The sequence below is a fragment of the Peromyscus eremicus genome, chromosome 8a (genome assembly GCF_949786415.1).
Source record: "Peromyscus eremicus chromosome 8a, PerEre_H2_v1, whole genome shotgun sequence".
NCBI classification, from domain to species: domain Eukaryota; kingdom Metazoa; phylum Chordata; class Mammalia; order Rodentia; family Cricetidae; genus Peromyscus; species Peromyscus eremicus.
This window is the reverse complement of record NC_081423.1, coordinates 57,647,014-57,790,168: the sequence shown is the minus strand read 5'-3', so window position 1 is coordinate 57,790,168 and position 143,155 is coordinate 57,647,014. Positions and strand designations below refer to the sequence as shown.

The 143,155-nt window shown below is 44.4% G+C and overlaps 3 protein-coding genes and 2 non-coding genes across 6 annotated transcripts; 1 reads left to right on the top strand and 4 right to left on the bottom strand.

Annotated features, from left to right (window-relative positions):
* Positions 1-20,639: 20,639 nt before the first annotated feature.
* Positions 20,640-20,746, bottom strand: LOC131918104 (U6 spliceosomal RNA). The gene has a single exon (XR_009380851.1). It is a non-coding gene; the product is annotated as a U6 spliceosomal RNA (small nuclear RNA).
* A 3,898-nt stretch (positions 20,747-24,644) lies between these two features.
* Positions 24,645-87,701, top strand: Pafah1b1 (platelet activating factor acetylhydrolase 1b regulatory subunit 1). The gene is given in 12 exon segments (XM_059271173.1): positions 24,645-24,774; positions 56,277-56,493; positions 71,056-71,140; positions 71,725-71,763; positions 71,765-71,800; positions 72,625-72,831; positions 79,398-79,566; positions 81,783-81,885; positions 82,554-82,782; positions 84,061-84,162; positions 85,826-85,982; positions 87,515-87,701. Coding segments are annotated over 11 exon segments (1,233 nt in total). The 5' UTR covers positions 24,645-24,774; positions 56,277-56,461; the 3' UTR covers positions 87,589-87,701.
* On the bottom strand, positions 59,225-59,331 carry LOC131918076 (U6 spliceosomal RNA). Its single transcript, XR_009380826.1, has one exon. It is a non-coding gene; the product is annotated as a U6 spliceosomal RNA (small nuclear RNA).
* Positions 87,702-94,409: 6,708 nt separating the features above from the next.
* On the bottom strand, positions 94,410-116,936 carry Cluh (clustered mitochondria homolog). 2 transcript variants are annotated; one of them, XM_059271171.1, is made up of 26 exons: positions 116,715-116,936; positions 109,875-110,074; positions 109,183-109,354; positions 106,692-106,835; positions 106,428-106,552; positions 106,189-106,343; positions 105,965-106,090; positions 105,534-105,681; positions 105,261-105,353; positions 103,778-104,472; positions 101,803-102,029; positions 101,558-101,662; positions 101,078-101,178; positions 100,286-100,438; positions 100,144-100,206; positions 99,787-100,031; positions 99,459-99,543; positions 99,159-99,312; positions 98,941-99,080; positions 98,101-98,181; positions 97,871-97,996; positions 97,651-97,772; positions 97,342-97,435; positions 97,118-97,252; positions 96,960-97,033; positions 94,410-95,801 (listed from the first exon to the last, which is right to left on the bottom strand). In XM_059271171.1, the coding sequence occupies exons 1-26, from the start codon at positions 116,812-116,814 to the stop codon at positions 95,618-95,620; spliced, it is 4,047 nt and encodes a 1,348-aa protein (XP_059127154.1). In that variant the 5' UTR covers positions 116,815-116,936; the 3' UTR covers positions 94,410-95,617. The 2 variants fall into 2 exon arrangements, with proteins under 2 accessions (XP_059127154.1, XP_059127155.1); XM_059271172.1 differs by lacking the exon at positions 116,715-116,936 and adding an exon at positions 116,289-116,449.
* An 8,794-nt stretch (positions 116,937-125,730) lies between these two features.
* Positions 125,731-136,865, bottom strand: Ccdc92b (coiled-coil domain containing 92B). The gene is made up of 3 exons (XM_059269526.1): positions 136,718-136,865; positions 131,553-131,600; positions 125,731-128,654 (listed from the first exon to the last, which is right to left on the bottom strand). The coding sequence occupies exons 1-3, from the start codon at positions 136,845-136,847 to the stop codon at positions 128,041-128,043; spliced, it is 792 nt and encodes a 263-aa protein (XP_059125509.1). The 5' UTR covers positions 136,848-136,865; the 3' UTR covers positions 125,731-128,040.
* Positions 136,866-143,155: the final 6,290 nt, after the last annotated feature.

The following is a 143,155-nucleotide window of genomic DNA, read 5'->3' as shown; positions in this document are numbered from 1 at the left end:
ATCAGCGGTAAAATTCTTGCTTAGAATGAACAGGGTTCTGGGTTCAGAAAGAAAGTCTCATCAATGGATGTTGGGTTAAGCATGATGGCTGAGGCCCACAGGACATCTGGGAAAAGGGGCAGAAAGAATGTAAAAGCCGAAGGAAGCAGCCAGGAGAATGGTGTGGAACACTGACTTCCAGGTATGACATAGCTGTTTTACTCTTGCGTTTACAAAAGCCCCGGCTACCTGCACAAGATCACCACAAGACTGGGCAGTCAACTCCCCTGTAATGGAAAAGGGAGGGGCTGATTCCCCCCAACTACCCAAGGATTTATGTGCAGGTAATGATTAATCAGGGAGGAAGAGACATTGTCTTCAGGTGTCTACACTCCTGTAAACAAACTCCTACCCATGTTCTTACAAATAACACTAATAAAACTCACTGGATCCCACACACATGCACACACACACAAGCCACGAGAGGAGGGAGACTGCTCAGGAAGAAGAGCGGAGTTTAGTAGGAGGAAGACCAGTAGGGAAAAGCAGAGGATGGAAGAAAGAAGTCATGCCAATGGACATGCCCACAGTCTACACACTAACCACTCAGTTGCCCTCCTTCAGGAACACTGACTGCCGGGATGATTACTTGCTCCAACATCTGGTCTGGAATTGACCACATAAGAGGAAAGTTAGGCAGATACTGATTTTTATGGATCATTCAACCAAATAGTTGTCATCCTCCCTCTGGATGACAAGCCTTCAATCTTTCTTAATTTTTTTTTGAACATTTGGGGTGGAAAAATGGCGCAGAGGTTGAGAGTTCACCCTGAGAGTTCTCGCTCCCCAGCCCTGGTGTCAGGCAGCTCCCAACTGCCTGCAACCCCAGCTTTACGAGGGACCCCAACTTCTCTGCCTACATCGCTGGCCTTTGCGGGCACCTGCACTCTGTGCACATTACACAGACACATAGTTTGAAATAATAAAAAAAATAAATCTTAAAAAATACGGTTTGTGCATGTGTGTGATATGTGTGTGATACTTGTGTGGGTATGCGGGCTGCAGCTTGCGCGCAGAGGTCCAAGCACAACCGTGTGGAGTTAGTTTTTCCCTTTTCCCTTTACGCGGGTTCTGAGGGCTTGTGTACAGCAATAGCCTTTACTCGCTAAGCCATCGCCCATCCTAACTTGGTTTTTTATTTTAAAAAAGTATTTTATTAACCCGGCGTGGTGGTGCATGCCTTTAATCCCAGTACTAGGGAGGCAGAGGTAGGTGGATCTCTGGGTTCAAGGCTGGTCTGATCTACAGAGCAAGTTCCAGGACAGCTAGGGCTGCACAGAGAAATCCTATCTCAAAAAACAAAACAAAACAAAAAAACTTATTTTGTATGAGTGTGTGAGTGTGTGAGTGTTGCTCTTAACTCCTGAGTCACATCTCTAGGCCTCTTTTTTGTTGTTGTTGTTGTTGTTGTTTTTTCAACAATTGAACCCAGGGACTTGACCACATGCTCTAATGCTGAGCTATATCTTCAGCCCTATATTTTATTTAAAAGTTTGTATATGGTATTACTCTTTTTTTTGCTTTGTAAACAGTAGTTTTATATAGTGTTATGATGCTATTCAACTAAAAAAAAAATCTTTAAAATATCAACAATGGACAAATACATTCACAATGTAATTTAATTAGAAGACTCCAAGCGAGTTTACAGGAGCCGTGAAAGAATTCACAGATGCTTACTACCTTAAAAGTAAGTTCTCAGCCATACCTGTTAGCACATGCCTGTAATCCCATCACTGTGGAGGCTGAGGCAGGATAGCAAGTCTGGGCCAATCTAGGCTATGAAGCAAGACCCTGTTTCAAAGAAAGAAAGAAGAGGAGGAGGAGGAGGTGGAAAAAGAAGTCAGTTTTCAACCAAAAAAAAAAAGGAGTCAGTTTTCAAAAAAACTGATCTATTGATTGGTTGTATTTTCAACCAAAAATGCCTTCAAGATCCTTCTACCCCCAACAAAGAACAATCGTAGGAGAATAGCCAATCTGATTTGATGCAGTCCTCTAAAGTTTTGCTCAAACCAGGATGGATATCCCAAGGAACCTAATACAGCACTCAGAAACAGATGCCTACGTTTATAGAAACCTGGTCTAAGATGAAATGACACCACAAATCAATAGGGACAGGCCACGTGATTCCGTTGATGGCATCAGGAGCAGAATGAAGTGTGATCCCCATCACCCCATGCTGTGCACTTTTATTTAGTCAAATAAATTTCACTGAAACATTGCCCCCCACCCACCCACCCCTCCGCAAACAGTGGAGAGGTCAGGCCTTTGAGAGACTATCAGTTCCTCAGGGTTCCTCCCTGTGAATGGGTTAAGACGACTGTAAAACAAGCCTCATGCAGTGTTTGGTCTGTTTGGTCTTTTGTTGTCCACTCTGAGAGGATGCACTATTCAGAATGCCTTCTTGGAAGCAGACGGGCCTGCACTAGATACCAAATGGACTGGATTCTTGATCTCGTACTTCGCAGCTTCTAGAACAGAGAGAAGTAAGTTTCTATTAATTATAAATGATTCAGCCTAAAGGATTTTGTTACAGAATTACAAAAGGACTGAGAGACCTTGATTATTCTGCACTACGGGGAATGAAATACGTGCATCTGAAAGATGAAAGAACACAGACGAGGTAGGAAAACCACTAGAAAAATAATCAAGGGCCATCGGATTGTAATCCCTACATAGAAACATGCAAGTGACTGGCACACATGAGTTCATACCAGTTCAAGTTCGCTGGTAATTGGTGAAAAGGAAATTAACAAGGACATACCATTTTATACCAACTGGAGGGACAAAAGTAAGAGGGTTGGAAAATAGGGAGTGGAGAGAAATAGATGTCCTTTTGCCTTACTCTGGGAGTGCAAATTGCTGGCACAGTGGGTTGGACCCTTCACTTGTGGGTCCACAACCAGCAGTCCAGGCATCAAGACTAAGAGCTTCTGGAAAATAGCCATTGGGGAGCCCCAGAAACCTCCTGCAGAAGTCTGATGAGTATTTGTGAAAACACACATGTAAAGTCATACTCATTTTGAATGTTTTTGTTGTTGGTGGTGGTGGGTCTTGTTTGGTTGGTTGGTTTGATTTGATTTTTCGAGAAAGGGTTTCTCTGTGTAGCCCTGGCTGTCTTAGAACTCGCTCTGTAGACCAGGCTGGCCTTGAACTCACAGAGATCTGCCTGCCTCTGTATCCGCTCCTGAGTTTCTGGGATCAAAGGTGTGCACCAACACCACCCAGCAATTTTTAATGTTTTTGCAGAGCTGTTAAAAATTTTAAAACTGGTACAAATAATTCTGGAAAAATCTCTGGCAGTATTAGAGAAAGTCAAGGGAAGAAAGATCTAACAACAGGGAATCAGAACCTTTCTGGGCTCAAGGTCACATGCATGTGATTGATCCTAGTACTCTAGGCAAATGATTGAAGCAAGTTCAAGGCCTGCCTGGGTTACATAGTGAGTTCCAGGGCAGCCAGCGTTACAGAACAAGACTGTCTCAAATAAACAAAACAACAAAGTCAAGCAAGGTTGCAGCTCAGTTGGTAGGGTGCATGCCTAACATGCACGAAGCCCAGTGCTCCATCTCTAATATTCCGTAAACCGGGCTACGCAGCACATGTTTTTAATACCAGTACATGAGAAGTAGAGGTAAAAGGGTCAGAAGTTCATGGTCAGGCTGGAGAGATAGCTCAGCCGCTAAAGGCTAGGCTCACAACCAAAAATATAAGATTTCAGTTCCCAGCACTCACAGCTGTCCCTCCAGCTATTAAAAAAAAAAAAAAAAAGGCCTCGAACTCCAGATCTACCTGCCTCTGCCTCCTTCAGCAAATCCTACCGGCCTGTGCCACCTTTAATCCCAGCACTCATGAGGCAGAGCCGGGTGGATCTCTGTGAGTTCGAGGGCAGCCTGGGCTACCAATTGAGTTGCAGGAAAGGCACAAAGCTACACAGAGAAACCCTGTCTCGAAAAACCAAAAAAAGGTCTATTTTATGTGTATGTATGTGTGCCTGAGTGTATGTGCACCACATGTGTGCAAGTGCCCTTAGATGCCAGAAGAGGGCGTCTGATCCCCTGGAGCTAGAGTTACAGTTGTTATGAGTCACTGTAGTTGCTGGGAACTGAACCCAGGTTCTCTGTGAGAGCAGTAAGTGTTCTTTTTTTTTTTTTTGGTTTTTCGAGACAGGGTTTCTTCGTGTAGTTTTGGTGCCTGTTCGAACTCACAGAGACTTGTCTGGCTCTTCCTCCCCAGCACTGGGATTAAAGGTGTGCACCACCACTGTCCAGCCAGTAAGTGTTCTTAAAAATGGCTGAGCCATTTTTCTAGCCTCAAGAGACTTTATTAAAAAATGAAATTCCCGGGGTTGGAGAGATGGCTCAGAGGTTAAGAGCACTGACTGCTCTTCCAGAGGTCCTGAGTTCAATTCCCAGCAACCACATGGTGGCTCACAACCATCTGTAATGAGATCTGGTGCCCTCTTCTGGCCTGCAGTCATACATGCTGTATACATAATAAATAAATAAATCTTAAAAAAAATAAATGAAATTCCCAGCCTGGAGCAATATCTCAGTGGTAGCACACTTGTCCAAATGCAATAGGCTATGGATTTGATACCCAGCATTACAAATACTAAAATGATATCCCATTTTGTCATATCAGATTAGCATAACACTTATTTAAGACAATGTTTATCTTTCCTGAGCATAATTTGGAGTCCTGATTCACAGGGTTTCTCTGTGTAGCTTTGCGCCTTTCCTGGAACTCACTCTGTAGACCAGGCTGGCCTCGAACTCACAGAGATCCGCCTGGCTCTGCCTCCCAAGCGCTGGGATCAAAGGCGTGCGCCACCAACACCCGGCTCATGTACTTCTTTCTTGCACATAACTCATTCCCATCAACAGCCCTTCATCAGCAAGCCACTACCAGATTAGCACATAGGAAGGAGTAGGTTAGGCTGACTGGACAAAGGACAAACAGCTTACGGAAGGGAGCCAGACACCAAGGCTGAACTACGGCAGCACCACAGCTGCAAAGATGAAGCAGCATTTTTCCCATCCTCATCCTCAGTTTGGCTTTCCAACCTAACTTCCTGTCCAGCTACTGGCCTGTCAGCTTTTTATTAACCAATGAGATTAATACATATTCATAGTATAGAAAAGGATCGCTCCACAGCATATGTGTGTGCATGTGTTTGTGTGCATATGTACATGTATGCAATGTACATGAGGAGTCAGAGGACAACTTTGTGTAATTGGTTCTCTCCTTCAATCTTTACATGCATTCCAGGGATCTAACTCGGGTTGCAAGGTGTCCTAATTTGCTCTCTACTGTTGTGGTAAGCACCATTACCAAAAACAACTTGGGAAGGAAAGGGTTTATTTGGCTTACACATCCACGGTACAGTCCATCAACAAAGGAAGCCAGGTAGGAGCTCAAGCAGGGCAGGAATCGGATCAGAAGCCATAGAAGAGTACTGCTTCCTGGCTTGCTCCAAATGGCCTGCTCAGTTTGTCTACAGCCTAGGACCACTTACCCAGTGGGCTGGGCCCTCCCACATCAATCATTAGTCAAGAAAATGTCCCCATAGACTTGCCTATGGACACTAATGAAGGCATCGTCTCAATTAAAGGTCCCTCTTCCCAAATGACTCTAGTTTGTGTCAAGTTGTCGAAAAACAAAACAACAAATAAAAACAAAAGGAGACCTGGTACACAAAGCTTGTACAGCACGTGCTTCATTGGCTGACCCAATTTGCTGACCCCAAAGCTAACGTCTTTTGATTATAGAGTCATGCTAAGCATTTAAAAACATAACGTTAAACCTGGCATGGTAGCCCATGCCTTTAATACCTGCACTGGGAAAGAAAAAGCAGGTGGATATCATTGAGTTCAAGACCAGCCTGGTCTACATAAGGAGTTCCAGGACAGTCAGAGCTACATAGAGGGACTGTGTTTCAAAAATAAACAAAACAACAACAAAAATAAAATTATATCATCTTATCCTTATAAGAACATGAAATTAAAAATAAGATTTATTTTTATATATATATGTGTGTATGTGAGTCTGTGTGTGTGTGTGTGTGTGTGTGTGTGTGTGTGTGTGCACCTGCAGAGGCCAGAAGAGCTGGATTATGGAACGATGTGGGTTCTGAGAAGATTAGTGAGCACTATTAAGTGCTAAGCCGTCTCTCTAGACCCCAGACATGTTTGACAGAGGAAGAACCATCAAACCGAATTATTTTTGTAAAAGTCGTTTATTTAGAAATGTTTATGCAGAGTAAAATTCTCTTTTCAAGTGTTTTTTCCATGAATCTTGCCCAGAATATGCAATTGTGTGAGTCCCACCACAATCAAGATATAGGACAGTTCCATCTTTGCAGTCCTCTGTGTGTCTGTGTGCTCAATCCCTTATTCTTCTGAAGCCCCTGGCAACTACTGACCTGATTTCTGTCCCTACAATTTTGATTTTTAAAGAATCTTGTATACACTAGGTATTGTGGCACATTCCTGTAATCTTAGTAGTTTGGAAGGTAAAAATATAAAGATAAAAGAGTTTTAACCAGCCTGGACTGCATAGTAAGCTTAAGGGCAGCCTAGGCTACATAGGGAGATCCTGCCATAAAACAAAATGAAACGAGAAAATCATAGAAAAGAATCATTAAGACTTGGCTTCTTTTGTTAAAACAAAAATTTTAAGATTGATTGATGTAGGCTGGGTGTGTGTATATGAGGGGTATGTCTAGGGACTGTGTGTGTGTGTGTGTGTGTGTGTGTGTGTGTGTGTGTGTGTGTATGGGAAGGGGATGTCTGGGACATAGCTTAGTTGGTTAGAGTACTTGTATAGTAAGCACAAAGGTCTGGGTTCCATCCTCAGTACCCCATAAGCCATTTGATGGATAACATCTGTAATCTCAGCACTTGAGAGGTGGAGGCAGAAGGATCAGAAGTTCAAAGTCATCCTCAGCAACACAGCTAGTCCAAAGCCAGCTTAGGTACATTCGACGGGGGTGGGGGGTGGGGTGGGGGGTGAGATGGCTCAATAGATGAAGGTGCTTGGTGTCAAGCCTGAAGACCAGAGTTTGATTCACAGAACCCACATGATGGAAGGAAAGAACTGTCTTCTGCAAGTTGTCTCCTCTGACCTCCACACTCACACTGTAGCACCTGACACCTTCCCTGCTCTACAAAACAACTAAATACTAAACACATAAAGAGTCACTCAGGGCAGTCAGGTATGATGGCACATACCTATAACTCCAGCACTTGGGAGGCCGAGGCAGGAAGATTAGCATGATTTCAAGGTTAGTCTGGGCTATATAGTACCAGATCTGCCCAGACTCATAAAGCCAAAACCCTTAATGTGATGGCACACACCTGTAATCCAAGCACTGAGGAGGCAGATGCAGGAAGATCAGGAGTTCAAGGTCATCCTTAGCTACATGGTAAGCTCAAACTCTGTCTAGATCACGAGTCTCAAAAATCCAAGTGATGGAGACTCATCCAGGACGAGTGTGGTGCCTTGAACTAGGACACTCTCATTGCACACAAAGGCCCCGGGGCTAACCTCCAGCACCACATACACACATAAAAAAATTCTCTCAGTGTGATGTAGTGATCGCTTGTTTCTCTTCATTGGGATAATATTCCATCGTATGGCTGGATCACATGTGTTCATCCATTTACCAACCAACAGATATTTGGTATATTTGGCAACTATGAGTAAAGTTAGCGTAAATGATTGCATCAAATTCTTTCTGCAAAAGGTTTAAGTGGGAAAGGGGACAGAAGGATAGGGTGGGCTAACCAGAACTAAGGATATATGAAAAACCCATGGAAACCTACTAGTCTGTAAGCTAACTAAAAACTATAATTTTTTTTATTTTGTTTTTGCTGGGCAGTGATGGTGCATGCCTTTAATCCTAGCACTCGGGAGACATAGGTAGGTGGATCTCTGTGAGTTTGAGGCCAACCTGGTCTACAGAGCTAATTCCAGGACAGCTAGGGCTGTTAGTCAGAGAAACCCTATCTTGAAAAAAAAAAGCTGTAATTTTTTTTTAAGAGGAGTAAAAATAGATGTATCCTTCCTGGGTGGACAGTGCTGCTCCCAGGAGACTTGGATTATTAAACTAAAACCAAGTGGGATATCTCTCTACAAGTTGCTCCGGAGTCCCCCAAGACAACAAAAGCTGTTGTCATCACTCTTGGCTGCCTACCAGAACTCAGTTATAAACCCCTGTTGCTGAAGACACAATATAACTTTGGTTGCAGGGCACAGAGATATCAAGCTGGAATTGACCTGAAAACCCTTTCTCTGCCGGCCAACTTTCATAATGCCAGAAGGTGCTATGTGGGCTGCTGAGGAAGACATCCTTGGCTACATCATGAGTTTGAGACCAGCTTGGGCTATCTAACACCTTGTCTCTAAAACCAGAAAAATGGTCAACAAAAGTGGCTCGACAGGTAAAAGTACTCAGTACATAGCCTGAAGACCTGAACTGGATCTTCCACATAAAAGTTGGAAAGAGAGCCGGGCGGTGGTGGCGCACGCCTTTAATCCCAGCACTCGGGAGGCAGAGCCAGGTGGATCTCTGTGAGTTCGAGGCCAGCCTGGGCTACCAAGTGAGTCCCAGGAAAGGCGCAAAGCTACACAGAGAAACCCTGTCTCGAAAAACCCAAAAAAAAAAAAAAAAAAAAAAAAAAAAAAAAAAAAAGTTGGAAAGAGAGAACCAACTTTGTAAAGCTACCCTCTAATCTCTTCATGTGTATGGTGGTACTGTGCCCCCCAGATATCACATCATTCACACACAAAATAATAATAAATCACATTTTTGAAGATTAAAAAAAAAATTTATACGGTCAGTTCTGGTGGTGCATCCCTTTAATCCCAGCACTTGGGAGGTAGAAGCAGGTGGATCTCTGTGAGTTTAAGGCCAGCCTGGTTCCAGAATAGCCAAAGCTGTAGGGAAACCTTGTCTCAAAAACCACACACAAGCCGGGCGGTGTTGGCGCACGCCTTTAATCCCAGCACTCGGGAGGCAGAGCCAGGCGGATCTCTGTGAGTTCGAGGCCAGCCTGGTCTATAAAGTGAGATCCAGGATAGGCACCAAAGCTACACAGAGAAACCCTGTCTTGAAAAACAAAACAAAACAAAACAACCCCCCACACACACACATACAAAATTATGTACATGAATGTTGCCTGAGTGTAGACATGTTCACTATGTATGTACAGGTGCCATTGGAGGGCAGAGGAGGGCTTTGGTTCTCCTGGGCCTGAGTTACAGTTTGTGGGTCACTGTGTGGGTGCTGGGAACCAGACCTCATGTGGAGGATCCAGGTTCAGCACATTATTGATCTTCAACAAATACTGAACAACTTCTTAAAGATCCAAGGACCCAAGTTGTCTCTTTTCGTCCTCTTCCTTCTTTTCTTCTTAAGAAAGGGTCTCACTATGTAGCCCTGGCTGTCCTGGAAGTCACTCTGTATATGAGTGTATGTATATGTATATGAGGCTGGCCTCAAACATAGAGATCTGCCTGCCCTCTGCCTCCCCAGTGCTAGGATTAAAGGCATGTACCACTATGCCCTGGATAAAAATAAATCTTTTGTTGTTGTTGTTGTTTTGTTTTGTTTGTTTTTTTTCGAGACAAGGTTTCTCTGTGTAGTTTTGGTGCCTGTTCTGGATCTCACTCTGTAGACCAGGCTGGCCTCGAACTCACAGAGATCCACCTGGCTCTGCCTCCCAAGTGCTGGGATTAAAGGCGTGCGCCACCCCTGCTCGGCAAATCTTTTTTTTTTTTTTTTTTTTAATGTCAAGAAGAGTGGGAAAAAACAATTGCTAATATTCAGTACATATTGTTGGTTTATTGTACTTTGAAAACTGAAAAAACAAACAAACAAAGATTTGGGATCTAAGAGCATGGATGTTTGGACCTCCCTCCGAAGTGGTCACCTCTCCCCACTTTGCTCTGTCTTGCATAGTTTATTCGATAAAAATATAATTCAAAACCTTTCCTTTCGTGTATTTCCCAACTTCAATAAGAAAAAAAACTTATTAAATATTCCAGATATGTATCCCAGGCTGGCCTTAAACTTGTGTTAATCCTTCGGTCTCAGCTTCTTGAGTATTTGGATTACAGGTATATACCACGACATCCAAACCCTTTCCCACACTTAGTTTATGTATATCGGTGCCCTCCCTGCACATGTGGCTGTGCTCTACACCTTGTTTGTGCTCCGTACCTATGGAAGCTAGAAGAGGTCATCTGGAACTGGAGCTACAGATGGTTGTGAGCCTCCATGTGGGTGCTGGGAATCAAACCTGGATCCTCTGCAAGAGCAGCCAGTGCTCTTAACCACTGAGCCATCTCCGGACCTGCCTTTTCTTCCTTCCTTCCTTCCTTCCTTCCTTCCTTCCTTCCTTCCTTCCTTCCTTCCTTCCTCTCTCTCTCTCTCTCTCTCTCTCTCTCTCTCTCTCTTTCTTTCTTTCTTTCTTTAATACAATAAAACATAAGGAGTTGGTGAGATGGCTCAGCAGATAAAGGTTCTTGCCACCAAGTCTAATGACCTGAATTCAATCCCTCAGGACCCCACATGATAGAAGGAATGTTGATAACATTCACATTTCAGACTGTTTTACCTTTGAATGAAAAAATATCCCTATCTGCTGCCAAGTGCTATTTTATCAATCACACGTTGTCCACAAAATTAGCTTTCTGATAGGTTTCCAAGGACTTTTCTGGAGCTGTCCACGAGAAAGCCTGACTCTTCTGAAAGCAGAACCAAAGCTGTAGCTTCGCGCTTCTCCCTTTCCCCAGAGTCTCTGTTTCTCTGCCATGTTCCTGCCTCTGCCGTTAGCTGGTGAGCAGAATAAATGATGTGCAGCGCTGGGTGGGACAATGGGGCTGATTCATGGCTGGAGAAAACAGGGAACTGTCGCTAAGCAAACACTGGCCTTACTTTTTGCTGGGGACACTGCAACGTTAAGCTGAAAGCATCTTGTTTGGATTCTTCCAACCACTGGGTAAGCATCTAAATGAGAAAGGCAATATGGGCCTCCGGGGTCCCCTGGGGAGCTTAAAACAGTCCTGAGATACCCTGACAAAGCTTATGATCTTTGTAAGTAAGCAGAGAGAGGTTGTTCAAACAGCTGTTAATTTCATTAAGAAGCCTCATTTTAAGGTCCCAGAACAGGCATTTCTTTTTATGCCAGGATTATCCCCGGCTTTTATGTTTGCATCCACTCTGGCTGGCTTAGCTTGTGTGTATGAGTTAAGCTTTGGTGCTTTGGTAGGGCTTCCACAAGAATGCACCTTTCGAATAGACCAGTCTCCCCGCCCCCACATTTCACCTTCTGCCTACGGATAGCTAATTGTTCTCTCCCTGTTGGGTGAAACCAACCTATACTTAACTTCCTTGCCATGTTATGTTGTAGATGATATGTATAGAACGCCCCTGTGCATAAATAGAAAAGAGGTATGATTTTTTCCCCTGTGTGGAAGAGTGGTTTGAGGCCTGAACTCTTACACCCTCCATAGTCCTCCAGGGGAAGGAAATGTGTTATTGTCTCTTCCATATTCCTGGTGCCTGACAGTGTTTACAGTCTACGGTAGTATCCCTCTTCCCTCATCCTCCATTTCCTCTTTTCTCTCCTTCCTCTCTTCCCCTGCCCCCTTTTTTTGTGGTACTGTGGATTGAATTTAGGCCCTCACACACACTTGGCAAGTACTCTAACACCGAGCTACATCCCAAGCCAGCCTATTCTAACTTAGGATATTTTTCTTTTCTTTATTAAATTTTTTATTCATTTTACACTACCAATAACAGATCCCTCTCTTCTCTCCTGCCACCCCTCCAGTTTCCTCCCCCCAACCCACCCCCCATTCCCTCCTACAAGAAGATAAGGCCTGGTACATTCAGTAGAGGCAGGTCCAAGCCCCTCCCCCTGCCTCAAGGCTGTTCTAGGTGTCCGATCACAGGTAGTGGGCTCCAAAAAGCCCACTCATGCACCAGGGATGAATCCTGATCCTACTGCCAGCGGGCCCCTTAAACAGATCAAGCTATATAACTGTCTAGCTTATGCAGAGGGCCTAGTCTAGTCCCATGGAGGCTCCACAGCTGTTGGTCTGAATTTCATGAGTTCCCACTAGTTTGGTTTGGTTGTCTCTGTAGGTTTTCCCATCATAATCTTGACGACCCTTGCTCATAGAATCCCTCTTCTCTCTCTTTGACTGGACTCCTGGAGCTCGGCCTGGTGTTTGGATGTGGATCTCTGCATCTGTTTCCATCACTAACTTAGGATATTTTTCTTTATTGAATTCTATTAAAGCCTTTTTGTTGTTGTTCCTGAGAAGGATAGCCATATAATAGTTTTGTTGTTTATTTTTAGTTCAATTAGCATGATGAAATTATAGCAATACATTTTTACATGTTGAGCAATCCCAACATTCTTACTTCATTATAATCATTCTTCATTATAACATTATTGGAATATATTAGATTTAGTATAGTAATATGTTACTTAGCACATTTGTATTAATAAAAACATATAGCTTAAGGTCAAGAGTGTAGCTCCTTCATAGAGTGCTTGACTAGCATGTAGAATCAGCACCACCCTTCAATATATATATATTTACTTTCTTAATCATTTTAAACTGTACAGCTCAATAATGTCTTCTTTTATTATGTTTTTATATTTATTTTATTTTTAGGTATGTGTGTGTGAAGTAGTAAGTGCTCTTAACTCTGAACTATCTTTAAAAGTATTCTTCATTTTTATTATTTGTTTGCAGGTGTGCATAATTTTATTATATTGTTATTGACTGATCTTGTGTACCTCTGTGTGTGTTGTGTGTGTGCCCCCATATGCTAGGACTCCAGTGAGGCGGTCACATGACAACTCTCCAAAGTTGGTTCCCCTCTTCTACTATGTGGGTTTCAAGTCATCTGTGTCCATCGGTAACAAGAGTCTTCACCACTGAGCCATGTCACCAGCCTTCACCACTGAGCCATGTCACCAGCCCCAGGTTAGTAGCTGTTTAACATTCTCATTGCTGTGTACTAGGTCTCCAGAACTTTTTCATCTTTCAAAACCTAAACTCCATACTCACTAAAACAATTTCCCTAACATCCTTCATATTACTATTTGACTTTCTGATTCTGTGAGTTAATTAAATTATTTAATTACTGTAAATATTATCTTTGATATGTTATCATTATATCACTATCATATCTCACTATATTATCTGGCCTGGAGCTCATTGTGTAGACCAAGCTGGCCTCAGACTCATAGAGATCTAGCTGCCTTTGCCTCCCAAGTGCTGGGTTCAAAGCTATGTGCCACCACATCTGGCCTTACACTACTTTCTCCTCCTCAATAAGGTCTCCTGTAGCCCAGGCTGGCCTCACATCCATAGGTAACTGAGGATGACTTTGAACCTCTGATCCTCCTGCCTCCACTTCCCAAGTGTTGGGATTACAGAAGTGCATCACCACATCTGGTTTATTCAGTGCCAGAGACCAAACCCAGGGCTTCCTGAATGTTAAGCAAGGACTTCACTGACAGAATACATCACCCCCTACCTTTTGTTTATTTAAATGTTTTTATATTTTATTGTTGCTTGTATACATGTATGTGCTTCCTGGAGCTGGTGTTACAGGTGGTTGTGAGTCACTGTGTGGGTACTGGAATCAAATGTGGGTTTTCTGCAAGAGCAGCCACACTCTTAAGCACTGAGTCATCTCTCTAGCCCCCACCATTTGTTTTTCTCCTTGGGGGCCAGGCCCAGTGGCACATACCTGTAATTCCAGCACTTAAGAGGCACAGGCAGAAGATGATTGCAAGTTCAAGATCAGCCTGGTCAAGCCTACAAAGGAGGCTCTTTCTCAAAACAATACCTTTTCCCTTAAAAGATAAATATTGGGCGTGGTGGTGATGCACACCTGGAGTCTGTCCTGGAATTCACTCCGTAGACCAGGCTGGCCTTGAACTCACTGAGATCCACCTGCCTCTGCCTCCCGAGTAATGGGATTAAAGGCATGTGCCATGACTACCCGGCTTATATCCACATTTTATTTGTGCTTAAATATAACCATAAAGTCTCCCCAAAAAAGTTAGAGGCTGGTTGAGGAAAACACCTGGCATTGACCTTTGGCCTTCACACACATGCACATACACATAATACATGCTTATATATGCATACACACAAACATAAACACAAAAACTAAAAAAAAAAAAAAAAAAAAAAAAGAACATCTCAATTGAAGAGGAAAAAAAAAATGAGAGCCAGGAGCAGTGATGCCTGTAAACCCAGCACCTTGGACATGCAAACAAGAGGATCAGGAGTTCAGGCTCATTTTCAGCTATAAAGTGAGTTTGGGGCCTGCTTGTGCGCCATAAGACTCTGCTTCCCATACCCCCAAAATAAAATCCTAGAGCGATAGTTCAGTTGGTTAAGTGCTTACTGTGCACTTAACTCAGTTCACGAGGAACCAAGTTTGATTCTATTAGTATCATGTTGGGGGCACAGGCTTTTAATCCCAGGACTGGGGAGGTAGAGCTGGGCATACCCATGTAGTTCACCAGTCAGCAAATCTAACCTAGTCGGTGAGCCACATACACAGACACACCTGAAACACGTAAATAAACAAGGAATGAATTAGAAGAAGAAATAGAGCTGGAAGAAGAGGAAGAGGAGGAGGAGAAGGAGGAGGAGGAGAAGAGAAGAGAAGGAGGAAGAGGAGAGGAGGAGGAAGAGGAAGAAGAGGAGGAAGAAGAAGAAGAGGAGGAAGAGAAGAAGGAGGAAGAGGAAGAAAAGGAGGAGGAGGAGGAGGAGGAGGAGGAGGAGGAAGAAGAAGAAGAAGAAGAAGAAGAAGAAGAAGAAGAAGAAGAAGAAGAAGAAGAAGAAGAAGAAATTGAAGCCAGGCCTGTAACCCCAGTTGGGGGCAGAGGTAGTAAATCTCTGAGTCCGAGGCCAGTCTACTCTACATTTCAAAACAGTGAGACCCTACCTCAAAAAACAACAAAACACAACCACAAAAACTAACAACAACCAATTTAAAAAGAAAAGGAAGAGGAAGAAGTGGAAGTTGTCGAGAAAGTTTTCAAACAACTGTTTCCAAAAGCACAGCTGTCATGTCCAGACCGCTGCTTGGAAAATATTGGCTCTAGAGCTTGGGGTGTTGGTCAGTGGTCTTGTATCTGCAAAGTAACGACTTCCATTCCTGGTAGAGAGCAAAGAAGTGGGCTGGGGATGTAGTTCAATGGCAGAGCATTTGACTAGGACTCGCAAGGCCCTAGGATTCAATTCCTGGAATCTCAAAGGAAGAGGAGGAGCTGGGGAGGGCAGGAGAAAGAAAGAAGTGAATCTGGTGTGAGTTGTATTACTGTCAAGAATGTGGTGTAGTCAGGTGATGAACTTCCCTCTGCTGGTAGAGTGTGGTGGAGTAGATGGCAATCTGGGTCCCAAACCACTACTTCACACTCTAGAACTCTCCTCTCTCCACCCTTATTCTGTTTTAGACATATGAGCATTTTGTACAAATTTTGTAAAAATAAAAAAAAATAAAATAAAATAAATAGTCTTGGAGAAAAAGAAACTATGGAGTTGTTTTTTTTTTTGGTTTTTTTTGTTTTTGTTTTTTTTTTTCCCCAAGACAGGGTTTCTCTGTGTGACTCTGACTGTCCTGGAACTCATTTTGTAGAGCAGGCTGGCCTTGAACTCACAGAGATCTGCCTACTTCTGTCTCCTAAGTGCTGGAATTAAAGGCATGCACCACCATGACTGACTTATAATTGGAGTATATCTTTAATATAACAGTGTTTTTGTAAATTTATTTTATTTTTTAGCTGGGAAGTGGTGGTGCACATCTTTAACTACATGCCTTTAATGCTAGTACTCAGGATACAGAGGCAGGCAGATCTCTATGAGTTTGAGGCCAGTCTGGTCTACAGAGTGAGTTTCAGGACAAACTTCACCCTGCCTTGAAAAACCAAAAATAAACAAACAAACAAACAAATAAATAGATAATTTTTTGCAAGTATAAATATGTGGAGAGTCCCTGAAGGCTTTACAGCAGGCAGGGAAACAATCTGGAAGAGACAAGAACAAAACTTGGTTCAGCCTGATTTTTTCGGCACTGAGCCAGGACTTCTACAGTCTGATCTCCCCTCATTTATTTTTGCCCTATTTAAGCATAACACAACTGTGGAAAACAGTTTTCAGATAATAATTAACTCAGTCCTGTGAGTACAACAAATCTGAAGCCATATTTACACTGAAGCTCTTAACAAAGTACGTGTCTGCACTCCGGGTTCTTGTTGACTTCGAAACAATGCTCAAGCTAAGGGTGTAGGGCCGTGGTTCTTAACCTTCCGAATCTTAGTGTAAATATCTGCTATGCAGGATATCTGATATTCCACCTTGAGACTCACAGGTTGAGAAGCACTGGTCTAGGGAGAATGACTGAGGTAAACATAATCCCTGTGGGAGTCAGGATTGGGCTGTCCCTAAGATAACACAGAAGTCACTTAGGCTGTTGTAAAGTACAAATGACATCTTTCACAAGGATGAGTATTATGGCCTAGAAGTAATGCTCAAGTTTTAAGGGGAAAGAGTCTGGGAGAAATAAAACATAAATTCTGGAAGATAAGGGCAAAGCCTGGCTCACCAGACAGCAAAGGATCACCAGGTTGTAGACTACATCCATACCTAGTATTCCAGGAGGAGGACAGGTTACATATGTTTCCCTTGAAAGATGCCTGCAAGTATAACTTTCCTGGCTTCTCCGGTGCTTATTTGTGTGCACAAACACTTTTTGCCCTCTACACATGTGTGTCTGTGTACCGTGTGTGTGTGCCTGATGCAAGTGGAAGCCAGAACAGGGCATCATATCCCGTGGAACTGGAGTTACAGATGGTTGTGAGCTGTCATGGGTGTGCTAGGAATAGAACCCAGGTCCTCTGGAAGAGTAGTCTGTGTTCTTAAGCGCTGAGCCAGGGTTGGGGATTTAGCTCAGTGGTAGAGCACTTGCCTAGCAAGCACAAGGCCCTGGGTTCGATCCTCAGCTCCAAAAAAAAAAAAAAAAAAAAAAAGAAAGATGTGTACCACCTTAACCGCTGAGCCATCTTTCTAGCTCCCGACTTGGTGGGTTTTGAGACCATCATTTGGAGATCTGGAATCTAGGTCTTCCTTCCTCTGTATGGTTAGTGCAGGGAGGACTATCAGAAGAGAGTGCCCTGAGTGGGAAAGAGCAGAGTAGTGAAGGGAGCCAGGTAAGTGCTCTCCTAAAGATGAAGTCATTGACTTATACCTCCATGCAAAGACCACTAACAGCAGCCTTGTAGTTTATGGGGCAGACTCAACTGTCAAGTTGTTCAAAACCTTACAGCTTATCTTTTTAATTTTATGGCTCATGCATTTTCTTCCTGCTTCCCTCTACCAACCTTCAACTATCTTCTCCCTTTCTTCCTTTAAGCTACACTGGTAACATTTCTTCTTCCCCTGATTGGACTTCCACGGTTATAGTGTATGCATATATGCTCTCTACCTGGATAGATTTCTTCTCTTCCAAACCTGGATTGTTTGCTCTGGTAGCAACTAGCCATATGTGGCTGTTAGGAGTTTAAAAGGTGCTTAGTGCAGACTGAGATGCGCAATAAGGTAAAATACGTGCCAGCTTTCCAAAGATTGATCCCAAAGAAACATAAAATTAACCTCGAGCCAAATGCAGTGGTTGGGAGGTTAAGTGAGCCAGGGGAAACCGGGATTTAAATTAGGGCCTTGTACATGGTAGGCAAGTGCTATATCATTGAGCTGTATAGCCACAGCCATTGAGACTCAAAACAAAACAATACAGAAGACAACAGAGGAACTCCAGGGTTGTTTGTTTTGTTTTGTTTGAGACAGGGGCTAACTATGTAGCCTAAACTGGCCTTGACTTTATGACCGTCCTAGCTCAGCCTCCCAAGGGCTGAGATTACAGGCATACATCAACCATTCTTTGGTTTTGCTGGGATTGCAGGCTTGTCCAGTCACACCTGGTTTAACTTTTTCATTTTTTTCAATTTGGCTGCCACAGAATATACAAATTATATGGTCCATATTATTTTACCTTTGGGAAGTAGTATGGATTTAGTAGGAAGTTTTGACTCTTGCTATTAAAAAGAGTTTCTATATATGTGCAAATGTGTGTGTGCACAGGAGTGATGAGGATTGAATGCTTGGCCTCATAATCCTAGACCAGTACTGAAGTACATTTCCAACTTTGCATTTAGATGTTTAAAATAATTTATTGTGTGTATGTATGTATGTATGTATGGGGGGGGCAGTTCCTGGTATGCATGTGTAGGTCAGAGGGCAACTTTGTAGACTTGTTTCTCTTCTTCCATCTTTATATGTGTTCTGGGGCTTGAACTCAGCAAATGCCTTTACCCACTGCACAATCTCAAGGCCTAGTGCTGCATGTTAAAATCCAAGTATTGCTGGGTGGTGGTGGCACATGCCTTTGATACCTGCACTTGGGAGGCAGGGACGGGATGATCACTGAGTTTGAGGCCAGCCTGGTCTACAAAGTGAGTTCCAGGACAGCCAGGATTGTTACACAAAGAAACCCTGTCTTGAACCCCCTCTCAAAAAAATAATTCATTTAAGACAGGGACTGGGGATACAGTTGGAACTATAGACACATGACATTAATCATGTCCAACTATACTAATTTTTTGTTTTGTTTTATTTGTTTCTTTTCTTTCTTTCTTTTTTTTTTTCTTCTAATTTTTTGAGACACAGTTTCTCTGTATAAGCCCTGGCTATCCTGGGACTCACTCTGCAGTCAGGCTGGCCTTGAATTCACAGAGATCTACCTGCCTCTGCCTCCTACATGCTGGGATTACAGGTATGTGCCACCACGCCCAGCTAAACTATATTAATTTTTAAAATTTTTTATTTTTTTTTTATTTTATGTGAATTGGTGTTTTGCTTGCATGTATGTCTGTGTGAGGTGTCAGATCTTGGAGTTACAGACAGTTGTGAGCTGCCATGTGGGTGCTGGGAATTGAACCCAGGTCTTCTGGAAGAACAGCATGTACTCCTAACTGCTGAGCCATCTCTCCAGCCCCATTAATTTTTAAATATATCCATGAAAGAAGATAGTCAGCAGTTCTCGGATATTCCAGGGTAGTTCTATTATTCAGGACTGTTTAACTGTGTTGTCGTCCCATTTCTCCAGGACTTCTAATCAATCCATGCCTTTAGTGGGGCAAAGAACAAAGGCAATTCAGATTTTCCTTAAGGAATTATTGTTAACCTTTTAGGCACTATAATGATATAATAGTTTTCTTTTTACTTTTTTTTTTTTTTTTTTTTAAAGAGCTAACACGTGTAATGACAAATAATTTTAATCCCAGCACTAGGGAGGCTGAGGTAGGAGGCTCGTGTGTGTTCTGGGTCAGCTTTGAGCTACATAGTGAGATCTTACTTCAAATAAACAAGTAAGTATGCTGCTTTTGACTTAAAATAACATGCTAAATCATTAGTATGTGAACTAATAGGATATATAACCGTGTAAAATAATGTGGAGAAGAAATGTGTGGAAGTACAGATGACACAAAATCTGCTATGACTTTGTAATTGTCAAACCTGGTACGTGAGGTTTCACAACTTAACTGTCTAGTATATATATTAGGAATTTGTCACAAATAACAGGTGAAATAACAGTATTATAAACATGATTTTTAAAAAAGTTTTTTTTTGTTTTTTGTTTTTTGTTTTTCCTGGTTTTTGGAGTAGGGTTTCTTTGTAGTCCTAGGTGCCCTGGAGTTCTGTAGACCAGGCTGACCTTGAACTCAGAGACCTACCTGCCACTGCCTTCCAAGTGCTGAAATTAAAGTCATGCGCCACCACTGCCTGGCTGCTTACTTTATTTTATATGTATGAGTTTTCTGCCTGCATGTATGTCTGTGCACCGTGTGGGCATGCTTGGCACTCAAGGAGGCCAGAAGAAGAAGATGGCACTGGATCTTCCGGAACTGGAATTACAGAAGTTTGTGAGTTACCATGTGGGTGCTGGGAGTCAAACCTGGGTCCTCTGCAAGAGCAAGGACTTTTAACTGCTGAGCTGACTCTCCAGTCCTCAACACGATTTTTTAAAAAAAATTCTTAAAATCAAAAGGCAGGGTCAAAAATGCATGTTCTTCATTTGGTCTGAGGTTTGAAGACAAGGTCTCAGGAAATCCAGGCTGCCCTTTAACTCACTAGCTAGCTGAGGCTGACCTTCATTCTGCCTCCATCTCTTGAGAGCTTTAATTAGGGGTAAGTGCTACCAGGTGCTGGGGATTGACCCTAGGGCTTCCCGCATTCTAGATAAGCATTTTACCAACTGAAACACACCCCCAGCTCCTCCTTAGCCATTTTCAAATATCGATTTTAATTTTTTTAAATTTATTTTTCTTTTATTTGCATTGGTGTTTTGCCTGCATGTATGTATGAGGGTGTCAGATCTTGGAGTTACAGACAGTTGTGAGCTGCCATGTGGGTGCTGAGAATTGAACCTGGGTCCTCTGGAAGAGCAGTCAGTGCTCTTAACCTCTCTGAGCCATCTCTCCAGGCCCCTATTTTAATTATTTTAAAATATGGAATGCTTTATGAACTTGTGTATCATGATTGTACAGGGGCCATGTTAGTTTTCTCTATGTTGTTTCAACTTTAGTATATATGCTGTCAAAATGAGTACTAAAATTCCTGTCACAAAGACTTTTTTAAAAGTTTTCTAAGTGAGGGTTAATCCTTTATCCACTAGGTACACACTAACTATCAGGCATAAAGGGAAAGGAAAGATATTTTACACTATGCTTGGCCTATGCAGTGACATCCTGACGAATGCCATACATCCTTTGGTATTGTTTATATTAGTACTTAAATTTTATTTTTTAATTATTATTGTGCATAGATCATTGTGGGCATGAGTATACCACAGAGTATGTGTGTAAGTCATAGGACAACTTGTGGAATTCAGTTTTCTCCTTTCACCAGTGGATCTGGGGACGGAACTCAGGTTGTCTCATCAAATGCTTTTACCTACTGACCCATCTCCCCTGACCCAAATTCATTTTTCTATGTATACTTTAAAGGTTTTTGGATTATAAATGTTCCTTCTCCATACTCCTCGTACAACTAAGCTGAGAGTCTGACTCTGTTAATTCCCTTTAATTTGTTTTTATGTCCTCCCAATGTTCATGACACATGAGGATGTCATGACGCTGAGAAGAATGACTGGTCTAGTTGGATCCACCCATGTTGACATATCTATGCCTTGTGGAACTGTAAGTACACAAGTTAATGAATGAGAATCTCCTCGCGTCGGTCCCCTGTCAGGTGGGTTATAGTGCTCTTCTAGATGGACTTTACCTCATATAACTTGCGTGCCCCAAACTTCTTTCCATCTGCTGATTTCTCTGTCTATGATTTTCACACACAACATTGGACATTTCTTATAAATTATAGAGGTCTCAAAGGATTTGTTTTTGTTGTTGTTGTTTTACATGAGTGATTTTTCTTTTGTGTGTTCATGTTTATGTTCACATGTGGGAGTTTGCTTGGACATGTGTTTGGAGGGGGACATCCACCTGATTTTTAGTAGAGTGCTGGGCATCCAACTCCGGTCCTCATGTTTGAGCAGCAAGAACCTTGCCTACTGAGCAATCTCTCCCTAGTTCCTCAGAACAAAATTTTAACACTTTTACCTTTGTAAACAGATTTTTTTGCTCTGGTCATAATTTAGAAGACATTTTGTTCTCTCTCCAGTAGCAATATTTTTGGAGTGTTTCTTTCAGTAAGCTTATTTGCAGAATTGTTTAAAGTAACACTAATTTTCCTGCAGCAATTGAAACAAATGTTCCCCTTTTGAAAACGTCTGCTGGAAAAATAAAGATCTGTAATTCAGATAAATGGTGTTTGTTATATTATACTAACGAAAACACATGTTATTTTTTTCCCCAAGAAACACTATTCAAAATATCCATTAGTAAATGTTTCCTGGGTAGACATAGGTTCTATATAAGTCCTTATGAATTATGATTGATATCACAGATGTCCTGATTCTCCATTTTCAGTATACAAGTGTTTATTAAAAATGGATATATAGTGTTAGCAACTAACTGAAAAACGCACAGAACTGTAACACAATTGCTTTCACATCAAGTTAAGCATATAACAGTTTTCTGTTCAGAAAAATTATAAACCAGGGAGAAACGTTTTATATCTTCCCTAAAAAGAGATCTATTGTTTTTTGAAGGATTGTTATAAAAATAAAATTTGATTTTAATTTAGTACATAATTATGCAATACAAGTTTTATATCTTTATAACTATAAAAACCTGTGCTCTCAAGGCCTATAGGAGTTAGGGCTACCTATTTGTATTAAATTGATGTTTAACAATGTGCTTCCAAGCAATTTTGTTGACTTTTAGAGTATTCATTTAAAAAAGCAAAGAACTGATTCACTCAGCTGATTAAATATTAAGCACAATATCAGACAATACTAAATATTTTAAAAGATAAAAATGAAAGCTGGGTGGATTCTTAGAATAAGGGATGGTCTAATTTACTGAATTATTGGCTCGTTTTGGATGTAAGTAATAGCATCAATCCTCTGTGCCTCCTTTCTGACTAGAGAATCCTAAAACTGAAACCCTGGACATGGCCTTCTGACGATTAGTCGATTTAGTTTCTTGTGTTGATGAAGGAAAAAAAACAATCTCTGCAGGCCATTGGCTCACGTTTGTTTTTTCAAGCACTTCCAGAGGTAAAGACAACCCATCCCAATACAGAGGTTGGCTTTGGCACTAGACAATAATGGTTCCATGAGTTACCTATGAGACCTCACCATGGAACGATGCATTAACACGTGCAACATCTAATTCTCCCAAAACCTTACAAGTCAGTCTATTCCAACCTTCTTTCTGTCCTTTCGCTTTCAGCAAGTACCCTACTACTGAGCTGTGTCTTCACCCTTTTAAAAATGATAAATTAAAAACTTTTGAGTTGCCCAGGTTCACTTGTTTATTTTTTGAGACAGGGTAGCTCTCTATATAGCTCTGTCTGGCCTGGAATTCACTTTATAGATCAGGCTGGACTTGTACTCAGAGACCCACCTCCAGCTAAAGATGGGTGTCACCATGTGGGGCTTATTTTAAGATAGGGTCTTACTGTGTCCACCATGCTGGCCTTGAACTTGTGGCAATCTGACTGCCTCTGTCTCCTCACTATTAGGATTACAGATGTGAGCCACCATAGACCATTTATTACTATTATCATTATCTTTAAAAAAGGATGTTTCCGAGGTTGGCAGAGAACTTTTGAGCCTCTATGATTCTCCTGCCTCCCAAGTAGCTTGGGCAATGTGCCACTTTGTTTGGCTACTAGGTTTATTTTATACTGATACTGAGGCCCAAAAGAGATAAGGTAATTTAGTCAAGGTCACACTCCTAGCCAGAGGTGACACCAGGATTCATATGGGCGATGTTAACTCTTCAGCTTCCCAATCACAATGTACAATATTTATCTTCATAAAATCAGTTAAGCCTGAGTCTGTATTTCGGGAGAAAACACAAGTGACTAATCAAGTAATCTCATTCAATACTTCTTATAAAGATAATATTCTATATTGAATTATTTAAAGCCCCAAACCTATCCTTTCAAAAATCAAGTGTCTCCTTGTGGAATAAATTGACAACAAATTCCCCAGACTTGTCATCAATATTTCAATTCATAATTTAATAAAACGCAGACATGCCTTATAGGGATAAAGTTCCAGGTCTTTCTGTGGACGTCAGTTTCCAGCATCTCTGATGTGTGCGTGTGACTAAGGAAAAGAATAGCTGAATCACATCTACAGGCGATTCCTTCCAGTTAAAAATCTGTAACAGAAAGGGAGACAAGGCAGTCCATCTGTCTCTTAACCTCAATGGCTCTTTGGCCCAAGCCCACCAACCTACCCCCGTCTTTTCCAGGGTGGGTGGGGGGAGGGATGGGGAAATAATCCCACAGGCTACAGGCAGAAAAGCAGCAGCCTGGCCCGGCTCGAGGCAGCCGGGGACCCGCGGTCTGCCTGGGCAGAGGAGTGAGGGCCAAAGCAGAGACAGAGTTTGTGATGAGCCCCAGCAGTCGGACAAGGGGCTCTTCCCAAGGGTACAGCGGGCAGAAGAGCGAGAAAACCTGCGCCCGCGGCGCAAGCTCAAGCCACCGGCCCGGGGACAGCAGCATCCAGCCCACCCTGCAGAAGGGAGCGCGGCCCAGGCTCGGCCCAGCCCGCGCATGCGCCCCAGCACCTCCGCTCCCCTCCCTCTTCCTGGCGGGTCTGGGGCGGCGGCAGCGCGGTGACGTCAGGGCGTTGGGGCAGCTCCTGTGACAGACGGAGCTGGAGCGGCGGGGCGGCGGCGGAGTCCGGCGGCCGAGATAGCGAGTGAGGGAGCGAACGAGCAGCGACCCGAGGGTCCAGGGAGCGAGGAGGAGCCGGAGGGGAGTGCTCGGGCGCGAGCGAGAGGACGCGCGAGCGCCGGGCTAGGGCTCGAGCCCCGGAACGGCCGAGGAGCCCGCCCGCGGCCCTCCCCTCCCCCTCCCCGGGACCGGGCCCAGCGCGCCATCCTCCCCCTCCCTCCCTCCCTCCCTCCTTCCTCCCTTCCCTCTCCCTCCCCCTCCCCCGCCGGTGGATGGGAGTGAAGGACGGAAGAGGCCCTGCGGAGGCGGCGGTGCAGCGCTCCGGTAAGGTGGCGACGCTCTGCGTCCTCCCCTCTGTCTCCTCCACCGCGCTCGGGCGGCTGCGGGCCGGGCTGGCGGCCTGACGATGTGGCTGCGCCGGTCCCCTCCCTCCCATTCTCCCCTCCCCCTGCCGCCGCTGCCTCCTCCTTCTTCTTCTCCTCTCCTCGCTCTCAAAATGGCGGCCGCGACGGCCGTTGAGTGAGAGGCACCGAGGAGGGGGGCCTGGTCGGGGAGGGCGCTGCCCTGACTCTGGTCCTCGGGCCCGGGCTGCAGGCTACCCGGGCCGCCGTGGCTTCACCCGAGGCCGACTCGGGCTGCATCGCCCTCCTGCCGCCGTGACTTAGCAAGAAAAGTATTCTTGGGTGGGAAGGGCGTGGGGAGCAGGTCGCTCTCTGATCTTAGGGAAAGGGCCCAGCCCTCCTGGGCCGCGGAAGCGAGCCCCGCAGTCCCCACCCCGCCGCGGTCTGGCGGCTCGCCGCCGGGGCTCCGGCAGCCACCGGGCCTGCCTTCCAGGCGTCTGGTCCCCCACCTGTCCTTAGGTTGGGGGTCGACCTGAGGAGGGTGGCCCGCCGCCTAGGCCCTTGGCCCCCTGGTGCGGTGGTGGTTCAGCCTCTGCACTCAGTAAAGATCTGCAGCATCCACCCTCCAAATCGGGCAGGGTTTTCCTTTTTGCCACTGGCTCCTTGCACGGGAGTTGCCTTTTGACGTTGCTAACACTGAGCTCCGAGGCCCTCTGCTATATTCCCTTCATCCCATGTCTCCATTCTATTAGGAAACGCTGTGACTATTTACCCTCTGTAGCCTCCTAGGTGAGAAAACGTTTTTGAGATGGTGGGCTTATTTTTTACTACCTCTACAAACACAGCCAAGAGGAGAGATTTTTCACTGTCTTGAAATGAGAGAAAGCAAGGTGCTTGGCTTTATTTGTTATTCTGCTTTTTTTTTTTTTTTTTTTTTTTGTGACTTAGCAAGAAACTCCTTGGGAGGAGGGCAGGAAATTTTCCGTTGAGGTTGAGTTTGGATCTAATTCCTATCAGTCCTTTGGTTAAGAAATTGTGTTTGAAGAAGAGTACCGGATTTGTGGTCTCATTCTCAATGGGCGATGTCATGCCAAGCATTCCCCCTCCCCCTTTCCTTAAGAGGCAGTTGCGAGAAAATAAAGATATTACTGTTTTTCCGACCTTTAGTTTCAAGCACACACTCCTTAAGATTCACAACCTTTAAAAGATCCAACAACAACAGAAAGGTCATTTTAGCAATTTTCTTTTTGTTGAGGGTGGGTTGTTTTGTGTGAATTTTTTTGGGGGTGGGATCGTGGAGAGACCTTGTTTGGGCCTTCATACCAGCAATATTCTCTCCCCTCTTCATTTTGCCACAGCAGTGTTTGCTTAGTATTCCCCCCCTCCCTTGCAGTAGAGCTTGATTGCTGCAGGATTCAGTCCCTTAATCAGGAATATTTTTAGTTGAGTACGCCTGTAATAATATGTTGAATATACATTAAAAGCTCTAACTTTAAAAATTGGTTTGGTTTTAAGGCTCTTACCAGCTTTTATTTCTAATGGTTGTCTTTTAGGACATAGTTCTGCAAAATAATTGGCAGTTACAAATTGCGGTTTTTATTAAAGCAGAATATATATTTAGGGTAATTTATTCTTTCATGGTCTATTTAAAAGATCATTGTTTGGTTTCAGAGGGAAGGATTTCCTACAATAAATTTAAAGCTGGTATATATAATTTAAAAGTCAGAGAAAGGAACCCAGCTTTTCACAGAATATTTCTGCATATGTTGGTTTTGATGGAGCACACCCTGTTTTGGTACATCCTCCCACCTCCTTAAAAATGGGTTAATATTTGTGGATGCTGTGAACAGCAATTGAGCCGGGAGGATTGGGTGGAGTAAGGGAGCGACAGCAGAAGCTGTGAAACGCTCGATTGCCCTTTCATCTCATTTTCTTCATCCTTATACTTTGTAAGGTTATTTGATACTAATTGTAGCTACAACAAAGGGATTTCTCTGCTGTAAATCTTACGAATCTCAGGTTTTCTACCTTTTTTTTTTTCCTTCAAGAAGGGCATTGAATAATGGAATAAAAGCAGCATCCATGCTCTAAAACAAGTACTTATTGTCCACCTGTGTGTATATGTGTGTGTGTGTATAAAACATCTACATATATGCTCTAGTTAATGTTTTTTTAATTATTCTAGCCAAAAGAGTGTTAATTAACTAATGCCACGAATATTTGGCAACAAAAAGCATGATATACTGCAAAAAAAAAATCTAGTTAAAAATACTTGTTTTTAAGGTTTTTTTTTTTCTTAAACATCAAAGATGAGAAAATACAGAGTAGTTGTTTTGTGTTAAGAGCTCTTTAAATAGACCTTTTCTCTTGTGTTGCCTCTTGCATAGGACTTTATGTGTAATAAAAGAGCATAGCTCACTTTAGTGTCTTGTGCTTCTTAAAGAATTTTAAAATTGACAAATACAATTTTGATGAACCTTATGTTTGTAACTTCGGATATATTTTTACAATTTTTTTATTTTTAATGTAGCTAGAAAGTCAAAAGGCTATTATGGGTAATAGATGAGTACATTGGGATTAGTGTTTCACTGTATTGTGTCTGACATATCCCTGACCCTATTATTTCTAGTTAATGGTGAATCCTCACCCCACCCCTGCCCAGGAGCTTACTGATAATTTGTTGAGAGTACAATGTATGTGTGCTTATGTTTCTGGCAGGTGTCAGAATCTTGCTTAGTTCAAAGAAAAGAGTTAAAAATTATTCACAATCCTATATTTATAAAAACTTTAATGAAGTTGGTATGAATTTCTTTTTTCACTCACTCATTCATGTGTGTTTGTGTGCACCAACTTACATGGGTCATGTCTTTTCTACCACCATGTAGGTCCTGTGGATTGAACTCAAGTTAGATTTGGTGGCAAACATCTTTATCCACTCAGCCATCTTGCCATCTTTTAAGATGGGGTCTTACTGTAGCCCAGGCTGGCCAAATTTGCTGTGGAGCTGGTCCTGACCTTGAACTTCCAATAGTTACCGTCCACCTCTGCAAGTGCTAGGGTTACAGGACACTATCTATGTAGCCTTAATTAAAAAGTACTCACTCCTTTTGTATTCTAATGGGGCCTCTTACTGCCTCTTTCTGCCTTAGAAGCCTTCTGAGTGCTGTAAAAGGGGTATGTGTGCTACCATACTTCTTTCAGTAGTATTTGGTATTTTTTTTTCCCTTGAGACAGAGTTTCTCTGTGTAGTTTTGGTGCCTGTCCTGGATCTTGCTCTGTACACCAGGCTCCCGAGTGCTGGGATCAGAGGTGAGCACCACCACCGCCTGGCTGGTGTCTATTTTTAAGTTATGTTATATACATAACTTTCTGGATAAAATATCTCTAGCGTGAAAAGTATTTGTTTCTGGGAATGAAAAGTCAGTATCTCGTAATGGTTGGTTTTCTAATTCAGAAGATCCATATTGTTATGTTGTATTTAAGAAAAGGAAAAATAGCCAGGTGGTGGTGGCCCATGCCTTTAATTCCAGCACTTGGGAGGCAGAGGCAGGCAAATCTCTGTGAGTTTGAGGCCAGCCTAGTTTACAGAACAAGCTCCAGGACAGCCAAGGCTACACAGAGAAACCCTGTCTTGGAAAACCAGGGGAAGAAAAAAAAAGGAAAATAGAGCTGGTGAGATGGTTTAGCACTTGCTGCTAAGCTTGACAATGTGAGTTTGATTCCCAGTACCTACATGGTAGACAGAACCATCTCCCACAATTTGTCCTCTGATTGGCACATATACATACTAATAAAAAAGGAAAATAAATGTTGCTGTCTTGTATTATATACGAAGCTACCTAGATATCTGGATGTTCATGTGTGTAAATGACTTTATGCTTGTATTTACATCTGGTTCATATTATCCACAATTGCCATCTCAGTGAGCTATAGATATTATAGATCATGTCATTATTATGGTAGAACTGTCTTTTTTCAGTTTTATTTTTGATTATGTGTATGTGTGTGTGGCTAGTTATGAGTATGTGCAAGTGAGTACAAGTACTAGAGATGTTGGATCCCTGAAGCTGGAGTTCAAGGTAGTTGTGATCTGTCCATATCTTCTGTGAAAGTAGTAAGTGCTGTTAACCATTTCTCTCTCTCTCTCTCTCTCTCTCTCTCTCTCTCTCGTGTGTGTGTGTGTGTGTGTGTGTGTGTGTGTGTGTGTGTGTGTGTGTGTGTTGTCTGTGGAAGTCAGAGTACAGCTTTCAGGAGTTGGTTCTCCTTCCACTGTGAGTCCTAAGGATCAAACTCATGTTGACAGTCTTGGTAGCAAGCACCTTCACCTTCTGAGCCATATGCCAGTCCTGTATGATAGAGCTATCTTAAGTCCGTTCCAGCACCCGGGAGGCCGAGAGGCAGGTGGCTCTGAGGTCAAGGCCAGCCTGGTCTTCATAGTGACCATCAAGATACATAGTGAGACCTCCTGAGTCGAACAAACAAAAACACCCCCCCCCAAAAAAAAATAGCCCAAAGCAAAATATTATACAAAGTGAATGTTCAGTTCTGAAGTTGTGATACAGGTCCATCCCTCCCCCACCCCCCAACCACTTGTCTTCCCCTCCAACCCCCCTTAAGAACTTGAGGTTAGCTGGCTTTAAATGAAGCTGGTTATGGCTGTATTTGTTTTGTGCCTGAGGGTAGGGTTGTTGGGATTGGAACTCAAGGCTTTCCTGTTGGATGTTCTCCACCACCACTAAGAAGCTACACCTGTACAGAATTTTTACTTGCTTCTAATAGAAGTCTCTGTTGCTGGGTGTGGTGGTGCATGCCTTAAATCCCAGCATTTGGGAGGCAGAAGCAGGTGGATCTCTGAGTTCAAGGCCAGCCTGGTTTACAAAGTTAGTTTCAGGACAGCTAGGGCTGTTACACAGAGAAACTCTGTCTCGAAAAACGAACAAACAAAAATAATAAAGTAAAACTAAAAAGCAAATGAATTCTCTGTCATGAAAATATTTTATGACAGATAACCTGTTTTGTTTGTTTTTCAAGATAGGGTTTCTTTGTATAGTTTTGGAGCCTGTCCTGGAACTCTGTAGACCAGGCTGGCCTCAAACTCACAGAGATCTGCCTGGCTCTGACTCCCGAGTGATGGGATCAAAGGCGTGCACCACCACTGCCTTTAAAAAAAAAAAGAATCATTTACTAGATATAAAGCAAAGAACAATCACACTACAACCCACAGAATCAGGGAGGCTACATAGCAGGGGGGACCCTAGGATGACTGTGGCTTATAATAAGTTTTGGTTTTACTCAATCACTGGGCAAGCCTTAGTGAAACATTTCACTATTAGTATAAGAATTTATACTGTATCAAGCTGACAATAGAAAAAAATAAATTAAAAAAAAAAGAATCATTTGAAGTAGAAATTTTTGGCCACTGTTTTGTCTTGTGCAATACAGCCATTACTTTTTTTATTTGACAAGTTTCTCTATTTAAAATAAAGCTAGATTTTTCACAATGAGAAACTGAAGAGAGAAGCAAATTTCCTTACATTCTGAAGATGCTTAGCTGTAAGTTAAATTGAGTCCTAGTTGTGAAAAGCCATTTTGGGAGATGTATATTTCTTTTCTTTGCTTGGAGGTGGAGTCTCTAATAGCCCAGACCTTAAACTCAAAATATAACTGAGCCTTGCCTTTAACTTCTCATTCTCTTGCAGTCTTCCAAGAGAAATGGGTATTTCATGAAGAAAGATGCTATAACATATTGTGTAAACATAATGAGTCACTTCACTGAAGTCTTTTTGGATTGTTCTGACAATTTACATAGTTAAATAGAACTGTAATTTCTATTAATTTTTGTCATTGGCACAGGAGTTACAAATTTTAGTTGGTATTTGTGCTTTATGGCACAGTCATGATAAGTACTTATTTTGGTTGCCTTTTCTCTTTGAAAATGGGTGGCTTTTGGTTAAGACAGGATTACTCTGTCAGGGATCTTCTAAACAGTCTCTCAGCTTTTACCATTTAGCTGTGTCAAACATTTGCCTAGTGTGTCGCTGTTGAATTTGGTACCCGTTTCAACTTATTTTCTCATCTTTTAGGTAGATGGGTATTTTCATATATGAGAGAACTAAAATTCCGCAAATTTTTTCTCCTGAAGTCACTTATGTAGTAGCTAGAGTGCCACTTGGGTGCTGGCTTACATGGTCAAATGGTTCCTTTTCATAGTGATTGACTTCTTTTGAAAAAGTTTACAAAATACTTAGTTTTTGAGCGTTTATACCATGAAGCACAAATATTAAGGGCATGTAGTCAAACAACTACACAGCAGATGTCACTCATTTAAGAAGTGAACATTTTTACATTCTAAAATTCTCACAGACTCTCATAATTTAAAATTTATATTTTATTTATTTAATTTTGGGTGTGGGAGCACGCTCCACATTATGAGTTGCAGAAGTCAGAGGACAACTTTTGGGATTCTAGTCTACTATTTCAGTCCCAGAAATTAAACTCAGGCATTGTCAGGAAGCAGCTGTATACCCTGAACCATCCTGCCAGCCCTCAAAAATCTCTTTTTGTTTATTTTATTTAAATACATTCACATTTCAGGGGTATAATTTAAAATGTTTTCATTTTGGTTGGTGTTCACTAGCTTTCATTGAGCAAGCTCAGAGGTTAATGTTTTGCTTCTATTTAAAATAAGCCTCGAGGGGCAGGGGAGATGGCTCAGTGGTTAAGAGCACTGGCTGCTCTTCCAGAGGACCAGGTTCAATTCCTAGCACCTACTTGGCAGCTCGAAACTGTCTGTGACTCCAATCCCAGAGGCTCCAACACCCTTACACAGACATACATGCAAACAAAACACCAATGCACATAAAATAAATAATTAAAAAAAAAAAAGGAAAAATAAGCCTTGAAGAAAACAAAAGTTCTGGAGGCTGGGAAGTCCAATATCAAGGTGCCAGGGTGGGTGAGAGATCTTGCAAAAAAAAAAAATAATAATTTTTGCAGAGGCAGCATATGCTGAGATAGATCTAGTGTGTACACTTGGGTTTCTCTTTCTTTTCTTTAACCTATCCTCTATCCGTTTTATCTTAATTTTGAAAATGGTGACTGGGGGCATTTGTTAACTTTGTTCCTGCATTTTGCATGAATAGACTTGCAATGCCTAACATTGCTTTAAAAATATTATTTTAGCCAGGTGGTGGTTGCACATGCCTTTAATCCCAGCACTTGGGAGGCAGAGGCAGGTGGATCTCATTTGAGTTAGAGGCCAACCTAGTCTACAGAGTGAGTTCTAGGATAGCCAGGGCTACACAGAGAAACCCTGTCTGGAAAAACCAAAAAGCAAACCAAAACAAACCAAAAAACAAAAACCCAGGGCCTTGTGAAATCTAAGCATGTGCTTTTATCACTGAGCTGCACTCCCCAGGCCAAATAATTTTAACTTTTGAAAGCATTATAAAAAGTTTTATGTTTGGGGCCAGCAAGGTGGTTCAGGTACTTACTAAAGGCACTTACTGTGCAAGCCTGATAACCTGAGTTGGATCCCCAGAACCCACATGCAAGTATAGAGTCATTCCACACAGTTGTTTGCTGACCTTTACAGCTGCACCAAGGCATATGGGCCCACATGGATACATCATTCTTGCAGACAGGCACAGAATAATAAAACAAAGTTTTATGATTTGTACCTTGTGGATGGTTGAAATCTGTGACACAGATGGCTATGTGTTTTTCTTTTTTTTTTTAAACACTGGGTATTGAACCTGGAGCCTTGGGCATAGCATCCTAGGCAAAGTGTTCTATTACTGAGTAGTATGTTTAGCTTAGTTATTTTTCAAAAAAAAATTCTCTTTAATTTATTTTTTGGAAGTAGGGCCTTACTATGTGTTCCTAGCTGGTCTTGAACTCGTGGAAATTGGCTGTCCTCTGTCTCCTGAGTGCTAGGACTAAAGATGTGTGTCACCATGGCTGATGTTTTCTGTACATAAAGTCAGTCTTTTTCCTCTTTTCTTTCTTTCCTTTTTTTTTTTTTTTTTTTTTTTTTTGGAGACAGGACTCAATGTGTAGTCCTGGCTGGCCTGGAACTCACTATGTATGAAGGAGTGGGCCTTGAACTCACAGATATCCACTTGCCTTTGCCTTCTAAGCACTGATACTCAAGGTGCATGTCACCATGCCTGGCCCACATCTAGTACTTGAAGCCCTGATAGCTTGGGTTATGGGCTCAAGTACCACCCTGTCTAGTAGCAGTTGCTAATTTTTAAGTTAAATTTAAAAATTAAAATACAAGGTCTCATGTAGCCCAGACTGACCTGAAATTAATGGAGGATGACCTTGAACTTGTGACTCTTCTGCCTTGCCTTTTGAATGGTTCTCCCTGTCCCCCCCCCCCTTCTTCCCAGTGTTGATCATTCAACTTAGTGCCTCTCACAGACTAGGCAAGCTGCCTATTATTGGGCCACCCACCCATCTTCTGCCAAGTCCTTAAAGGACATCTTCTATTTATGCATCGTTTCTTTCTTTTTTTCTTTTTTTAGTTTTTGGAGACAGGGTTTCTCTGTGTAGCCCTAGCTATCCTAGAATTTGCTCTGTAGACCAGGCTTGCCTCACAAATGATCATCCACCTGTCTCTGCCTCCTGAGTGCTGGGCTTAAAGGCGTGTGCAACCACCACCCGGCCTTATCCATTCTTTCTTACTTTTACTTTGTCAAGAATATGCTGGTACCAGTCATAGGAATGCTAGCACTAGACTGGTCTACCTAGCAATACCCTACTCAAAAAACAAGCAAACCAAGGGTGAACATGAGACTGGCATTATTTGGTATTTCTTGACCCCCCCACCCCCAATACTAAGGGAATTGAACCCAAGGTCTTACATATTAGGCAAATGAGCCACTGATGAGCTATACATATCCCCAGCCCTCTTTTTACATTTATTCACCTACTTGTTTTTAATTTATTTTGTGTGTATGCATGAGTATTGAGGTGTGCATGTGAAGACCAGGAAACCGCTTGTAGGAGTCTGTTCTCTCTTACCCTATGGGTTATAGGGATCAGACTCAAGTTCTCAGGCTTGGAGGCAAGTGCTTTATCCTTTGAGAGTTTCCTTGGCCTCTAGTTCTCTTTTTGTTTCTAGATAAAATCTCACTACCCAGACTGGCCTTGAATTCACTGTATAGCCCAAGCTGGTTTTCAATTTAGGATTCTCCTGCCTCAGTCTCTTGAGCTGATGAGATGGCAGACTTGATGTCACAAAGCTAGACTAAGTAGCTTAATTTTGAAAGGTACAGAAAAGCTATACATTTAGTGTTAGCAGAAAATTAAGCTGTTGAGTAAAAGCATGTACTTGGTGCCAGGTATCAATCTGAGGGTCTTCCCTGTTAGGCAACTGTTTTACCACAGGCCTGTGTGCATTAGAGTGGGTTTTCTGTTTTTTGTTTTTGTTTTTTTTTGCCCCCTCCTCTACTCCTTTGATAAGAGGTTAGATTCTTTTGTCTGTTTATTTGTTTGTTTTCCGAGACAGGTTCTCTGTGTAGACCGGTCTGTCGGTCCTAGAATTCACTCTGTAGACCAAGCTTCTTGAACTCGGAGATTACTTGCCTCTGCCTCTGGAGTGCTGGGATTAAAGGCGTGGGCCATCACTTCTTGGCTCCCTGGTAGGATTCTTTATTTTTTTCCTTTTTTTTAGATTGATTTTTATGTGTATGAATGTTTTGCCTGCATGTGTATATTCATGCCAGGTACCCACAGAAGACAGAAGAGGGTGTTGGATCCCCTGGAACTGTAGTTAAAGGTGGTTGTGAGCCACCATGTGGGTGCTAGTAATCAAACTCAGGTCCTCTGTAAGAAGGAATGCTCTTTTTTAATTTTTCGATACAGGGTTTCTCTGTAACAGTCTTGGCTGTCCTAGAACTCTCTTTGTAGACCAGGCTGGCCTGGAACTCACTGAGATCCACCTGCCTCTGCCTCCCAAGTGATGGGATTAGAGGATTGTGCCACCACTGCCTGGCAGAAGGAGTGCTCTAAACTGCTAAACCATCCTCTTCATCCCAAGATTTTTTTTTAAATAAGAGAATTACCTTACTATGCAGTTTAATCATATGCAGTCATTTTTATAGGTTTGTTTGCTTTTTTTTTTAAATACAGGATCTTGGTATTTTATTGGGGGTGGGTGTTAAGGCAGGGCCTCACTAGTATCTCTGCTTGGCCTGGAGCTCTGAGAGATCCATCTTGTAATGTAGTCTAGTCCAAGCCTGCAACTCCTGCACTAAAGCAATCTTCTTGCCTCAGTCTCCTGAGGCTAGAATTAAGTATATACTATTATAGCTGGCCCCAAATAAGATTTAAGTACTTCAGTTAAAAAATAAAAGGCTGGGCAATGGTGGCATCTGCCTTTAATCCCAGCACTGGGGAGGCAGAGGCAGGTGAATCTCTGTGAGTTTGAGGCCAGCCTGATCTACAAAGTGAATTCTAGGACAGGCTCCAAAAAAAAGCTACACAGAGAAACCCTGTCTCGAAAAACAAACAAAGAAACAACAACAACAAAAAGTATTTTGACTAATTAGATCCTGAACATTTGTTTTTAATGCCATGTGTGTAGGAGCCCTCAGAAGTCAAAAGAGGTAGGATTCCTTAGAACTGTGGAGTTACAGGCAATTGTGATTTACCATGTGAGAGCTCGAGTCCCATCAGGGTCCTGTGCAAGAGCAAGTCTTTTTTTTTTTTTTTTTTTGTGCCAGGCTATTTCTCTGTGTAGCTTTGGCTGTCCTGGAGCTCACTCTGTAGACCGGGCTGGCCTTGAACTCCTAGAGATCCTTCTGCCTCTGCCTCCCAAGTGCTGAGATTAAAGGTGGATGCCACCATTGCCCACCATTACCTCTGCCTGGCTGAAACAAGTCCTTTACTACCTTTAATCTCAGCACTTGGGAGGCAGAGGCAGAAGGATCTCTAGGAGTTCAAGGCCAGCCCGGTCTACAGAGTGAGCTCCAGGACAGCCAAAGCTACACAGAGAAATAGCCTGGAACAAAAAAAGAGATCCAGAGCCATCTCTTTAGTCCTCCTTTTATATTCTTTGTTTTGTTTTTTTGAGTCAGAGTCTTTATGTAGTCCTATACTGGAACTCTTGTAGATCAGGGTGGCCTTGAACTCGCATTGATTCTCTTCTACTTTCCCAAAGGTGTCTGTCACAGAACTCAGCCCTTTTAGACGGCCCCCCCCCCCCCCCCGTTTCTTTGTGTAGCCTTGGCTATCCTTTAGATTCTTAATAGATGATTAATTGGGAAATTTAGTGCTTACATAATGTGTTTATATCAGTGTTTTGTTAGAAACATTGTGTATGTTTGTTGGGCTAATTGCAGGACCCATCAGATGATGTTTGAAAGATGAATTTTGAAATGTCTCTTTAAGAATAAGTAATTGAAGCTGGTGATAGTGGCGCATGCCTTTAATCCCAGTACTCAGAAGGCAGAGACAAGAGGATCTCTGAGTTCGAGGCCAGCCTGGTCTACAAATCCAGTTCCAGGACAGCCAAAGCTATATAGAGAAATCCTGTCTTGAAAAACAAACAAAACAAAACAACAACAAAAAAAATACGTAGTTGGAGCAGACACTGGAGAAGATCATCTAGATAGTGGAAAGAGCAACATATTGGTACACAGCATGTAAACTCCTTGTATGTATGCTGGTAAAGTTTGGGAGAGGAGATTGTGGGATAGGCTGGAAAATTATATAAGCCAAGTTGATATAATTTCTATGTTCTCTATAGCTAGTAGACAATCTGGAAGTCATTAAACAAGTTCCAGCAAAGGCTAGCATTCGGATCCATTGTGTGTTATATAGTCTATGTGGGTGGCAACAAAGATGATTGATTGTAGTGTGGAGGTCACAGTTTTTCAGGAAAGAATGATTACTGCTTGAAATATGATATGATAGTGACCATGAAGATTGTTGACTGGAGAAAGGATTAGGAAGTAGAATTGTGAATGCTTGGTGCAGTATGAAGAGAAAAATGTAGGTAGTTTGTAGCTTGAGTGAGGAAGTAGAGTTGAGAAACAATTTACAGAATAAAAGGAGTTGTATAGGATAGTAAATAAAACTGCTAGATAAATTTTCCTAAACCACATCCAGTTTTCATTTTCTTTAAAAATTTTTGTATGTGAATGTTTTGCTTGCATTTTATCTGTGCACCATGTTTGTGCCTGGTACTAGAGGAGGCCAGAATAGGGTGTTGGATCTCCTGGAACTGGAGTTTGAGAAGTTGTGGGTTACTGGGAATCGACCAGGTCCTCTGGAAGACCAGCCAGTGCTCTAATATCTCTCCAGCTCTTTTTTTTTTAATTACTTATTTTTTTTAAGGTATGGGCAGGCCAGATTGGCCCCAAACTCTCAACTCCCCTTCCTGAGGGCTGGGATTATGTTGTATGGTTTTAACCTGTTCTCAAGTCACTTCATTGCATGAAACTCAGCCCCCCATGAGCATCCCCTCCCCTTTAAAAAAAAAAAAACAAAACTACATCTCAACATAGTCCTGGAAATCCTGGAATTCACTGTGTAGACCAGACTGGCCTTGAACCATCTGCTTGCCTCTGCCTTCCAAGTGCTGGGATTAAAGATGTGCACCACCATTGCCCAGCCACTTTCTACTTTTTAAGAAAATAATTATTTGCCTGTAATCCCAGCACTTGGGAGGCAGGGGCAGGTGGATCTCTGTGAGTGTGAGGCCAGCCTGGTCTACAGAGCTAGTTCCAGGACAGGCTCCAAAGCTACAGAGAAACCCTGTCTCGAAAAACCAAAAAAAAAAAAAAAAAAAGAAAATAATTATTTGATGATTTCATTTAAGTGTATAGTGTCATTGTCATTTCCACACCCTCTCAAGCTCCACCCCCCCCCTTTTTTTTTTTTTTTTTTTTTTTTTTTGGTTTTTCGAGACAGGGTTTCTCTGTGTAGTTTTAGTGCCTATCCTGAATCTCGCTCTCTAGAACAGGCTGGCCTTGAACTCACAGAGATCCTCCCGGCTCTGCCTCCTGAGTGCTGGGATTAAAGGTGAGCCCGGCAAGCTCTATCCTTTTTATTATTGCCAGCCATGTCTCTGTAGTTTAGCCTTAGTAAGCTATGGTATGTTCAGTGCTACTTCCCAGACCTCTTCATGGTGCTTTTACTCTGTATAGTCCTTCCTCTTAACCTTTCAGCCTAAATAACAGATTGTCCTTTTCTAGGCAACCTTTCCAAATTTTTTTATCTGAAGGAAACCTTTTCTTTGAATTCATGATGTGCTGCCTTTTTTTTTTTTTTTAATAGCTTGTAAAAAATGTTTCATCTCATGTATCAGATGAGTCAGTGCATTTAAATAGCCTGGGGGTAACATCTAGCACAAAGTAAGTACTTGGTAACTTGATTGTTAGAGTGGCAATAATGAAGATCATTTTTAAGATGAAGTGATGAACAATTTACCTGTACTTTTACCATTTTGTGATGGTAAAACTGATTTCTTTCTCTGTGCTCGGGCAGTGTCTCTTTCTTTGCTTTTATTACTGTCGTACCACTTCACTGTTTCTAAGCCATATGAGGGAAATCTGAGGTTAGTTACCCTTTACATCATTCTTTTCATTAAACCTTATTGGAGTGTTTGAGTCATTTGGGTAGTACTAACCTTAAAGAAATGGGCAAAATAGGCTTTAGGAAATTTGACAATTTGCTCAGGATCAGTTTGTGAATGAACAGGATGATTTTTTTCTTCTAGTGATGAGAAATTAGGGCCTCACATGATTTTTTTCTTCTAGTGATGAGAAATTAGGGCCTCACATGAGGCACACATTCTACCACTGAACTATACCTCTAGGCCCCCAAAATGATATTTAAACCATGACTGCTTGACTCAAATTCTATGTAGCAAGACATCAGAACTGGTCAGAAATGGTGGTGCCTGCTGGGCAGTGGTGGCACCCTGTCTTGAACCTCCTCCCCCAATAAGACTAACTTAATCTGCCTGTAACAAGACCTATACACAGCCAAAAATATTCTTAAAATTTTCACTTCTTTGGAATTTAATTAATCAATTGATTGATTTTTAATTTTTTTTAATTTATTTTTTGAGGAGGGTCTCTACATAATCCTGACTGTCTGGAACTCACTATGTAGCCTTGTAGACTAGGCTGGCATTGAATTTAGACATCTGCCTGCCTCTGCCTCCTGAGTGCTGGGATTAAACTAAGTTTTATTTTTAAATTATGTGTCTGTGTTTGGGTTTGTGCATGTGAATGCAGGTGCCACAGAGGCCAATTCTTTGGAGCTGAAGACAGGTGGCTGTGAGCCAAACAATGTGCGTGTTGGGAACCAACTTTGGATCCTCTGGTAGTGCTCTTAACCTCTGCACCATCTCTCTATCACCTTTTTGTAGCTGGAGAATTTTCTCTCCAGGTCCTGCCAAGCCCCGGCAGTCCGACAGCCCACTTATAAAATAAACACACAGACGCTTATATTATTTAAACTGTTTGGCCTAATGGCTCAGGCTTCTTGTTAACTGTTCTTATATCTTAAATTAACCCATTTCTATAAATCTATACCTTGCCACGTGGCTCGTGGCTTACTGGCATCTTCACATGCTGCTTGTCATGGCGGCGGCTGGCAGTGTCTCCCCGCCTCAGTCTTCCACTTCCCCCAATTTTCTTTTCTTTGTCCCGCCTATACTTCCTGCTTGGCTACTGGCCAATCAGTGTTTTATTTATTAACCAATCAGAGCAACACATTTGCCATACAGAACATCCCACAACACCTTTTATGTTTTATTATATGGTAAATATACAGAAAAAAAAGTACTTATAGTAATATAACAAAATGCCCATGTAACTACTCTCAAAGCTTTAAAAAAAATAAAGCAGATGGGGGAGGTGTACACTTTTAATCCCAGCACTCAGGAGGCAGAGGCAGGCAGATCTCCGTGAGGGGCATTCCTCCTGTTTTTATATATTCCTTTTTTGTTTGTTTGAGGTAGGATCTCACTATATAGCCCTGGCTGGCCTGGAACTCTGTGTGTAGACCAGGCTGGCCTCTGCCTCCTGAGTGCTGGGATTAAAGGCATGTGCTACCACACCTGGCTGTATATGCCTTTAAAAAACCAATCTGTGCTTTCGTGCATTGGGAGTTGTTTCTTCCTTCCATCCTGTGGGTTCTGGGATTGGAGCTCAGGTTGTCAAAATTGTTGATAAGTGCCTTTTACATGCTTGCCGAGCCACCTCACTGGCTCTGGGTTTTATACTTGTAGTATACACGTGCCTATCATTAAACAATGCAGATTTTTAGACTTTATGTGAATGTTATACCATGTATTTTCCAACTTGGTATTTTCATCTAGTAAAGTATTTTCTAGGTAGATGTCAGAAATAAGACTTAAATGGTTTCTAACATTGCACTGTTTACAGTACTGCTGTGAGTATGGGTAAAATATTTGCAGATGAGATAGTTTGTTTTGCATGTAATTCTTAAATTAATTAATGATTTTTCCTTAGTAATTTTTATGATTTGTATTTAATAAAGAGAATAATATTGTTGGTATCAATTTTAGATCACAAATCCCTGAACTTCTTCCTCCTCCCCCTCAATTTCCTTGACCATGGAAACAACCTGAGTTTATGCAGTTACTTAACAAGAGGTTCTTGTCACCTTCAGGTCAGACTAAGTTTGTAAACATATTTCTCTTGGCTTTGTACAGCTAAAAAGTTTCTAAGCTATATTTAAAATTACATACTTTGCATTATCTCTTTTCAGATCATCCTGGAAAATTAGACAAAACTTCAGCAACTTTACATTATTACCATGTAAACAAAACTGGGCTTGGAGGTGCATGTCTTTAATCTCAGTAGTAAGAATAAGAAAGGATAGGTTATCCAGGTGCAGGGCCTGTACAATAAGACTCTGTCTCAATAATAATAATAATAAAACCAGAGAAAGTTTGCAACTTTGCCTGCTTCATTTTACCACTTGTATTGTTCTCTATAGACACTTAATTTGTGATTCATGCCTTTTTTGTGTCCAGATTATTAAGGACCACCTCACAGTATAGCTGAATGTTTAAAAAGATACAAAACTGTAAATCATGGAGTTCTGTGCAAATGCCAGGTATTTATTGTTCTATATACTCAGGTTCTAGAAAAGTGTTTCGTTTTTGTTTATAGTATTTTGGTTTTTGGAGACAGGTTTTTTGTTTTGTTTTGTTTTTTGTTTTTTTTTCGAGACAGGGTTTCTCTGTATGGCTTTGGAGCCTATCCTGCAGCTCACTCTGTAGACCACGATGGCCTCGAACTCACAGAGATCCGCCTGGCTCTGCCTCCCGAGTGCTGGGATTAAAGGTGTGCACCACCTTGTTCGGTTTGAGACCTTTTTTTTTTTTTAATGTGGTCCTGGCTGTTCTGGACCTAGCTTTGTAGATGAGACTGGCCTCAAGAGATCCAGCTGCCTCTGCCTTCCAAGTGCTGGAATCAAAGGCATTCAACACCACTGCCTAACTCTAGAAAGGTTTTAAGCAGAAGAATTTAAAGTTGATATACGTATCTTCACCTTGTAGCCCTGACTGGCCTGGAACTTGATGCTACAGCAGGCTGGCCTTGAACTTGCAGAGTGCAGAGATCTACCTGCTTCTGCCTCCCTAGTGCTAGGATTGATTAAATATGTGGGCCATCCTGCCTAATGCCGAGCATATGCTTCCAGAGTATTCAGTATAGTTATTAGCAGAAAGACTCCTAGAAGAACTGTATACTAGTGAAAAGAGATTGCTTCAACAGAATTATCTCAGCCTCCAAATGCTGGAGATTGAGGTGTGTTCTACTGTGCCTAGCTTAGTGCTAAGGGTTTTACTAGTAAGTACAGCATTGCCTCTTCCTAAAGCGCGATTCACCTTTGTTAGAAGGAAGTTTTGTTTTCTTTGACACTATAGAGAACTACGTGTCTTTATTTTTTCACTGTCACTGCTGAACCTCTGGAATTTAGAGTACAGATCACTCTCATTGGTGACTGCTTTTTGTAGCTGTTTGCTATCTTTAGCCATTCTAGTAATACTGTATTTCCTAATTACTCAAAAATTTGCACCTGAATTTTTTTCATATTTTTTTTTCTTTTCCAAAACCTGCCTCAAAGAATTGTCAACCAGTTCCATCTTCTTTTTAAATTTTTTAGTTTATAATGCTAACTGGTCAGTTATTAGAACAGTTCTGACAGTACTGATAGTTTTTACTGATTTTTTTACCCCCTTCTTCCCAATCCTACCCTCCTTTTAACTGGATTTTGTGTTCCTTTAGTGGATTGCATCTTATTAATCTTTATTACAGTATAGAGCCTAGCAAGCTAGGTAATGAATAAATACATTTAGCTTACACTTTCAGTTATTTTGTATGTTTCTAAAGGGCAGAGAATGTTTTAACATTATTACTTCTTTATCTTTATTCTGTGTGTGTGTGCGCGTGTGCATGCATGCATGCCATAGCTCATGTATGGAGGCCAGAGAACAATTTTCAGGAGTTGGATTTCCTTTCCACTATGTGGGATGCATGGCACACAGGTCATTAGGCTTGATGGTAAGCACCTTTACTTGCAGAGCCATCTTGCCAGCCCTATTTCTAAGTTATTTGTACAAGTGGAGACAAACAGTGTGGGTGATAATAAATTAGCAACTTCTGAACAGTTGCTCCTTAATAGAAATGGGATCTGCCTTTATGACTAAGATCATACTCTAGAGAAAACCATCTTCGGGGCTGGGGACATGGCTCAGTGGGTAAAATGCTTGTGGCACAAGCATAATAACCTGAGTTTGGATCCCCAGCACCCACATAAAAATGTGTATGGTGGCATCAAAACCCAGTTCTCGGGGTAGGGCAGAGACATGCCCATTTCCGGAGCCCATTGGCTAGCCAGTGTAGCTAATTGGTAAGCCCTGGGGTCCATGAGAGACCTTACGTAAAAAGCAATAGAGTGGAAAAGACACTCAATGTCAGCCTCAGTCCCTCTCATGTACACAAGTGTATGTATGCTTGTGAACACAACACACAGACAAAGAGAATACCATCTTCAAGACCAGGAGCAAATAGTATACTGTTCAAAGAAAAAAGGTGGTATTCCTCTAGTTGTACTTTGGCCACAAGGCTCTTTCAAATCATTCCCATTGCTTCCATTCTAGTCCAAAGACTGTCACCACTGACTACCAGGCCCTTCTCTTGCTTTAATGTGGTTTATTACTTCCAAAACAATCAGCATGAAGCATCACTTTGAGAACATTCTTCTCTAGCTAGAGAATTGTCGTGATTTTTTTTTTTTCCTTCCGGAGCTGAGGACCGAACCCAGGGCCTTGCGCTTGCTAGGCAAGTGCTCTACCACTGAGCTAAATCCCTAACTCCGCCGTAATTTATTTATGTGTATATATGTGTTTGTGTAAATGTGTGCCAGTTGTGTGTGGGTGCTTACCTGTGAAGGTCAAAAGAGAGCTTCAGATCCCCGAGATAGAAGTACAGGCTTTTGTAAGCTTCTGGCATGGGTGATAGGAACCTAACTTGAATCCCCTGGAAGAGCAGGATGCATTCTTAACCTCTGAGCCATCTCTCCAGCCCCTTCCATGAATGTTTTCTTATCTATCTATCTATCTATTTATTTATTTCAAGACAGGGTTTCTCTGTGTAGCCCTGGCTGTTCTGGAACTTGCTCTGTAGATGAGGCTGGCCTGAAACTAAAAGAGATCTACCTGCCTCTGCCTCCTGAGTGCTGGGATTAAAGGTGTACACTACCACTGCTCTGCACATGAGTGTTTTATTAAGTATTACTAAGGTTTTTTTCTCTTCTGTTTTAAAGCAGTGGAGTTTGTTACTTATTTTGACTTTTTTTTTTTTTAAACAGGCAGGGTCTCATATATACCAGGCTGGCCTCAACTTGTTTTGTATCCAAGGATGACTCTGACATCCTATCCTCTGGCCTCCTGAGTACTGGGAGTACAGACATTCACCACTATACCCAATTTAGGTTTTACTTTCTAAAAAGTCATAATTAGAGGGGTTGGAGAGATGGCTTAGCAGTTAAGAGCATTGGCTGCTCTTCCAGAGGTCCTGAGTTCAGTTTCCAGTAACCGCATCGTGGCTCACAACCATCTATAGTGGGATCTGATGTCCTCTTCTGGCACAGAGTTGTATATGCAGATAAAAACACTCATATAATTTGGAAAAAAATGAAAACAACAAGAAAAAAACAATTAGAGCCGGGTAGTGGTAGCACACACCTTGAATCCCAGCACTTGGGAGGCAGAGGCAGGTGGATCTTTTTTAGTTCGAGGCCAGCTTGGTCTACAAAGTGAGTTCAAGGATAAGCCAGGGTTACACAGAGAAACCCTGCCTTCAAAAACCAACAAGAAGAAAAAAGGAAGTTTTAGTTTTGAGGCAGATTGTTTTTTGTTTTTGTTTTTGTTTTTTTTTTAACCTCTGTAGGATTTTTACAATCTTCTCTGATACATACTAATGGCAGTCTTTTAAAAGAAAAAAGGTTATATCTAACTTAGCCCAAAGTAGCTGAACTTTGGTGACTCTTACTCCCTGGGTTTTAGAATTTGTTTGTTTGGATTTTTAAAAGAGAAGAGAGATAAAGTGATTTAGTGTATCTTTGCTTTCTGAGAGCACATTAAAATTTGGCCTTAAGATGGGCAATGGTGGTGCAAGCCTATAATTCCAACACTTGGGACTCAGAAAGCAGGTGGATCTCTTGAGTTTGAGGACAAGCAGGGCTGCACAGAGGTCTGTCTCAAAACAAAACAAATTTGGTCTGAGTTTACTATGATACCGAAGATAATCATTTAGGGAACACTAGTTGCATATTGTGTGCTAATTACTGTGAATTTATTTTAGAGATAACACTGAAAAACATGTAGGTTGCTGCTTTAGAGTATTGTTGAGGAAACACTGCTGCATATAATTGTAGTGCAGTGTGAAAAGACTTAAATGTGTGTGTATACAAAGTAGTAGGAAATCACAGGAGTTACTCTGCTTAATTTTGTATAAAAAATGTAAAAGTGAATAAAATTCAGATTCTGTTGTTTATGTTAGTTGCTGAAAGTTTTGCTAACACTATTTAAATATTCCTAACTAGTAATTTGAACCTGGTTTGTCTTTATTTGCAGCTTTACCGGGCATGACCCTAATAGTATTTGTTTTTTTAAAAACTTTTCACATTTTTGTTTGTTTATTATGTGTGTATGGGATGTGTGTGTGTGTGTGTGTGTGTGTGTGTTTGCACACCACAGCACATATATGAGGACTGAGTCTGCTTTCTTCCCATCATGTGGGCCAAAACAAAAAACTAGAAGCTAGGGAAGTATTAACCAATTTATGGTGCTGAGGATCAAACTTAGGGCTTTGTATATATGAGACAACCACTCTACCCATATCCCAGTCACACTTGATATTTCTCAATTTCCTCTTTTTTGTACTTTTGATTTTGATCTTTTAATACTAGCTGTCATTTATGCTGTTGTCTGTTAATTTATTTTCTGTAGGGGTGGGGGTGTGGTTGGCTTTCACACTGTATAACTCATTGTAGTCCAGGCTGGCCTCAAACCTGAGGCAATTCTGCCTTGGCCTCCTGAATCCTAGGATTATAGGCATGAGCCACCACTCCTATAGTTCTTTATTGAGGTGTGCATCAAAGTCATATGGATTAAATTTTACCCATTAAAGAAAATTAAAATTTATATGCCTTCTGCTGAATTTTTGAGAATGAGGCTTAGCTGTTATTTTTAGAGTTCCTTGGGTGATTCTGATGAACAGTTCTAGTTTGAATTTAAATAAATAATTTAGCAAAATTAATTTGAGAAAACAGCATACGTGGCATTTATTCTGTTTCTCTGTAGTGATTTCTAACCTAAAGAATTATTGCTTGAATTTTACATAAACCCGTAGAGATACTAGAGTGTTCTCCCTTGACAGCTTTCAGTTCATAGAGTAATGGACTCCCAAGCTGGAAGTTATGGTACAATGCAATAGTATAATTTAGTATAGTAGTTTCCATGTTATATGGTAATTTTTTTTAAAGATTTATTTATTATGTATACAGTGTTCACCCGTATCCCTGCAGGCCAGAAGAGGGCGCCAGATCTCATTACAGATGGTTGTGAGCCACCATGTGGGCGCTGGGAATTGAACTCAGGACCTCTGGGAGAGCAGTCAGTGCTCTTAACCTCTGAGCCATCTCTCCAGCCCCTGTATGGTAATTTTTTGCCATCATAGAATTCCACTAAGTTGCCGGGCGGTGGTGGCGCACGCTTTTAATCCCAGCACTCGGGAGGCAGAGCCAGGTGGATCTCTGTGAGTTCGAGGCCAGTCTGGGCTGCCAAGTGAGTTCCAGGAAAGGCGCAAAGCTACACAGAGAAACCCTGTCTCGAAAAACCAAAAAAAAAAAAAAAAGAATTCCACTAAGTTAAGAATAGTGAGTGGATTTAGAGTTGGAGAATTGGCTAAGCTGTTACGAACATTTGTTATTCCTGCATAGGACCCAGGTTTGATTTTCAGCACCCACATGGCAGCTCACAGCTGTCTAACTCCAATCCCGGAGGATCTGACACCCTCTTCTGACCTCCTCTGGCACCAGACAACACATGATATGTATACAAACATGTAGGGAAAACATTCATATACATAAAATAATAAAGACTTTAAAAACTTGAATAATAGTGCATTTAATAATAAAATAATAGTGGATTAGAGTATACTTACTAGGAAATTTTATCAGAAAGTAGGACTTCTTCATATTCCAGAGTATTTAAAGCAATGTGTTGAGCAGGCGCTATATCTGTACATGAATTTTGCAATGCAGATCCTTTGTATTTGCAATTAAGTAAGCATAGATTAATGCTAAAGGAAGTTTAAAAAGAAAAAATGTGACTCAATCTCAAAAATAATACTTAAAAACAAGTATTTGGGGCTGGAGAGATTGCTCAGTGTTTTTCTAGAGGACCTGGGTTCAGTTCCCAGCACCCACATGGCAGTTTACAAAAAAACTGCCTATAACTCTACCTCCAGGGAATCTGACACCCTCACACAGACATACATGCATGCAAAACACCAATGCTCATAAAGTAAAAATAAATAAATCATTATAAATCATTAAAAAAACAAATATTTCGGGGCTGGAGAGATGGCTCAGAGGTTAAGAGCACTGACTGTTCTTCCAGAGGTCCTGAGTTCGATTCCCAGCAACCACATGGTGGCTCACAACCATCTGTAACAAGATCTGGTGCCCTCTTCTGGCCTGCAGGCATACATGCTGTATACGTAATAAATAAATCTTTAAAAACAAAACAAATATTTCTTTTTTTTCTTTTGTGGTTTTTTTATTTTTGTTTTTTTCTAGACAGGGTTTCTTTGTGTTTTCCTTGTCTGTCCTGGAAGTCACTCTGTAGACCAGGCTGGCCTCCAACTCAGAGTGCTGGGATTAAAGGCACGTGCTACCACTGTCGGGCTAGTATTTGTCTTTTTTTATATTCCCTTCCTTTGTAGGTGTGTATCACGAAACAACTGAGCTGAGTTTTTTTTTTTTTTTTCTGAGCTGAGATTTTAAACCGTTAGAGCTGTATATAATGAAATCCTAACAATTCCTAGTTCACAATGGCTATCATGCTGAAGTAGAAAAGGGGGACACCTTGTCTTCATTTGGGGACTATGAATAATCTTTGAATGTCTATTGAAAAAGAACAAAAAAAGGTCTCCTTTGTTGTAGGGTAGAAACATTTTTTCTTTAAATTTATTTATTTATTTATTTATTTATTTATTTATTTATTTATTTATCTATTATCAGCTTGATACAGTATAAATTCTTGTCCTAGGGGGCTGGAGAGATGGCTCAGAGGTTAAGAGCACTGGCTGTTCTTCCAGAGGTCCTGAGTTCAGTTCCCAGCAACCACATGGTGGCTCACAACCATCTTGTAATGAGATCTGATGCCCTCTTCTGGCCTGCAGGCTGAACACTCACTGTATACATGATAAATAAATAAAATCTTTAAAAAAAAAAAATTCTTGTCCTAATAGTGAAATGTTTGATTTAGGCTTGCCCAGTGATTGAGTAAAACCAAAACTTATTATAAGCCACAGTCATTCTAGGGTCCCCCCTGCTATTATATAGCCTCCCTGGTTCTGTGGGTTGCAGTCTGATTGTTCTTTGCTTTATATCTAGAATCCACTTATGAGTGAGTACATACCATGCTTGTTCTTCTGGGTTACCTCACTTAGGATGATATTTTCTAGTTCCATCCATTTGCATGCAAATTTCATGCTGTCATTGTTTTTCTCTGCTGAGTAGTACTCCATTGTGTATATGTACCACATTTTCTTAATCCATTCTTTAGTTGACGGACATCTAGGTTGTTTACAGGTTCTGGCTATTACAAATAGTGCTGCTATGAACATAGTTGAGCATATATCTTTGTGGTATGAGCATTCCTTGGGTATATGCCCAAGAGTATGGTATGGCTGGGTCTTGAGGTAGATCGATTCCCAATTTTCTGAAAAACCGCCATACTAATTTCCACAGTGGTTGTACAATTTTGCATTCCCACCAACAGTGGAGGAGTGTTCCCTTTGCTCCGCATCCTCTCCAACACTGACTGTTATTAGTGTTTTTGATCTTAGCCATTCTGACAGGTGTAAGGTGGTATCTCAGAGTCGTTTTGATTTGCATTTCTCTCATGATTAAGGATGTTGAGCATTTCTTTAAATGTCTTTCAGCCATTTGTGATTCTTCTTTTGAGAATTCTCTGTTTGGCTCTTTAGCCCATTTTTTAATTGGATTGTTCAGTATTTTGATGTCTAGTTTCTTGAGTTCATTATAAACTTTGGAGATCAGTCCTCTGTCAGATGTGGGGTTGGTTGGTGAAGATCTTTTCCCATTCTGTAGGCTGTCTTTTTTGTCTTATTGACAGTGTCTTTTGCCCTACAAAAGCTTCTCAGTTTTAAGAGGTCCCATTTATTAATTGTTGTGCTCAGTGTCTGCTGTTGGTGTTATATTTAGGAAGTGATCTCCTGTGCCAATGCATTCAAGAGTACTTCCTACTTTCTCCTCTTCTTCTTTTTTTTTTTAAAGATTTATTTATTTATTATGTATATAGCATATATGACTGCAGGCCAGAAGAGGGCACCAGATCTCATTATAGATGGTTGTGAGCCACCATGTGGTTGCTGGGAATTGAACTCAGGACCTCTGGAAGAGCAGTCGGTGCTCTTAACCTCTGAGCCATCTCTCCAGCCCCCCCTACTTTTTCTTCTATTAAGTTTAGTGTAACTGGATTTATATTGAAGTCTTTGATCCACTTGGACTTGAGTTTTGTGCATGGTGACAGATATGGATCTATTTGTAATCTTTTACATATTGACATCCAGTTATGCCCGCACCATTTGTTGAAGATACTTAGAAACAGTTTTTTACTTTTTGAAAATAACTTGTTTATTTTATGTGTATGGGTATTTTGTCACGTGCATGTAGTACCTGCTGAGGCCAGAAGGTGTTGGGTCTTCTTAGACTAGAGTTACAAGTGGTTGTGAGTCTCATGTGATGCTGGGATTCAAACCTCGGTCTTATGGAAGAATAGCCAATGTTTTAAACCATTGAGCCATACTTCAGCTCTACTTGTTTTGGGCAGGAGGGTATATGGGGCAGAGATAGGGTCTTATCATATAGCCTTGGCTGGCTTGGAACTTGGTGTGTAGACCAGGCTGGCCTTGAACTCACAGCTATCTACCTGCCTCTGCCTCCAAGTACTAGTATATACCATGATACCTGGTATTCAATGTTTTACTTTTGCTGTTCATCAAAAGGAGTACCAAGGGATGGACGTTCCTCCAGTAAAATTTTAGTAGCCTTTTAGAGAAATCCGGTATACTACTTTTATTTAAGAATACAGTTCATAGCTGGCCGTGGTGGTGCTTGCCTTTAATCTCAGCACTCAGGAAGCAGAGGAAAGCAAATCTCTTTGAGTTTGAGGGCAGCCAGGGCTATGTAGAGCAACCTTGTCTTGAAAAACCCAAACAACAGCAACAACAACAACACAGTTCTTCAAACCAGGCCTCTCTGATACTTAGGTTTTCTTTAAGTCCAAAGTTTTTGCTTCTGTATGTGTTCTCTTCTATTTCAAACGTTAAACTTGCAATGATTCCTTTGAACAATCCAAGTAAAGTTAAGCAGTATGAAAGTATTCATTCCAGTATTCTTTGTTGTTGTTTTTGAAACAGGGTCTCGCTATAGCTCTTGCTGCCCTCCAACTCACAGGTATCATGCCTACCTCTGCCTTCCTAAAGGCATGAACCACCATGCCCAGCTGCTCCTGTACACTTTAATGATAGTCTAAGCCCATATACATAAAGGATTATATTTTACTTAAACTACTGGCAGGATGTGTGTGAAGAGAGATTGACCTACTTGATTTTAAGAAATTGATGCATTTGAAAAGAAGGCGGGGCTTGAGACTAAGGAAAGAATTGCTGTTGTAGTTCTGGTATGAAGGCTATGGGAAATCTTTTATCATAGGCAATTGATTCCTTAAAGCCCATCCATATTATACAGAGTAATTGGCCTTACTCAGGATATGCTGATTTAAATGGTAATTGTAAAATACCTCCACGGTCACATCTACATTTGTATTTGGCCAAATATTTGAGTACTGTGGCTTACTTAGCCAAGTTGACAACATAAAATTAACTATCACAGGGAGTATAATAGAAAACAAGTCTTTAGTGAAAGCCAAACAACAATATCAAGTGATTGATAGTACAAGAAGCAGTGGATGTCTAGATTGGACTTAACTTTGTATATAAATATGATTTCAAAGCCCAAAACCTACTTTCATAATCATATCTATAGTTCATCTATATTCAGCTCTTGCCTTTAATATGTGATTTACTACAATTGAGATTGGTAGGAGTGATTCTTGGTTGAGAAAAACTTAGTTTTATAAGATAGGTCTTGCTGTGTAACCTAGGCTGGCCTCAAATTCCGTATTCTCCTGCCTCAACCCAGAGTGCTAGAATTTTAGGTGTGATCTCTACCACATCAAGTCCTAATCTTTGGTCTAAGAGTTATTGAAAAGTAATGTAAAACATTTATTTGCAAATATTATATGAATGGCCTTAAATGGTACTAAATAAATCATGGTTAATTGTAACTAGAAGAAAACAAACCTCAGAAGAGAGCTCAATGAGTAAAGTGCTTGCTGTGCAAACGTGAGGGAGGACCTGAGATTCGTTTCCCAACACCACTGTCTTAGTGACTTTTCTACTGCTGGGCTAAAACACCATGACCAAGGCAACTTATAAAAGAGAGTTGAATTGGATTTCTGGCTCCAGAAGATTAGAGTCCATGATGGTAAAACAGGGCAGTAGGAACAGCTGAGAGCTCACATGTTGATTTGAAAGCAGGAGTCAGAGAGGGAACACTAGGATTGGCATGAAGCTTTTGAAGCCCCAAACCCCAGCTCCATGACACACCACATTTCTTAATCCTTCCCTAACAGTTCCACTAAGAGGGGACCAAGAATTCAAACACACGAGCCTATGGGGGCCATTCTCATTCAAACCACCATACTCATGTAAAAATCTGGGTTTGGTAGTCTGTGTTTTGAATCCCAGTCTTCAGGAGTGGAGACAGGTAGATTCTGGAAGCTCATTTGCCAGCCAGTCTAGCCAAAATAGTGAATCCTTGGGTCAAGTTTGGAGGCAAACATCCCCATTCAACAAACAATTTCATTGGTCCCTGGTTCCTGAATTTTTTTATTGGTTTTGTTGAGACTGAGTCTATTCTATACATAGAAAATTGTGTAGACTGGAAAACTTTGTAGATAAGGCTAGCCACAAACTCAGAGACCTGCCTGCCTCTTGCTGCCAGGATTAAAGGCATGTACTACCATATCTGGCTGGTTCTTGAAATATTACATGCTTTCTTTCCTGATATGTCTTTGATCCCTATTTTCCTAATGCTATTTGGTAAATTTTACCTGATTTGTAGCATATTAAAGAAAAATGAAGCTGGATGGTGGTGGCACATGCCTTTAATCCCAGCACTTGGGAGGCAGAGGCAGGTGGATCTCTGTGAGTTCAAGGCCAACCTGGTCTACAAAGCAAGTTCCAGGACAGCCAGGACTGTTACACAGAGAAACCCTGTCTTGAAAAACCAAAAACAAACAGACAAACAAAAAAACAAAAAAAGAAAGAAAAATGAGCTGGGCATGATGGTTCAGGTCTTTTAATTCCAGCATTTGGGAGGCTGAGAGAGGTAGGCAGATCTTTGAGTTTGAGGCCAGCTTGATCTACAGTGAGTTTCAGGACAGTCAGAGCTACTTAGTGGGACCTTGTTTGAGGGAGGGAAGGGGAGGAGGGAGAAAAGAGGAGAAAAAAACCCAGTTTCCTGTTTTGATTAAGTATTTAAACTTTAAGCCGGGCGGTGGTGGCGCACGCCTTTAATCCCAGCACTCGGGAGGCAGAGCCAGGCGGATCTCTGTGAGTTCGAGGCCAGCCTGGGCTACCAAGTGAGTTCCAGGAAAAGGCGCAAAGCTATACAGAGAAACCCTGTCTCGAAAAAAACAAACAAAAAAAAAATTATTTACTTTTTTTATATACATTAATGTTTTGCCTGCATGTATATCTATGTATAAGGTTATTGGATCCCTTGGAGCAGACAGTTGTGAGCTGCCATGTGGGTTCTTGGAATTGAACCTGGGTCCTCTGGAAGAACAGTGCTCTTAACCTTTGAGCCATCTCCCCAGCTCCAATTTTTAAACTTTTTACGTGAAGATCACCAAGCCATTCCTGAGTTGTACCTTGTTTTATATTCAAAACTTTATGTTACATTCATTTTAGAATAGAAATCTATAATTAAATTTATATTCAATTTCTTTAAGTTTTTACTTTATTATAATCTCCTTCAATATTATAATATTTTGGCTTAATTAAGAAGTAATGTGGGTTGGGGATTTAGCTCAGTGGTAGGGCGCTTGCCTAGCAAGCGTAAGGCCCTGGGTTCGGTCCTCAGCTCCAGTTTAAAAAAAAAAAGAAGTAGTAATGTAATGTAGAAGCCTGATGTGATGGCACGTTAATTTCAGCGCTCAGGAGGCAGAGACAGTCGGATCTCTGATCAAGGTCAGCCTGGTCTACAGAGCAAGTTCTAGGACAGCCAGGGCTGCACAGAGAGAGAGACAGAGAGAGGGGGGGGGAAATAAGAGTTAAGAGCGTCCCAGAGGACCTGATCTAAGAAATGATACGACCATTCTGACATATAGTTTCCCATCTTTTTTTTTTTTTTTTAAAAAAAAACATCAGTGTGCCATTAGTGTACCAGAGGAAGTAGTTTGTTGTTGTGTTTTTTTGTTTGTTCTAGTTTTGGTTTTTCAAAACACAGTTACTCTGTGTATCTCTGGCTGTCCTGGAACTTGCTTGGTAGAACAAATTTAGTTTTGAACTCAGAGATCTGCCTGCCTCTGTCTCCTGAGTGCTGGAATTATAGGCATGTGCCACCAAGCTGCTTTTACTTTTCTTACTCAAATTGAAGTCTTGATTCATGACATAATAGATTCATGACATAATAGTTTTTTGTTTGTATTTTAAACAAAATTGGAATGTGTTCTTCAGAGTTTTTAGTATTTTGTTTGGAAAAGGAATCTCATATATCTTAGATAGGCCTTGAACCAAACTGTTAGCTACAGATGACCTTAAACATCCTCTTACTTCTACCTATCTAATGCTGGAATTATAGGTTCGCAGTGTTGGGGATGGAACCCAGGGCTTTGTGCCCCTGGGAAAGCTCTCCACCAACTGTGCTACATCTGTCCCAAGTGTGTGTGAAGGTAATTGGATAAAATGTCAGATTTAGGAATACACCTGTACAGGTATTGGTAGTACATATTAATATGTTCTGTGTTTTGGAATTATATTCTAAAGCTTGATCATTTGTAAGGTAAACCATTTTTATTGCACCCAAATCTCATTCCCTTTCTTTCTTCTTCCCTCTATCACTTTCTCATGTATTTGTCTGTGGTGGTAAGAACTTAAATCGTGTCCATGCGTGTGCTTGTTAAGATTGTCATCTACCACTGAGCTACCCAGACCCAAGTTATACTTTTAAAAAACTTTATATGGAAAATAGCTATAAACAAAACTAAGAGAATAATGAGTTTTATAATTCTTTAATAATCAGCTGTCTAATCAGTATTCAGATTTCTCCAATTTCTTGTATCGTTATTTTATAGTTTTTTTGGATTTAGATCTCAACATGGTTCATAAATTGCAGCTGGTGAATGTCACTTGTCTTATTGATTTGTTTGTTTGTTTTTTCAAGACAGAATTTCTCTATGTAACAGTCCTAGCTGTCTTGGAACTCGATTTGTAGACCAGGTTGGCCTTGAACTCACAATGATCTGCTCATTGGTTTTCTAAGGCTTCTCACAGCTTAGATTTTGCTGCTTGTGTTCTCATGTGTTCCTCTGCCCTCCTCTTACTGCAAATTGATAATTGGAGTCAGAGAGGCTTAGTAAGACTGATTTATGGTAACAATATTTCACTATTCTTTCACTACACTAATACAAAATACACTTACATAGGTATTATTGTACATCCTGTCCTTTTTTTTTTTCTATCAGCATTTAAGCATCTCATCTGGAAGCAGAAAACAAATGCTTATATTTCTCTGTAAAAGTTTTGTTTTAGAGGCAGGCGGATCTCTGTGAGTTCGAGGCCAACCTGGGCTACCAAGTGAGTTCCGGGAAAGGCGCAAAGCTACACAGAGAAACCCTGTCTTGAAAAAAAAAAAAAAAAGTTTTGTTTTACGGTATCATCTCTACTCCATCTCCTTGCCCATTTAAACATTGTTTTCTAGTCAGGCATGGTGATTCATTCCTGTAATCCAGTACCTGGTAGGCTGAGACAGGAGGATTGCCTTGAATTCCAGGCCAGTCTGGGCTATTATGATACCTACTGTTTAATAATAATAATAATAATAATAATAATAATAATAATAATAATAATTTGTTTAATGATTGATAATGTTTCTGGCATGCTAAGCCATTTTTCCATCTAGCATTCCACCAAAAACTTTCTCATCAAGGTTATCAGTGAACTGCATATTGAATGCAGCCAGCCTATCCTTTCATATTTGGTAACTTTGGATATTATAAATTGCCTCTCCTCAAAAATACTTCTTTGACTTCTGTGTTATACCTTTACTTTTACTGCCTTAATTGCTTTAATTAAATTGATTGATTGGAGCTAAGAACTTGCAGGAATTGAGTCTTTCCACCATGTGGCTCCCAGGGATTTAGGTTGTCGGGCTTGGCAGCAAAGTGTCTTTACCACTGAGCTATCTTTATCATTATTGTATATTTCCTTTAAGTCCATTCACTGTTCTGTAATTTTTCTGGAAAACATGTCTGTGATTCCTCTTGACCCTAGACTGAATTGTAAAGACCTGAGCTTGTTTTATGCTCCATTCTCTGTAGGAGGACTACTGATTTGGAGGACAGTCAGAGCTTCATAGTGAATCTCTGACTTTAAAAAAAATAACAACAACAACAATAATAATAATTTCACTTTTAGGCAGAATTGGAGTTTTCTAGAGTAGCTATATATTAATAATTGAAATGAAATAGGTAGGCGGGCGGTGGTGATACATGCCTTTTAATCCCAGTATTTGGGAGGCAGAGCCAGGTGGATCTCTGTGAGTTCGAGGCCAGCCTGGTCTACAGAGTGAGTTCCAGGACAGACACCAAAACTACACAGGAAAACCCTGTCTTGAACAACAAAAACAAAACAAAACAAAAGAAATTGGTAAATAAGTTAAATTTGAAAACAATTCTGTGTTACTGAGTGTGGTGGTGCATACCTATAAACCTAGCACTACAAGCTGAGGCAGTAGGATTGCCAAGAGTCTTAGCCAGGGCTACCTAGTTAGACCCTGTCTCAAAAACAGCAACAAAAGTACTGTTTTGCCACACATAGAGGATTTCTCTATATAGCCCTGGTTGTCCTGAAATTGTGCTGTAGACCAGGATGACCTCAAACCCATAGAGCTATGCCAGCCTCTGCCTCCCGAGTGCTGTGATTAAAGATGTTTGCCACCACAGACTGGATGCTTGTTTTTATTTATATATTCATCATCATAAAGTATTTTGAATAAATATATTTTCTCCTTTGTTTAAAAAAAAAGTACTGTTTTGCACCTACATAAAATGTGGCTGGGTTTGGGGGGTACATACGTGGGTCTGAAATTACAATACACTTGTGGGGTCCATAAGTATGCTTGGTCTACATAGTATAGTTTATGATTTTTTTGAGATAGGAATTTATTTTGGCATTGACTGATTTATTTTTTCTTCTTTAAACTGTAGGTTGACTGTCATCTAACATGCATATTAATATAATTACGTCATGTTCTATAATTAATAATTTAGAAATAATACAAATTTTAAATGAGAGAAATAATTTTCTTTTTCTCTTTTCTCTTTAGGTGGAATGAACCTTACTTGTTGACTATTTCCTGGTTGCTGATTGGATTCACTTGAGAAAGAATCATTTTCTCCTCTGTGGAAGCCACTTAGTGGCATATTTAATTCAAATCCAGGGATCACAAAACTTTCGATTTTTCTGGAGGGACATACCACTATATCAAATAAGCTTAACATTACAGCCAAAATGGTGCTGTCCCAGAGACAACGAGATGAACTGTAAGTTTCTCTGTTTTCTGCTATTTAGAAATCTCTTAGCTGGTGGTGGTGGCTTATGCCTTTAATCCCAGCACTTGAGAGGCAGAGGTGGGTGAATCTCTGTGATTTTAAGGCCAGCCTAGTCTACAGAAGTAGTTCTAGGACAGCTAGGGCTGTTACACAGAGAAACCCTGTCTCAAAAAATACCCCCCCCCCAAAAAAAAAGAAAAGAAGAAGAAATTCTATTCTTAGAATAATAATCTAGGGGCTGGAGAGATGGCTCAGAGGTTAAGAGCACTGACTGTTCTTCCAGAGGTCCCAAGTTCAATTCCCAGCAAGCACATGGTGGCTCACAACCATCTGTAATGAGATCTGGTGCCCTCTTCTGGCATGCAGGCAGAACACTGTATACGTAATAAATAAATCTTTAAAAAAAAAAAAAAAAAAAAAAAACAAAGAAAGAAAAAGAAAATGCTCCCACTGGCTTGTCTATAAGTTAATTAAAAAAAAAGAATAATAATCTAGGCATGATTGATGGTACATGGGGTAGAGGCAAGATCATTCTCTGCTACTTTGGAAGTTCAAGGCCAGCTTTAGGCTAGCTGACACCTTGTCACAAAAGGGAGCAAGAGAGGGAAAGAGATAGAGTTGAGAGAAAGTGTTAAAATGCCGTCTTGGGCCGGGCGGTGGTGGCGCACGCCTTTAGTCCCAGCACTCGGGAGGCAGAGGCAGGTGGATCTTTGTGAGTTCGAGGCCAGCCTGGTCTACAGAGAGAGATCCAAGAAAGGCGCAAAGCTACACAGAGAAACCCTGTCTCGAAACCCCCCCCCCCCAAAAAAAAATGCCGTCTTGGGAAGTCTATTCTTCCTAGTCTATTTTTACCAGTGTGGCTCTATTAGTATTGACAGTTTGTCTTGGCTTCAAAATTGGGCGGCCTTTTAGCATGGAATTAATTCTTTGTCATGTTTGAGTTTAAAGCAAAACGAATAAGATTAGTTGGTAAGTTTTATTCTTTTAAAAAAAAATCTTAAACATAAATATCCTTAATAGGAAGATAAGTGCTGCTGCAGATAGCTCTTTTAATTAAAAAAATAAAAAAAGTTGGGCACTGGAGAGATGGCTTAGTGGTTAAAAGTACTGGCTGCTCTTACAGAGGACCATGGGTTCAATTCCCAGAACCCACATGGCAGCTCACCACTGTAATGCCAGCTCCAAGGGATCTGAAACCTTCACCCAGACATGAATGCAGGCAAAACACCAATGTACATAAAATAAAAATAAATAAATCATTTTTTAAAAAGTTAATTATGCTAGGCACAGTGGTGTAGGTGCATTCAAGAGACAGAGACAGGTGGGTCTCTGAATTTGAGGCTGACATGGTCTACATAGTGAGTTCCAGGACAGCAAGAGCTACACAGTGAGACACTGTTTTATAAAAACAACAAAAGAAATTTTATTTAATTTTATGTGATTATATTGTGTGCATGTGTACATATTGTTGTGTGCATGTGTGTGTGTTGTGCATACTTCTAGAAGCCACTGTTATTCTGTAGTTTTATTTTTTGAGGTAGTATCTATGTCTGAATGAGCTTGCTGATTTGGCAAGGCTGTCTGACTGGAATCCCCAGCACTGGAGTTATAGTCAATAGGTACCACCAAATCTAGCTCTTTACATAATTTCCGGGGATCTGAACTCAGGTCCTCATATTTGAATGGCAAGCAATATACCCACTGAGCTATCTCCCTAGCTCCTCTAATTTTTGTTTTATCTAGGATTCCTGTTATAAGAAAGGAACTCCTATTTATCATTGTCTCATTATTAATTTTGTAATTAACTTCATGAGGTGGCTAGTGCATTTAAGCAGATGCATTAGTGAGGGTATAAAATTCCATATTTTGTAATATTTTATAGCATTCCATTTTTGTAATTGAATACCAAGGAGACAGTTTAGTTTTAGTTTATTTTAGGATCCCTATGACTTTTTTCCCTGAGAAGAGGACCAACATTGTAGCTTACCCTGGCTTGGAACTTTCTGGGTTGGACCATGCTGGCCTTGAAGTTACTGTATCTTCTTGCTTTAGCCTCCTGAGAGCTGAGCTTATAGGCATGGCACTGTGCCTAGACTTTTTTTGATTTTTAGAATGTTTCTTTGGAAGTAATTTTGAATCTACAAACAAGAATAATACTCCCTTACAGTTTTGTTTTGTTTTGTTTAATTTCTATATTTATTAGTGTTTCAAGGCAAGATTTCTCTGTGTAACAGCTTTGGTTATCTCCTGGAATTTACTCTGTAGACCAGGCTGGTCTCAAACTCACAGAGATTCACCTGCCTATGCCTCCTGAATACTAGGATTAAAGGGGTATGCCACCACCATGTAGCCCCTGGCCTCTTCTTGATAAGCTATTGATTGTTGGAGGAGGAAGTATCATTTTCTTTAATGATACAGCCACTGGGAGACTTGCAGTTGGACTTTTCTTTCCTACTTGCCAGTTCCCAAATAACAGTCATGGAGACTTAATTATAAATTCTCAGCTGATAGCTCAGGCTTGTTACTAGCTCTTACATTTTAATTTAACCCATATTTCTTATCTACCCTGTGCTATATGGTGGGACCTTCTTTTAACATGGCACGTTCATCTTGCTTCTCTCTGCGTCTGCCCTCGACTTCTGAGACTCTGCCCTTTCTTCCCAGCATTCTCCGTGCCCCCAAAATCCTGCCTAGCTATTGACTAATCAGTTTTTTTTTTTTTTTAAATATGGAACGCTTCACGAATTTGCATGTCATCCTTGCTCAGGGGCCATGCTAATTTTCTCTGTATGGTTCCAGTTTTAGGATATGTGCTGCTAAAGCTAGCACTAATAAGCTTTTTATTAACAATGAGAGCAACACATTTTCACAGTGTACAGAGGGATTATTCCACAGCATTCCCCCCTTTTTTCTCTAAATAAAAAAGGAAGGTTTTAATTTAACATAGTAAAATTATATACAACAAAAACAGTTATCAAGTAAGAATTACAGTTACAATATCCAGTCCATTTGTATTTGACAAATTTAGAGAAAATATTCTATCATTTATCTTATCTTTGTGAGTCTAAAGTTTTATACCTAATTTACCTTTTTATCATAACTAAGGAAAACTTTAAGTCTAATTATTCAATCTTTAACTCCATTGAAGACCCCAGGAGGGTGTAATGTCAACTAACAACAGGGACATCTGGCTGCCTGGACAGTCCCCAAAGTTCTTCTGTAACATTGGGGCATCCAACTTTGGCCTACAAGCTTAGTATATCTAACAGATATTACTGAGAAGCAGGGAATTTTGAAGGACCATCTTACTTTGTCTTGGCAAAGTTTGGCAGTCGCCATTTCTTTGCCCAAATGACTAGCTTTTGCCATAAATAAAGCAAACTCCATATGGAGGTTCTTCGATGCCCATCATCTTCTTTTGAAGTAAATTAGTGTTGCCAGGAGCAGATGTGTCTCACTGTCATGAAAAGCTTTAGGTTATTAAACATACTAAATGCCATATTCTGTAGGTCTTTGAAGTCTTTGAAGACCATCTATCTTTTTAAATATCTGTTTAACCTTGAAAACATACCTAATGTGACTATAAGCTTGATTATTATAGATGACTAATTACTAACCTGTATTTTTTAATTACACATTTTTAATTGAGTTACACAATACCTCAAACGAGTAGAAAGATACATCATAGTATAGCAAAAATAACTAAATATGTATCAGTAAACAAAAATCCATACCAGTATAAAGTTTTTTGAGATTAATAGTTTTTGGATTAAAGTAGATTTAATAATCTACTCTTTTATGTAATCATTTCTGTATCACATTCCCCTTTTTCCCGTTAGAAAGAAATCTTTGAATTTAACTCTTTTGTTTAGCTTTTTTTTCTGTCTATGACCAATAACAACTTTTAACCCTAAACAATGACAAACATCCATAATCCATTGAATAACCAAAACCCATCCATACCCCATCTCTTGGGAATGTGGGCATTGTTCTCTAGTCTACTTCCTGTTGTCTGTGGGTGCTGGTATCTTTGAAGGAACCTTGAGAAAATCAGGATAACTGTCAAGTCATAGCTGGAGTAGTTTATGAGGCTGGGCCATCTCAGCCAGTAGCCTTGAAACTGTTTTAGGTGCAGAATTCTGAGGAGACTGTGATAGAGACGTTTTGAGATGCTGGATCACCTGGGCCATCCGTTTTCATTGGTGTTTTGTCCCCTTGTGATGAAAATGCATAAACTTTTAAAGATTACATACATATCTGTATTAATACAAGTATAGACTGTACATTGTACACAAGTCATCCAAAGATTATTTTTTGTTTTATGTTTGAGCAGGTAAAATATTCATCATGTGTTTTCTAATTCTTGTAGGTTTAATTCTTTATGTTTATAGTCAGGATTTTCAGAGAGTTGTCCTCAATCAAACTTGATCATCGTTCACCTGGAATGAATCAACAGCCTCTCATTTCTGGTGGAAATAAAAGCATAAACTTCTCTCCCAAAGAATCATATCTTTTGACTTCCATTTTGAAGTCAAGATATTTTTAAAATATATAGGTTGGTTTAATCTAGCAGTTTCCATAATCCAGTGTTTCTTAGCAGTTATTGCTCGTTCATTGTCAGTCAAAAAATTTAAAGACAACACAATGACATACAGGATCTAGACTCTGTATTTTCCATCTTTCTTTTTTTTTTTTTTTTTTTTTTTGGTTTTTTGAGACAGGGTTTCTCTGTGTAGCTTTGTGCCTTTTCCTGGATCTCACTCTGTAGACCAGGCTGGCCTCGAACTCACAAAGATCCACCTGCTTCTGCCTCCCGAGTGCTGGGACTAAAGGCGTGTGCCACCACCGCCCTGTATTTTCCATCTTTATGTGGCTTTTTTCTTACATATTACTCGCTTTTTATGGACTTTATTTTAAAACTATATATATACATAAAATGACTGTCTATACCCTTTTTCTTTTCCTTTCAAAGCATATGCACATTTTTTTTCCTAGATTATTTTTTTGTTTTTTTTTTTGTTTGTTTGGTTTTTGGTTTTTGGTTTTTGGTTTTTCGAGACAAGGTTTCTCTGTAGCTTTGGAGTTGTTTTTTGGTTTTTCGAGACAGGGTTTCTCTGTAGCTTTGGAGCCTGTCCTGGAACTCACTCTGTAGACCAGGCTGGCCTCAAACTCGCAGAGATCTGCCTGCCTCTGCCTCCCGAGTACTGGGATTAAAGGTGTGCACCATCGCTGCCCTGCACATTTGTATATTTTTAAGCACACTGTAACCTATTTAGAGGTTTTTTCCATCTGGATCTGTCTTTTTTTTTTTTTTTTTTTTTTTTAAAGATTTATTTATTTATTATGTATACAGTCTTCTGCCTGCATGTGTCCCTTCAGGCCAGAAGAGGGCACCACATCTCATTACAGCTGGTTGTGAGCCACCATGTGGTTGCTGGGAATTGAACTCAGGACCTCTGGAAGAACAGCCAGTGCTCTTAACCGCTGAGCCATCTCTCCAGCCCCTGGATCTGTCTTTACTGAGCATCTATAACCTTTTCTGTCTGCATGAGCAAAACCCCAAACCTGCCATGCAGCATGCTGGAGTAGTTCATATTGGTAGCTTGAGCCCACAGGCAGTGACTGGGAGATGCCTCTCTGTACTGTGACCCATGTGAGAGACTGTGGGAACCTGCCATGTGACTTAGCTCATGAGTGTTGGCAGCTGCCAGGAGACTTTTCTCTGTACTATGGGTGGCATGAGAGACACAAGACTAGGAAGCTGCATTTGACTCTGGTTTTGTATGTTTAGAACCTTTTTTGAGCTTTCTCAGGTTTATGTGGATGTTGGTACCCCACGTTGGGTGCCATTTGTAGGTGGAATTTTCCTGTCCCAGCAGCCACTCCCAAATAAATGCAGAGACATAATATTAATTATAAATGCTTGGCCAATAGCTCAGGATTGTAACTAACTAACTCTTACAACTTAACTCATTTATGTTATTCTACATTCTGCCATGTGGCATTACCTCTCTTTCATCTTGCACTTCCTCTGTCCTGTGTCTGGCTGACAACTCCTCTAACTCTACCCTCCTCTTCTCAGCATTCTCTCTGCCCCCAAAATCCTGCCTAACCATTGGCCGAACAGCTTTTTATTAACAATGAGAGCAATACATATATACAGTGTACACAGATTGTTCACAGCAGAGTCTAGTTGGGAAGAAGGGGTTCAGAGGAAAAGTAAGGGGATGATAGTTATACTAAGTCTGTTCAGGCATGTTTTATTAGATTTCTGTGGTTAAAATTTCGTGCCATTGGTCTCATCACGTTCTCACTAGGAATGAATGTGTATGTGCACATAGCTTTTTTCCTGTTGAAACTGGGTTGCATGCATCAAAGTCTTTGTCTCAGATTCCCCAATATTCAGTTCATAAGAATAAAAGCATTCTTCTATAAAACTACAGTACAGTTTGCAGTTTCAGTATTTAACATTAATAAGTTCTTTAATTTACTTTCTATATTCCAGTCTTAACACCACACCTGCAAATTCAGGATCCGTGTATTACATTTATTTCTCATGTCTCCCTAGGTTCGTTTATTCTAGGACATTTCCTTCACCTTTTTCTGACCATCCAATATTTTTGAAAGACGTTTTCTCTCCCTCTCTTTCAGATTATTTATTTGAATGAGTGTTTTGCCCACATGTATATATGTGCACCATGTTCATGCCTGGTGTCCATGCAGGTCAGAAGAGGGCATTGAATCAACTGGAATGGGAAGTATAGGTGTTTGTGAGTCCACCGTGTGTTTGATAGGAATCAAGTCTAAGGCCCCCTGCAATAGTAGCAATTGCTGTTAACCACTAAGCCATCTTTCCACCCATCCCCCTTTTATTTTCTTTAAAAAATTAAAAAAAAATGTAATATTACATTATGGTGTGTGTGATGTGGTGTGTGATGTGGTGTGTGGAACCTTGAAGAGTGCTCTGTAGAGTCATTTCACTTTCGTATGGGTTCCAAGAATCAAATGCAGGTTTGAGGTAAGGTCAGGCTTATGAGGTGAGTGTTTTTATTTGCTGAGTCATTTTACTGACTTTTTTTTTTTTCCTTTACAAAGAGCCAGGTGGTTACAGAGAGCCAGGTGGTGGTGGTGCATGCTTTTAATCCCAACACCTGGGAGGCAGAGGCTGGCAGATCTCTGTGAGTTCGAGACCAGCCTGGTTTGCAGAGTGAGTTCCAGGACAGACTCCAAAATTACACAGAGAAACCTTCTCTTGTAAAACAAAACAAAACAAAAACCACCTTTTGTTTTTATTGTTTTTGGAGTTATGTGCGTGTGTGGAGTGCACATGAATGCATGTGCCTTTTAATGTCTGAGACATCAGATCCCCTGGAGCTGCAATTAAAAGCACATTGTAAGCCATCCAACTTGGATTCTGTGAACCAAAACCCAGGTCCTTTGTGAGAATAGTACATACTCCTCACTTAAACCTTTGAGCTGACCCTCTCACCCCTTTTTTCCTTTTTAATAATAGACTATTTCTTGGTTTGGATTTATCTATTGTTTCTTCATGAAACATGGGTATGTTTCTTATTTCTCATTGATGTTTTCCCTTAGACCTAATGTCCAATGATGATTTTTTTTTTTTTTCCTTCGAGACAGAGTTTCTCTGTGTAGTTTTGTTGCCTGTCCTGGATCTCGCTCTGTAGACGCGGCTGGCCTCGAACTCACAGAGATCCACCTGGCTCTGCCTCCCTAGTGCTGGTAGGCCTGTGCCACTTCCGCCTGCCTTAAAACCAGTATATTTCTAAATTTTTACTTTATTAAGCACATTTCACGTGCCTGTGGTTTGGGTTTTTTTGCTTTATTTTTAAAATTTAATGTGTATGGCTGTTTCACCTGCATGTGTATGTGTGTATCGTGTGTTATGCCCATGGAGTCAGAATGGGGTCTTAGATTCCTTCATAGGGATGCTGGTATAATTCCTAAAAACTGGGACAAAACTCAAATGAGGAACCTGGTAGTGGCAGTGCATGACTTTAATCCCTGCACTTGGAAGGCAGAGGTAGGTGGATATCTGAATTCAAGGCCAGTCTGGTCTAAAGAGCTAATTCCAGGACTGCAAAGGCTACACAAAGAAACTGTTTTGAGCTCCCCCCCCCAAAAAAAAGAGGAAGGCTGGTGGCTCAGCACCCCATATTTTGATTCTCAGTGTTAAATATCATCTGCCAGTAAACTAATTTTTTAACAATTTATTATTGTGTGTATGTCTGTGCTTGTGGTATAGAGAGGAGGCCAGCTTGTGGGAGTTGGTTCTTTCTACTGTGTGGATCTTGGAGATTGAGCTCAAGTCATCAGTCCTGACCACACACATTTCCACCTGTTGTCCTGTCTATTAATAGACTTTAAATAAATTGGTTATGGTGGCACTCAGGAGGCTGAGGCAGAAGGATTGTCACAAATAAAAGAGGCCAGACTAGCAAAATAGTACCAGTCCAGATAGGGCTATGTAGCAAGACCCAACTCAAAACAAGACTTCAATTATAATAGGCAGAACATGTAGAGCTATTTCAAATACATTTGTAAAGTACTTGAATTAAATGCATTGTAAGTTATAATTGCTTTTGTTATATATATAATTAAAACTTGGGTTTTTCTATTTTTTTCACACTTTTGTATTTACTATTTTTTATATATATTTACTATATAATTTTTTTCATGTGTGTCTGTATACTACATTTATGCATGGTGTGTCCTTGGAGGCCAGAAGAGTGCTTTGGATCTGTTGGAACTGGAGTTGTGGATGGTTGTAATCTACCTTGTGGTTGCTGGGAATGGAACCCAGGTCCTCTGGAAAAGCAGCCAGTGATCTTAACCACTGAGCCATCTCTCCAGCCCCATTTTTTAGTTTTTGAGACCAGGTTTCGCTATGTATTCAAGATTAGCCTTGAACTATCTGTATTCCTGCCTCAGCTACCTAACTTTGAGGCTTTTGCTTTTTTCATAAAAGCAGAAAGACAATTACAAAAACCATTTGATCCTTTTATAAATGTAATTCCACAGTTCTAAGAATGTTTTAGTTTAAATTTATCCTGAGTCAGAAATTTTGTTTGTGTTGACTTTTGTTTTTCAGTTGTTTCCTCCTGATACAATCTCTGTGGAGATGTCTACATTTTCCTGTTTATTAAAGGACTTTAGTCGAGCATTGCAAATAGTTGTCGTGCAATGAAAGCTATGCTCTTTGCATCTTTCCTTAAGAGTCGTTTTTTTTAAGCTGGGCATGCTAGAGCACGCCTTTAATCCCAGAACCCAAGGCAAGTGGATCTTTGTGAGTTCAAGGCCAGCCTTGCCTACAAAGGAAGTTCCAGGATAGCCAGGACTATTTGTTAAACAGAGAATCCCTGTCTGAAAAAGGAAAACAAAATAAAAAGTCATCCTTCAGATGTGCCTTACTGTTATGATTACATAAATATTTCTAACTTTGTAATGTACAATTATGTTATTACATTTCTATAATGTTCAAAGCCATCTGGGGTTGCTTATTGTGGCTTGTATAGAGGAAACGATGTTTTCCCTATGTTGTTATCCACATGTCCTGTCCAACAGTTACCAAGTAGTTCTTTCCTTATTGTTCTATAGCCCAGGCTGACCAAGAACTCCTATCTCAATTACAGGTAGACTCCACTACACCTGACTTTTTTTATTACTATTATTTTAAAATATTTCAAGGTCTTCTCTACAATTTGTGTTCTTCTAAACAAGCTTTAAAATTAATTTTTTCAATATAAAAACATTTTAGTAATGAATGTGCTTTAACATTTTTGGTTTTTTTCGAGACAGGGTTTCTCTGTGTAGTTTGGGTGCCTGTCCTGGATCTCGCTCTGCAGACCAGGTTGGCTTCGAACTCACAGAGATCCACCTGGCTCTGCCCCCCCCCCTCCCCCGAGTGCTGGGATTAAAAGTGTGCGCTACCACTGCCCGAAATGTGTGCGCTACCACTGCCCAGCTTGCTTTAACATTTTAACAGTTTTAAATGCCTTTAGTAGTTTTTATTTTATAATGAAACAAAGTGATATGAAGAAAAATCCCATATACCTTTCTCACACCATAACTCTTAATTACTTCTACCTCTCCTAAAATTTACTTGCCACTCTTTTTCATTATGTAGCACTCTGTTGTTTTTGAGTTAGGGTCTTATTCTGTAGTTCATCCTGGCTTGGAACTCCCTCTGTAAACCAGATTCACCTTGAATTCACAGAGATCTATCTGCCTCTACCTTCCAAGTGCTGGAATGAAAGGCAAGCACCACTGTACCTGACTTAGTACTCACATGATGAATAGCAACTGTTAGTAACTCCAGTTCCAGGGTATCCAACACCTTTTTCTGACACACATGCATAGACATACATGCAGGCAAAACACCCACATAAATAAAACTAAAGTAAAGTAAAAAACAAGCAAAGCAAGCTAAAAACCTAGTGTCGGGGGCTTGAGAGATGGCTTAGTAGTTAAGAACACTTGTTCCTGCAGAGGACAAGCACCCATATGGCAGCTCACAATTCTAACTACAGTTCTAGGCGATCCAACACCCACTTCTGACCCCCCTCGGGCACCAGGTATGCATATAGTTATATTTGTTTATTTTGTGTATGGATGAGTTAAGTAAATGTGTGTGTGTGAGAGAGACAGAGACAGGCACACAAGCAGATGTGGATATACGAGCATATCTTGTAGGATCTCTTCTCTCCTCCGATGTGGGATCCAGGGATGAAGGTCATCAGGTTTGGCAGAACATCTTTACCCACTTAGCCATCTTGCCAATCCATATTTAATCTTTTTATTCTTTGAGGGAATTTTAGTTATATTTTAGTGTGTCTGTATGCACATACACACATGTAAATGTCTGAAGACAACTTAAAGAGAGCATGTGGGATATGGGGTCCCAGGGGTAAACTTGGATTGTAAGGCTCAGTAGCAAGCACTTTTACCCACTGAACCATCTCATCAGCCCTTGGATTCTATTTGTTTGTTTGTTTGGGTTTTTTTCATGACAGAGTTTCTCCATGTAGCCTTAGCTGTCCTTGGCTGTCCTGGAACTTGCGCTGTAGATCACGTTGACATCTGCCTGCCTCTGCTTTTCAAGTGCTGGGATTAAAGGTGTGCACCACCACCTTCCAGCCCCTGGAAATACTTTAATTGAAATTCAGTAAAGTCATCGTACCTTGATTATTTAAGACAACAAATCATTATAAACTGTTATGTAGTAGCAGTATTTTTTCCCTCTCTCTTTTATACTTGGTAAAGGTATAACAGTAAGCCGATCTGGGCATGGTAGTACACACTTCTGAGTTGGAGGTTTGAGGTCAGTCTGGTCTACGGAGAGAGTTCCAGAATAGCCAAGGCTTGACCAGTAATGAGTCTTAAAATGTGTGTCAGTTTTAAACAGTATTGTAGATGTTTAACTATCAAGTTCATTCAGAATAAAAACTATTCTAACAGCCAGGTGTGGTAGCACTTGCTAAGGAAACTTAACAGGCTCAAGAAGATTCAGAAGATGGCCAGACTGGTGGCACGAGCCTTTAATTTTAATACTCAAGAGGCAGAGGCAAGTGGATCTCTGTGAATCTGAGGACAGCTTGGTCTACAGCTTGAGTTTCCAGACAGCCAGAGCTATGTAGATAGACCCTATCTCAGAAGCACAACAACCACCAACAACAACTAGCTCTCCTTCCTGCTCTGTCAGAACATAGAACCTATATTGAAAAGGTGCTTGTTGGGGTTGGAGAGGCTGCTGAGAGCACTGACTGCCCTTGCAGAAGTTCAATTCCCAGCACCCACATGGTGGCTCACAACCATCTAGAGTGGAATCTGATGTCTTCTTCTGGCATAAAGTCATACACGCAGATAGAGGACTCATACATAAAATAAATCTTTTTATGTGCATGGGTCTTTTCTTGGGACTGGAGTTACAGACAGTTGAGAGCCACCATGTAGGTGCTGGGAATCTAACCTGGTCCTCTGCAAAAGCAGCCAGTGCTCTAACTGTGGAGCTATCTCTCTAGCTGTCTCCTCCCATTTTAAGATTTTTTTTTTTTAATTTTTTTCTGTTGTGTATGTAGAAGCCAGAGCATGATTTGTTGGATATCTTCCTTAATCACTTTCCACCTTTTTTCTTCCTAATTTTGGTGTGTGTATGTATTTTGCATGCTTGCAACTTCACAGAGGGTATCAGGTTCTCCCTCTATAACTGTCTACTACTTTAAGGTAGGATCTCTTCTGCATATGAAGCTCACTCACCATTTTGAGTAGGCTGAGCCTTCTCCACTTCATTTTGTGAGTCAGGGTCTTTAATTGAATCTCGATCTCACTTTAGCTTGGCTGACTGGCTAGCAAGTCCCAAAGACTCCCATCTCTGCCTCCCCAGATCTAAAACTTCAGGCATGCGTGACCACACCCAGCTTTTTACATCGTTGCTGAACTCAGGTCCTTATACTTGCATTATAAACACTTTACCAACTGGACCATCCTCCAGCCTCCTTGTTTGTTTGTTTGTTTAATGAAAGCTTTCACTGTGTAGCTCAGAAACACTCTTGTATCAACCCCCAGGCTGGCTTGGAACTTGAGAGCCTTTTGCCTTATCCTCCTGAGTGCTAAGATTTACAGATGTGTGCCTTCCCTTAAGGTGGTGGAGGTTGAACCCAGGGCATTTGTGTATATTAAACACATATTCTACCACTGATCTACATTCCCATCTCTTCAGCATTTTCATTATTTGTGTGCTTTGTTTTGAGGACAGTTTTAAATACTAGTGATTATAGGCATTCTTGTCTTTAATTGCTGTTTCTAGTGCTAGATTTACTGAAGCTAGTAAACAAACACTTCATTGAAAGTTCTGATTGTTTCAGACATGCAGGTTTTTAAAATTTAAATTTTAGCTTTTGTTTTGTTGGAATAGGGTATCTTGGAGGTCAGCTGGCCTAGAACACAATATGTAGCTGATGGTTACCTTGAACAGGCACTGCTTCTCAAGAATGCTGGGATCATAGGCATGCACCACCCTGCCAGGTTTTAGTAATTGTTGATGAAAGAAGGAAGTAATAGTTACCCTGTTTCTTTGACAAAATTCCTGTCAAAAACAGCTGAAGGAAGGAAGGGTTTATTTTAATTCATAATTTGATGCATAATTGATCCTGGGAAGGTGAGATGGTGGGTTACATTGTGTCTGCAATCAAGAAACAGAGAGGTGTGAATGACAACTGCCGGTTAGCCTTTTCTTTTTATTCAGACGTAAGACACTAGCATTTAGAGTAGTTCTTTGCTGTTCATTTAAACCTTTCAAAAAACATACAAATACGCCCAAAAGGTATGTTTCTGTGATGATTCTAAATCCTGTTGAGTTGATGAAGATTGACCATCATTAGATATCTGTGATGATAATTGAGATATAAGAATGGATCATATTTTTCTGTTTGACTATTTAAAAGAATTTCAAGGTGATATGTACTTAATAAATGTTATTGCAGTTATCAGGTGGAAGGCTGGGTTCAGTATCAGAATCTTAAAAGACTCGGGTGTAGGTGGAAGTTTCTGTCCTGCCTGCCAGTTCCCAAATAACCAACACAGAAGCTTAGTGTTAATTATAAATACTCGACCGATAGCTCAGGCTTATTATGAACTAGCTCTTACAACTTAAATTAACCTATTTCTATTAATCTATGTATTACCATGAGGCTCATGACTTTACCTGTCTTCCAGCATGTCTTGCTCCCTCTGTATCTCTGACTCTGCCTTTCTTTATCCCAGCATTCTTAATTTGGTTTTCCCACCTATACTTGCTGCCTGGCTACCGGCCAGTCAGCTTTTTATAAAACCAATCACAGTGTAAAGGAATATTCCACACACCCATGTCTCTGGTAATTATAGCCTGCAGTTTGTTCCATAGTGAAGTTGAAGGTCCATTTGCCCTTCGTAGTACCCTTCTGTGACTTGTGTTCATCTTAAGACTCAATAGTAGTTGAATTGTGAATTGCCTTTTTGAATTTAATATTGTATGATGACATGTAATTGTGAAGGGTGATCTTATAACCCTTTGACACAATTCTTAGGGCCTATGACGTTGGACTGGAATATAATACACAGGTCAGAAATTTGCCACACTTGTGCTTCCCCCTTCCCTAAGACTCAGCGGAATGTTGTAGCATATTTAAGAAAATCTTATTAGAGGGCTCGCTCAGTGACTTAGTGCCTGTCGGACCACGATGTTGAAAGTTGATTCCCTGAACCCATCCATGGTGGACGGAGAGAACCAATTCTCAAAAGTTGTCTTCTGATTTTAAAAGCCAGGTGGTGGCGGCACACGCCTTTAATCCCAGCACTTGAGAAAGGCGGAGATAGGTGGATCTTTGTGAGTTTGAGGTTGGCCTGATTTACATAATGAGTTCCAGGACAGACAGGGCTGACAGAGAAACCTTGTCTCAAAAAAATAAATAAAAAAACCCAAGATTTTTAATGTGTGTATTTCCTTAAATAGAAACGAGGTATTTTTAGAACTCATTTGAATTTGTTTTCTTTCAGAAATCGAGCTATAGCAGATTATCTTCGTTCAAATGGCTATGAAGAGGCATATTCCGTTTTTAAAAAGGAAGCTGAATTAGATATGGTATGCTTGACTTTTTTTTAACAGTCCTCTAATTATTCATAGTATAGTTAATGGATGAATTTTACTTAAGTTTGTAGTAGTTAGGTCAATTCATCTATTCAAATCTTGCCAGTTTTTATGGTGATCTCTTAGCACTGAACTTAATTTTCCTACTTTTTTTTTTTTTTTTTTTTTCGAGACAGGGTTTCTCTGTGTAGCTTTGCGCCTTTCCTGGAACTCACTTGGTAGCCCAGGCTGGCCTCGAACTCACAGAGATCCGCCTGCCTCTGCCTCCCGAGTGCTGGGATTAAAGGCGTGCGCCACCACCGCCCGGCCAATTTTCCTACTTTTTTGTATAATCAAATAGTTGAGCCACGTGGTGGTGGTGCACACCCTTAATCCCAGCACTCAGGAGGCAGAGCCAAGTGGATCTCTGTGAGTTCAAAGCCAGTGCCTGGTCTAGAGTGAGATCCAGGACAGGCACCAAAACTACACAGAGAAACTCTGTCTTGAGAAAAAATAAACAAGAAAAAAAAATTGATGTTTAGGCTTAAAGATGTCATGGTTGAGCCATTTTTTAAAGGATCTTGCTTTTTATCCTCTAGAATGAAGAATTAGATAAAAAGTATGCTGGTCTTTTGGAAAAAAAAATGGACATCTGTTATTAGATTACAAAAAAAGGTAAGTCTTTCTTCTTTAGTCTGTTGTGGTCAGTCAGTGTGCTCTTATAAATTTTCTGAAAGCGTTACCATAAATTAATCTGCTGATACTCGTTTCTGAGCTTAGAAAATACATTCCTTTGCTTCATAACAACTTTGATTATAAGGTCATTACTGATGCACAATAGCTCAGACAGCCTTGGTTGAGTCTGCATTGCCTGACTGAGAAGTTGATGCTTAAGGAATCATCTGCTCTTAGAAGGACACAACTACTTGGAACTAGGAAATGAGCACAAAGTATAGTCTCACATGAGCCATTCTTACCTCTGAGTGTTGTTTTGTTTTTCTTTAACATGAAAGACAAAAGTAACAAATGCTATTCCATTTCTAAAATATGTATTCTTCACATGGAAAGTTGGAATAGATAACATTGTTCTAATATAAAGCCCAGCTATACTAAGGTCATAGACAAGTATTAGCACCTAGTAGTTGTTCAGTAAATATTAGCTTTTGTTGTGAATATTACTGCCTCTAACAATAATAATGAACTGTGGTACGAGGTGGGGGGACGGGGGGGGGGGGGGGGGGGGGGGCGGGACGGGACGGGACACACCACTAAAAATGGCAGGGAGCAAGGCAATATGTTGATCTTCTCTATTAATGAATGTAAGTGAAAATTGTCTTTCAGTGAAATAGTTCAGGCTGGGCATAGTAATCCCAGCACTTGGGAGCTGAGGTAGGAATATTATGAGTTCTGGGCTACTCTAAGCTACAAAAAACATACAAACAAAAAACCAAGTATGTTACAGAATGCATCTTTATTTAACTTCATGTTCCCTCCCCAAGGTTATGGAATTAGAATCAAAACTAAATGAAGCAAAAGAAGAATTTACGTCGGGTGGTCCTCTTGGTCAGAAACGAGACCCAAAAGAATGGATTCCCCGTCCACCAGAGAAATACGCATTGAGTGGTCATAGGAGTCCAGTCACTCGAGTTATTTTCCATCCTGTGTTCAGTGTTATGGTCTCTGCTTCAGAAGATGCTACAATTAAGGCAAGTTCTTTGTGTGTGTGTGTGTGTGTGTGTGTGTGTGTGTGTGTGTGTGTGAGAGAGAGAGAGAGAGAGAGAGAGAGAGAGAGAGAGAGAGAGAGAGAGAGAGAGTCTCTATGCATTCTTGGCTATCAGACTGGCCTTGAACTCACAGAACTCCTAAATGCTGTGATTAATTAAAGTCATGGGTTACCACACCCAGGTAAGAGGCAAGTTTTTCTTAGAGGTAGACTTGATGTAAATTAGGTAAAAGAAAGAAAAGATTTTGAAAACAAGGACCTAAGCTGAGGGGAGCTCTTGAGTTTATCTCTGTTGTTTATTTGCATGCACTTCTTGTGTATGTATGCATACCTGCCAGGTCATATGTGTGATTGCCAAAGAACAGTTTATGGGAGTTGTTTCTCCCTTCTAGGACATGGGTTCTGGAAATCAAGCTCAGGATGTCAGGTTTGGTGGCAGTTGCCTTTTTGAAACTACATAAGTGATTTGGTTCTAAACTTTAAAGGCAGACTTTAAACTTTAGACATTAAACATTAGAGCTCTAGAGAGGCATTCTGCCAATAAGTAACTGATGTATTTGAGAAAATTTGGGGTGTTTTTAAATTTAGTTTGGCAGTAGGTCATCTTTTCCTTGAATAGTTCCTGTTCTTGGAGAATAAGAATATTTTTAAGCAGGCAGTAAGAAAATAGTAGTTTGCAAGGCCATTCTCCCAAAATACATTAGTGTAAAGTAATGTACAGTTTTCTTTAATCTACCCATAATAAAATGACAGTTGTGCAAGCCATAAAAAGATAGAAAGATAAAATATAATTGTGCTGGAGAGGTGGCTTATAGATTAAGAGCACTGGCTTCTCTTCTAGAGTTCCCCGAGTACAATTCCCAGCAACGATATGGTGGCTCACAACCATCTATACTGAGATTTAGTGCCCTTTTCTGGCATTCAGGAATACATCCAGGCAGGACATTATACGTAATTGAGAGAGAGAGAGAGAGAGAGAGAGAGAGAGAGAGAGAGAGAGAGAGAGAGAGAGAGAGAGAGAGGGGGAGAGGGAGAGGGAGAGGGGGAGGGAGGGAGGGAGGGAGGGAGGAGAGAGAAAAAGAGAGAGAATGAGAATAGGTGAGTTCCTTTGTTCTAAGGCTTATTTTGTATAAAGAATCAATATTAAGTTCTACTTGTAAAGTGTTAAGAAAATGTCATTGTTTATACCCCGTAGTAACAACAGTCTTACCTAAGATGCAGGCATGACTTAAGTGTGACTATGTTTTACCAATTTTTCAAATTGAATATGTTTAACATATTCTTTTTAAATTAATATTTTGAGACAGGGTCTCTGTACATAGCCTTGGCTGTCCAGAAACTCACTGTGTAGACCAAGGTGGCCTCAAAATTAAGGGATCTGCCTGCCTCTGGCTCCCAAGTGCTGGAATTAAAGCTGTGTGCCACCGTGCCCAGTGTGTTACATAATCTTAATGTGATGGTCCTGGAGGCTCATTCATTTACAAGGGAGCCTGTACTCACTCACTCATAGACACACACAAATTTTTTTAAAAAAATCCTTATGTATATGTGTGTGCACCATGCACATGGATCTCAGTTGAGGGTGTTGGGTATACTGGAACTGGAGTTGCAGAAAGTTGTGAGCCACCCTTCATGGGATGCTGGGAACTGAATTCAGGTTCTTGAAAGAACATCAAGTATTCTTATCTCCAACTTCTCTTTACCTTTTACCTTTAAAGCCTTTCAGTTATAATACCATCAACATTCAGATACAATAATTGAGGAAAATGAATCAATGATAAGTATTCAGAACAGTTCATAGTAGTAGTTTTGAAGGAGGAAGTTGGGCTGGGGATGAAATCAGGGGCCTTGCTAGTGTGGTGTTGTGTATCTGTATTCTCAAAACTCAGAAGGTAGAGCTAAAGACTATGAGTAACCAAGGTTAAAAGTAATTTGAGTAGTTTTGACCTCACTACTAATGTAAGAAGAAAAATGTAAATTGAAATTACATGTGTTTTATCAAACAGTCAGGGATTTATTTATTGTGTGTTTCTGTGTAAAGGTTGTGTGTACCACAGTGGTTATATAATAGAGGACAATTTGGGTAGAGTAGGTCTTTTCATCCAATTTTTGGTTTTCCGAGACAGGGTTTCCCTGTAAAGCTTTGGCTGTTCTGGAACTTAATATATAGATCAGGCTGGTTTTGAACTCAAGAGATTTGCCTGTCTCTACCTCATGAGTGCTAGGACTAAAGGTGTGCGCCACCACCACCTGGCTCTCTATCTACTTTATGTGGATTCTGAGGATTGACCTCAGATGGCCAGGCTTGTTCAGCAATTTTCATTACCTGCTGAGCTATCTCATCAGCCCCCTATTTTACATTTTAAACAAGAATTTCCAGTGATGATGAAAGTATACATTCTTACTGCATTTCAGACAATAATTTAACAAACTACATGAAAGACTTCAAATTTTTATACTTCTTTCTTTAGGAAGGAGCAGTCTTGAATTTTTTTTTTTTTTTTTGTTTTGTTTTGTTTTGTTTTTGTTTCCCCCAGAGCTGAGGACCGAACTCAGGGCCTTGCGTTTGCTAGGCAAGCGCTCTACCACTGAGCTAAATCCCCAACCCCATTGAGTTTTATAGTGTGTATATGTTTATATTGATATGCATGTGTGCTGTGACATGGATGTAGAGGTCCAAGGACAACTTGTAGAAGTTGGTGCTCTCCTTTGACCATGTGGGTTTCAGAATTGAACTCATCAGGATTTGTGGCAAGTGCCTTTAACTTTTGACCATCTCATTAGCCCCTGGTTTCTTGCCCCCACCCCCACCCCCTTCAGACAGTGAGTCACCTTGTAGCCCTGGCTCTCTTTACTTCATAGCAATCCACCTACTTCTGCCTCTGGTGGGAATAAAGGCATTTATCACCATGGTTAAAATTTTAGTGACATGGAAAAAGTACTTTGGTAAGCAGAAGTATAGTCTGCAGATAGGGAATGGGGGTTTGGGGTGTTACACACCTTTAATCTTAGCACTGGGGAGGCAGAGGCAGGTGGATCTCTAAGAATTCGAGACCATCCTGGTCTACAGAGTGAGTTCCAGGACAGCCAAGGCTACACAAAGAAACCCTGTCTTGAAAAAAAACAAAAAAGAAAGAAAAAAGAAACAGAAAGTTGTGGTAATAAAATCATTAAGTCCTCCTTTTACTTGCTTTTCATAATTTTTATTACCTGGTGTACTACAGTCTTAAATACCAGTATAAGCACATTTACATGTTTATTACACTGTATTATTATGATTATTTTATATTATTATTAAAATGTTACTTGTCTAATTTGTAATATAACTTCATAAGTATGTGTGTATAGGAACAATCTAGTGTATATGTTTTGATGCTACCTGTACTTTTTAGGCTTCACCTGTAGTCTTGGAAATCTGTCACCCATGAATAAGGGGAGACTGCTGTAATGGGCATAGTCTATGTGATTTAGAAAGCATAGGGGCAAAAGGAAAAGCCACATCATTGGTGTTTTTTTTTTATATATATATATTTATATATATAATATATGCTTGAGACAGGGTTTCTCTGTAGCCCTGGCTGTCCTGGGACTCACTCTGTAGACCAGGCTGGCCTCAAACTCATAGAAATCGGCCTATCTCTGCCTCCTGAGTGCCAGAATTAAAGGCATGTATATATTTTTTTTCTCTTCATAGCAGTACATTATATTATAGTTTTATTTGTAGTTATGAAGAGACAAGATTATTTGTTTTTTACTTTTATGTATGGCTATTTTGCCTGTGGGGGGAGGTCTATGCCCACTTGTGTGCCTGGTACCCATGGAGAACTGGAGAGGACCCTGGATCCTCTGGAACTGGAGTTACAGATGGTTATGAACTGCCACGTGGATGCTAGGAATTGAGCCTGTGTCCTCTGAAAGAGCAGCCAGTACTCTGAATTTCTGAGCCGTCTTTCTAGCCCCCAAAAGTTTTTATTTCAGAGTATGTTTAAAGAATTGTTCTAAGCCAGTGGTTCTCAACTTATGGATCACAACCCCTTTGGGTGTCGAGTATCAGATATCTTGTATATCAGGCATTTACATTACGATTCATAGCTGTAGCATAATTACAGTTACAAAGTATCAATGAAAGTAATTTTATGGTTGGGGTTCATCACAGTATGAGGAACTGTATTAAAGGGTTGCAACATTAGGAAGGTTGAGAACCACGGCTCTAACCATACTGTGGTGTGGTGGCTTGAAATTCCAGTTGCTTGGGAAGCTGAGGCAAGAGAATTTTAAGGCCATTGTAGGTTACAAATTAAGTTCAGGGCCAGCCTGGGCAATTTAATGGGATAGTCTTTACATAAAAAGTAAAAAGAGGCCGGATGTAGTGGTACACACTTTTAATCCCAGCACTTGGGCAGCAGAGTCCAGTCTGGTCTACAAAGAGAGTTCCAGAACAGCCAGAGCTTCTGATCTCCACATATACAGACAGAAAAACAGAGAGATGTTTAAAATCTTTAAAAATTAAAAAATGAATAGTTTTGGGGGTGGTGGGTAGCACATGTTTGTAATCCTAGCACTTGGGAAGCAGAAACAGCAAGATCAAGAATTCAAGTTTTGGCCGGGCGGTGGTGGCGCACGCCTTTAATCCCAGCACTCGGGAGGCAGAGCCAGGCGGATCTCTGTGAGTTCGAGGCCAGCCTGGACTACCAAGTGAGTTCCAGTAAAGGCGCAAAGCTACACAGAGAAACCCTGTCTCGAAAAACCAAAAAAAAAAAAAAAAAAAGAATTCAAGTTTTGAGGTCAGGCTAGGCTACCTGAAACCCTATCTCAAAAGATAACCCCCCCCCCCCCATATACTTAGGGATGAATCCAGATAGGCAAGCACAGAATTAAATACACAGTGACCTCTTTCATATGGAAATGATGGAATGTTTGAATGGTGGTAAAGGTTTCATTCGTTTAGAGCTGGGCATGATGATGTGTTCCTAGCACTCCAGAGAGTGAGGCAGGTGGTTCATGAAAATCATGATAGCTTAGGCTACTTAGGAAGACTGCTTTTAAAACAACAAAACAAAACAAAGCAAAAAAACTGGCTGGTCATACAATGCACACCTTTAGTTCCATCACCTATGAGGCAGAGGCAAGTAGGTCTCTGAGTTTATGGCCAGCTTGGTCTACACAATGATACTCTATCTCAAAACAAACAACAGCAACAAAATTAGGAAAAATACTTTATATAGTTGCGGTGTGATATAAATTTGTATTTTTTACATAACATCATGTTTATACTAGAAATTCCTTATAAATGTAGGGTTTTTTTTTATTTGTTTATCAATCCTCTTATGTTGACTGTTTTAAGTTTTTAAAATGGACTGCAGAGAAGGCTCAGCAGTTAAGAGCACTTGGTGCTCTTGCAGAGGTCCAAGGTTTGGTTCTCAGCTTTCACATGGTGGCTTACAACCATCTGTATTCCAGTTCTAGGGGATCCAGGGTCCTCTTCTAGCCTCACAGGGCATCAGGTATGAATGTGGTACACATACATGATATGTAGACAAAATACTCATAAAATAAAATAATTTTTTAATGTATTGCCTAGAAAAGTTTTTTTAAAAAAAATATTGCCTATTTCCCCAAATTTACACACACATGCACACACACCCCTTATTACATTTAAATTAGTATTTACTGTGGGTAGAGTGGATGCAACTGTTTCATTTTAGAGCATGAAATCAGTGTTTGATTTTTTTTTTTCTTTTGTTATTTCCATTGTTGAGTGTTTTTGTTTGGATTTTTCATGTTTTTTTTTTTTTTGAGTGGCTGGAGATTAAATTGAACCTAGGACTTGTTGCATGAAAAGCAAGTGCTATAATCAGTATTTTTAAAAATGATTTCAATCTGACTACAATTTGGCCACCAGAACAAAGATTTAGTATGTTCTTGAGTAATATCTGTTTGTAATATTGATTCTTGGTAACTCATAATTTTAGGGGAAAAAAATGTCTTTTCAAAATGAGACTTTTCCAAATGAAATATTTTTGTTAATCATGAGCTTATGATTCAGGAATAGTTTGTATTTTGTAAATTTTTTCCTTGGTCCTTTCAATATTTGTGCTCTACTGCTCTAGTAGAATTAAGAACTTAAATCAGTTCACTGTTGTACATAAAAATGCCTGGTGCTCGCTTTGGCAGCACATATACTAAAATTGGAATGATACATACAAATGCCTGTCATTGCCCCAACACATCCTTTTTGTACTTGAATTTCCTTATTTATGTCTAGCGCTTACTATGAGACTAGTGTGTTTTGACTTTCTGTACCTTCTCATTAGCATATTTAAGTGGTAGATTCTTAACAGATGTGACACTGGAGGTCTGCTTGGATAATTGGAGCTCTATTTTCTCTATTGAGAAAGGCCAGTTTGTACTTGAAGATTGGATATTTCTAACAGATTACTATTGTTATTTGTTAATTAGTCAGTAAGGTGCCAGACTAAGCTGCTGGGTGTAAATGTGAAATGAGGAAGTGATGGATTGGTGTTGACCATTTTTCTATTCACTTGACAGGTGTGGGACTATGAGACTGGAGATTTTGAACGAACACTCAAGGGGCACACAGACTCTGTACAGGACATTTCCTTTGACCACAGTGGCAAGCTTCTGGCTTCCTGTTCTGCAGACATGACGATTAAACTATGGGATTTTCAGGGCTTTGAGTGCATCAGAACCATGCATGGTAAGGGGTAGAGGATGGTACTTTAATTTCTGGTAGGACACTTGAGAGAAGAAATAATTTGCTAACCACATATAGGTATAGGTACCCTACATTTAAGTCTTAGTTGTCTGCACTGATGGGCAACTTTGATGAACAGACTTTGGTGATAGAGATTTTCTTGTTAGAAGAGTTTAAGGATTACATGAAATACTGATTTGTATTCACAAGTATATTTGGGTAAGAAAAACTTCCAGGTCAGATTAGTCCAGCAGAAAAGGACAGTTAATTTACTGAGGTTGTTGGTTCTTTTTTCTTTTGTTTTTCGTCAAGAGAACAGCTAGTGTGGAAGCTGGAAGCCAGAGTCCCCCTGCTGTGGTACCTTTAAGTGTCTCTAGGTTATTTCATCTGGAAAATAAAGGGGGTAATACCTATGGCATAGAATTAAAAAGATAAAATGAGTCATAGTTTGATTATCTGGGTATATAGGAGATACTAACATTTGTCATTTTTAGGTTTTTGGGACAGGGTCTCAGTGTAGCCTTGGCTGGCCTGAACTCAAGAGATCTGCCTGCTTCTACCTACCTCAAGTAGTGAGATCGAAGGTGTGCACCACCACACCTGGGACTGTCCCATCCCTCCCCTGCCCTCCCCCAGAGAGTGTTTCTCTCTGTAGCCCTAGCTATCCTAGACTGGCCTTGAATTCAGAGATCCGCCTGCCTCTCTCTCCCGAGTGCTGATATTAAAGGCATGTGCCACCACCACTTGGCTTGGCTCTGTTTTCTTTAAAGATGCAGAATATGGTTGTTTAGATATATGTAAGAACAAATGCTGTATTAGTGATTTAACAACAAGCCAGGTGTGTTGGTGCCTGTACATAATTCCAGCAGGCAGGAGGCCAAGCTGGGAGAGTCACTACTAGTTCAAGGCTGGCCTTCACTACAAAGCAAGTTGTAGCCCAACTGAGCTGCACAGTACACTGGTCTTAAGAAAGCAAAACAACAACAACAAAAAAAAAAACAAAAAAAACAAAAAACTAAATAGCCAGGTGGTGGTGGTGGCGCACGCCTTTAATCCCAGCACTCTGGAGGCAGAGGCAGACGGATCTCTGTGAGTTCGAGGCCAGCCTGGGCTACCAAGTGAGTCCCAGGAAAGGCGCAAAGCTACACAGAGAAACCCTGTCTCGAAATCCCCCCCCCCAAAAAAAAAAAAAAAAAAAAAAAGATTAGCTGGTGGTATTTAGTACACAGGCTTATTACATGGAGTGTATGGTTGAAGTTTGTGAGTTTTTTTCAACTATTTATATTACATCAAATAAGTTCTACTAAAGGAGTTTTGATAGATTCTTTTGTAAATATGTTATCTAAAAATCTGTAAGTTGCGGGTATCTTACTGCTGTCACTTGCACAAAAGCCCTTAGTTTGATTCTGATTGGTAGTAAACCCCTATAATTTCATTACTCAAGAAGTAGAAGCTGGGCGGTGGTGGCACGCACCTTTAATCCCAGCACTCAGGTGACAGAGGCAGGCGGATCTCTGTGAGCTCAAGACCAGCCTAATGTATAGAGTGAGTTCCAGGACAGCTATGGCTATTATACAGAGAAACTCTGTCTCAGAAAACAAACAAACAAAAAGAAATAGAAGCAGAAGGATCAAAAAGTTCAAAGTTTCCTTGGCTACATAGCAAGTTTGAGGTCCACAGGGCATATATACATGAGATACTGTCTCAAAAAAGAGTTTTTGCGAGGCATGGTGGCACATACCGATAATCCCAGGTTTTTATTGTTGTTTTGGCTTTGTAGACCAGGCCTGCCTCTGCCTCCTGAGTGCTGGGATGAAAGGCATGTGCCACCACCGTCCGGCTTGATCCTAGGTTTTTAGGACTGCAGCAGAATTGGGCTTTGTACTGAGATCCCATCTTTAAAAAAGACAGGAAAATTTCTTGAAAAATACATACCTTGAGCTTTTTCCAGAAAGCATAGCTAGTTTGGAATGTGAACAGTGTTTATGACCTATTAGGGCATTTACTCCTATTGAACATCAATATCAAATAAAGATAAATTTCAACCACTATTTAAATAGAGGACCAAATTCTGCCCTTTCCACTCTCTCTTTTTCCCTTACTACTTTTTTATAATCCTGTCAAATTTACAGTGTAAAAGTACTTTCTGTAGTTTTTTAAATAACATAGTAAAAACCCACAGTAAACTGTTAAATATTCCCCTGTATTATGTGTTTTAGGCCATGACCACAATGTCTCTTCAGTAGCCATCATGCCTAATGGAGATCATATAGTGTCTGCCTCAAGGGATAAAACTATAAAAATGTGGGAAGTGCAAACTGGGTAAGTACATTTAGTTGGAAAGCATTAGCCAAAAAGATTTTAAAAACAAAACAGAATTGTTTTCTAAGTGCTTAGTAATTTTATCTTTCACCTGGAATGATCAGCACGACATACATATTTGAAGGCTGGAAATGTAGCATAGTTGCTTAACATGCACAAGGCCCTAGCTTTCATCCCCAGCACCAAATTGAAAAAAAAAATTTTTTTTTTTTTTTTTTGGTTTTTCGAGACAGGGTTTCTCTGTGTAGCTTTGCGCCTATCCTGGATCTCACTCTGTAGACCAGGCTGGCTTCAAACTCATAGAGATCTGCCTGGCTCTGCCTCTCGAGTGCTGGGATTAAAGGTGTGCACCACCGCTACCCGGCTAGACTTGAAGTTTTGTATGTGTTTAGTTTTGAAAAATTTTATGCCTTCTATATATTTTACCTAAATTCCATATTTTGTTAATTTGTATATTTTCTGTCAGCCTGTTTTAGCTAGTGCTTTTTGACTTCTGGCTGGTGCCCATCTTTTATTAACCAAAATTTTACATTTATTTTGTTGACTGCTATAATTTCTCTAACTAATGCTATTCTCTTTATCCTGATTCATAATTTTGTATCACTTCTAGAAAGTTTCCTAATGCTTGCCAATTATTTCACAATGTACGTTATTATTTACATTAATAGCTACTGTGTGAAGACATTCACAGGACACAGAGAATGGGTACGTATGGTGCGGCCAAATCAGGATGGCACTCTGATAGCCAGCTGTTCCAATGACCAGACTGTGCGTGTATGGGTTGTAGCAACAAAGGAATGCAAGGCTGAGCTCCGAGAACATGAGCATGTGGTAGAATGCATTTCCTGGGCTCCGGAAAGTTCATATTCTTCCATCTCTGAAGCAACAGGATCTGAGGTACTGTGTGAATTATATGTCATTGTTTGATTTTCTTACTGTGCCATAGGATAGAGCCTTAGGTAAATTTTCTGATTCTCAGTCTGAGGTCTGTTAAAGTACCTAAGACTTTAGCCTGAAATTCTGAATTTTGAGTCTTTTTGCTCTTTCCAGTTGTGAGTGGTGTTTATATTTTAAGTCAATTATTATTGGGCCAGTAAGATGGCTCAGTAGGTAAAGGCGCTGGCCACCAAGCTTGGTGACCTGAGTTTTATTCCTGGAACCCACACTGTAGGAGTTGGGAACCAACTCCCTCAAGTTGTCCTCTGACCTTACTTGCATGCTCTGGCATGAATTGTGTACATACTCAAATAGATAAATAAAACAGTAGCTCACCGTTGATTTGATACATGTTGGAGATCATCTACTAAAGAAATGATCATTTAAAGCCAGGTATAATGGCCCTTGCCTATAACCTCAGTACTTGAGAACAAAAGGCTTACAAGTCTCTGTCTCAAAAACAACCAAACAAATACCATATATCTTAATAAAGCTCTGAATGAGTCTTTTTTTTTTTTTTTTTTTTCCAAAAAATGGCTTTTTAAAAATTTTTTCAGGTGTTGGGGATTTAGCTCAGTGGTAGAGTGCTTGCCTAGCAAGCGCAAGGCCCTGGGTTGTTCCTCAGCTCCAGGAAAAAAAAAAATTCCAGAAAGGGCCTTATTATGTAGCCCTGGCTATTCTGGAACTTTGTAGACCAGGCTTGCCTTGAGTATACAGAAATCCAGCTACCTCTACCTCTTTGATTACTGGGATTAAAGGAGTGCATCACCACATCTGGCTCTAAATTAATATTATTTGTTATCTCTTCATTTGGACTATTATAAATTCTAAATAAAATTATTTATACTGCCCTCTGGTGGTTGTTACATACAGTATATAATTAATTTTGATGGTGTGTGTGTGTGTGTGTGTGTGTGTGATTAGTTTAAAACTCCTTTTTGAGCATAGACTTGATACCAAGTCTGAAACTCTTCTTCATGCTAGGTGAATACTCTGTCACTTAGCTTGATATACCTAACCCTGATTGCAGAAGTCTTGGACAGTACATTTATCATTGTTGGTGTTATCTAGGTAGGGCCTATTTTTCTTTGTAGGTTAGGTATAGTGTCAGAACAGTTGTGTATTTAAATAGATGCAAACAGCCTTTTTGAAAGATTTGGAATAAATGTCATTACATAATAGAAGTTGTTTAAGTACTTATTTCTTGCATGGAAAAAATAATTTTTATATTTTCTGTAGACTAAAAAAAGTGGCAAGCCTGGACCCTTCTTGCTATCTGGTTCCAGAGACAAAACTATTAAGATGTGGGACGTCAGTACTGGCATGTGCCTTATGACTCTTGTAAGTTGGCATGATCTCAATACATATTTGGCATCTTTATTGTGCTTTAACTCTTTGGATTAGATACTCTGTGCTTCTTAATAAATTTCCATCCTGGGACTTTAAAATACATCCTTTATAGGTTTATAAACCTCCTCGATGTTTTGTAATTATACTGGTATAGTGATGTTCTACAGAATGCAATGTTAAATAAAATAAATCTATAAAACCAGTCAATGTTGGGAGGGGGGAGGGTCTTAGCTCACTGTGTAATACCTACTCTGAAGGAGAAAGAAAGCTCTTACAGACTTGTTTACTCTGTTTGTTTTAATTCGTTAGCTGTCATCTCTTTGCTGACATCTACTTCTTATTTGGTTTATTTTCTTATTGTGAAATTAATTATTATAGCTTAATGAGTTAAAGGTGCTCAGGTCATTGTAGCAGCATTGGAGATTCCATATAAGAAAGGGGGTTATTGGAACATTCTGGTTTGCCTAAGAAATTCCAAGTGGGTCTGTGGATACTGCTACACTAGTAGCAAGTCTTATAATACATCATTCATGGTTTTAGGAACTAGGTACTAACCAGATCTGTCTGTAGACTATGACTGACACACGGTAAAGTATACTAAAGGACTGATGAGAAGGGAATGCTGGAAGAGAGGGATGCAGTGAAGAAAAGGGGGTCAGAAAGGTGGGGAAGGAGCAGGACAGGGACAACCAATACTAAGTCAGTGTAAATGCTGCTCAAAAAGGAAAACTCATTACTGTAAATGAATTGCGAATGCCTTTGATCCCAGCAGAGGCAGGTGAATCTCTGAGTTTGAGGCCAGTGTCGTCCACAGAGTGAGTTCCAGGACAGCAGGGCTACATAGAGACCAGTCTTGAAAAACAAAAACAAAGATAAAAGAAATACCCAGCACTCTAAATTTGAGGCCAGCCTGTTCTGTGTAGAATTGCAGCTCAGCCAGGATTACTGCATAGTCCAGACCCATCTTAAAAAAAGTCACTGTACTGTGTTCCGGGTTTTAATTATGTACATATATATGTCTTTGTGTGTGTATGCACATGTGTGTGCCAGTTCCTGGGTGGGCTAGAAACATTGGATCCTCCTGAAGCAGGAGTTACAGCCAATTGTGAGCTGCCTGTCATGGGTACTGGGAACCAAACTCGCATCCTCTAACAGAGTAGCAGTACATGCGTTTAACTGCCTAGTCAACTCCTCTACATGCTTTTTTAAAATTTTGAGACAAGGTTTTTCTGTGAAGCCCACCTCTACCTCTTGAGTGCTGGGATTAAAGCATGAGGAGGCACCACCACCTGGCTCCTCGACTTGCTCTTAACTCCTCAGTCATCTCTGTGGCTCCTCAGTTTTTAACTAATTTTTTATTTTTATTTTTTTAATATAGAGTCTAGTTTGTTTTTTGTTTTGTTTTTTCGAGACAAGGTTTCTCTGTGTAACAGCTCTGGCTGTCCTGGAATTTGCTTTGTAGACCAGGCTGGCCTCGAACTTGATAGTGTCTAGTTTTAATCCCAGCACCCTGGAAGCAGAGATAGGCAGATCTCTGAGTTCCAGGACAACTAGGGCTATGCAGAGAAACCCTGTCTTGAACAACCAAAATAAAATAAAATGTATTATTTCTCAAATGTTACTTTAAATAAGTCAAATACCTTTTGTCTTTAAGGTGGGTCATGATAATTGGGTACGTGGAGTTCTGTTCCATTCTGGGGGGAAGTTTATTTTGAGTTGTGCTGATGACAAGACTCTCCGTGTATGGGATTACAAGAACAAGCGATGCATGAAGACCCTCAATGCGCATGAACACTTTGTTACCTCCTTGGGTATGTACACATTTGAATTCTGGAGTGCCAGATGTAACAGTTTTATGTGACCTTGTGAACTTTTCCAGGTGAGAAATGACTGAGTTCTTTAAGTGTGAAATAGAAAAGGCATATTTTACCCTTGTGGGTTCCATCCAGTACTCTTTCTAGAATTAAGCTTATAATAAAAAAATACTGCTTTCAGTTGGGCAGTGGTGGCGCATGCCTTTAGTTCCAGCACTCTGGAAGCAGAGGCAGGCGGATCTCTGTGAGTTCAAGACCAGCCTGGTCTACAGAGTGAATTCTAGGACAGCCAGTGCTACACAGAGAAACCCTGTCTTGGAACCCCCTCCCCCCCACCCAAAAAAAAAATACTACTTTCTCTGTTGTACATTGGTTTTAGAAACTAGACTTATGAAGGTGATATTTACTCATCACACTCTTGAGTGTTAGCTTTTTCTTTTCTATTAGTTTATAAATTTATCAAAAGAAGTCATAATGCTGTGTTACTCCGTGGTATAACGACATATCTTGACTGAGACACTAGTTTCAAAAACACGAGTACTGCAGAAGAAGAACAAAAGAAATTTTAAATAATAGCCTGGGATACATAGCAAGACCCTGTTTCAAGAAAAAACAAAAGGAGTTGACAAGATGGTTCAGAAGACAGAGGTGCTTTTGGGCAGACCCAAAAACCTATGTTTGATCCTCATATCCCAAACAGTAACAGGACAGAACTGGCTCCTGAGAGTTGTCCTCTGACCTCTGTACTTGAGCCTACATGTGTATACGTACACACAAACACACACACATACAATGAAAAAACAGGCAAAACCCATCCAGGCATGGTGACACACTCCAGCATTTGGACAGCAGAGGCAGGATGCCTGTGTCCCAAATTTGAGGTCAGCCTGATCTGTATAACAGAGGATATAGGGCAAGACCCTGTTGTTTTAAAAAGAAAAAGGAAAAAAAAAAAACAAAAAAACAAAAAAACTACGACTTTCCTATGACGAGTAAACACTGCCATGTACTAGAAACTTGGGAAGTTGTATGTAAATGTCATGTCCTCGGTATTATATGGAATTCATAAGAGTGAATTCATTAAGTTATAATATATTAGGGTATTTTGGATGGACCTTGTGGTGACTACAATAAAGCCCTTGGTAAATAGGCAGGAGTGTTGTATTAGTTGTCCACATAAAGCATTAGTACTAAGCCTAGAGCAGTGTTCAGTAAATGGGTATGCTGAGTGTGCCCTCGTTCATATTTTTGAGCATCGTTTGGGATGGTACTTGTGGTATCGAGTGGGCTTTAATCGTTGAGTTTCAACTTCCTAACCCAGTTGGTGAGCTCAGTAGTTTCCAGGGAGTATGGGTATGTATATAAAGAAAACCAGGGATATTGTATCCGCATGTGGAGGCACATGCTCATAGAATCTCAGTGCTTGGGAAGCCTGCTAGGGTTATATACAAAACCCTGTCTCAAAAACAAACAAAAAGTCTGTCTGGCTTAGTGTGGTTTGAAAACAAGCCTTTTCTTTTCTCTTTCAGATTTCCACAAGACGGCACCCTATGTGGTTACTGGCAGTGTAGATCAAACAGTAAAGGTGTGGGAGTGCCGTTGATTGAGTCTCGTTTGGTTCTTCCTCCCTTTTTTTCCTCTGGATGCACTCTGATGATACCATGGTTACCCCATTTGAGCTCTGTTTAAATAAATATTGTCCTTTCATGTAAATTATTCTGGATGTAGATTGAGCTTATTAAATGTTACACACAAAGTATTCATGCATGGTGAATCCAAATTGTATACTGTAAATTTACATATGTTGTCTAGAAGTACCATAGGGTTTAAAAACCTGGGCTGGCATTGGTCACACCAGGCCTACAAGGGCAGAAGTTGAATAAATTGAACTAGGGCACTAAACTGAATAGTTGACAGTGTCATTTTATGTTGGATTATTAATTATTGTTTTTCTTCCTGCTATCTGTTGGTGCCTGACTTGATGGCCTCATTTTGGGGAAAGTGGTGGTTATTAGGGCTTTTTCTGAAATGTGTATCTATGTAACATCACTTAAGTGTGCTTAATAAATCTTTAAGGGTGTTAGATAAATAAGACTACAATTCAGAATCTTTTGCTCCATCTGTGTAATTAATGGGGATTACACATTGAAGTTTTTGTCATGACCCCTTTGCCAAATCAATAGGATATGTTTGTTTTGGCAGCCTATCAAGCAAAGGCTAGTGGTATATTTATGTAAGAAAATGATCGTAAATCTCAAGAAAAATCTCAGCAGCTAATAGTGAATCCTTATTTCATTTGGGTCTTACTGCTTTATAAACAGGTCAGGAAAACACTGTCCTACTCTAAGCTTCTCTCCACACTAGACATACTTCGAGTTGTATCTCCATACTGTTGGACCGTGTAGTGATGTGACTCCCCAGTAGAATTTGATCTTCCCATTGAGTGTCATGGTACAAATCACTATGTGTTTATGATGTTTTTAGGGATGTGCAATGTGCATTTCAGAATGACAAATGCTGACAAAGTTGCGTGCCCATTTTAAAGGAGCAGGAGAAACAGCAGTTTCTAACATGAACCTGATAACAATTTGAACTGCTTCACGTAAAGTTATAAAGCGTGTGACAGGGTTTAATGAAGCGTGCATAGAAATATACTGGGTTTTTTTTCATCTTTGTTTATATGTAAATGTTTATAAGTATATGGACCTATCTATAAGTGGATATGTCTATATATGTATATCACACACATACAACCTCCATGTCTTGAATTTTTGAAGAAGTGCTAAATCATATGAGTAGAGAAAATGTTGCTGTGGAGTACCAACCACAGCCGCGCTTCTGACGCCTCTGGCTCGGAGGGCCTTTTCTAAGCTAAAAGAAAGCCACCTCCTTTATTCTCCACTCTGATGTGGCCATTCAACATTTTACACATCCCTGATATGTTGTATATTTTGATCCAAAGTTACTGCAGTAGGATTAAGAGAGTTTGCCCATGACTTTTGGAACACTATTCCATTATCAGTTGTTAATAAAGAATTCCATTGTCTAGCTAACCAACTTTTTTTTTTTTTTTTTAAAGAAAATCAATTTGAAAAGTTAACAAAAACAATGAAATAACAATAACAGTTTAACTGATAATTTTTTCTGGACTGCATTTTATTTGTGTAATACATGATTTTTTTTTAAATGTCCCTTTAAGTATTTAAAGGAAATTTGATTCCTGAAAGGACAAAAGGTGAGAGTTAATGTCCTGTAGATATACACAGAGATTAGGCCACTAGGAGCAGCTTAATGTCTAGCGTGTATCCTTTAGTTCACTTATTTGTTCTTGATACTCCTCAGACATGTCTCTAGAAAGGAAAAGTGTTTTGAGAAATAAATGGCTATTTTTGAGGACAAAAACTCCGTCTTGATTCCGCAAACATTGTAGGTTAGTTTTCAGGACAACATTGCCTCACACCCCTACTTACATTGAAAAGTCTTTTTCCCTTAGCTGTTCTGACTGGATTTTTCTCCAAAAGCTATGGAAAATATCTTTGTTCTCATTGCTGCTATTTCCTGTCCTACTTCAAGAATATAAATACATAGAAATGGTGCATCTTAACATTTGTTTGTGTTTAAATGTCTTGTCTTTTAATTCAGTTTTAGCATGTAGCAACATGAATTGTTTTAAGGGTAAGCCACAACATCTATACATCATTATAGAAACAATAAAGAGTGGTACCAGTGTAGAGGAGCAGAGCTGCTGTTGTGGGTTTCCTCCCCTGCAGCAGTGACTCACAGACAACAGAGGAGGGAGTGCTCTGTAACAACGCTGGCCTTACTTGGGAGATCGCCACAGCCTGCTGCTTAGCCGAGTTACCAGACATCCTCCACTTAAGCAGCAGCAAACATTGAATCTCAGGGATGGTCCACAGCTGGATCCAAACGTAATGAGCCCTGTTTGAGTAATGAGGGGGAGGGGGGCAACATCCACATCTGGCATCAGATTTGCAAAGGTTTCTTACACTGTTGTTTGACACTGCCCTGTTGGTGCCCTTACTCTTATGTTACTGTTTTCTCTGTCTGCTGTCTAACCCTGTGCCTTGCCTGGGATAAGGACAATGATAAAGTTATTGGTTTGGGTTATAAGTAGAGGACTTTATGAATTGGTTAGCGGTTCACTGCTGCTTTGTTACTTTCTCGAGTCAGATTGGCCACGTATTAAGAAATAAAAAGCTGGTAGAATTGTGTCCTAGGATGATGTTGACTGTGTGTGTAAACAGACATTCCAGTGCCACCTATACAGCACAGCGTGCCCAAGAAGTCCTAACCGCATGGAGAGTGCAAGCTGCAGAGGTTTGTGTAGACATGGCTTGGAGAAATGTTGCTTTTGACTTGGCATCTTGCACTTTAGGAGACTAAGACCGTCCTGTCTGCATGTGGTGTGACCAATGGTGTGCCTAGAGCACTACCCACAATTGCTAGTGTTAGCAAGCCGTCCTGGGCCATGGCGCACTGTAGTCCTTTGAAAGCTTTGGCTCTAGGCTCACCAAGCCCAGTCTCCTGTTTGCCTCTTTCTGTTTCCATGTGAACTTCCAGATACCACTCACTAAAAAGTTTATTTTTTTGTTTTTTAATTTAAAGAAAAACTATTTAAAAATAAGGACATTTTGTTTGTTGACAGTGGTGGCTTGATAATCCTTAAGCAACTGAAGTTGAAATAGAAGGAAAAGGCACTTAAAATGGTTACTCCTACTGTCCAGCTGTATATAAACCCAATGTGTTGGTTAATCTAGATGGTGCAAAGAAGGATATCCTGGTAGACAAGCAACATGGGCAAAATTGGAAGAAAGGTTTTGGGTTTTTCCAGTGGGCTGGGTGGGGTGGGCTGGGGAAGCTGGACTCACAAGTCACGACGAACTGGCCTTTTTATCCTTCCACTGTATCATGTAAGTAGCTGCTTTCTTCTCGCCTGCCTATCCTTCAGGCTCCCCAAAGCTCACTCTGAAGATGTTAGAAATAAACACAAACTCTACGAGTTAGAAGTCGTCCTGACACTGACATGAAGGCAAGCGTTGATTTCCTATGAACGTTGCGGAGGTGGTCATTGGAGAGAACAGTTCCCCAGATTGTAAGAGTTCACTGAAGATAACGACACAATTTTAAAAATCAGTCAAGGAATGTATATAATATTGCTCTTGTGTTTTACAGTAAGATTTGTTGCTCTCAGACTGTGTAAAACAAAATTTATTCATGTTTTCTGCATATTAAAAATCTTATTGTACCAATTGGTAAACTATTAAATGCCTATAAAACTAGATGTGCTGGGGTTTTTTCGGTGGGTATTGGGGTGGGGTTGTGTTGTGCACAGATCTTGGTAGGAAGTGAGGCTTTTTCTTGGCACCAGGCACAGAAAGAACAAGACTTGAGTTGGCCATAGGCATCGGAGTCTTTGGGAGCTTTGCTGGCACTGTCTGTTTTGTTGTCTGCTCCCTATTTGGAGGGAGCGGCACACAGTAGGGGTCTTTTAGCAATAGGCTTGCAGGGAACTAGAACCACTGACTATTGGGTAGCTAAGCCCCACCATTCGCCTCCAGAGATGGGGTTCCTGCCCGTTTTGTTTCTAAGTGAGCCTTTTAGCTAGCATCTCTTGCCTTGGGGCTGTAAACACCCTTAATGTTGTTTTCAAGTTTATGAAATGTACCTTTGAAAGGCCAAAATACACTTTCACACTTATCACTGTTCTAGTGCCCTGTCTCATCCTGATAGCACATATCCTTAGTTGTCTCCAGCCTTTTATGCATAACAGTACAGGTGTTAATGTGGTGCCTCCTGTTGGAAGAAACCTTCCCAGCCAAAGAGAAGCTGGGCGGGATTGGTCTGGTGAAAACTGACATGTGCAGATGTGAATTAACTGCTGGCAGCAGTTCTGTTCCCTGAGCCAGCATAATCGTCCCCTGGGAAACATTAGACATGCAAGTTCTAGGGGCCCACCCAAGACCTACTAAGAGCCAGTACAGACCAGCCTTTTGAACATGTCCTCCAGAGTAGCCTAATGAGGCTTAAGTCTGGAAACAGTAGAGAGTCCATTTCTTGCCAAAGCTTAGAACAAATGTCTCTCCATCCAGGGTCCCACAGCAGGGTTTTGAGTTCAGACCACACACTCCCTTCTTGCTCCCCTCCCTTGTATCTGGGAGCCACACCCCCAGTTTCTGCCTCTCTACATGGGTGATTTGTGCCTTTCCGTTGTCATTTCTATGTGCTCACTTAGGCCTCTCAATGAACATCAGCCATGGAATGAAAATAGCTGGTATTTAAATTTCTTTTGTGGTTTTTCGAGACAGGGTTTTTTTGGCCTTGGCTGTCCTGGAACTAGCCCTTATTATCAGGCTGGCCTCAGATTCAGAGATCCACCTGCCTGTCTTCCAGAGTGCTGGGATTAAAAATGCAAGTGCTACCACCCTTAAATTTCTAAAATTAAATTTGCTTACATATTTGTGAACACTTGTGCTACTGTATGTCAAGATCAGAAGTCACTTGGGAATGGGTTCTTCCATCCAAGTGGAGTCGGGTTGACAATAAGAGCCTTTTTCTGCTGAACTGTCTCACTGGCGAGATAGCTGCTTTTTTTTTTATTTAAAAACTCTGTAAACCTGGAACTCAAGTCATCCACCTCTACCTCCCTTGTGCTGGGACTAAAGGCATGCACCACCACCATACCCGCCTACCTTATTAGTTCTGTTCCCCAGTATGAAGAAGCCAGGAAAATACCCTTTAATTTTTTTGGGGTGGTGATGGTGGTAAGGATGTAGGATGGGTTGAAATGGTCTGTGCCTACCTCAGGCTATCCTGGAATTCTAGTGATAGCTCTGCCTCAGCATGCACCACCACATCCAGCTTCCTGGTGGCTGTCAGTGGAGTACCTCACTGTTTAAGATTTAGAGTTAGATCCAGGTGCAGAGCTGCACTGGCTCACTTCAGGATACTTTATTCTCAGCTATAGGACATCTAGAAATTCCTCATGTCTTGTTGGCTTCAACAATAGCTCTTTGTTACTTGAGCTGTCAAAAGATTTGGTTGGCTAGTGAGATGGCTAAGCAGGTAAAAGTGCTTGCTGTACAAGCCTGACCTGAATTCTGTCCCAGAACCTACTGTGGTTAGGAGAGAACTCCCCCAAATCATCCTCTGAGTTCACATGCATCGTCTGTACTCACATATCTACACATAATTTTAAGATTTTTAAAGCTGGGCAGTTGGTGGCGCACACCTTTAATCCCAGCACTCTGGAGGCATAGGCAGGCAGCTCTCTGAGTTCAAGGACAGCCAGCGCTGTCACATAGAGAAACCATCTGAGCCATCTCTCCCACCCCCACAATACTTTACAAAAGGTGTTTAACAACACTAATATGCTTAAGGGGACAACCTAGAAAAATGGGCCTCCACGGTGACTAGTAGGCACCTGATTCAATTACAAAGGTAAACTCATCCACCAAAATCCAGAGTAAATATGTTTAGAACATAATGAGCCAGGCATTATGGTCTCCCCTGAAAGCCCAGCACTTGGGAGGTAGAGGCAGGAAGATCAGATTGGAGGTCATGGTCACCCTCAGCTTAAAAGGGATTTACGGCTCAGCGGTTAAGAGCACTGGCTGTTCTTCCAGAGGTCATGAGTTCAATTCCCAGCAACCACATGGTGGCTCACAACCATCTGTAATGAGATCTGGCGCCCTCTTCTGGCATACATAATAAATAAATCTTTAATTTTTTAAAAAAAAAAGGGATTTCAAGGCCAGCCTAGGCTCTAGAGACCTTGCCTCAAATGATCAAATCACTGGTGGGCACTTATGGATGTTACTCAGTATCAAGATCAGGGACATCTTTCTCCCATTGGCTTAAAGGAACACAAATTAAAAGTGGCATTTCTCAGAAAGTCCAAGACATCAAAGACATCAAAATGAGATTCTAGGATTTTGGAATTCCTGAGCCTCATTAAGCAAGAAAGCACGTTAAACATTCATGAGGCCCAAGGCCTGCCTTCTGTGAAGCAGCCACCATCGTGTCCTCAGGTCTACCCGTTGGCCACTTCCCTCTACTTCACTAGCCCTGCATAAGCCGGCTCTGACTAATCACAAAAGCAGCATTCTGCTTTCCAAACCGAGTGTTGCCCAACCTACTGGCTGCAAGGGGAGGCAATGAGACACAAGCCTAACCAGTTAGATGGTCAGAGGATTACCAAGTCCTAGGAACCCAAAGCCTGCCCCAATGCCTCTCCCACACCCTTCACTGCAGCCTTTTCTCTTGTGTAGGGCCCAGCTCAACAGCTGGAGTTCCACCCTTGCACTTGATCAACATAACCTTGAATCTGACCCAGTGTATACACAGTTATCTCCCAGTAGCATTTCTGACAGCCTGGCTCACAGAGCACACAGGTGAGGCGGGGCAGCAGGTTTCAAAAACTCACTTTATTCCAATGTGAAATGAAGACGTGATGGTTTAAAAACAAGAAAACGCTCTTGAGAGCTGTGGGGATGCCTTGCTGGCTCACGCCCATTCCCTTTGAAACAAGGTCCCTGGACAGATACTATCCATCAGCAAAACCCCAAGCAGGGGTTCTGCCTAGAACAGCTCCCTCAGGCTCAAAGGGTGGCCATCTCCTTCAGGGACAGCAGACAAAGAGAAGCAACAGAGGCAGGCTCAGGCTGGGAGAGACAGCAGCCAGGTAGGAGGAGCCCTGTCACCCCAGAGCCTCTTTGTAGAAGTGCTTATATGGCAAAGACCAAGTAAGGAGCCTGGCTCACAGAGGTGACAGTCACTCCTGTGCATGGCATGTTCCCTGGGATCCATGATTGAGCCTGGCCCTCACCCAGCTACCTCCCACTGTGCATTAGGCAGCTCAGGTTTAAATGGGGAAGATACATTCAGACTGTTGGCCCCCGAGGTTACGCCCACCTGGGCTACAGGGAGCAGGGAGGCAAGTCAGAGCCTGTGGCAGTGCCTCCTCTGCTTGGCCACAGCCAGGCACATGGATGTGTGGGGGTCCACCATTGAAGGCCCCTTCCCTTACCCTGAGGCTACAGGCAGGCTAGGCCCAATCACAGTGAAGCCACTGCAGGTCTTACCTTGCACCCTACCAGGGATCTGGCACCCTCCCTCCCAAGACACAAGAAAACTCCCATCTTTTTTGGCTTAACCCTGGACTTTAAGCCAGGCTGGGCCCAGGAGTAGTGGCAACAAAAGCAGCAGCCGTAATGTCAAACATACAAATGACCTGAGAAGTTGCATCTGCACGTTATCCACTCAGAACTGACTGGGCTATGTCTATCAGGAAGGACGGAGCAAGACACCCACAGGCATGGACACACACACACCTGCTTGAGGCAGGAGGCTGGGGGGCACTTGCCCCTATGCTGGAGCTGATGCCTACACACTTCATCCTCGTGTCTTCAACTAGGCCTCTGCATCGAGTATTCATTGAACCAGTGCAAAACATCTTTTAGAGGCAGGCGGGCCCAGGCGGACCCTGGGGGTGGGGTAAGGGTGGAAGTGGAGGACTAGCTTCCTCTCCCAATCTGCAGGGCGTGCCCCCTGCTCCTGGAATCTCTGCATCACTGGGTAATGGGGCTGCTGACTGTCCAAATTTCTCTCCTTTTTTATCCTTGTAAGCTCATAGAAGGATCCTCCTTGGTAGTCTGAGGGGAGCCCACCATGTCCTCCAGGGCTCTCGCTGGCTCAGGATCTGTAGCTGTATCCTCGGCCTTATCCCTGTTCCTGCTGGCCTCCTGCAGCTGGTGTCGCCGGGCCACCTCTGCCTTCAGGTTTTCCAAGTCTTTTTGGCTGAGGATTAGGAGGCAAAGGTGGAGTCAGAGCAGCCTGGGCGCTCTGCCACCCTGCAGCTTCCATCACAGCGACACTTGGGACTTTACTGAGCTCTTTGCTTCTGCTAGTGGAAGATGGGTGGATGCCCCTCCCAGATGGGTGGATGCCCCTCCCAGAGGTGGAGTGCTCCCTACACTTTATAAAGCATTTGGTGAGGCTATGCCACCTCTACCCATAAGTTCAATTTGCCCTTAACTCTGGCTTCTGCAGCAGACCCTGTGCAGAAAACAGGACGGGTGCTCCTACTGCTGGCCACCCCACCAACCCCACCTCCCACATCTAGGAGGAGGTATTCTCCAAAGGCTAGCTGACGGGCACAGCCCTGCCTGCACTGGAAAAACAGGGGGCTAGAATGGAGTCACTGTGTAGGGACTGGAGGGAAAGATCACCAAGATAATGGAAAACAGGGTGCCAGGTCCAGTGACAGCCTGGGATCTCAGTCCTTGGGAAACAGGAACAGGTGCTCAAGGTCATTATCAGCTACATAGCAAGTTTGAGGTAAACCTGAGCTACCTGAGACCCTGTCTAAAACAAAACAAATTTGAGCGAGGTATGCTAAAAAATTAAAAGAAACCAGGTGGTGGTACATAATTCAACTGTGATCCTAACATGTGAAAAGCTTGTATGTATGTCTGAAGCCAGCTCACTCTAATCCCAGCACTCAGAAGACTGAAGCAGGAAGATTGCCACAAGTATGAGGCTGACTTGGGCAATATAATGAGTTCATGGCTAGCCTGAGCTAGCATTAAAAAGGCTATCCTGAGGTAGCTGTCTCACGACAGGAAAATAAAACAAAATAGAACACTATAGCTATGTATTTCCTGGATTACAAAGTGCCTGGGAGGAATCCCAAAAAACTGCTGATCACATACTTTTAAAGTCTGAGTTCGGCCAATTTAACTAAGCCGGGCAGTGGTGGAGCAGGCCTTTAATCCCAGCACTCAAGTCAGGAGGCAGAGGCAGTTCAAAGCCAGCCTGGTCTAGAAAGCAAGTCCAAGACAGCCAGGGCTACACAGAGAACTCCTGTCTTGAGGGGGAAAAAAACAAACAACAAACCCACAGAACCTAAGGCTGACTGACTGCCAGACTGTGGGGAACGGTGGAGGGCTGGCTCACCTTAGAGGAATGAAGAGAATGCCATTGATGACATTGAGCTGCTCCAGGACACTGGCCATGCTGGGAGCTGTGAACTGAGAGTGGTGGGGAAGGCCAGAGGTTAGGGCAGTCTGGCAGGAGGCCAGGGGACTGGACCCCTACTCAGCCCAGGTCCATACCTTGAGGGGTGGGATGTTGGCACTGGGGCCATTGCGGTAGATCTCATTCATGGTGCGCTGCAAAGCTACAGCCTGCTGGGTCAGGCACTTGAGGTACTCAGAGCTCTCCCTGGTCTTCTCATGGTCCTCACCTAGCTGAAGAGGGCCAAAGCAAAGGGGGGATCAGGACTGCACGGCCACGGGCTCGACCTTCCCAGCCCTGCTGACGCCCTGCTGACGCCCACCTGCGTCTTGTAGATGGTGTAGCCTTCCTTCTCGTGCTGCAGGGCTGACCGGAATTCAGCTTTGCTCTCATAGACCCGGGCGACAAGGTGGTGGCTGGAAGGAGCAGAATATATGGGGCAAAGGAGGGACAAGAGGTGGAGACCACCTTGGGACTAGATCTCTCCCCTCCCTGGAGCTCGTGAGGAACCACTCAAGGTCAGGGCACAGGTAGAGCTCCAGAGAACCTTTCTCAAAGGCAGAAGACAAAACTAGGTCCCTTCCCCATGCCACCAAGAGTTTGCTGGGGGTCTCAGCTAGTACTGCCTCACCTGAGAGCCACCTTAAGGGCCTTGGGCCCATGGTACTTGGTAGTGACAGACAGTGCATTCTCTAGGAAGCGCAGGGATAGGTCATACTCCATTACACCATGCAGCACCAGCCCAATGTTGTTCTGGGGGATAGGGAAGGAGCCAAGTCAGTTCCCTCCCCATCCCTGCACAAAGGCTAGTGGCCACCTGTTTGCTCACTCCTCCCCTCTCCAACACTCACGTCCAACAACGCCATCTCAGGGTGGTCCTCCCCGAATACAAGCAGCATGAGGTAGCGTGCACGGTACAGCAGGCTCAGGGCTGTTGACAGCTGGCTGCTGGCAAAGCAGTATAAGGCCAGGTGCATCTGCAGGTGGGGTAATGGTGGGTCAGAGTAGCCCCAAGCACCTGCCCCCAACACACACACACACACACACACACACACACCCCAATTCCAAAGTGACTACTCACATATTCCTGGATGGTGTTGGGGTGCTCAATCCCCATCACCCGCTCACTCATCAACACTGCCTTCTGTTGGTTGCTGAGTGCCTGGAGAGAGAAGGCATCAATCTCAGGTGAGCACTGCCCCTCACCTGAGCCGCCCCACACAGCATGGTCTACCCTGCAATCTCTATAATTGGCATGTACACAGGCAGCAGAGTGTGCAACCAGCTGCTGTGACTGTGGAGGTCTTTGAAACTCTGAGACCATCTGAAACTCTATGGTTCTTTGTCTTCTTCCCTAACAAAATCTACGCAAACACAAACAGATCCAAAGTGCACTGCAAATACATTGATTTCTGAAAGGTTTTCTTAGGACGGCCTCTGCTCTGCTTGAGAGGAGAGGAGGCCTAGTGTATACTGACTCCCAGAACAGCCTCTCAAAGCCTAGGGGCCAATGAAACAGCTGGAACACAACCACAGAACATTGAAGAAAACTAAAGAAACCATCTGCTGCTTTTCTCCTGGTCACTCCAAGGCCAGGCATTGTGCCACAGCTCTCTCTCACCACAGGCTCTCAGAACCTACCCTTGTCACTGTCCCTGAGAGGCCTACCCTGAGTCATGTCCACCTTAGCAGAGCAGAGAGGCAACTACTGAGTTCTCCCAAGGACAACGAGGGAAGGCTGGATTCACTCAGAAAAAACGAAAACTTTGGGGCTCTCTGGATGCCACTTACTCCCCCGAGTAAGAAAGTCCGAGGAAGAGCATTCTCCCTGTCTCAACAGGGTGATGATGGAGGCCCTAGGCCCTTCATGGAGCCACCAACCAATACTACAGCACAGCCAGAGACGCCACAGCCTACACACCTCAGCATAGTCACCCATGATGTAGTGGAGGCGGCCCAAGAGACGCAAGCCGGCGCAGGTCTCCACATGCATGGCTCCGTACACATTATTGAACAGGTTCAGGGCCTCACTGATGAGCTCACAGCCTTCCTTCAGGAAGCCTACGAGATAGCCCGGGTGGCAAGGTCAGGGCTGGGCAAGAGACACTCCCATTACCCCCAGCCCACAGTGCCACGCACCCTGCTGTACTTTGGCCTGCCCACTCTGGAAGAAGTGGAAGGCATCTGAGGCCTTGGGGTTGACATGCTTGACCACAGGAAAGATGTTGAGCACGTCTTCCTCAGTGAAGGCAGGCTTGTGGCGGCTGTCAAAGCTGTATTCCTTCAGCAGAATCTGGGGACAGGGTCCACCACCCAAAGCCTCAGCCTTGGACACAGAAGGACAGCACCCCCCAGCCTACCAGCACGTGTCCAGAGACTATCATCCCAAGAAAGCTCCCTTCCCCTGCCCTGTGGCCCAGGCTAGAAACGAGGGCCCACCTGGATCCCGGTTTTCAGGGAGATCTCTCGAAGCAATGTTATCTTCTGCAGCCCGTAGGTCTCCACAGCCTGGTCCACAGAATCACTGGGGGTAGGAGCGGGGGCTGAGCAGCCCTGCACCCGCCCACCACTCTGGACAGCTGCTGACCTCCAGAACCCCTCAGCACTAACTCTAACAGCCCTGCTTCCCCACGCTGGTCCCCACAACTCTGCCTGGTCACCTGCAGCCCTCACACCGCTGCCCTGTGACCACAGACCCTAGATGCTGCCTGAACCCCAACTCCCAGCCCCCTACACCTGTGGTAACCCTTGTCCCTTGTGCCCGCACCACTCGAGGGTGAAGTCAAAGTAGCTCTTGGCCTCCTGGCAGATGTTCCTCCAGAGCTCTTGGGGGGTCATCACAGCCCAGGCAGTGTTGTCTGTAGCTCCTGGAGGCCGGTTTTTCCTCTTCTTGTTTCTCTTCTTGGAGAGCAGCTCATCAGCGGGCAGGTGGGCCACGGGGTTGGGGTAGGAGCTCAGGAAACAGTTCAGGAAGTGGCTGATGGCAGCTGAGAGGCCTGAGAGCTCCACTCCCTGAGCCAAGTTTTGACTGAAGTCAGGATGGCCCTAAGCCCCCACCCAGGGCTCTTCTCCAGGGCCCATGCCACCCAGGGAGGTCCCACCAACTTGGGAAGAGTGGCAGCACCTGTAGATACGTCTTGAAGATGTGCTTGGTGGAGCGTGTGATGAGTTCTCCAATGCCGATTTTCTGAGGGGTCAAAGAACCAAGTCTTGGGCAAGTCCAGACCTCTGGCTGCAGCAACTCCTCCTGCCCAAGCCCCACTCACATAAATGTGGTCCAGCTGGTCACGGGCCGGGCTCCGCAGCACCAGATCCAGCACCTTGCCCAGGTAGCGCATGTTGATACCACGCTGGCGCATCGCCTCAGCCAGTGTGGCCCCATCCATGGGCAACACTACGTGCTCTGTGCAATCCTTTACCTGTGGGGCTGCATCAGGTCAAGACCAGCCCCAGCCCTCTGCCCCCCCCCTCTGGGTTTCCCCAGGGCTCTAAAGGAAGGAAAGAACTACGGCCCTAGCTTCCATGCCGGAGGAGGGAAGGAGACAGGTGTAGAACGGCCACAGGAACCTGTCTCTGCCTTCTTTCTACACAAAGGGAACAGAAAGAGGGACCCTGCCATCAGGAAGCAACCTGGCCCTTGGGTGAAGACCTTAGACCCACAGGTGGCACAGGGTCATCTGGGAAGGAGCCACAGCTTTATTCCAGTCATCCTGAGAGGCTTACAATCTGAGATAAGCATGCCACCTGACCAAGGGCTACACAGCCAGGAAGAATCAAGCTTTCATTCAGGGGCCTAGGCAGAAAGCTAGTGGGATCAACTGGACAGGAAATCCTAGGCCTCTGCTATCTGGGGCTCAAAGGACCAGAATCCCAGCCTCAGCAGGGCAGAGCCTATGCCTGACAGACGCTTCCTTTGCCTTCTCAAGGCCTGCCAGCCAGGAGGCTAGGAAGTGCTAAAGCAAAAGCTCTATGAAGGTTCTATGTGAGAGACCATGAGCACGAGGCACCAAGGTCTGCAACAGCCCTTCTGCAGCCCCCACCCTTCGGCCCCTCCTCACCAAACCAGGGATCTGGCAGGAGAGCAAGAAGGCAGCTGCATCTTTCAACAGCTGCTTCTGGTCCCGAACTTCATCCTGGCAGGACTCAGGAAAGCGAACCCCTGGGGAGGGAGGACAGGAAGGCTTGAGCCAAGCAAGTAACATCAGGACCAAGACAGAAGCCACCTGGAGGCAGCTTTCTGCTGCTGAGGCTGAGGCCCCAAGGCTACCCCATGATGTTCTGCCCTTGCCTGCAGGGTTCATTCACTGACTCCCCCCCCCAGCCCCCACAGACACACACACACACACACACACACACACACACACACACACACCTGAGGCCCCAAGGCTACCCCATGATGTTCTGCCCTTGCCTGCAGGGTTCATTCACTGACTCCCCCCCCAGCCCCCACAGACACAGACACAGACACAGACACACAGAGACAGACACACACACACACACACACACACACACACACACACACACACACACGCACTTGCCTGGGGAGAAGATGTCAGGATTGAAACGAATGTCGAAAGCTGTGCTGCTGATGGAGCCAACAGCCTTGCAGGCATTTCGGATCACCTCCCGGCTTCGGGGGTCAACTGTGGAGATGTACGAGGATAGGCGGTAGAGCTGGGCTCCCATGAGCCTCTTGCCCCACAGCACTCTCATGTCATGAGCCACCTATGGCTAAGCTGCCAGGACCAGCTTGGGCTGTCCCCAACAAGTACAGCAACCCTACCTGTGCCATCGTCTGAGGCGATGGTCTCTGCCAGCTCCTTCACCTTGGCGAGGCCACTCACACTGCTGCCCTCCTCCTCACTTCCTGCCTCAGGTCCTACTGAGTCTCCAGACTCAGCCTCTGCTGAGGAGGGAGGACCACCATTCTCCAGGGAGGTGGGGGTCTCAACCTTGCTGGCCTTCTGCTGCATCAACTGTAAGGCAGCCAGCTTCATGAAGAGAAGGTACCTAGAGCAAAGCAGAGCAGAAATGACGACACGGGGGGGGGGGGCTGTACAGACAGTTCAGTGGTTAAGATCACTTGCTGCTCTTACAGAGGACCCAGGTTCAATTCCCAGTACTGACATGTTGGCTCACAACCATCCGTAACTTCAGTTCCAGAGAATCCAATGCCCTCGTGACCACTCTTGTGACCTCTACAGGAAATAGGCACACATGTGGTACACATACATACATGTAGGCAAAACATTCACACACACACAACTAGAGCAAATAACTCTAAAATAAAGAATTAAAAAAAAAAAGGTCGGGCCCAGGCTCCAGACCTTTGGGGGTAAGAACTGTTGGCACTAGGAACCCTGTAAGTATAAGGACATTTGTCTAGCGTGCATGTGAGAGCGCATGCATGCCTGTGCCAGGATAGCAACCCTGCCACACAGCAAGTCAGAGCAAAAGCAAAGTGTGATGGACATCTATAATCCCAGCCAGCACTAGGGGGGCTGAGACAGGAGGACTGTGAGTTCCAGGCCAGCTTCTGCTACGCAGCAAGACCCTGCCTCAAAAACAAAGTAAGAAAACCCCAGTAAACTCTCCTCAGTGAGAGGACAGTTGGGGCATGGGGGGAGGGGAGAGGCTGCAGAGCAGGGTTCCCAGCAGTGCGCAGCACAGGATGCCACTGCCACTGGAAGAGTTCACCGCGGTGTGAGGCACAGCAGGTACATCCATTACCAGCTGCAGGAACACTTCTAAGCCCCACTTCCCAGGCCTGTACTTGAGATTCTTCCACTGTGAGTCCTTATTTGGTTTTTTTGTTGTTGTTGTTGCTGTTGTTGGGTTTTGTTTTGTTGTTGTTTTTCAACATAGGGTTTCTCTGTGTAACAGCCCTGGCTGTCCTGGAACTCGCTTTGTAGATCAGGCTGGCCTCAAACTCACCGAGATTTGCCTCCCTCTGCCTCCCAAGTGCTGGGATTAAAGGAGTGCACCACCACCATCCAACTTACTTTTTGGTTTTTTGAGACAAGGTTTCTTTCTCTCTGTAGCCCTGGCTGTTCCAGAACTCACTTTGTAGACCAGGCTGGCCTCTAACTCAGGAATCTGCCAGCCTCTGCCCCACCACAAGTCCTGGGATTAAAGGGGTGTACCACCACACCCAGCTTTGTATGTGTCCATGAAAGCACTGGAGGACACTGAGTCCTGCTGTATCACTCTCCATCCTACTCCCTGGAGACAGGGCCTCTCACTGAACTTGTGCATACATGTTAGCTAACAAGCTCCTGCAACTATCCTGTTTGCATACATGTTAGCTAACAAGCTCCTGCAACTATCCTGTTTGCATACATGTTAGCTAACAAGCTCCTGTAACTATCCTGTTTGCACCCTCTCCGCGGTGCTGGGGTTACAAACACATGCTACTACACAACCTTGTACGTTGATGGCTTGGGGATGTGAACGTAGGTCCCCATGTTTACACAGCAAGCCCCACAGAGCATCTCCCTAGCCCTGCACTGGCATTCAAAACCACCCCACGAGATTTCCAGATGATCCAGGACCACTGTGCTGAACGGCAGTTTAGCCACCTGCTAGGTTGCACCTGACAGAGGCCCTGCGTTTCTGCACCTGGGGATGAGGCAGGCACAGGCTGGTGTACGGCCCAGCTCCAGGGAGCAGGCCAGAGTCTCTCTTCCAGGTGCTTCCTCAGAACAGATCACGAGCCTGAGGCAGCCATGGGGTCAGGGCGCTAAGCAGCCACTCCTCACCTGTGCTCTACAAAAGCATCCACTAGTTCCTGGCGCAGACAGCACAGCTTGTGTCCGTGGGCTCGGGGGAAGCCAGCACGGGTGCACTCCTCAGGGAGCTCCTCACCAGGCACAGGAAGGAAGTTGAGGTCCGGGGGGAAAGTGCGCAGCAGGTCAAGGATGTAGTGGCGCCCATCATTGCCAATGATGCCCTTACACTCCACTGAGGAGCAGAGCTCCACCTCCTCATCTCGGTCATTCAGCACTCGGTGTCGCAGGATCTTGAGGGGCCGGCTGGTGCGCTCCAGCAGCTCCAGATAGCGTGGGTGTGACACCACTGTTTTGCCAAAGTCAATGGAGCCATAGATGACACTCTGCTCCTGGTCCCTCTCCAGGATGCCGGGAATGATGGACTGAGCTGTGACACGGTAGCCCCGGTAATCCACTACTACTGTACCCAGTGTGTACAGCCCTTCCACATCCACAGCATTGTAAGTACGCACACCATTCAGGTCATTGGCGGGGGCCACATAGGCTGCCATGTCCCCACCAAAGTCTTTGTAGTGGTCTCGGACATCAAAGCCCAGGCTGAAGAAGATGTTGTTCCAGATGAACATCTGCATCTTGGTCTCCTCACTGGGGTTGATGGCCATCACGTTGCCATCAATAACTGCCATAGCACCCCTTGTGGCTGCTGCCGTGAAATCACTGTGCACCTGTGGGGGCCAAGGTTGGGAAGGTGAGACGGGTCCCAGGTATAAACACAAGGTACATCCTATCCTGACTCAGGTCACCTAGATGGTGGAGGCAGCCAGGCCCTGGGAGTCAAGGAACTCTAGCCTCAGTTTCTTCATATTTAGAAAAGGGCAACAATATCATCCCCCACCCCCACCCCCGGAGCTGAGGACCAAACCCAGGGCCTTGTGCTTGCTAGGCAAGTGTTCTACCACTGAGCTAAATCCCCAACCCCGACAATATCATTTCTTAAAAACCTTTTGAAACCTCAACACTTCTACTGGAAGAACAGTTCCGGACCAAAAGGGAGTATGCAGGGTTAGTGAGATGGCTCAGCAGGTAAAGAAGCCTACCACTAAGCCTGACTACCTCACTTCAATCCCTGGACCTACAGTGGAAGGAGAGAACTGACTCTCACACACATACCACCCTACTCCTAGTAAAGAATTCCAGAAAGTGTTATACTAATGTGCTGCTGCCCCCAGAAGGGCCCCAGCAGTACAGCATGTAGTTCAATGAGAGCACCATGTCTCACAGGAGGACATGAAGATGGCTGGAACTTACCATACCCAAAGAAAGACAGGTCCCTCCCTTTTTATGGTTCCCAAATTTAGCCATAGAAAAGATCAGAGGTGGCTCCAGGAGGAACCCTGTGGGCTCACCTTCAATGTTGCCAACCAAGCTGGACCAGTGCCAGCTTCCAGTTTTCCCTTCACCTACAAGCCCAGTTAAAGGCGGCTGTGCTGTGCTTCAAAGGGGATGCAGTTACCTTGAATATGGCTCTTTCTCGAAGCAGCCGCTCAGGCAGGTTCTTGCGGGGTAGCTCCCTTGTCGTTTGCAGCTCTTCGTTCCAGTCTCGGGTCTGTGGAGGGGCCAGGGAGGCAGATGCGGGCTCAGCACGTGTCTCCTGACCTGCTCTGAGCCATCCCTTCTTCCACCTCCCTGTGGACAGGCCCAGAGAGATCGGAGGGAGCCTCCTGGAGATGCACAGAAGGAGCCTGGCACCAGGAAGCCTGGCTGGGAGGGCGGGGCCGGGGAGCACCTGTCCAGGAATGTGCTCCTCATAGCCCAGCCTCGAAGTGTAGGCGTCCTCAGCACGCACACAGTCCATGGCATGTTCGGCCTGGGGGGCTGTCCAACTGTACACCTGGAACGGGGTGGCGATCCTCTCGAACGGGTGGCGTTGGACCCTGTCGCAGGTGAGGGAACAGGGAAATGGGATACCCTCCAAGCTTAATGCCCAGTTGTGAGCTCCCCTTCTCTGAGGCTCCCACTGTTCTGGCATCTCTTGCCTAGAGATGCCACCCTGAAGTTAGACAGAAGCAAATGGGTACCTCTCCCAGGGCTGCTGCCCCCATGAACCAGGGACTCTTGGGTACTGGGGCACCATTCCCTCAGGCAGAGGTGCTGGTGTGGGGACCAGCCTGTGACTGGAGGCAGGGCAGGGCATGAATGACGGTGCAAAGGTGCTACCTTTTCTTCTGCAGCGCAGCAAAGTTCTTTTTGAAGGTTGGGCTGATCTGGTTGAGCAGTTCTACTAGGGAATGGCTGAGGAAGCGGGGGCTGGCAGGCTTGGGGTTGAAGTGGTAGGCTGTGGACCTGCAAGGAAGAGAGTCACTGAGCAGCTGCCCCGAGTATTTGTCCTTAGACCCAGACCAAGAGGACGTGCCATGGTCATGGGGGACCAGCAGACTTACTGATTCAGGTAGAAGCCCCTCGTGGACGCAGTGATACTGACTTGCCGGTCCTCAGCGGTGATCACAAACAGGTACATGAGGTCCCCATGCATCTTGCGGTTCCCAGGAGGTGGGTTCCAGCCACTCATGGTGAGTACTTTCAGACACTGCAGGGGCTGCAGAAATGGCCACTCATGCGGAGACAAGCTTTTCAGGCTCCCCACCAGGGCCTTCCTTCCCTGGTCCTTCGGGAGTCCTACCTTCCAGTCTCGGTTCTGGGGCTGCAGGGGACAGAGCAGCCGCTCCCGGCTCCCTGGCAGGATATACTCAGGTGGCGTGCAGTCAATGGGGTCCATCTCCAAGCCCTTCTTCCGCTTCCCACTGTCTGAGGGACCCAAGGCTGGTGGTCAGCCAGTAACCAACTATTTCTGGGACTCAATGCGGCCCTGGCTTGCCTTGACTCCAGCCACCCCCACTCCCACGTAGAGATGACTTGCAGGCCTTTGTCCCAATTTTTCCCGCACCTCCTAAGTCACCATCAGTGAAGACACTCAGGAAGGACAAGGAGTTGCAGTCAACTCCATTGAAGGCATCAGATGGGTCCAAGCTCTTGAGGAGGTCTCGGATGTGACGCACGTGGATTCGGGCTTCACGAACTGTGTAAGGCTCTGCCAGAAGAAAGAGGACAGAGCATTACTAAAGCCCTCCCAGTCACCTGCCTTGCAAGGAGGACATCTGCAGTGTGCTATCATGGGGGGGGGGGGGTTGGCACTGGTTGGTCAAAATCTTGAGACACGATCTCTCTCTCTAGTTTATGCTACCCTGCAGCTATGTAACCCAGGCTACCCTTGCACTCGGAGCTACTGCGCCTCAGCCTCCCGAGGACTGAGATCGCAGGCAGAAAGCCACCAACCTAGCTTTCTTTTCGTACAATGCCAGGGTGGAGTAAGGAGGGTCTACCACTAAGCTGAATCTGCAGCCCCTGGGGCAGCTCAAAATGTCTCTTTTTTTAGCAAGATGCGGGGCAGAGTGACCAAGCTGAAGACAGGGTCTTAGGTAGCTCTGGCCAGCCTGGATCAACAGTGGCACTTGTCTCTGCTCTAAGTGCCACTATTAGACAAAGACTACCATGCCTGCTCAAGTTTTTGTTTTGTTTTTGCTTTTTTTTTTAAAGATATATTTTTAGAGCCAGATGGTGATGGCGAATGCCTTTAATCGCAGCACACAGGAAGATCTCTGTGAGTTTGAGGCCAGCCTGGTCTACAGAGTGAGTTCCAGAACAGTCAGAATGGTTACACCGAGAAACCCTATATTGAAAAACTTAAAAAATACAATAAAAGAGATGTGGTTTTAGTTATAGGTGCTCATGTATGTTTATGTGTTACTGTATGTCACCTGTGGGAGTGCCTGCGGAGGCCAGAAGAGGGCATCAGATCCCCTAAAACTGAAATTGTGGCTGTTGTGAGCCGCCTGACACAGGTGCTGGGAACTGAACCCAGGTCCTCTGGAGAGCAGGAACCATAGACTGAACCATCCAGCTGTGACTTTTCTAATTAGGCTTCCCATTTTTTAATTTTACTGTCAGCCAGCTGTGATGCCACCTAACAATACTGCCAATAGTTGTGGGGGCAGGAAGACCAGGAGTTCATGCATCAGGTGGAAAGCCAGTCTAGGATACATGACCCTGTCTCTGTCTGTCTGTCTGTCTGTCTGTGTCTGTCTCTATCTCTCTGTCTCTGTCTCTCTCTCTCTCTCACACACACACACAATCCCAAAATTCTACTCTGATGAACGTATAAGGTATGTTTCTCATTTCCAAACACACACCGTCTGCCTGTTAGTGGGGTCCTTGTTGGCAAAGAACACTCTACCACCCGCCTTTTGAAGCCCACATAGGCCCTGAAGAACCCATTAGAGCCATGGGTTTTTTGTTCAGATACCTCCAGTCCTGTGGAACAGCCCAAGACCCCCAGAGTCAACACTGTCCTATAGTGTATGTTTGTGGAACTTGTAATGGTTTTTCTGCAAAGATGAAAAGAAGTTCTATGATCAACTGTGGAGTCAGCTGAGGTATAGACTTTCCCCACATTATTTACTTATTTATCTTCCCTTGGGTTTTTTTTGTTGTTGTTGTTGTTTTGGTTTGGTTTGGTTTTTTGAGACAGGGTTTCTCTGTATAGTTTTGGTGCCTGTCCTAGATCTTGCTCTGTAGACCAGGCTGGCCTTGAACTCACAGAGTTCCACCTGGCTCTGCCTCCCGAATGCTGGGATTAAAGGTGTACGTCACCACCGCCTGGCTCCCTTTTGGCTTTTTAAAACAGGGTCTTATTCTGTAGCCCATGTATACTTGCAGTTCATAGCAATCCTCCTGCCTCAGCTGCCCAAATGTTGGGATTACAGGCATGAGCACTGTACCCTGCTTTCCACATCTGCTCTTCATAAGCTGACAGTCCTGGGGATTCCTTCTGAGTTGCTACAGGAACTTTTATTGTACTTCCAAACGAGCTTCACCACACCAGAGCAGATGGCTCTGCAAGGGGCTGATGTCCTCCCTCCCTCAAGAACTATGAAAAGTCCCAGCACTGGGAGGCAGAGGCAAGCAGTTATCTCTAAGTTCAAGGCCATCCTGATCTACATAGCAAGTTCCAGGACAGCCATGGTAACAGAGAGAAACCTTGTCTCAAAACAAAAAACAAACAAGCAAAACAAAAAAAGAGAGATACAAAACTTTTTAAGTTCCTAAAGATGCAACATTTATCTTTTCAGAATTTGATAGGCTGATTTCAGTCCTAGTTTGGAACTGGCTGGATTTTTAAAAATGAAGACTCTTGGTCTTTAAACTGTGCATCATGCAGTAGAAAAGAAAGGTGTGACGGCCTGAGCAGCACACTTAGACACCAGTCCCACCTCCATGTGCTCAGATGGAACAGAGACACACCAGGACTGGGCTCTGCTAGGCTATTTGACCTAACTCTGGGCCCTCCTCTGGCAGCCACCAGCTTAATCCTGACCAACCTTCAACAACTCGGAGCACCGAGCCCTCCTGCAGGCCCTCCACACTGCGCAGCTCTGAGAAGTGGTCCAACATGTTGCCATCCAGGTGCAGTGAGAAGCAGGTACGGTGACAAGTGTCCTCACGGTCCATGAGCACCTGGTGGATTTCCTGCACCATCTCCTGGGGGGACACCTGCAAGGGAGAAGGCCACTCCGGTAAGAAGTTATATGGCAGGGTGCGTGAGCACACCTCCTTGCTACCAGGCCAAAGCACCTATAACCCTAGAATAAAAACCCCAAATACGCACTTTGTTACTTTTCGGGTTTTAAATTTTCAATTCCAAGCCCCATGTAGGAACGCCATGTTCATCTGCATCTGTGTCTATATACAGACTTACACATATGTGAGCTTACTAAACAGACCTTGGCCCCAGTGTCCCAGGCCTAAACCAAGAGCAATCTCTCAAGTGGAGAACAGAAGGACCGGGGAAGCACCCTAAGGCTTTGCCAGCTGCTGCTGCTGGTGCCCCTAGCAATGCAGCGATGACTTGAATCTAGCCTCATCCACTGCGCTGGCCCAGACCCTGGGCAAAAGCCAGGATCTTCCTGCCCATAAGCCCAGCACAAGCAAAGACAAAAGCTTAGCTTTCAAACATGCTCCTCTCCAGCAGTGTACTAGAAGCTGGTTCCCAGCACATCTTCCTCCATCTTACCTGTAAGGTAAAGGGCTCGATGCCGGGGGCCAGGATCTTCACAGAAAAGCCTGTGTCCTGAATGACAATGACTTCCTGTCCAGTGGTCTCATCTCCAGGCTCACCCTCATCCAGCCCATTTTCCCTGGGTGGCTCAGCTGTCCCTTCTTTCTTCAAGCTCTCTGAACAGTCACCATTCAACAGCATGACTGAGGGGGGCTCTGGGGAAGGTGAGAGCTGAGTCAGCTGGGCTTTCTGTCTCACACCCAGTAGGGTGAACACCTCACAGACCTACTAGAAACCACCCCCCCACACACTGTACACGTGCGGACCACTTTCTGTGCCCTCCTTCCCATCCACTGTTCCTCAGCCCCACCAGTCAGTATTCTTCCCCAGGGCACAATGCCACACATCAACCTTCTCTAGCAGCAAGGCCACTGCTCTTCTATCTAAGGAAACACTCTTATCTCCCTCTTCCAACGCCATTCTCTAGCGATCCTGAGCTATGGGCTGACCTGAGGCCCTCCTAACCTCATTTCTTGTATTGATTCAAATACTTTCCATCTGTAAGCTCACGTGGCTAGTGCTGACCCGGCTCAAGTTTCTCAACAGAGACAACTGACATTAACATGTGACTCCCCTTAGATACCAGCAAAGGCTCCTTTTGTTAGAATGAATTCCATCATCCCCACAGCCCAGGCCCTGTGCTCCCCCAGTAGCTAGTCATAGGTAGTGACTCTGCAGCCATGGCCTTGGTGCAGTTTTCCAACATCAAGAGCACAGTTTGGAACCCTTCTGATAAAGCACAGATGACTCAAGGGCACCTGCCTAAAACCAGCCTCAGCTCTGCCAGCTCCCTTCCCTCCTCACCTCTGTGCTCTTGATTACGTCTCCCTCCACACACAAAAACACACTCTCGCACTCATGATATACTGGTTCATTGGGCAAATTCACTCCTTTTTTAATAATTTATTTGTATTTTATGTACATTGGTGTTTTGCCTGCATGTATGACTTTGTGAGGGTGTTGGATCCCCTGAAACAGAAGTTACAGACAGTTGTGAACTGCCATGTGGGTGCTGGGAACTGAACCTGGTTCCTCTGGAAGAACAGTTACTGCTCTTTAACCACTGAGCCATCTCTCCAGCCCCCTCCACTCATTCTTATGTCCCAAGTGAATAAACTCTCTTCTCCAGAGCCTGCCCAAGTGACTCCTGCAGGGAGAAGTCCCAGCCCCCCCACTGCCTTCAGGAGCAGCCACTCTGCTACACTGTGGGTGCTGTCAACAGCAGCAGCTCTCTGTCCCGCCTTCTGTCTCCCCCTGGCTCAATGCAAAGGTATCAGATTAATGCTAGCCTACATCCAGTCCCATACAGCCCAATATCTGTGAACAGCACCCAACTTAACATGCTGTGGGAAGAGAGAAACAAGTGACAGAACGTCCCATTCCCCACCAGGCACGAAGAGAAACAAAGAAAGGCCCCGCCACCCTTAGAAAGCCAAGGACCTGCTCAGAAACCCCCCAGCTAAACATAGGCCTGCCTGGGTGTCCACTTGGCAAACAGAGACCTTGGCCCCAATATCTGCCTGTCAGCCAAAGTGGCCCCCTTGGCTTGCAGTCCCACTGTCCCAGCTCTGAGCAGGACTGTTCCAGACAGAACAGTTACATTCTAGATGTCAGCCCAGCCCATCCAGACCCCCCCGGGTCTCTTTCCTACCCTGCCACCAGGAGTGGTAACAGGGTTGCACTACCCCAAAGCTGTGTAGTATCTATCTACAAATCAAGGGCCTTACCGGGCAGTGGTGGCACACACCTTTAATCCCAGCACTTGGGAGGCAGGCAGAGGCAGGTGGATCTTTGTGAGTTCAAGGCCAGCCTGGTCTACAGAGCGAGTCCTAGGACAGGCTCCAAAGCTACACAGAGAAACCCTGTCTCGAAAAAAAACAAAAAATCAAGGGCCTCAAGGAGGCAGGTTGACTCAAAATAGAAAGACATACCAGGGGCCATGGAGAGAAGCTCACCCCTTTCCTTGTCCCCCTTAATACTTGGTAAATAGGACCTTTAGGATTTTAGATATAGTACCTACTCCGTTATCCCAAAAAGGGTGAGTGAAGCCTACAAAGATTCCCTAGCTCATGCCACTGGCCACTATGGGCCTCAATAATGCTATCTGCACCACACCATTCCCCCTCCAAAACAGGAGTGCCATCTAAGAACCACAAGACATACAGGATGCCCCTTTCAGTGACCCAGCAACCCCTGGCAGGAAGGCTTCGGCCCTTAGAAATGAATAGCCCACCCAAAGTGAACCCTTGTCTGGCTCTAAGGACAGACAGACAAAGACAGTGGTGGCTAGGTTGCTAAGAGCAACAAGGGGGTGTGGACAGGAGAAGCTTCCCCTGGCTGGGTCCCTGGAGATGTCCGTCCAGGTTGGCAATCCCCTAGAATGCAGACAGATGCTGCAAAGGCCCTCATGCAATACAGAGACCGTCTTTAGCTCTGAAGATACAAAAGTAGGCAGTTAGGCCTGGACCTCAATTGACAGTCTGTGCTCCTCCAAATGTTTGCAATAGAGAGGACAAGGAAGAGGAAAGAAAAGGTGACCCCAGCCCTATTTCCTAAGCCAGGGTCCTGTACCCTGCCTGGGATAGTCAGATGGAAGAGAATGTTCCCCAGGGGCTTCCTTTCCTCTAGGACAACCAGTCCTGGCCCTTTTCTTTCCTCCAAGAAACCCTGAAGGCCTTTCCACCACAGAATTAGTGTCAAGTGATCTCTCTGGTCAGTCATTGGGTCCACACAGCCCCACAGCCCACCTGGTACAGTCGGCAGCTGCGTTCTTGGCTCTGGAGTCTCAGGACTGCCATGGCAGTAAGGCAACCAGCTCCCCTGCCCAGGCCCAGGCCCAAGCCCAGTGCTCACTCTGTCTCTTGTTCCGGCCTCTGCTTCTACCCTTGTGGTGATACAGCTGGTCGGCTCAGGGCTGGAGCTCCAGCTGGCTTCAGGTTTCAGTGGGGCCAGGCTTGCTGGGGCAGCCCTGGGAAGGGCACATTCCCCCTGCCTCGCGTTCTGCTCAAGGTCGGCCAGAAGGACGGCTGTGGGCCAGGAGGCCCCACTGGCTCCAGGACCCTCGGAAGAACTGCTATCAGCACTCAGGCCCACCTCTCTACACACCTCAGGAAAGGGATCACTGCTAGTGAAGCCATTGGGAGAGCAGAGGAACACGGCATTTGGGGTACCTGGGCCCCTTAGGATAGAAGGCGTAGGGGACTGGCTGGCGGGAGGCGGGCTCAGCAAGGGGGTCCTCTCCTCTGCTCCACCCACAGTGGTAGTGGGCAAGACCGCTTCAGCCAGCTGCTGACAACAGCTGACACAGACCCGGGCCCAGGCCATGACAGCCTCCCTTTCCCACCCGCTGCCGACACAGAGCACCCTGCCTTCTTCCTCCTAGGTCAAGGGACTGGCCTAGGCTTCTGGCTCCTGCTGCCCCCTGCAGGTGACCTGGCAGCTGGCCTTCCTGAGAGTCACTGGTTCTAGTGAGAGGGGGATGGGCTCCCAACCTCCCAGAGGACAACTGCACCCATGCCTCAGGACTCCCTGTGCACCATGAAGCTGGCAGACTATCTCTTCTCTTCCCAGCAGCCTGTGCGCTGCCAGGAGAAAACCAATGTCTCCCTTGGGGAAAAGAGAGCTGCCAGCAAGAGGCTGAAGGCCATCGCACTGTAGAGAAGCAGCATGCCCAGCCTCGCCAGGGAGCCTTCTCAGGGCCTCTGACTTGTTGCCAGGGCCCAGTTAGGACTGCTCTGGCATCCATACTAACCAGCACGGGTGTGGGAAGGGGAGCCAAGCTCCCACTCCAGGTCTCTATAGTCCCTGGAATGGCTAAGCAGACCCTTGGCTTCTCTTCAACCCTAGCAGGTTCTGAGTCTCACACTATGACCTAAGGCAAGAAGGGCCGGGTCCAGACAGCTCCATTCCTTCTAACCCCTCCCCAAACACAGCCTGACCCTGGGAGAGAAGCACGCAGACTGGTAATAATGTCAAGGATGCTAACCCTGTCTCCTGTCCAGTTCCCACTGGGCCAATGTTCACTCCAGGTCCTCTCCCCTGAAGGAGCATGTGCAGATCACCATCCAAACTCATTCAAGGAAACTGCTGAAGCTCCAGAAGACTGTAAGTGAGCTGTCCAAGGTCACAGAGGCAAAAAGCAGTGCAGCTAAGTCTAAGAAGCGGTAGGTGTCTCAGACGCCCAAACCCAGACCTCTGGGTACCACTTTTAGAGTATAATCTATTGTCGTGCTCCCCAAGGGACCAGGCTGAAGCACTGCATCTGGGGGGTGCATCCGGCCATAAAGTCTCTACTTCCCTGCACTCAGATCCCAGGGGTGCCTCTGAGAACCTAGGATTTAGGGAAAGTGAAGAAAAAGAAGGCAGTCCTCTGCAGAATGGGATCCGTTGCCTGAACAGCACTTGGTGCACATGCTAACTTACTCCTGCTTCAAGTCTCCAGAAGCACAGATCAGGGTGGAGAGACAGTGTGTGCCCTCCCTGGGCCAGAGATGGTCACAGATAAGACTGACAAAGGACTCTAAGTACCCACAAGCAGCCTGAGAGTGCCTTCCCAGTCTGACAGTCTTCAGAGACCAGGCCAGGGCCAGGCCACACACTAGTTAAGGAATCAGCAGGTGAGGCTAGAGCAGGAAGTAGACCCCCAAAAGATACATCATCCATCCTAGGAACCAAGGGCTTCAAATTAAGGCAAGGGGACCGAGGCCAGCAGACAGCCTATGGAAGACCCTGTTTGCTTCCTTCCTGTTTCCACAGCCCAGAAGCAGGTCTTCAAGGTCCAAGTGTGGTTCACTGTTTTCCCAGACACCACCCAAAAGGAGAGCTTTAAGATCCTGCTGGAGAGCTTATAAACCCCTCAGTTCTCCCCTAGTCTGCCAGTCCCCTTCAGTTTCCACGCCCAATTCGGGGAGCCCTCCCCTGTGCAGAAGGAACTTGACACACCACTGTGAACTTGAAAAACCTGCCTGTTCTCTTAACCCCTAAAAGTTACTTTCTTCCTAAGAAGGTAACTGACCCTTGCCTGTCTTGATCCCCTCCTCAGAGGTACTGGAGAGCTTCCAGAAATAGGGGCTGAGGGTCGGGGGCCTGCACTCTGATATCCATACAAAAGCCTGACCAGGGGGAACAGAGTGGGAGGGGGTCTCTATTAATGTTCCTTCCTTTGAATAGATCCAAGATAAAGTGAGTCTCAGTTATCTATACCAGCTTTTCTGGGGACACAGAAGCCAAGGTACTGCACACTAGAAAGTCCTGTACCCCAAGTTGAAGAGCTATGCCCTGACCCCAACCCAGCTCCCCTTGCCCCGAGAAAAAGCCCCTCAGCACATAACTAAGAAGGGAACTTCATTCTGGGTACTCATCAGAAATCCTCCACCATTCCAGTTCCTAAGTTCACTGAATCACACACATGATAAACCAGCGTGCCTGTCTCCGTTCCCTCTAGGCCAGGCTGGGGTAGGTTTGTCATGCTGGCCATAAGCTGGAAATCCAAATGCTTCCCTAGACAATGAAATCACTATGACCTTGGACAAGCTGCTTCATATCTCTGCAGATCTCTTTGATGGTGAGGAAACCAGCCAGCCCCAACCTCCTCTTATCCAGCTTTCCCCTGGATTCAGAACCACATCAGCCTGATATGCTGACATTTTCACGATTTCTTGTTCTGCCCAAACCCTGGCCTCGTCTAGGCAAGGTAAATCCACTGTGATGGAAAACAGTATAGCAAGTGTTAGGCCCATCCGCACTCCCAAGTCAGCCCTGGTCTGCTCACTGAAGCCAGGAAGAATGATGGAGATGAGCTGAGGAGAACAAGAGATAAAAGGGGGTCTGCACCCGCACTGGCATCCTGGGCGGAAGGGTCCAGTGTGGCCCTGAGGGAAAGTGAGGAGGTCTAGGAAGGGGCTTCCAGCTTCAAGGCTGGTATCTTAGACTTGGTGAAAGTAACAGAAAGGGCACAGGCGAAGTACAAGAGAAGTAGGCCCCACCCCCTGACAAGCCCCGGCCACTCCCAAAGCCACTACCACACAGCCCCCACGGGGGAGAGCTAGGCGCTCCACTCCACACTAATGACCTTTGCCTTAAAAACAGCAGCTCTGGTCTGACCCACTTTTCGCAATAAGGCAGGTTAATGATCAAGTTCAGGCACAAACACTTCCCCTGCCAAAGAACTAGGCTTTGCCCCCACATACAGGCAGGACCCCAGCCCCCAAATCAAGTGGAGGTCAGTTACTAAAAGAATAGAGCCCATAGCTGACGACCTGGGGTTAAGCCCTTGTCCCTCGGAGTGTACCAGAGACACCCCCACAGAACACACCCCAACTTGCGTTCTTCCCACAGTCCAAGTTTGGGCAGCTCCAAACTAAGTCTCACTCATTGGGCTGCAGCTCCGCCGCACAGGAACGTCTAGGTCAAGAGGGACCAGGAGGAGGCTGGGCCGCAAGTGTCAGCGTCCCCAGCCCCGAGGGCTCCCCAAGCAGGGGCGCGGAGGGGGTGGGGCCGCCGAGTCCATCGTCCTGCGGCGGCGGCGCACCCCGGAACCAAACCGCGTGTGCGCGCACGTGTCCCCACGATCTTGCGCGCGTGTGTCCGCTGTGGGTGCCCTTCCACGGACCCCACGTGCGAAGTCCCGACCGCAGCCGGGGGTGCCAGTGAAGGTGACCTTCAGCGCGGGGGCGGCCCAGTGTACCGCCCACAGGGACGCGGAGGGAAGGCGGCTGTCCCCGCCGAGTTGCGAGTCCTCCGGCCCGACTCAGCCCGAGTCCCAAGCCCAGTTGCCCCTTGTCCCGGTCCACTCACCAGCCGCGCTCGGTCGCCCCTTGCCGCCGGCCTGCGAGCCGTGCTCCCGGGCGCTGTCGGCCGGGGCGGCCGCCGGCAACTCGTCCGTCTTGATGACCATGGCGGGAGCGGGCGTCCGGCTCGCCTGGATGCGCCGCACGCCGCGCCACTAACCTAAGTGCCCTGCGCGCCGCGGCCGCTGCGGGAAGGACGGAGTCACCGGCCCACGTGGTGCGCGCTGTGGCCTTTGACCCCACCGCCGCTCCCCTGCCCCGCCCTCGCGCCCGGCCGGCCCACGGCGGCCGACGAGGGACAAAACACGAGGCACCCCCCCGTTGTCGGTCCACCGAAACAGCGACTCTTCCAAAAGCCTTAAAGGCAACGCGTCCGGGCTCAAAGGAGAGACGCCTCGGCCCCCTGGTGAGGCGGGGCTTCCGGGAGACGTCTCCTAGGTTGGCTGCCCGTTGGGCGGGCGCCGTGACCTTGGGTGGAGACTCGTCCAGGACTCCCTTCGCTCACTGTTCCCCTCCCCCAGTGACCCTCGGCTTGCTATTGCGAGTCTGCCAAAAGTCCGCGCCGTGTGTGTGTGTGTCCTCGTTGTTATTGCGATCCTCAGCGCTCTCCTCACCGAGTGGGCTCTTTCCTACTGAAGGGCAGGGACTAGAGTGGTTTTGGATTATTGAGAAAGGTATACAGGGTCTTCGCCAGCGGCAGGGCGAGGGTTGCAAATGAGCATAAAGTGTCAGGAACAGACTATCAAAACTTGTACTGGGCACCACGGGCTTTTCCCCTCATCACACACACACACACACACACACACACACACACACACACACACACTGTAGATGGGCTCTCACTTCCAGCCTCTCCCTTCCCGTCCCCCCTCCACACACACGCACAGTAGATGGGTTCTCACTTCCAGACCAATATCTTCGTTTACAGTGAAGGACGCTGAGGGCCAAGGTCATATAAGAGAACAGCTGCCGGGCGGTGGTGGTGCACGTCTTTAATCCCAGCACTCAGAGCCAGGCGAATCTTTGTGAGTTCGAGTCCAGCCTGGTCTACAAAGTGAGATCCAGGACAGGCTCCAAAGCTACACAGAGAAACCCTGTCGAGAGAGAGAGAGAGAGAGAGAGAGAGAGAGAGAGAGAGAGAGAGAGAGAGAGGGAGGGAGGGAGGGAGGGAGGGAGGGAGGGAGGGAGGGAGGGAGGGAGGGAGAGAGAGAGAGAGAGAACAGCTTTAGGCTCGGATTAATCTGAATCTACAGATCCGTCTTTACTATAGTACCTATTCTTCTCTTCCTTTGGTTGGGTGGTGAATAAAGAGTGAGGTCGGAGGTTGCTGAAGGGTTGACTTGTGTGTGCCCTGCCGAGGACTGAATTTAGGACCCTGGCATGGTGAAGGTGTCTCTACCACTGAGAGACACCCCTAGTCCCAGAGGTGAAATTTGAGCCAGGTCTCACCAGACAACTAAAGTTCTCCAGGTAGAGAGGGAGGTGGGGTAAGCCTTCTGTGCACAGGTGGAGGAAGCCGTTTGTGAGGTTGGTAGGCACAGTTTTTACATTTGCTAGGAGCTAATGGAACCTGGGAATCTGAAGATGAGATGGGAGGGGTCTACATGCACCCTTTTATAAATTGCAAAGGAAAGTAGATTTAGGGATCCAATGTGATGGCACAGGCCTGTAATCCCAGCTCTTGATTGGTTGAGGCAGGAGGATCTGGAGTTTAAGACCATCTTGGGTTACTTAGTAACACTCTGTCAAAATAAAATAAATAGGAAGTCCACTTTGCCCTAGAGTGTAAGTGATGAAAACGGTAGCCAGCTGAAGAAGGAAACCTCCAAATGAGAGGAAGAGAGGGAGAAGTGGTAAGAGGCATTTGTCAGAAAGATTCTTTTGGCTGTTATGTGAGGGTAAAGGGGAGTTAACCAGGATTAGGAAGAAGTGATTTCAGGTTATTGCACAAGAAAGTTGGAAAAACGAGCAAGACTTTATTGCCCCATGCACATAGAAGGCAGAGAGCCGGGCACAGCGGCTCACATCTGTACTCTCAGCACTCAGAAGGCAAGGAGAGAAGTAGAAAAAGTTTGAGCTTAGCCTAGGCTACATGTTAGGATCCTGTCTCAAGAAAACACACAGGCAAAACAAAGGAAGCCAAGCAAGGTGGTGTGTGAAGCTAACCCTGAGCTGGACTGGAAGTCAGTCCCTAGTAACCTTTACCTGTCTCTTTTGGTGAACTTGAGCAAATCATTTCATTATCATCCTGCTGGATCTCAGGTGTCGTGCTGTGTGTCTGTGTGTTCTTGTCCGAGTGGAGATCAGGTGTCTGCCTCCTTTCTCCAACTTATCTTTTTTAAAAACTACTATTACATTTTTACGGAGTGTGTGTGGCCCTCACCCTACCTTATTTTTTGAGATAAGGTCTCTTACTGATCTTGGAGCTCAGCAGTTGGCTAAACTGGCTGGTTGGCTAACAAGTCCCAGGGATTCTCCAGGTTTCCATCTCCCCAGTGCTGGGATTCTAGGGGATCACGCTGGCTTTTTACTTTACTGAGTCACCTCCCTAGCCCTGTTTCTTAAGATTTATTTTTAATTATATGTATGTGTATATGCCCTGTGTATGCGTGTATATACCACGTGTATCTGTGTGTGTGTGTGTGTGTGTGTACTTGTGTGTGTGTGTGTGTGTGTGTGTGTGTGTGTGTGTACTTGTGCCCATGGAGGTAGATGAGAATGTTGCATCCCCTGAAGCTGGAGTTACAGTTGGTTGTGAGCCATACTTGGGTCCTCTGGAAGAGCAGCAAGCACTCTTAACAGCAAGCCATCTTTCTAGCTTTCTCCCTGTCCTGTCTTTTGTTTGTTTGTTTTTCTGGCTTTGGGGGTCAAAATAGGGCTAATGCATTCTAGGTAAACACTCTACCTCTGAGCTACACTCCCAACCCAAAGGTGCTTTCTTTATCAGATAAAAACACCTAGCCATCTAGCCTCACCTAGTTGTTGGGAATGCACAGTGGCTATCAACACACTTTGAAAAGTGCATAATACTAACACTCCTGCTTTACTCCTTCTTTCAAACACAGATTGCAAGAGTTTAGGGATGCATATTGCTGATCCAGAAAGCTCCAAGCAATGTCATGTGCAAGGCTGCAGAATGAAGGCCTTCAGAGGCTCTTTGGGTTGTTTGGGAAGGGATCTTATTCTATTCTGTAGCTTAGGCTGGCTTGGAATTCACTACATAAACAAGGTTGGCCTTGAACTTGGAGCAATCCCCCTGCAGCCTTCTGAGTGCTAGAATTACAGGAACACACCACCACGCCTATCTTGTTGGCTCCCATCCAAATAGCTTAAGTTACTAATTTTTATACTTTTCTAGAGAGATAGCATATAAAGTTTGTGTATATACAATGTATATATATATATTTTTCCCTATAGTCTATTCCCTTTTTTAATTTTAAAAAGATTGTTTTAGTTTTATTTACTTATTTATTTTATGTGTGAGGGTTTTTTGCCTGGGCTGGACTTATAGACGATTGTGAACCACCATATGGGTACTGGGACAAGAAACACAGTCCTCTGCAAGGCAGCCAGTGCAGTCAGACATAGAGGCACTGCCTTTACTCCCAGAACTAGGGAGACAGAGGCAGGTGGATCTCTGAGAGTTCCAGGCTAGCCCAGGCTACATACAGAGACCCTGTCTCAAAACAAGAACTTAGCACCCCAGCATTCCTTTTTGCTAGATAAACATATGACATCCAGTCTCTGCCCTGATTTCAAAGAAGAAATGTTACATTCATTTATTTATTGTTGGGGGACACTAGTAGACGTCAGAGAACAAACTGTAGGAGTGTATTCTCTGCTTTCACCTTGTGGATCTGGGGGATCAAACTCAGGGCACCAGGCCTGGCGGCAAACACTTTACCCACTGAATCAGCTTGCCAGCCGCACCCTGATTTTTTTTTCATCCTAGCAATATTCTGAAGATTGCTCCATATCAGTATGCAAAGAGATTTCTTGATCCATTTTATGCTGAGTAATAGCCCAGTGTGTAGTTTTAGCACAGTCTTTTTAACTAACCTCTGATGAGTGCTTGGCTTGTTGCCAGGAAATTCTAGGATTTTGAAGAACTGTATCCATCCTGTGCAGCTGTGGTTAGAAGCCCACATTCAGCATCAGGAGTCACATCTCACCACATAGAAAGCTTGAGGCCAGCCTGGGTGTTATGAGACCCTCTCTCAAACTAGTAACAATAATAGTATAAACTGAAACTGGCTTGGCCAGACTGGCATGTCTAATTCTTGAGTAAGGAAACAGGGTTTGTTTGTTTCTTTTAATTTATTTATTCTATGCGTATGGGAATTTTACCTGCATGTATGTCTTGTCTGTGTACCACATGCATGCAGGAGCCAAAGGAGCCAGATGGTTGTGAGCTACCTTGTTGGTGCTGGGAATCAAACCGGGGTTCCCTGCAAATGCAACAAAGGCTCTTGAGCCTTCTCTCTAGTCCCAAAACGGGATCTCCCCCCTTGGAGACAGGATCTTGTGAGAGCATCCGGGTGTCCCCAGCATACTCCCTGAGTCTGATGCAGGTGAGGTGCCTGACGTGTTTGGTGGCCACGTGGATGATCCAGGCATAGGGAATGTCGAGCAGGCCTTCTGAGGGCTCCACAAGGCTCAGGAGGGGAAATTTTGCTGTTGTCTCGAGTGCTACCTTTGATCTCCACCACTGTTTATAATACCTGGCCTTCCTTGCAGATATTTCCTCTGTGTGCTGAGCGCTGAGCGTTGTTGACCTTTGTCCAGGGCTTCGGATCATTTTCATAATGCTGGATTGAGGCCCACCAGCCTGAGTCCACATAGGCTGGTGACAGAAACTCCTACCTCAGGTGCCCAGGTGTGGTGGTGCACACCTCAAATCTCAGCACTTGGGAGGTGGAGGCAAGAGGATCAGGAATTCAAGGCCAGCTTTGGCTACTTGAGACCCTATCTCAGAGAAGGAGGAGAAGCCCTCTGCTTAGCCTTCTCATGCCTAGTGTCTGCAGGGCATACTGGTCTGCAGCCTGGGATCCACCTCTTGTCCTTGGTGGCTCCCTTCCCCTGTCCTCTCAACCCTCATGCACAACTCCTTCTTTGGATTACCTTAGGGATGCCTGGTTGGCCAGTTTCCCTGTTTTGGGAGCCCCACACAAACATGCCGTAGAAGTACAGAGGGAAGTTTATTTAGGCTAAAGCCTGGCCCACATAATTAGTCTTCTCAAAGCCTCCCACCTTCCTAATTATTGCTATGATGGATACACCTACTCAACTGGTTCTGGCCACTTCTCCCCTTCTTTCCCAGTGGAGTTCCCTAGGTGGCTGGAGAGGTGAGGTTGGACCCCAAAGTCCTTGGACTGCAGGATGAGCCCCCTAACTTCCAGGTCTGAACTTTGGGATCATGAAGAACTGCCAGGAAAGAAGGATAACAGCAGGGAGAAGCCCCAGGCCTCAGTTTCCCCATCTGTAAAATGAGAGGGTTAAGTTTTACTTGATGATCTCTGAGAGTTATCCCATGCTGACTTTTCACATCTCCACCACAAACTATGGCTCTGAACAGGGCATAACCAAGTAGCCCCTGGGACCTCATGGTGGCAAATGTCAACCAGTCCCTTCTCTCCCTTCATTTTCTTTGTTCACTTTTTTTTCCAAACCCTAGTTGACACCAAGAGTCTTGGGCAGATGTTTATCCAGGGTTGGGCCTTCTCTTCCCTAGACCACACCCTTCTAAGAGACTAGGCACCAGGAACAAACAGAGGCCTGGGCTATATTCTTTGGATTTGCTACAGATAATGTGTTGGTCCACCTGAGTCCTAGAGACTGAAGTAGAGAGCTGAGTTCAAAATAACAAGGAGAAGCTGAGTGTTGTGGCGTGCAGCCCTTAGTGCCAGGTAGTTAAGGAGACAGAAGTCGGTGAATCACTTGAGCCTTAGTATTTGGAACCAGTCCAGGCAGCATATTAATTCCCATCTCTAAAAGAATAGCCATAGCCAGGCACTTAGAAGATGGAGGCAGGAGGATCAGGAGTTCAGGTCGTTTTGGGTCACAACTACAACAACAACTACTACTACTACTACTACTACTACTACTACTACTACTACTACTACTAAGGAGGGCGGTGGATAGATGGCTTAGCAATTAAAAGCACTAGATGCTCTTTCAGAGAACCAGGATTTGGTCCCAGACGCCCCAGGATATCTTACAAACAACCATAAACTCCAGTTCCAGGGGAGCCAGTACCCTCTTCTAACTGTGTGCACCAGGCACGAAAGGTGTTACAAATATATACATGGAGGAAAAACACCTGTATTTAAAAAATAATGAAAAATCAAAAACCTAACTAATTAAAGCACGGTGGTGGTGGTGGTGCACATCCATAATCCAGCATTTGTGAGCAGAAACAGAGGACTTGAGTGTTCCAGGACAGCCTGCGCTTCACAATGAGACCCAGACTCAAGGCACAAACAAAACAAAACAAACAAACCATAAATACTGATTAAAAATTAATATTAATAAAGTTGAAATGATGTGGGACCATAGCTCAATAATAGAGTACATATGCCAGATTCAATCCCAAGACCACAAAAGATGAAGAAGAGGAGGAAGAAAAACCCACAAATCAATCTTGTTGACTTAAAAGCAAATGTGAGCTGTGTGTGGTGGAGCACACACACCTTTAATCCCCGCAGCACTTGGGAGGCAGAGGCAGGCGGATCTATGTGAGTTCGAGACCAGCCTGGTCTACAAAGCAAGTTCCAGGACAGTCTGGACTGTTACACAGAGAAACCTTATCTCAAAAAACAAAAACAAAACGAAAAGGTGTTAGATCCCCTGGAGCTGGAATTAATAGGCGTCTATGAACTAGAACTCATATTGGTGCTGGAACTCAAACTCAGGTCCTCTGGAAGAGCAGTACTTGACCTTAACCACTGAGCAATCTCTCCAGCGCCCCCCACCCCTCTTTTTAAAACAGGACCTTGTGTGTAGCAGAGGGGTGTCAAACTCACTATGTAGTGGAAGATGAGCTTGAACTTGTGATCACCTTAGTACCTTCTGGGTACTAAGACTAAAGGCATGCACCACCATGCCCAGTTTACACAGTGCCTCGGCTCTACCTCCAGGCTTCATGCATGCTGGGCAAGCAATCTACAGGCTGAGCCATGTCCTAACCACCTCCTCATTTTTCTGAACACCTTCCCTCTTGTGGTGGCAAATGATCCACCACGCCTCCAATTTCACAGACTGCCATAGCTGCCCAGGAGTTTGCCTTTGCCAACAGTCCTATGCGCTTCACCACTGCAGCCTAGCACCTAAGATGGAATGTTGAATGTGTGGTTTCAACGAAAGTCCTGTGGTTCACTAATGGGCTTGGATGGACTCCTAGGTCCATCTTCAACCCAGTGAATGTGACTCACCTTACTTGGGCCGTATGATGGGATCAGTCTTCTCTCCCCACAAGATGGACTGAAGTGGCTTTGATTATCAGGAGGGGAGGATTGCACATAGAACAGGTTTCATGTTCAGGATGCAGAGCTTCTTCTAGCTGTTCATAACATAGACGTACATTGTAAGCGCGGTACCAGATGTGCTGAATTCTTGAAGCTGTGCTCACAGGATGACTCCCATTAGCAGAGGATGAGAAAGAGCTTGTCTCTAGGAAGTGGACTTCTGCACTTCTATAAGATGGAGAACAACACGGGTGGCCAGACAGGCCAAGACCTTAGGGTTCGTTCTAGACCAGAACAATGAACAATTCTAGGCATGGGATCCTTCCAACCTTTCCTTCTCTAGGCTGCTCAGAAATCTCTCATCCAAGATCTCATTCATTCCATGTTAATTCAGGTTGGGGGTGCATGGAGAGGCTGGCAGGCCTTGGCAAAGGGACAGGTCACCTCAGCAAGCACCTTATGCCCTAAAGAGCATTTTTTGTTTTGGTTTGGTTTTGGTTTTTCGAGACAGGGTTTCTCTGTGTAGCTTTGCGCCTTTCCTGGATCTTGCTCTGTAGACCAGGCTGGCCTCGAACTCACAGAGATCCGCCTGCCTCTGCCTCCCGAGTGCTGGGATTACAGGCGTGCATCACCAACGCCCGGCTTTTTTTTTTTTTTTTTTTTTTTTTTTTTTGGAGGCAGGCTTTCTCTGTGTAGCTTTGGAACCTGTCCTGGGAATCACTCTGTAGACAAGGCTGGCCTCCAACTCACAGAGATCTGCCTGCCCCTGCCTCCCAAGTGCTGGGATTAAAGGTGTGCACCACCACCGCCCGGCTAAAGAGCATATTTGTGTGTCTGTAACGCTATCAGGCATCTGGTTCACTCTACCCACTTATTTCCAAGCTATTGTCTCCCTCACATCTGCAGCTCCCTACTCTACCTTTGCTGGAACAGAGGTAGGTAAGCAACAGCATTTTCAGCAAGAGAACAGACTTACATGTTTTTCCAAACATTTTATTAAGAATAAGGCATATGATAGTCACCCCTAAAGCACAGGGCTCTATTTCTGTAGGTGAGTGAATACACTCTGAAAAGCATTGGATTAAAAAGCGCAGCCAACAGAGAATTTGGAGCAGGATCTGTCTGCCCTGCATGTCTCCCATTCGAGGCTGGCACATCACTGTGAAAGGGTGCTTAGGAGACCCCTGGCCCCCTAAATGAGAAGATGCTCCATACCATCTTTCCATCTTCATCCAGGACAACTCTATCCTGCTGCTCGTATAGGAATAAGCTGCCCCATCTTGGCTGGTTCCCCCAAAGAACAGGTTGCCTTGGCAAAGACACAGGGACAAGGGGTATAGAGTCTCATACTGCATTGCTCACTCATTCCTGGATGGCTTCTAGATCGTTGGACTCCCATGTAGTTCTTCCTTCTGAGTCTGTCTGTACTTACATTGTGCAGGAGCCCTCTCCCCTATGAGTGTCCACATGAACCATCTCTGTCTCCCAATGGGGATGTGTACAGCAAAGCAGAGAGATGGACTGGTCTTCCCCTTCTTGGCTACTGGGTCATTCCTGGGTCATGGCTGGTACTTTTCCTTTGACCAGGTGGATTCCTAGAGTCAGTTCCAGGAAGGGAAAGGGTGGAAGCTAAGGGGAGGGCCTGTCCCAGACCAGAAGGCTGAGGGAGTCCTTGCCTATAGACCACTCAAGGGAGCCATCCATTTCCAGAAGAGGAAGGGGGAAGGGCTATTCTGTTAACACTGGAATCCTGTATCTGCCTAGGCCTCCTTATCACTCCCTTGCTGCTGGAAGAGTTGCATTATTTCCTTCCCCCACCCCAAGGTCATGCATGACAGGGAGTCAGAGGCCCTCAGACCCTTTCATCTGGGAGATCTTCAAGCACCCCACGAACAAGTATCATTATCTCTGGCTGTTGGAAGAGAAACAGGATTTGGAAGGCGTTAGTTGACAGGGTCACTTGAGGAAAGACAGGCAGGTTACTGTCGGATGCCTGGGGATGGGGTGTGATGGAACCAGCTGAACATCCTGGGTGCCCAGAAGGGAAAAGGAAGGAGGCTATTGCTATAGTTTAAAGGGAAGCTAGTCGGGGTAGCTATGGCTTTTAGCGGATGGATGGATGAGAAAGGGCTCTCCTAGAAAAATCAGTGAAGTCACCCTGTTCACCCCAAAAGTATGGTTGTAGGAGATGTAGGTCTGTGTAGGCACCCAGAGAAAGCGGCCTTTCCCTTCCCACTGCCCTTTGGGCACCTCCCAGGGAACAGAGTGAGTCCCTCACACAGGCAGGTTCCAGGTGGGGAGGGTGGCAGGAGAGGGCAGAGTCACACAAAACTGAGAGGGGACAAGCGGTACACATATTGCCACTGGAGTGAAGGTAGCAGTTAGGGGCCCTAGTAGGGACCCCAGGATTCTACTTCCGCCATCCAACTCCCAGGAGCTAGACAGCTCTGCTCAGTGGCCTCAGCTGTCCTTCAGGGAGGGGAGAGTGGGGAGGGGTCTGTGTGCAGGATCAGGTTGGCATGTGCTCACTGCCTTCTGCTTCAGGTCAAACTCCTGCTTCCTCTTACAGACTGGAGGGTATGAGCCAAGATTTCTGTGTCTTCCTGGTGGCCATGACTGGAGAAGTTTGTCAGCTACCGAGAGAGACTGACTCTGCTCCCCACCTCAAGACCTTGGGAGGCACACACAATGTGGTGCCTTAGCCAGGGCCTGCTAGGGGCCCAGCGTCTGAGTGAACAGAGGCATTCCTGCTCAGCAGCCCCAGGGAAGATCTCACAGGCACTTAGGACCCCATGCAGGTCAGACCAAGAGAGATGAGTGGGGGCTAGGGGCGGGGCCTAGGATGAGCTGAACTGACAAGGAGAAAGTGCCAACATTCCGCTCTCTACTTGCCACTCCCAACTAAGAGGGAGAGAGAGCATAGGACCACCCCATCACCAGCAGGTTTTGCAGGTTTAGGGGCCTTTCCAGGGTTAGGCACCACCGAGGACTAACCAGTCTCCACTTTCTTCCCCAGCAAAATCGAATTTCTATAAATAGCGGCCACTTTAAAAAAGCCAGGCCCTCCTTCCTGCCTCTGGATGCAGCCAGCTGCTTGGGAAGCTGGGCAAGATTAGCACCTATAACAGGACTGCGAAGTCTCTGAGGTGGCCGGCCGCAGGAACGGGAAGGACGAACGACCCTTCCGTCCTCGCCAAAATTTGAGCCCCAGCTTGCCTATCTCCTGCACCCCTGCATGGGAAAAACCAATCAGTTCCTCTTCCATGACCCGCTCCAAGGGTCTATGCTTACTGTTTTCTGCAAGTCAATTGCCACCAGGAACCCAGCGGCTCTGAGAGGACTTCTAAAATAGATTATAAAGTGTTCCGTGCTCACCTTCAAGGACTTATCAGTGGGGTGGGTGGGGCGAGGAGTAGCTACTTCCGAGTACAAGAGTTAGCTCCTAAACTTGCCTCTCCCAAGCAAAAGGCTGGGCAGGGCTGGGAGTGGAGGAGAGAAAGCAGGAAAGGGGAGCTTGCAGGCCTAGCGGTGCCAAGTGCCACCGTGTTCCTTCCTGTAGGCAGACCCAGCCTTCTCCCGCCCTTCAAGGGATTGTCAGCTCTCCAGGGACAGACAAGACCCCGCCTCTCCCCGTCCCAGGGGCTGGGTGGAACCCAGATTAGGGTTATTACTGCCATTCCACCACAAAAAAAGGTGCGATCCTTTGGCGCTCCCTCTCCGAAGGGGGCAGCTCATCTCGGGGGAAACACACAGGCGGGGGCAGCTCTAGTGGGTGGCGGAGCTGGGGTGGATCTGCGGGCTGGACTCCGCCCCATCCTTGATCCCGCCCAGCAGGGCCTGCCTTGCCGGTCTCCACTGCCTGCCCCGCGCCTACTCAGGATCCCCTAGGGCGCTGGGCGTGGCGTCAGGGCTCTCCAAGGGCCCAGGGTGCGGGCCGCATTGGTCAGGGGGCTCCTGGTGTGACACGGGGTGCGGGGCGTCTTGGTCTCGCAGCTCCTGGCGTAGCAAAGGGCGCGGGCCGCGGGCACTGGGCCGGGGCGGCCTCCGCGGGTATAGGAAGAGCGCGGGGTCCGGCATGGGATCGGCGTCGTCCCAGGTCGCCCAGTCCCGGCCCGACCCCTTGGCGGCCGCCTCGGGAGGTCGGCGGGCCCGTTGTGCGCGTCGGCGGGGTCGGGGCTCGGCGGCAGCGGCGCCGGAGCGCGGGGCCTGCAGTCTCTGGCGCGCGGCGTGCAGCTGGCAGGAGAGGTAGGCGGCCGCCTCGGTGTGCTTCTGCAGCTCGGTGCCCAGCACGGTGGCGCGGTGGCTGCGGCGCCGCAGCTCCTCCAGAAAGCGGCGCTCCTCGGAGCGCAGGCTGCAGCGCAGCGCAGACACCAGCGCCTCCCGCTGCGCCACCTCCCGCCGCAGCTCCGCGTTGGCCGCCGCTCGCGCCTCCAGCTGCGACTCTAGCGCGCGGCACTTCTTCTCCAGCTCCCGGGACGCCTCTTCTGTAAACAAGGGAGAATAAGGGAGCGATGATGCCCCCAAGGGCGTGAAACGTAACTCAGCAGGCCCAGCGGCCACCCCTCCCCCCAACACCCCGGCTCTTCCGCTTCAAATTCCAGCCACCGGGACCGTAGCCCTGAACTACCCTCGGGCGTCTAATTCTTCGGCTTAAACTCAAAACTCTTTCTAATTGATCGTTCATTTGTAAGCAATCTGTTGGGCCTTGAGTCTCCGGGCCGTGTTCTCATGAAACATACAGCGCAGTATAGTAAATAACCACAAACAAATGTCAGTGCGACATGTGTCAGAAAGACAAATTAATGCTCTGATTCTAAGGGGGATGTGATGCCATCGGGGGAGGAGAGGCTCCAGGCTCGAGAGGGTGAAGCAGGAGAGGCTCCAGAGCTAGGGAGAACAGCTCCTCCCACGGAGAAGGGTACTCCTGGACCGGGAACAGCTTGTGCGCTTGCCAAAGCCCCGTGACAGGAAGCCATGTTAAGAGCAGGGCCTGAGAAGCTGTGGGCGTGCACAGGAGGTGGTGTTGGGTGTTCTTTCCTTCATGGAGCACATATCCCATGTGTGAGTTCTTTTTGCTGACTGGTCTAGTTTTTGCTATTGCCTTTACAGCAGGAGTGAACCATCGATACACATCAAAACAATGCAAAGAGCTTTAACATATGCTGCAAAAGGGGATAGGTTCCTTACAGAGCAGTAACTCCTTGTCTAGTGTCAGGGATGAGTGAGTGTCCCCTCTCCCCAAGCACAGAAGTGTCCAAAAGTGCCATACGAACAGGTGGACACAGTTGGCTCAAGCCCAAGAGTTCCCTTGTGTCCTAGCTGATCTTCAGCTGCACGAAGGGATCTACAGGACTTTAACAGTTTAGCTTAAAAGTTTCCAGACTTCATTGCTCTTGTGAGTTTTTGATGTGTAAGAACTGTAACACATCAGTAAGGCAGGGAGTCAATTTTTCTGTTTTTTCTTTCCTTTCTTCACCCCCGGCCCCACCCTAACAATGGTCTCACCATGTAGCACTGGCTGGCCTGGAGCTCACAGAAATCCTCCTGCCTCTGCCTACCAAGTGCTAGGACTAAAGGTGTGCCATGTCCAGTTTTCTGTCAATTCTTTTTTTTTTTTTTTTTTTTCCTTTTTTCTGTCTCTGTGTAGCCCTGGTTGTCCTGGAACTCACTCTGTAGCCGGCTGGCCTCAAACTTACATAGATCCATCTGCCTCTGTCTCCCAAGTGCTGGGATTAAAAGTGCATGCCACCACTGCCTATTTTTTGTTTGTTTGTTTTGGTTTTTTTTCTGTTAACTTTTTTTTTTAAAGGTTTTATTTATTTATTATGTATACAGCATGTATGACTGCAGGCCAGAAGAGGGCACCAGATCTCATTACAGATGGTTGTGAGCCACCATATGGTTGCTGGGAATTGAACTCGGGACCTCTGGAAGAGCAGTCAGTGCTCTTAACCCCTAAGCCATCTCTCCAGCCCCCTTCTGTTAACTTTTTAAAAATTTATTTATTTTTATCTTATGTGCATTGGTCTTTTGCCTGCATGTATTGCTGTATGAGGGTGTTGAGTCCCCTAGAACTGAAGTTACAGACAGTTGTAAACCACCATGTGGGTGATGGGAATTGAACCCAGGTCCTCTGGAAGAGCAGCCAGTGCTCTTAACCACTGAGCCATCTCTCCAGTCCCTTCTGTCAACTCTTAAGAATTCTTCTGGCACCGGCCTGGTGGTTCATGATTGTAATATCAGCACTTGGGATGTTAAGGCTGGAGGATAACCACAAACTCGAAGCTAACCTGGTCTACATAGTGAGTTCTAGGTCATTTGGGATTACAGAATGAGGCAGTATCTCAACACAGAACAGTCTCCAGGAGTCACTGTGTAGTCTAGAATGGCCTTGAATCTGATATATCATGGCAAAGAAACTGGCTGAAGACCAAGGTACCCCTGCCTCTCGATGGTACCACCAGAATCCTCCTCTGACCCTGACAGACACAGGGAGGTAACTGGACCAGCCAGCTCCAGGCCACCCAGCCTTCCTCTCTTTCCTAACCAGGTCTTCCTTGTTTTTGGTTTTTCGAGACAGAGTTACTCTATGTAGCAGAGATCTGCCTGCCTGTGCCTCCCAAGTGCTGGGATTAAAGGTGTGCACCACCACTGCCCGGGTCCTACATTAGGTCTTGACATGGTCTTGTCACTCAGTCCTGGGGGGCTTCTGGTACGGCACCCCTCGTTTTTTGTTTATTTGGGATAGGATCTCCTATGTAGCCCCAGAAGTATTGGAACTTGCTATGTAGACCAGGCTGGCCTAGAACTTACAGATCTGCCTGCCTCTGCTTCCTGAGTTAAAGATGTGTGCCACCATGCTCTGCCCAAATGAGACTTAAAAAAAACAACTTTACTTTTAAATTTTCATTGTGGCATTCATTTCATGTGTGTGTGCATGTGTGCAGTGTGTGCACGTGTTTGTATATACCACTGCGTGGGGGGTGGGGGCAGAGGTCTGTGTTGGGCATCTTCCTTTTTTGCTCTTGGAGGTAGAGGCAGGAGGCTGAGAAGTTCAAGGCCAACCTTGACTACATAGTGAATTAGAGGCCAGCTTCTGCTACATGAGAGCGTATCTCAAAAAAGCAAAATCTGGTCCAACAAGATGGCTCAGCAGGTAAAGGTGCTTGCTGTCAAACCTGATGACCTGAGTTTGATCCCTGGAACCCATGTGGTAGAAGTAGAGAACTGACTGACTCCCAACAGTTCTCACACTTCCACATGTGTGCGTCCCATTCCCATAATAATATATAAAACATTAAAAAAAAAAACAAACAACTGGTGAAACTCAGTCTTCTGGGCTTTATGCACCTCCCACCAGAGCTCGGAGCTGTTTCTCTTACCTTGCTGGTGAGACTGGACCTCTCTCATCTCCAGGTCATGGGTCAGTTCTGGGGAAGAGAGAATAGGGTGGTTTGTGTGTGCACAAGCAGGTGTGCTTGTCAGGAAATCACAACTCAGTTAATGGAAGGACAGATCTACAGGCACCGTCTACACCACCCCCTACAGCTACTTTACATCCCAGCAAGGGCAAGAGTCATGCTGGAGGCATAGCCTGGGCCTGGGGATCCCAAGCCCAGAGCGCTTTCTAGCAAAAACTTTGTACCTAGGCTCGGGGACAGAGACTTTCCGTGTGGGCAGAAGAGCCTAGCTTGTTTAGGGGGTGAGGGGGTATTTGCCTTTTCCTAAGGGGTGACATGCTACCAGGTCAGATGGTTGTGTTCGACTCTTGTTACAGGGTCTTGAGCCATAGGAGCTTAGTTGATTGATGAATGCTGCAGTGCCCAGAGACGCTTGGGGAGTAACAGAAATGGGCAGAAGCTATTTGCCAAGCTGAACACATGTGACCCTAATTTCATAGCCAGTATCGTACCTGTATTACTGTCTGGAGATCCCTGCCGTTTCCTAAACCCCTTTTGACCACTATGCAAGGAGAAGGGCTTAAGGAGGGCGGCGCCACCTAGTGGTGGAAGATGTACCAGGCTTTGGTTTGGCGTTGAAAGGGGAGGGACTCCTCAGGGGCACCCAAGCTGGGAAATGCCATCACCAAGGTCACTGGTATAGGAACAAGTTCTTCCTGCGTGCTGGTGGCCCAGCCACACCTCATCTCTGCTTTCTTTTCTTTTTTTCTCTGTTTTTCGAGACAGGGTTTCTCTATGTAACAGTCCCAGCTGTCCTGGAACTCACTCTGTAGCCCAGGCTGGCCTTGAACTCAGAGATCCACCTGCCTCTGCCTCCCGAGTGCTGGGATTAAAGGCGTGCACCCAGCTCTGTTTATTTTTCTCATACTCATTTTTTTTGTTTGGTGCCCCCAATGCTCCGTCTCTCAGGGCAACTGAAAATAGCCCCGCCTCCTGTCCCTCAACTCCCAGAGCTCAGAACAGGGAGGGATCAGGGGTGTACAACTCAGTGATACAGAAACAGTATTCCTGGTTCTGGGTTCTAATTCTGACAGGACTAGAGGTAGTTTGCTGGGAAAAGGGCAGAAGGGAGCCAGGAGCCATAGGGTCTACTTGGGAGCACCTGCCTATACCTTCAGGGATAAAGTTTAGAGCCCACAGACAGTGGCACATCTCTGCGACTACTGCCCAGCAGTACCTACACAGGCCGGCCTGTGACCTTTGTACGCTTGTCTTCTCCCCTCAAAATGCTCTGGGGGCCCAGGGGCTTTGCTAGAAGTACCTTCTCTCTGGGAAGCCACTTGTTGCCAGGACACAGAGAGCTCTGAGGACCTTAGCTATGACCGGAGCCTGAACCTCTTCCCTGGGGCCACTAGGAGGCCTCCGATGCCTCCATCCCTAGGTCTCTTTGGGACCAAACTTCTCCCCTCCTCCAAGGTCTATGAAATGGCCTAAGGGACCTTGGCCCTGCCACTAACTTCTCAAGGACTGATTTCTTTCAACCATTAACCACAGGACTGAGAGATGAGACAAAATCCCATCTGCCCCCGCCCCCTTCTTCTTCTTCTTCTTTTTTTTTTTTTTTTGAGATAGGATCTCACTATATAGCCCTGGCTGTTCTGGAACTCACTATGTAGTCCAGTCTAGCTTTGAATGCACTGAGATCCCTCTGCCTTTGCCTTCAGAGTGCTGAGGTTAAAAGTGTGTGCCACCAGCTGGGCGGTGGTGGTGCACGCCTTTAATCCCAGGACTCGGGAGGCAGAGCCAGGCGGATCTCTGTGAGTTTGAGGCCAGCCTGGGCTACAGAGTGAGTTCCAGGAAAGGCCCAAAGCTACACAGAGAAACCCTGTCTCAAAAAAACAAAAAAAAAAAAAAAAAAAAAGAAAAAAGAAAAGAAAAAAAAGAAAAAAGAAAAAAAAAGTGTGTGCCACCATGCCAGGCTTCCCCATCTTTCTCTATCCATCTTCTGATGAGAATCCTTGTAGGTTACATAAGCATTCTATGAAATCAGTACATGGCAGGACCCTGGACCAGTAAGGATACTTCTCTGAGCCGTAGTTTTTTCATTTGGAAAATGGGAACGAAACAGCACCTCTCTTACAAGGGGCTGGTGCCAGGATGCAATGAGAAAAAACAGGATTTAGCTTAGGGCTCGGTCAGCACTTAAGGCTCAGGGGCACTTGTCATTATCCAGGCTATTCTATCAGCCCAGAACTTACTTCTACTTCCAAGCCCCATGTTCTTCATCTCCACCTCACTTTCCAGGCACCCTGCCCTTCTGGGTCCCCCTCAGTCTCCTTCCTCTATTCCCTCTGCTTTCTCTGCACCCCCACTGGAAGAAGGGCCTGATCCGGTCATCTCCTCCCAGAGTAGCGGTTCCAGACAAGTCCACAGAGTTATTTTTATCTCCTTAGTCAATAACCAGGAGGCTCCAAGCCCAGGCTCACCTGAGAGCCAGAGGGGGCTAGAGGGCCATCTAATCCTGCCTGTCATGTTGTCATGGGAACTATCCTGTGTCCAGAGCGGAAGGACCTAGGTCTCCAGAATTAGGGAAAAACAAGAAGAAATGAGAGGATCTGCAGTAAGATTTTTGAGTCTCCTGTTTGCCTCTGATACTGTCCTTGTGATGAAAATGTGGCCTCTGGGGCCATCCAGTCACTGGGGAGATAGATGGCCAGGAGCCTAGCTTGGGTCTGTGTGTGCCAAGAGGCCGAGTCAAGACTGCTCACATTCTGTTAATGTGAGGGAGGAGCTGAGTGGTTCACTCGAGCCTTCTGGCCTCAGTTTCCCCCTCTGGGCAACAGAGAGGTAGAGAACGTTCAGAAAACTGCACATCTGCTGGTTTTAATCCTGGCTGTGACACTAACATATATTTTTTATTTTCTCTCTTTCTGGGTCTTGGTTTATCACTTTCACAATAAAGAAATTGGAGCCTGGTGGTGGTAGGCACACCTTTAATCCCAGCACTAGTGAGGCGGAGGCAGGAGGATCTCTGTGGATTTGAAGCCAGCCTGACCTACATATTGAGCTCTAAGACAGTCAGGGCTACACAGTGAGGAGGAGGAGGAGGAGGAGGAGGAGGAGGAGGAGGAGGAGGAGGAGGAGGAGGAAGAGGAGGAGGAGGAGGAGGAGGAGAAGGAAGAGGAAATAATAAATAGATAAACAGGAAACTGGGCTCTCCTAACTGAGATATCCCTTGAGCTATTGGTACAACAGCCTGCATTGGAAGAGCTGAGTGTGGTGGCTTATACTTATAATCCCAGCATTTTTGAGGCAGAAAGATTAGAAGTTCAAGATCATCCTAGGCTACTTAAAGAGTTCAAGGACAGCCTAGGCTATATGAAACCTTGTATCAACAAACACACATAAAGCCTACACTTGGGAGATACATGAGTACTTGGGTGCTGGGGAACAATCTTTTTGTACACTATGAATATGTACTAATCTCACTGGCAAATAAGAAGCTGATTGCCTAATAGCCTGGCAGGAAGAGATTGATCTCGAGAGCCAGACTAGGAGAATTCTGAGAAGAGGAAGAGAGGAGTCGCCAGGAGCCGTGGAGGGATAGGACATGCTGGAGGACAGGTGAAGCCACAAGCCACATGGCAGAATGTAAACTAATAGAAATGGGTTAATTTAAGTTGTAAGAACTAGCTAGTAATAAGCCTGAGCTATTGGCTGAGCATTTATAAGTAATATAAGCCTCAGTGTGGTCATTTGGAAGCGGCTGCTGGGACGGGAAAACTCTGCCTACACTTGAGTCACACAGTCCTTCCTGCCTCTGAGAGGCCGGGGAAGTTGAGGCTGTGGATCCAAGAGCAGAAGCCAGGTCTGGAATTTCCATCCATTCTTTGCCTGCCTCTTCTCTGCTCACAAATGCAATCAATTGTCAGGCTTTTTCCTTCAAGCTGTTTCCTAGTAACTCTTCACCTCTCCCTGGAACCTCCCCATCAGCCCCACCACACATATCCAGCCTCCCTGTGCCACAATTCACTGTCTCTGCTGCTCCAAACCATTCACTGGTTTTCATTTTCTACTGTCGAGAAGACAAGCCAAACTCACAGCTCTCCCTGTATTTGTCAGGGTCTCCAGGATCTGCCTCCAGCTGGATTTCTCACAGTTTCCTCTTCTTTCTTCCTAATTTATTCATTTATTTATTTTGAGATAGGGTTTCTCTGTGTAGCACTGGCTGTCCTGGAACTTGCTCTGCAGACCAGGCTGGCCTCGAACTCAGATGTCCACCTGCCTCTGTCTCCCGAGTGCTGAGACTTAAGGTGTGTGCCACCGCAGTCTGGCTTCTCACGGTCTCTTCTAAGCACAGCTTTATCCTACTTCCTGGCCTTTGCCATGCTGGCCCCTTTGTCTGGTGGTTTCTTCACTTCCTTCCCTATCATCCGTCAGTATGTCTGCATACTACTCAGCCTCCGGGGAGATGATATGCTCCTTCTTAGGATGGAGGCACTCGGGCTCCATCATCTTGCTCAAACTGGATTATCATCCTGAACTCCTCTTTGCCCTTTTACTTTCTGATGTGTGTTTATTTTTCTGTGTGTGATGCTGGGTCCGTAACTCGGGGCCTTGTGTCTATGCTGGGCAAGTGCTCCAACACTGAGCAACACTCCAAGCCCTCTGCTCTGTCTCACCATTATTCACTGGTACTTGCGTTTCCCTACCTGGGTTTTCTGAGGGATGACAGGAGCTCAATGAACAGTGACTGAAAAGGACAGGAAGCCCCTGGAACTGGTTCTTGGAAGCCCGACCCACCACCTCAGTAGGGTCCTCAGCCTTAAACATTTAGGTGTGGGGAAGCAGGGGAGGGTGAAGGACGGGGTCTCGTGTAGCCCAGGCTGGCCTAGAACTTACCATACAGCTGGAGACCTAACTCTTACTTCCCCCATGCCAGGATTACAGTCATGTACTGTCACATCCAGCTCATCCCCAGAACTCACTCCACCTCGTCCTTCTCATCCAGAAAGAGACCTGACAGAACCGGTGTTAGGCTCACAGGAACTCAAGGAGGGCACCCCACCAGAGAAACGGATGGTGGTGACAGTGGCCCCTACTCACTCCAGCACCCGCCCCCCGCCCCCCGTGAGTGCTAGCCTCACCTGAGCAGCGTTTCTGCAGCCTCAGGATCTCCAGGTGCAGGTCTCGAAGCAGGGCCATCTGCTCCTTTTTCAGGAAGCTGATGTGGCGTTGCACGCTCTGGATCTGATGCTCCAGGGACACGGTATCCATGGCAACCCAGGCCTGGGCCCCACCTGGGTGGAAGACAAGGTGATACCACATCTTCAGAGGCCATTTGCCTTGCCCCACCTCAGATCCCTTGTGATGTCCTTCATGCTGGGTCCTCTTGTCTCCAGGGAGAGGATTCCCCCACCCTCAGTGTCCTCTACTAGCTTTCTCCAAGGCTGAGTGAGCATGTCCTCAGGGAGACTATTATTCCCATTTAACAGTCCAAGAAGCTGAGGCCCAGGGGTGCCCTAGCTTCATTTTCCTGCCTCTTCTGGTCCCCAGACAGGCAAACAAGTGGAGAAGAAGTTGGTAAAGACAGGCAGATGACTTGGGGTCTAGCCTTCATTAGATGTGTTACTCGTGGCCAGTTCGCTCCCTCTCTGAGGTCTCAGCTTTCTATATGTAAAATGAGGGAGCTCACAACTATGTTCACAGCAGCATTATTCATAATAGCCAGAACCTGGAAACAACCTAGATGCCCCTCAACTGGAGAATGGATAAAGAAAATGTGGTACATTTACATAATGGAGTATTACTCAGCTGTAAAAAACAAAGACACTAGGAACTTTGCAGGCAAATGGATGGAACTAGAAAAAAATCATCCTGAGTGAGATAACCCAGACCCAGAAAGACAAACATGGTATGTACTCACTCCTAAGTGGATATTAGCTGTAAAGTAAGGATAATCAGGCTACAATCCACAGCCGCAGAGAGGCTAGGTAACAAGGAGGGCCCAAAGACAGACACATGGATTTTCCTGGGAAAGGGAAATAGAAGAGATCTCCTGGGTGGACTGGGGGTGGGTGGCCATGGGAACTTGTGGGATCAGGTTGGGTGGGTTGGGAAAGGGACAGAGAGGAAGAGCAATGAAAGAGATGTCTTGATAGGGGGCCATGTCAGGATTAGGGAGAAACCTGGTGCCAGGGAAACTCCCAGGAATTCACAAGGATGACCCCAGCTAAGACTCTTAACAATAGTGGAGAGGGTGCCTGAACTGGCATTCTCCTGTAATCAGACTGGTGACTACCCTAATTGTCATCAGAGAGCCTTCATCCAGTAACTAAAGTAAACAAATGCAGAGATCCACAGCCAAGCACTGGGCTGAGCTCCGGGAATCCTGTTGCAGACAGGGAGCAAGGGGCGGGGGGATGGTGGTGGTGGGGGGAGTCAAGGGAACCCACAGAAACACCTGACCTGGGCTTACAGGAGTTCACAGACTCTGGACTGACAGCTAAGGAGCCTGAATGGGACTGACCTAGTGTCTACATATGTGTGACATTTGTGTAGTTTGGTCTATTTGTGGGACTCCTAGCAATGGGACCAGGGCCTGTTCCTAACACTTGAGCTGGCTTTTGGGAACCTATTCCCCATGCTGGGTTGCCTCGCTCAGCCTCAATACGAAGGGAGGAGCTTAGTCCTGACTCAACTTGATGTGACATGCTTTGTTGACACCCATGAGAGGCCTGCCCCTTTCTGAACAGAAACAGAGGAGGAGTGGATGATGACGGGGTGGGGGTAAGAAGGGAGCGGGGTGGGGGGTAGAGGGGGAGGAACAGGAGGAAAGGAAGAAGGGGAAACTGTGGTCAGGATGTAAAATAAAATGAAAAAAATTTAATTAATAATATTTAAAAAAAGGGGAGCTGGGGTGATGAACTCTGAAATCTGTTCCAGTTATGACTTCCACATGCATCTCAGGCTCCTCCAAATCACAGGGGAGAGAGAGTCCTGACAGGTAGTCCAGGCTAGCCTCGAACTCTCCACATTCCCGTCTCTGACTTTGGAGCGTTTCAGGGTGTGCATGGTTGTGCCTGGCTCACAGGAGGGAGGGAGAAGCTGAAGAGCTGCTCAGTCTCATGTCTCTACGGGCTGAAAGCAGTGTGTGTGTGTGTGTGTGGGGGGGGGGGGGTCGGGTCACTCTAGAGAGCGGAATGGGAGCCAGGATCAGAAGACCCACACCGTGGGACCCCATGGAAACATGGGGACAGAGAAGCAGGCACCTGGATCCTACTCATGGCCAGGCTGGTAGCCCTCTCTCCCCGCCTTGCTCTCTTCCAGTGACTCCTCCATGGTGGCCAGATTGCTGGAAAAGCAAACAAAATCAGAGGCAAGTGCTCTGGGGCCCAGGAGCTAGAACCCATGTCTTCTCTGGCAGCCACTTCCTAAGCTACTTGTTTATTTTGGGTAATAGAGCTTACATTATGCTGCCCAGGCTAGCTATGAACTCTTAGGTCCAAATGGTCCTCCTGCCTCAGCCTTCTGAGTAGCGGAGACTATATTCATGGGCCATTATATATGGCCCTGCCCAAAGTTTTGTGGGGTTTGTTTTTTGTTTTTTATGTGCTGAGCTGGGGATTTCACCCAGCACCATGCACATGCTGGGCAAGCACTATACTATGAAATTACATCACAACTCCCTCTTCCTAAACTTTTTATTTCCAAGACAGGGTCTCACTATGTAGCTCTGGCTGTCCTGGGACTCACTATGTAGACCAGGCTGACCTCAAACTCAGAGATGCTCCTGCCTCTGCCTCCTGAGTGCTGGAATTAAAGCATGAGTCACCATTCTGGGCTCTCCTTAAACTTCTGAAAGACCTGACTCCCCCTACTCTGGGGATTGTCTAGGATAATGAGAGAGGAAGGTCATGAGGTAAGATGGACAGCTCTTCATCTGTAAGGTCACTCCAAGTGGGTCCACCTGAGAACTTCACTTCCATAGGCTCCCATCTGGGCCCTCTTCCCTATCACCTCTGGCCCCACTAACCCAACCCAGGAGCATTTTTATGTTAGCATGGGATGGCCCTTTGGCCTAGGGAGAGCACTGGATGCTTACTGACCGTCTGTATGTTCAAGAAATGACACCTTATGCCCACTCCTCAGCCAGGACTGTAGACTCCTCCAAACGTACTGACACTGAAGTGATCAGACATCTCCCATGCTCAGACGCGGGGGCACACCTACTTCTCCAGCCAACCCTCTGTCTGCTTGTTTTTGACACAGGGTCCCCTAGAGTTGCTTTTGGTTTTTCAGGCGGGGTCTTGTTATGTTACACTGAGAGGCCTCACACTTGTGAGCTCACCATGCGATCCTCCCACCTCAGTCTTCCAGGCAGCTGGGAGTACAGGTGTGCGCGCGTAGTTTCTTCAACTCAAAGAAGGTACCCAGTGTTTACACTGGGAACAGCCCCGAGTTTGAATCCTAGCTCTTTCAGTTACCTTCTGTGTCGACTCTGAGCACAAAAGTTAACCTCTAGGAGACATTATTTTCCTGATGTAATAGGGAGATTAAAAAGGACTGGAGAGGGGCTGAAGAGATGGCTCAGCGGTTAAGAGCACTGACTGCTCTTCCAGAGGACCTGGGTTCAATTCCCAGCAACCACATACACGGCAGCTCACAGCTGTTTGTAATTCCAGTTCCAGGGGACCTGACACCCTCAACACAGATATACAGACAGAACACCAAGGAACATAAAATAAAAAAAGACACTAAGAAAAAAATAAATAAATAAAAAGGACTGGAGAGATGGTTCAGTGGTTAAAAGCACTGGTTGCTATTCCAGGACACCTGGATTTGTTTCCCAGCACCCAGGAGGCAGCTCACAACCATCTGTAACTCCAGTATCAGGGGATCTGATGCCCTCTTCTCGCTTCCAGCCATACATACAGGCAAAGCACTCACTCACATAAATTTTGGTTGTTGTTGTTTTTCTTTGAGACAAGGTTTTTCTGTGTAACAGTCCTGGCTGTCCTGGAACTCACTTCTGTAGATCAGGCTGGCCTCGAACTCACAGATCTGTCTGCCTCTGCCTCCCAAGCACTGGGATTAAAGGCCACCACACTCTGCTCCATAAAATAAAATTTTAAAAAATTTTCAGTAGAGCCAGGTGGTGGTGGTACATGCCTCTAAACTCAGTACTCAGGAGTCAGGGCAGTACTCTGTGAGTTCGAGGCCAGTCTGGTCTACAAAGTGAGTTCCATGATAGCCAGAGCTGTTACACAGAGAAACCCTGTCTTGAAAAAACACAAACAAACCAAAAAGATAAAAGGTCTTAGTACAGATAACTTAGTACAGTAACTCAGTATATACTCTTTTTTTCCTTTCTCTGTTCATTTCTACGAATAGGCTGTCTTACCTTGATCTACTATTTCATCCATTCATCCATCCATCCACCTATTCATCCTTCCATTCATCTGTTTATGTCTACTCTTGCTGAAGCACAGGACACAGTAATAACAACAAAGCCCCTGCAATCATAAAATCAGAGAAGAAGAAAATCTATCACTCAACCAGTCAAACAAATGAGATTAAGTATGTTACTATAATCTGTGAATGCTGTGAATCCAGGTGCTGGGATCAGGCACGGCCTTGCACGTGCTAGGCAGGCACTATCGACCACTGAGCTGCATCCCTAGCCCCACAAGACCTTCTTTAGGTTTGGGATCAAAGAAAAGTCTGTTTAAGTGATTTTTTTAGGCTGGCAGGCGTGGCCACAAATCCCCTAACTTGGTGAGCCATCTTGCCAGTCTAACATTTTTCATTTACTTTAAATCATTTATGATGATGATTGTTATTATTGGTTTTGAGGGTCTTGCTATATCCCTGACAGGCTTCGTGTGCTCTTTGTAGTTCAGACCGGGCACAAACTCATGGCAATCCTCCTGTCTCAGCTTCCTGAGTGCTGGGATTACAGGCATGAGGCCCCATACCGATTGATCGATCTATCTATGTATCTACCTACCTACATTCCTCCCTCCCTATCTATCTATCTATCTACCTACCTACCTACCTACCTAACTAACTAACTAACTAATTAGCAGTGCTGGAACACAAAATCTAGGAGTCATGCATGCTGAGTACTCTACCAACTAAGCTACATCCTCAGGCCCTATGATTTACAGTGTGTGTCTGTGTGTTCATGAGTGCATTTGTGTATGGGTACATGTGTACGTCTGCTCACATGTGCGTGGGGGCCAGAGGTCAACCTCCAGCATTGTTCCCAGGCACCATACACCTTTTGAAGACAGGGTCTCTCAGTAGCTTGGGGCTTGCTGATTAGGTGAGGCTGTCTGGTCACTGAGCCTGAGGGACCTGTGTGTCTACATCCCAGCACTGGGATGACAAGTATGTGTTGGATACACTGGCTCTGGGGATTACATTCAGGTCCTTAGACTGAGCTATCTTTTCAGCTCTGAAATGCAGATTTTTCAAAAATTAATCATGAGCCGGGCATGGTGGCACATACCTTTAATCCCAGCATTTGGGAGGCAGAGGCAGGCCTCTGAGTTCGAGGCCAGCCTAGTCTATAGAGCAAGTTTCAGGACAGCCAGATCTATAAAGAGAAACCCTGTCTCGAAAAACAACAACATAAACAAATTAACTCATTCATTTTTTTCCCCCCTTTGGACAGGATCTCTCTACATAGCCCTATCTATCCTGGAACTCACTATGTAGACTAGGTTGACTCCAAACTCACAGAGATCCACCTGCCTCTGCCTCCTGAGTGGTGCTGGGATTAAAAGTCTGAAATGCAGTTAAAAAAAAAAAATTAAGTGTTTTTTTTTTTTTTTTTTTTTTTTTTTAGAATTTCATACATGAAATTTCCACCTCTCACTACAAACAAACAAACAAAAACTTACTGAGACCATTTAGTGTTGCTCTTCCATGTTTAGGACTGATCAGAGCACTTGGGATTGGATAATTTATCAGGGGGCCCATCACTAGAAATCGATTCTCGGCAGCCATTGATTATCTGCAGCTGTTCATCTAGGGGTAGGTTCTTGAAGGTTTTTTTTTTGTTTTTGTTTTTTGTTTTTGTTTTTTGAGACAGGGTTTCTCTGTGTAGCTTTGCGCCTTTCCTGGATCTCGCTCTGTAGACCAGGCTAGCCTCGAACTCACATAGATCCGTCTGCCTCTGCCTCCCGAGTGCTGGGATTAAAGGCGTGCACCACCACAGCCTGGCTGAAGTTTTTTTGTTTTGTTTTGTTTTGTTTTGTTTTGTTTTTTAAAGAAAATCACTCTGGTTTAGAGTGGCATCACATGCCTATATATATTCACAGCATTTAGGAGTCCGAGGTAGGAGCATCTTGAGTTGATTGCCAACCTGTGCTACACAGCACAATTATCCCAAATCCATCACTTGGCATTATCTCCCTAGTCCGAGCCACCAACTTCCCTCCAGTACCATTACAGTGCTCTGAGACCTGGCTTCTTGCTTCCACCCTGTCCCACTATTCTTCACTCAGGAGCCAACTCCCCTTTAGCAAACATATCTCCCTGTCCTTATCTCAAAACTCTCCAATGCTTCTCATTACATC

Excerpts from the sequence above, each read along its gene's own strand:
- Cluh (XM_059271171.1), bottom strand. The coding sequence starts at position 116,814 with ATGGTCATCAAGACGGACGAGTTGCCGGCGGCCGCCCCGGCCGACAGC. Across the intron at positions 105,354-105,533 it reads AGGAGCACATTCCTGGACAG|ACCCGAGACTGGAACGAAGA; the intron begins GTGCTCCCCGGC and ends GCCCCTCCACAG. Across the intron at positions 97,773-97,870 it reads CTGAGATGGCGTTGTTGGAC|AACAACATTGGGCTGGTGCT; the intron begins GTGAGTGTTGGA and ends CCTATCCCCCAG.
- Ccdc92b (XM_059269526.1), bottom strand. The coding sequence starts at position 136,847 with ATGGATACCGTGTCCCTGGAGCATCAGATCCAGAGCGTGCAACGCCAC. Across the intron at positions 131,601-136,717 it reads GCTGCAGAAACGCTGCTCAG|AACTGACCCATGACCTGGAG; the intron begins GTGAGGCTAGCA and ends TCTCTTCCCCAG. Across the intron at positions 128,655-131,552 it reads GGTCCAGTCTCACCAGCAAG|AAGAGGCGTCCCGGGAGCTG; the intron begins GTAAGAGAAACA and ends CCTTGTTTACAG.